This window comes from Rhipicephalus sanguineus, chromosome 4 (genome assembly GCF_013339695.2).
Source record: "Rhipicephalus sanguineus isolate Rsan-2018 chromosome 4, BIME_Rsan_1.4, whole genome shotgun sequence".
Taxonomy (NCBI): Eukaryota; Metazoa; Arthropoda; class Arachnida; order Ixodida; family Ixodidae; genus Rhipicephalus; species Rhipicephalus sanguineus.
Window position 1 is genome coordinate 59141252 of NC_051179.1, and position 111923 is coordinate 59253174.

General features: G+C 45.1%; 3 protein-coding genes across 3 annotated transcripts; 1 reads left to right on the forward strand and 2 right to left on the reverse strand.

The window, feature by feature from the left end:
• Positions 1-4041: 4041 nt before the first annotated feature.
• On the reverse strand, positions 4042-5920 carry LOC119388780 (organic cation transporter protein). The gene has a single exon (XM_037656193.2). It carries the CDS (start codon positions 5864-5866, stop codon positions 4064-4066), a length of 1803 nt encoding a protein of 600 aa, XP_037512121.1. The 5' UTR covers positions 5867-5920; the 3' UTR covers positions 4042-4063.
• Positions 5921-24039: 18119 nt separating this feature from the next.
• Positions 24040-30841, forward strand: LOC119390055 (synaptosomal-associated protein 29). The gene is made up of 4 exons (XM_037657583.2): positions 24040-24360; positions 25097-25198; positions 26413-26740; positions 29969-30841. The coding sequence occupies exons 1-4, from the start codon at positions 24082-24084 to the stop codon at positions 30133-30135; spliced, it is 876 nt and encodes a 291-aa protein (XP_037513511.1). The 5' UTR covers positions 24040-24081; the 3' UTR covers positions 30136-30841.
• Positions 30842-36620: 5779 nt separating this feature from the next.
• On the reverse strand, positions 36621-99797 carry LOC119390056 (E3 ubiquitin-protein ligase MIB2). The gene is made up of 21 exons (XM_037657584.2): positions 99137-99797; positions 97471-97772; positions 91794-91965; positions 76656-76762; positions 75045-75239; positions 73385-73551; positions 70383-70493; positions 67884-67988; positions 65582-65750; positions 63784-63911; positions 63063-63211; positions 59745-59907; positions 57891-58045; positions 57398-57524; positions 56019-56234; positions 54542-54726; positions 52165-52397; positions 51101-51446; positions 42639-47364; positions 39587-41445; positions 36621-39497 (listed from the first exon to the last, which is right to left on the reverse strand). The coding sequence occupies exons 2-18, from the start codon at positions 97697-97699 to the stop codon at positions 51193-51195; spliced, it is 2865 nt and encodes a 954-aa protein (XP_037513512.1). The 5' UTR covers positions 97700-97772; positions 99137-99797; the 3' UTR covers positions 36621-39497; positions 39587-41445; positions 42639-47364; positions 51101-51192.
• Between the last annotated feature and the right edge of the window lie 12126 nt (positions 99798-111923).

Below are 111923 nucleotides of genomic sequence, written 5' to 3' on the forward strand. Positions count from 1 at the left end.
GCAGCACTGTGTCTTCTGCGCCGTAGTGTTGCATTCACCACTCACATTCATTTATGATCGAAATGTCTGATAGCGGTGTCGCGGAGACTTTCGAAAACTTCTTGCGCCATTGCCCGTCTTTTGAAAACGAAAGATATGACCTACGCACATCTCTAGAGCAACTAAACGAGAACGCTTTTTCGGTGAACAAGATCTTGGGACCATTGAACAGCGCATCACGGCTACGGAAATCTAAGAAAGCGCTGTTGAGACTTGAGGCTACCGGACTGACTGACCGTTCGTGACAGCGAGAACAGAACTTACTACGCTCCGGCAATAGCCTTTTCCTCTTCCTCTCGATCGTTTCCTTCCTTTCCGCCTTCTCCAGTGCAGGGTAGCAAACCGGGCTCAGTAAAAGTTGACCTAGTTGCCTTTCTTTTACCCTTCTCCTCCCCCCGCCAGCGACTGTAAAAGCTTCGCCTAACTGACATTTAAGTTGCCGCATATGTTAGCAATCACTCAATCAATCAAGTTATCTTTATTCCCGCGAAATATGGGGGTTACGGGAAAAAAGGACCTCAAAAGCTGCAGCTTGACAAGGCTCCGGCCCCCTACAGAGTACAGTAGCACATGAGTCCGGTACAAAATGTAGTTGTGAAGGAAATGACGTAATATACATATAGATTGGGTACTTTAAAGGAGTGACAAAAAGTTACAAAAAATAGTAAAGGTAGTAAAGGCTTTGTTAGGATTCTATATCATGATACACAAAGCTTTCAATAAAACACTTCGTAACGAAAATATGTTAGAGTAAGGTGATACAAAAGAGTAGAGTAAGAGTTCAGTAAGTGAATTGAGTAAGTAAGTTGAATAAGAGTAGAGTGAGAGTTAAAGATGATACAAATAAGACAAGAAGAAACATGTGCAAAGACCAAAAGTATATACAAATATCTAATATGAATGAGAAGAGAAGCGACAATTGGGCGGCAGTTACCCACTCCGACTAACATTTCCTGCGTGACATCTAACTCGCCATTGCGAAATAATTTACCGGCGTGCAGGTTTATCAGAGGGTAAACCTGCAGTTTGTCTTTGAAGTGGTGCCGTGATTATATTTTTTAATGACCCAGAACACGAAGCACTGGAATTTCATAAGGCTTCAAAAATATTAGCATGTAGTTTTTAACTACCGTACACGAAATGCGTACTATATATTTAGATAGAAACATTTGCGAGTAAAGTCAGACATGGAAATTATGCCGGCAGATCCATATTTCGGACACCAAATCAGATTAATTTAGTATTCTCAAGTATGATGTAATGGAGTCTGTAATGTGTACAACAGCGAATACATAGGCGTGAATTTCATGCAAGAATAGATCTCCAAATTAGGCCCTGCTTATTTCCCCATTTTGTCTGAACGGTTTTGACCATCATCCTGAATATTCTGTGTTGAAGACAATGACGATTAAAGTTGGTTTCGTGCTGGCATTGACTTCATAGCAAAGAAAAATAAAAAAAGTAACCTTCGAGCCTCTCATGTGTGATGATATATATAGGGCGCTCTGCAGGAACACCCTTTCGATTTTATGTTTATGGATTGTGCCTTTGTTTTACTAAGCAGACGATACAATATTCAATACATAAGGACAACATTTGCAGCTGATACTTATTGCTTGTCTATATTTTTTTTACTCACCCACTCGTTTTTGTAATGCTCCAACTGTCTTTGTAGTGAGCAGTTAAATAAATCATTTAATGAAACTGTGTGATTGTTTACATTCCTACGCTCAGTCGGCGGAAGACCACCTGGTGTCGCCTTCAAATAGTTTAAATTTAAAGTATGAAAAGCGACGAAACATTTGCGCAATGGCGGGGTGTAAACATTCTGTGGCTGCGTAATTCCAAATGCGTTTGCTTTAAGACTTTTTAACAAGGAGACCCGCCGTCACGATTCAATGGTGGTAGGTACGTAGCCATTTTGGTCTAGTAGACCTATATTAGTCACTATCATCATCATCGTTTTACCGTATGCATCGAGCAACAAGCACAGCTAAAATGTTTTTGGGGTCGTGGAACGCTACCGCGGAACGGCAAATTAGGCGTACTAGGGTGCGGTATTACCGACATTGCTAAAAGAATCTATTTTTCAGCCGGCGGCCAGCCGCCAGCCGGAAGCGGCGAACGCAGGCGGGGAGCGTAGACCAATCAGGGCGCCACTGCATCCCGCTTTCGGCCCCACTGAACCATCTCCCCTAAACAACGTCCGATAATTTTTAACATTTTAAGTAAACGCACGCTGAGGCTACTGAAAGGCCTTTACAAGGCATTCGGTAGCCTCAGCGTTGGCCGTGACGTCAACATTCGCTTCTTGTCGTGCCATCCATAAAGAGAACCTGTTTGTCTACTCGCAGGTATGCGCGCTCGCCGTTCATCCTCCTAGCACGGTGTGGAGGAACACTAAAGCTGGAGGAGAGACGAGCCGACGAACAGAACATAGCGTAGGAAAGAGCGAAACGAGCGAGGGCCTTTTCTGGATCATCAAAGGCGTGTAACTCCGCTAATACGTACGGCACCGTTTCAAAACATTTTCGCGGCTACGTGTTTGTTGAAGACTCGCGCACAACTCCAACATCACAACTAAATCTCAACCTCTAGGTGGTTTAGGCGCCCTTTAAGTGCGAAGCGTTTGTTAGCTAAGGCATTTTGACCATTTCTATTATATCTATTATCTAGCTGCCGTCTGAGTACTCTCCTGATCGCCACCTTAGGTTGGTGTATACCAAAAGTGGCATAGGAGGGTGTTTGTGTATGACGAACCTGACTGGCATGACATGAACAATATGACATGCCTGTTGCGTACTTTATGAAATCCTTTGCCACTGTCACGTGTGGCCCATACCCGCAAACGACGACCAATGGAATGCGGGTATGCGCGACAGGCGATTCGCTGTCCGCATACCCGCAGCATGCGTACCGAAGTAAATTCGATGCCGGCGTCGGCGGTGTTGTTGGTGAGCGAAAAATCCCTACGGAAGCAAAAGATTAAGATCACTATTCGAGCCTGAATCGAACCTAGGAATTCTGCGTGGCTGTCATGTATTCTACCACACGCGCCAGTGCTTGAAGTTGCTTCACAAAAAGACCGAGGCCGTTTCAAGCTCCGGCAATAGGCAGCTACTCGCATAGACAGCTACTCGCTGGCTGTTTCGCATATGCGATCGATTCTCACAACGCGTGGGATCTGCCGGAATTGTTCGTTCCGTGTGTTTGCAGCACGATGAAAGCTTTAGCACCCCCAATACCGCCGTGTCGCTGCACCGGTACCCCTGCGCTGAAAGTTCTCCATGAAAGTTCGCTCCGTGCGGTTCGGCCTTAATCCTACATGTTTCCGAACTCGCGTATCAACGAGCTTACTTGACTATATGCCACCTAAAGCTGATCTAGGTGGCGCTGGTTGAGCCCGTGGTTCCGTGATCAGTGTTAGTGGCTAAAGGAATGCACGAATCACAGTAAGCCCGAATGAATGCGACAACGAGATGTGTGCGAGATAAAGACTTAACTGAGAATTGGAACACGTTTGCAGTCGCCCTCGTTACTTATAACTTCTAGAGAAACTCCGACTTGTTTCGAATCTTAAAATTCTACCAGGACGGGCACTTTTTGCAGGTAGGTAACGGTAACTGTATAGTTTCGATGCGCGTTACGAGTAAATAAATTTTACTTATAGTTCGGCAAAACTAAGTAACGCATGCGCATAGCACGGTAGAAATCGATTTTTTCTGTGTCTAAAATGTTATTCGACAAACGCGAGGAAACTTGAAGGAATGCAGGTGAGCCACACTTTTATTTATTTATTTATTTATTTATTTATTTATTTATTTATTTATTTATTTATTTAATGAAAAGATATAACGCAGACACAAACGCACATGACAATATATAAATTTATAACTTATGGGTATTAAGGGTTAAGGCAAGACTTCACGAGTAAAGGTGTACCATATGCGAAGCAAATTAAAGCCTTCGTCCCCACTGCACAGCGTCCCCTGCAGCCAGTACTGGAGCGAGTGCAAATGCGCAGCTACGGCTCGTTGGGGCTTGCGCCTGTCTTATTGGCGCGCGAGCGACGGCGTTTCGGCCGTAGCGGAGACAGGCTTCGCTGCATGACGTCCAAAACGTCCTTCTGCTTCTTCACTTCTTCGGTTGCCTTAATGCCGACGCTGGTCTCTGGCATCTGCATCACAATCACTACGTTCGCGAAGGCCGCCATGGCAGCCAGCGCGAAGATCAGATCCTCTCGGCCGTTGTACTTGAGCGGCGTCAGGCAGGCTGCTAGAACGGCTCCCACTCTTCCGCAAGTGTAAGCGCCGCACAAGACGGCGCTACGGAGGACCGTGGGGAAGAGCTCTATCATGTATAGGGTGTTGGTCGGTATCAGGACGCTTACCGAGGCCTTGGCGACGATTACGAGCACGTAGGAGACCTCCTTGGGGCGGGTGTAGATGGCGATGCCGCAGATTGTCGACATTCCGCCGACGAAAGCCAGCAACACCATCAAAAGTTTTAGCCTCCCCCAAGAATTCAAGGCGAAGTACATGGCTAGGTAGCTGGGAGCCAGGACTAAGACGGACACTACGTGAACGGCGGTAAGATCCCCTAGCAAGGGCGTACTCCTCGATATAATGAAGAAGGCGAACATGATGGTGAAGTTCGAGAAGAAAACGCTGATCGCCCTCACGCGGATAACGCCGGGCATGACGATAGACCAAGGAGTCATAGCCGGCGTCAGGCTGGCGTCACTTTTGCTCATGTCGCTCTTGATGGCTTTCAGTACGTTTTCCGCGTCGACTCGACGCACGCCGTTAATCCTGGCCGCATCGAACATGATAGCCTCGGCCATCTTTACGCGACCCGTGGACATCAGCCATATTGGCGACTCGTGAATGATGAAGTGCGCCGTCAGCAGAAGGCCCGTTGGCGACAAGGCGATGATCTGCCCGAAGAACCAACCGATGTTTCCATAAAGAGCCTTCAGGATCAAAAAGAAGATTTCAGATATGAGGGCGCCGATCGAACAGCAGAATCCTATGTAGTAGGTACGGAACTCCAACGGTATGACCTCAAACAGCACGATGACTGTTAGCATGTAGACCGTACTGGCGCACGCAGAGTTGATGAACCTGGTGACCAAGTAGATCGTGAACGACTCCGTAAAGCAGCCTGCGATAGTGCTGAAAACGAGAGTCAGCACGGCTGCCGTGATGACGGGCTTGCGACCTGACATGTCGGCGACATAGCCAACCACCGGAAGGAAGAGCGCGCCGCTCCTGTACACCGCTTCCGCCAGGATCAGTAGCCAGGTTCTGTGACACACGAGGTTCCAGAAGGAGCGAACGGACCAGTCGTTCTCCCCTTCTGCGTAGTCCCACGAGTCGCAGCGCTCGATCGCGGTGTCGTTGACGCGGCCAGGGTGCACGTAGACGAAGCACTTGCTGTAATGGCCGTCTTGGTCGACGGGAATCGCCATGTTCTTCCAGAGCGGCGCCGACATGTTGGCGAAGGGCTTGACCGGTTTGCACCAGTGATCCACGCGAGGGGCGATGAACGCGAAGACGTGGTTGTGACATTGCAGCACCAACAGGGCCACGATGCCGTAGCCGAAGATGCGCCGCTGGAAGCTGCCGTGGCCGTACGTATTCGCACCCTGCCGCATCTGCTGGTTGTCAGCTTCGGCGAGCCCGTAGATCATTAGAGTAGTGATCGTCGGCAGAGTGCCCGCATACTCCGACCAGCAACGGCGATCCGATTTCTTCCTGGTCATTCTGGATGCCTGAACGTTGGCGTCGGGGACGATACTCTTCCGACCATGGAGCGGTCGATCCATTGCGAGTGAGGCTACCGCGGCAAGAACGTCTTGATTATCGAATTGCCAGTGCCAAAAAATTGGCCGCGTATCTGCGTGCTTCGCTGCAAATGTCGTGTAAAGACGATAGAAGAGGCGCTGTGTGAGATATGGACGCCATCTGGCAATACGTCGGGAAACATGAGTGCTGTGTTGCGTGCTGGTAGTGCCGGCGCAGCAGCAGGCGAAGACCGGCGGTGACCAACGCGACCGGCGGGGACGCCAGCCAGCCCGAAAACGCGGTTTGGCGCGAAGCGCTGAAGCAGAGAAACGTCCGCACTCAACGAGTACTCTCCACACACTCTTTTATTTACACGTCGCCTGGGTCAAACAGGAACGCCAGAGCGGCGCCCACAACCGGCATCCTGAAGGCCGCCCACAACGCTGCTTTTTCATTTTTTAAATATTTTTTTCACCTTCTTGGCCTTCTCAAAACTAAGTTTTTCAACACCAACCCATGGCATTCGTACAGTGCAATACAGAACCGAAACCGAAACACAATGAGCTCGTGCGAAGGGCACGGAGGAAGGCAAATTTCAGCGCAGTCGCATTTTCAGCTTTGTTGAAACAGCGCTCACTAGACGACGACAAAGAAGGCACAGGACAGGCAGCGCCTGTCCTGTGCCTTCTTTTACTTCGTCGTCGTCTAGTGAGCGCGGTTTCAACAAAGATGAACGCATACCAACTCGCTCAAGCTTCCATTCTTATGCATTTTCAGCGCAGCTTAAGAAACTAGGGTCCTTAAAATTACGTATGTATGCATTTTCTATTAAAGGAACACGCCACCTAATACTTACCTAGTGATGTTGCACCTCAGATATGCATGATATTTACTTTTTGATCGACAACGTTCACAAGTATGAACAGCCATACCAGTTCAAGACGGCTGGCCCTTGGGCAAGTGGTTCAACTTTGGCCGAGTGGCTGAATCGAGGGACGTGCCGACAAACAGAAAGACAGACAGGCAGACCAAAATTTCTGCGTTTAAGTTCCCCAAGAAAGACTATCGTCTTTAAAAAATCACAGTTTGTGACCGACCGCGCGCATTCCTTCTTCTTCGTCTTCGAAGCCGCAGCACAGCCGCGAGCCTGTCGTCTGGAGAAAAGAGAGGTTGAGAACGCTGATGAGCATAGCGGGCGATGGGCCATCCTGTTTTCAAGGATACCGACGCCAGGGCGGCACCAGCGATATTCCCCTGGGTGGGAGTGGGAGGATGGTGCCACTAGAGTGAGAGAGGTCCTCCAAGGGGGAGCCCCTCATGTAACCGGCTTTTGATCGACTTTCTTGCGCTCCAAAAGGACTTTCATCGCAGCGCCCCCCCCCCCGCCCCGCCTCACCTATTTGGTCGAGTCCAAGAAATGATAATGAAGCGATGACGTGCTTCTAACAATAGCCCTTTGGTCCCTGTGGCAAGTAAACAGTTCTTGGAATGCAACATCAGGGGCATTCGGCTGCCTTTATCGTCAAAAGCCTGCATGGCCATAAGTTGAGTTAACCACTGGGGCAGACGTTGCGCCTCCCTCCTATGTAATTAGGTGGAGCGGCCGTCCCCAGGCAGCACACCCGGTCTAGAAAACGTCAATTTTAGAGATAAGTGGGATAAAACGGATACTAAACCAATTTCGACGTTTTAAAAACGTCAGAGAAAAGCCGTATTATATCTGTTTTTGGTTACGTGAATAGAAAACACTCTTTTTAAGACCATTTTTGCCTGCAACGTCTAGTAACGAGATATTTCAAGACGTTTGTTCGACTCTAAACCAATGTCAACGTTTTAAAAACGTCTTGTTTGTGACGTCTATAGAAGACGCACTTTATAAGAGGTTTTCTCGCCGAGCAGCGGATCGCGAGCCATTTCGTCCATGCATGTATGGACATGCATGAACCACCGCGAATTGAAATTTGAACTCCAGCCTGCGCCAGCCATCTCTCATTGCGATAAAGAAAGTAACGCTCAAAAGGATAGAGGCGTGTCAGGGTTCTCCTTCCGGGAAGGGGGGGGGGGGTGGAGGTTCGTCGAAGCGCCCCCCCCCCTCCCAATTATGTCAATGTATGGCGCTGACATTGCGCCCCCTCCCCCTCCCCGAATCGCAGCGCCCTCTCCCTATTATGCCAATGTATGGGGCTGACCTGGCGCCCCCCCTCTTAGGTGAATAGGGGGGGGGGGGCGCCCTCCTGTGCGTGTGGTGTCGACATTGCATCAGCAGTCATGAAGACTTCAAAGTTCGTTAACCAGTAAACATTACGTAATTTACTGTAATTTACTCGCAGCGATAACCGTCTAACTTCCTCACGAAGGTCTTAGCTCTGACTATCCATCCGCGCGGCTGTTGCTTCCGCAATGTCAGTTAAGCTCGCCAATTTCGCATGGGTGGTCGCGCTCGCTGGTTATGCCCTCTTTTGCTATATTTCGTGCTTGTGTCGTGATTCATTGAGGCTATAAACGCAGCTGTGAAGAAACTATACTTCGCTGCGTGTTAAACTTGTGGACCCGAATGCAAGTATGTCTCTGTGGAGCGACTGTTACGCTGATTGACAGTTAGGCCTAGTCCCGTAAGATTCCTTGCGGAAAAATGGACTCATCAGCTTGCGCGCGAGACCGCCTCGCAACTTCCTTTCTTCTATCCTCGAGGGACGGACGTGGTTGCGGTAATGTGCGATTAGTTTCCTTTGGATTTGAGGATTCTATAACACCACGGGCTTCTGTCATTTTTGAAGTCAAGTTAAAGGAGCACTAACTCAAAAATTTTGCACCTTGTTTTTTTTTTGTTGCAATAAATAGCTTATGATCCGCTTATCACGGCTGCAAACCTCGTTTGCGCGAGTGCGCGACGGTTATTTATATAGAGACGTTTTTAGAGCGCCCAGTCGCAGTTTCGGTTTCAAAGAGCATCGAGCTAGGCAGCACTACTTCCGGAGGACGGGTGAACACAGCTGGCCACGTGGCCACGCAAAATTGTGACGTATGCGACGCGTGCGGCGGGCGCCGCACTTATTGTAGCAAAACAGCCATTTATGAGCCGCACTTATGGTTCGTCTGCTACGCCAGTTCGTCTGACGCGGGACGCTTCGAGCTGCTTGCTTTTAAAGACGATAGTCTTTCTTGGGGAACTTAAACGCAGAAATTTTGGTCTGTCTGTCTGTCTTTCTGTTTGTCGGCACGTCCCTCGATTCAGCCACTCGGCCAAAGTTGAACCACTTGCCCAAGGGCCAGCCGTCTTGAACTGGTATGGCTGTTCATACTTGTGAACGTTGTCGATCAAAAAGTAAATATCATGCATATCTGAGGTGCAACATCACTAGGTAAGTATTAGGTGGCGTGTTCCTTTAATAGAAAATGCATACATACGTAATTTTAAGGACCCTAGTTTCTTAAGCTGCGCTGAAAATGCATAAGAATGGAAGCTTGAGCGAGTTGGTATGCGTTCATCTTTGTTGAAACCGCGCTCACTAGACGACGACGAAGTAAAAGAAGGCACAGGACAGGCGCTGCCTGTCCTGTGCCTTCTTTGTCGTCGTCTAGTGAGCGCTGTTTCAACAAAGCTGAAAATGCGACTGCGCTGAAATTTGCCTTCCTCCGTGCCCTTCGCACGAGCTCATTGTGTTTCGGTTTCGGTTCTGTATTGCACTGTACGAATGCCATGGGTTGGTGTTGAAAAACTTTAGTTTTGAGAAGGCCAAGAAGGTGAAAAAAATATTTAAAAAATGAAAAAGCAGCGTTGTGGGCGGCCTTCAGGATGCCGGTTGTGGGCGCCGCTCTGGCGTTCCTGTTTGACCCAGGCGACGTGTAAATAAAAGAGTGTGTGGAGAGTACTCGTTGAGTGCGGACGTTTCTCTGCTTCAGCGCTTCGCGCCAAACCGCGTTTTCGGGCTGGCTGGCGTCCCCGCCGGTCGCGTTGGTCACCGCCGGTCTTCGCCTGCTGCTGCGCCGGCACTACCAGCACGCAACACAGCACTCATGTTTCCCGACGTATTGCCAGATGGCGTCCATATCTCACACAGCGCCTCTTCTATCGTCTTTACACGACATTTGCAGCGAAGCACGCAGATACGCGGCCAATTTTTGATCCGCGTTTTTCATGCTAGAAGTGCGGACGTCGTCCGTGTCGTTGCCAGGCATGGTTCGAGCAGTCAATAGAGCGTTTTAGTCTGTCCGGCATTAAAAAAGGCGTCGCGTAAAACCAAATAAAGTGTACCCAAGGTGGCACTAGGTCAAGTGGCGCCAGCTATGGAGGATTGGAAACAACTAACAAACGCGTAATCTAGCTTTGTCCTCCGAGCATTCGGAAGCGCCCATTTCGACTCGTTAACCCTACAGCATCGATTATTTGACTATGGCTTTCAAAAACGGCGCCGAATCGGGACGAATACATTGCTGTCGAAGCTTAAGGACATGAATCTAAAGCAAATGGAAGCATCAGTTCGGAGCTTACACGCTACAGAGCGCACGGCGGCCACTTGATAGATTCGAAGTGGACGACAACCGCTTTTGGCAGTGCGGCCATGTTTTTCGGAGGCGCGAATGCCTCGCCGGAGAAGCTTGCCGTGCACGTTGGACAGCTCTCGCGCGTGCGGCGACGGCCGATGTTCTGCGGCACCACGCCGTTGCGGCAGGCTTGCCGCTAGCGTGACCGGGCGTTAACATCTGCCAAATATGGCACGACGAGCGAACAACGGAAGGGTGCACAACCAGCACACGCAAAGCCGCAGGCACGGAGGAAGAAATGGAAGCGCACAAGCGCAAGGGCACAACCAGCAACCAGCCAACACAAACTCGTGACGTAGGTTTGTTTACATATCCGCCGCGTTGATGTCGGCGTCGCGAGGTGCTCGCATCTCGTTCAGTCGCGCGGCATGCACTTTAAAATTGATTTTAAATATGTTCTAGGCTATATTGGCCCTTGATATTTCGTAGACGTTATGTATGGCTCCACATAGATCTATTTCACTCATTATCTCGCCTTCGAAATTTTGTGTCAGTGCTCCTTTAATTTTTATTGCGTTTGCGCTCAGTATTTGAGAACTATGACAAATGAAAAAGCGTGTTCCATTGCATCACGGGTGGTATTCGCGACATTTTACAGCACTACGTGACTGCGGAATTTATTCAGCATACATGATTGTCGAAACGTAAATGCAGGTCATGGTTTCCGTTCACGTTCGAACAAACATGAGCGGAAGCTGTATTTCTATTTGTTAACCTTATTTCAGTAAAATGACCATGTTTTTTCTTGACCGCTTGATGAGGTAGTTTCAGGACATTCATTAGATTAAGCTACGTGTGCCGCGTAATAGGCAGTTTTAGAATAGGGTACGCAAAGATAGCGTTCGTTGGGCGCGTATGCTATTTCCACCACTTAACGTGAGTACGGAAGAGGATGGCTTACGACGCATGCGCAGTAGCCAGTTTTACAATAGGATACGCAAGGATAGCGTTTGGCTTTGCGCACCCAATTCTAAAACTGCATAGTTGAAAGTTACGGCATGTGTCATCTGTTTTATTGCGTCACTGAAGCTTGTGAATGAAAGAATCTTTGCAATAACCCTAGTGCAGAAATCGCACTAGGGTTATTGTGCTAAAATATGCTTGGCGTGGAACGCTGCCCCATGCTGCTAATGGCACAGCAACTTTCATGCCATTTGTAGTGTTCTTAGCAGACTTCCGCAAGTGCCTAGTGATTTCCATTAAGTACCTGTCATGAAGCCATGTGTTCATGTATTCAGACTGCCTTGTCACACATTGTGATATTTTGACAGTGTGATATACGAAGTGTACCCCTTACTACCCTTACTTGCCTCTGACAATCCTGAGTTTATAGCTGTGTGGTTATTCAGTAAAAAATGGGGAAGAGTCACAATTTTTTTCGCTGATGTGTCTTATTATATTTGTTCTTTTAGCCTGACATTTTTTAATACGGGGCATCATAAAACAAAGTTGGTCTTTTGATCAGGCTGATATTTTCATATTCCTAAATTTAATAAATATATTATAGTAAGTTGCCCATTCATTGTAATTTTTGTGGTCGTTTCCATTGGTGGGTTCTATTCATACATTTTGTTTTTGCGCTACAGTTGGTTTAGTTGTGCTTTTTTGTTATATGTTGCTGTAATTTACAGTGTTCATATTTTCTGCTATCCATGGCACATTCAAGGTTAACTGTGTACTCTCTAGGGATGTCAGATCTTAATTCCTGTGATAAGTTTTGTACGCTGCATTTCGAAGCCTGAAACCGTTACTTCTTTAGTGGGCGCAGTTTGGAACATGGATGCTGCATCCACAAATATTTTCTGAGCTAACGTCTAAGATGGCGCCTTTGTTCCGAACGCCTAGTCTTACTTCTATAATGATGCGAGTTCTTTGTCAACATTTTTTCAGTGAGAAATGTTCCAATTCAGAGGCATGTTGTAAGAAAGTTCCTAAACATGAGCAGAATTTGGGGACATGTGCACGTACCGCCATTTCTCGTCGGCGACAGCAGTGGCCTGTCGTAACTGAATGGGAAATAAGCGAAAAAAATATAGGCTGACGAAAAAAGCTAGTTATCAAAACGACTCCCGGTTCTATATAGCAGAGATTTATTTAAACATTCTGTTGAAATTACGGGGTCGCACTACAAACCGCGTAGACTTCCAGGGTGTTTAATATTTTACAATGGGGCCCAATGTGTTTCCAATGGGCAGTGTTCAATTGTCCTGGGTAAAGTCCCTTGATCTAGGGACCTTAGTCATGGGAAGCCACACGCTTTGTAATGCGATACTGCAGTTTTACCAAAATGTTCTAGTAGTTCTCCGCTGCATAGAACCCGGAGTCGTTTTTGATAACTAGCTTCTTTCAAGAGATGATTTTTTTCGCCTATTTCCCATTCAGTTATGGCAGGATGCCGTTGCTGCCGCCAAGAAATGACGCCACGTACAGATGTCCCCAAATCCTGGGAATGAGTTCCATTTTGTGAGCAATACACTTTAGCAACAGTGATTTTGCAAGTTATTTACGTTATTTTTATTACGTATTCTTGGCTGGATGGGCCAAATATTATTTTGCAGTTTTGTTTTGTATAGTGTTTTCGACACATTGGAGTTGATTTCCACTAACTGTGGCCTTAAGTAGCGCTACTGAACGATTGTTTTGAAATGAACAGTGATTCCACTCCTGCGCCAACTGCGTCAAAGTGCACCAAATTGTATTTACTGCACCATCCTGATAATATCGACGAAAATTGCGCCAAACTGCGCCAAAGTCTCGGGTTTGGGGGCGTCTATCACCGGCAATCGCACGGCCGGCGCGTCAGAACATGTGCAGCTTGATCTTGGGGCTGCCAAAGTCGAAAATTCTCATATGACACATATGCCTCGTATCCAATAATCTCGTATGAACACATATGAATCATATGTGTTCTCGTATGATCATACGAGATTATTGGATATGTGTCATACGTGTCATATGAGATTTTTCGATAGGGAAGAATTATTCCGCTGAATAAATAGCGCTCGCGCGTGCGTCCCGAATAAGCCACGATGCCATGCACGGTGCCGACGCAGCTTCTCTTCTGCAAGTCGGCTCGACAGCAAAACGCGCTCTCCGCAGAGGCTCGTGACGTCTAGGCCTCTCGGTAGCGAGAAAGTGCGACGGCGATTCATCGGCGGACGTCGTCTGTTCTAAAAACGCTGCTGATAGCTCGTTTCAAGCGTCGCACGGCACGTAAGGAAAGCAATGTTCAGTAATAACTACATGTGTGCTGCTAAAATGTCAATGAGAACTAGCAGACAATAACGCCAAGGAAAGTATAGGGGGTGTTATCTGTAGTATTTAGAATATAAATGTGAAGAAAGTAAAGTGGACGAAAAGATGACTTGCCGCCGGCAGGGACCGAACCTGCGACCTTCGAATAACGCGTCCGATGCTCTACCACTGAGCTACGGCGGCGGTCATCCTCCCGTCCACTTTCTGGGGTATATATGTTGATTTAAACCAAGGAGTGTTAGTCAGCGCCAATCGCAGCCATGGCGGCGAGTGTGGAACACTCTTTTTCTGCCTTTTTTGGCGTCACGTAGCACGTGATCTTTTTACGAGCTGGCAGCTGACCAATAATCCCTCGCATACTACCTGAAGGCATTAAGTCTGCCAGGACGAGACCCTCGCTATGAATGAAGGAAAGCAGATGATTTTTAAGGGCTCGTTTATCTTTGTTAGACACTTAATGCCTTCGGGTAGTATGCGAGGGATTATTGGTCAGCTGCCAGCTCGTAAAAAGATCACGTGCTACGTGACGCCAACAGGCAAAAAAAGAGTGTTCCACACTCGCCGCCATGGCTGCGATTGGCGCTGACTAACACTCCTTGGTTTAAATCAACATATATACCCCAGAAAGTGGACGGGAGGATGACCGCCGCCGTAGCTCAGTGGTAGAGCATCGGACGCGTTATTCTAAGGTCGCAGGTTCGGTCCCTGCCGGCGGCAAGTCATCTTTTCGTCCACTTTACTTTCTTCACATTTATATTCTAAATACTACAGATAACACCCCCTATTCTTTCCTTGGCGTTATTGTCTGCTAGTTCTCATTAATATTGTGTCTAACAAAGATAAACGAGCCCTTAAAAATCATCTGCTTTCCTTCTGCTAAAATGTCTGTCACTTCTGTTTCCGGACATCGCGGAATGAAATCTGGGATCGCTAGCAGTATATATATAGAACAATATCAAATTTTCCTTGCTTCGCGTTTATGGAAGAGCACGCGAACGGTGGAAACATGTTCACACTTTCCTCAGATATACTTTATCCATGGATCTTCATTCGGAAGAGCTTTTTCGTAATTGCTTATACCAGTACGTCCGAGTTTAATCACTCTGCGGTAAATACCCCCTAAAAGGCCCTGCCCTTTCGAGCTCACATGCTAGGGTTCCAATTCGAATTTTTTGCTTGCTTTTTAAAAATGTCATCTCATTAATAAAAGCATATATCCTGGTCGGAGCAGCCACAAATACGCAGCTGTCAGTAGCGGGCCCGTCGCTGACGGCCCACAGTGAAGCGGCTACCCCATGTTACACGTCCGCCCCTCGCTTTCGGTGGTCAATAGCTGAGGGTAAAAAAAAACTCAGTTTCGCTTAAGGGCGAAGCAATGAATGCGATACCAACAAATTGTATTGTTAAACGAAGTAAGGCTAGTAGCTAACCCTTTTGGATCCGATCTCGCGTAACTCAACAAAACACTGGTTTAAGGGAATATGGCCGCTCCAGGAACCGAAGCGTTTTCTTGCCCTGAGTTCTCTAAACACGAAGTAAGCGTTGAGAGCACAGCAAGTTTACGAGCCGTCTCCTGATGCCTCGAGATGGCGCGCGCGCAAGCGACTTAGGGATGGTCGATTAAAATTTTTAATCGATTAATTGTTAATCGTTAATCGATTTAGCCTTTAATCGATTAATTGCTTTCGGTGGAATCTTTTAATCGATTAATCGATTAATCGACATTTTTAATGGGTGCTTTAAAACCGATATATCTTTGTTTGAGAGGCATCGTTCGTGTTTAATATGGCCCCAATTCTTTTTATTAGACGCGTTGACGATCCAGAATTCCCACTTTCGAAAGTGTCGACGACGGGCCCCTTGTGTCCATTGTGCGAAAATTCACACTTTCGCACACTGGACGCAAGGGGCCCGTCGTCGTTGGTTGATGTCGCGGATTCAAGAATCTGTGGCCATCATCCCTGGACTATTCGGCAACAGGTCGTATTTTCTCGAAGCCTGCCTACTCGAGCTCATCGAAAACGGAGGCACGTTCGGGGACCACACTGGTTGGAAAGCCGCCGTTGAAACATGCAGCATGGCGAAGGGTGAGGAAATCCCGAGAAAGGTAAAAGAGAGACGAGGAGAAATTAAATAAGACGCTCGCTCTAGTAAGCAAGGCATCTTTTCTCGGTTTGTCGGTTAGATATTATGGAAGCCCTGCATAATACTATAATTACGGACTGACGCGATCTTTTTCTTGAGGTCACCTATGCAGAGATTACACAGAAATATACTGGCCTCAAACAGACCATCCGTACAGGCAACTGCGGGAAATAGAAGGAAAGAAGATGACATTTACGGGCTCGTGTTCTTTGTTAGACACAATAATAATTAGGACTAACAGACAATATTGCCAAGAAAAAGTATAGGGGGTGTTATTTGTAATAATTGGGATATAAATCTGAAGAAAGTAAAGTGGACAGAAAGATAACTTGTCGCCGGAAGAGACCGTACCTGCGACCTTCGAATAACGCGTCCGATGCTCTACCACTGAGTTACGGCAGCGGTCATCCCTCCGTCCACTTCATAGGGCATACGTGTGCATTTTTAAATCTAGGAGTGTTAGCGCTGATCGCAGCCATGGCGGCGAGTGTGGAACACTCTTTTTATGCCTTTTGGCGTCACGTAGCAAGTGATCTTTTTAGGAGCCGGCAGCTGACCGATAATCCCTCGCATACTACCTGAAGGCATCAAGTCTGCCAGAACGAGACCCTCGCTATGAATGAAGGAAAGAAGATTACTTTTAGGGGCTCGTTTTTCTTTGTTAGACACAATAATTAGACCTAACAGACAATAATGCGAAGGAAAGTATAGGGGATGTTAAGGGTGTTATGACAAAGGAAAACGAGCCCCTAAAAGTCACCTTCTTTCCTTCATTCATAGCGAGGGTCTCGTTCTGGCAGACTTGGTGCTTTTAGGTAGTATGCGAGGGATTATTGGTCAGCTGCCCGCTCGTAAAGATCACGTGCTACGTGACGCCAACAGGCCGAAAAAGAGTATTCCACACTCGCCGCCATGGCTGTGATCGGTGCTGACTAACACTCATAGGTTTAAATGCACATGTGTACCCTATGAAGTGGACGGGGGGATGACCGTCGCCGTAGCTTAGTGGTAGAGCATCGGAAGCGTTATTCGAAGGTCGCAAGTTCGGTCCCTGCCGGCGACAAGTTATCTTTTCGTCCACTTTACTTTCTTCACATTGATATCCCAATTATTACAAATAACATCCTCTATACTTCCCTTGGCATTATTGTCTGTTCTAATTAATATTGCGGAAAATAGAGTGACATGAGTTTTTGCCTCCCGGCTAGAAAAAACAGCAGCTGCGCCAGTATACTCCGCAGGTTTCACCTGATCTTTGCCGTAACACGGCGCCACTCACACCTTTTCACTCGTGCGTACATCCTGAACTGTGAGCGCTATCTAGTGTACCAGACATTACAACATAAATTGCGCGACTCTCCTTTCTTGTCACAGCAGAAGACTCTTTCTCCCTAAATACGCGACCATGCAGTATTACTAAGTGCTCCACTTCTTCAATAGTAATGCACTGGATGCTAGACGTTCGGTAAACCGACGCGTAAAGTTGCGGATTACATAAAGGGTCTATAAGACCCATTTCACAATTCGCGAGTGCGCATTCCTGCGCTACATTTTCTCTCAACTAATGGCAGCAACTTTCGTGCTTCAAGTGGAGACGAGGTCGTAGTTGCGCGTGCTGGCGTTTGTATATTATGCGTGTTCGTGTCAAGAGAGCCGAGTCTACACTTTCCGCGTCCCAGCGCAAGCAAACCGCGCTTGAACACTCTGTTTGAAGAAGTGACTAGCTGCCATTAATTGGGCGAACTGCATCGTATGAAAGTTAGCTCAACAATTATGAAAATGGTATATATACCCTATAAGACGGGCAGTTGGGCTAGTTGGTATACAGCATAATAAAAGATGGTTACTAGCGTTCTTCTCCTCTTTACGCTAGCAAACGTGTCTTATTATGTATATACGGATTACCTAATCATCTCCCCATCATCGTACTTCATCACTCTTTTTCCACCGTTGCGTTTTCCCCGGTGCAGAGTAGCAGGCAGGGGCGTACTAGCTCAGGCCGCCCTCTCTGCCTTGTAATATATTTTCTCTCTCTCTTTCATTGGTAAACAATATTTTATTTGCTAAAGAGTAAAACAGAACGGCACTAACAACCAGTGAGGAAATAAGCAGCGCATATTACAATGCCGCACTTACACAAGAATCGAGTAAAACCTGAGGGTTGAATAAAATACAAAGAAAGTTTCGATTGACACTACAGGTGAGGAAAACTACTCGTTTATCAAATGTAAGCAGACGCGTTTATGCGGCAACACGATGAAGCAGCGCGGCAAAAAACAAACACGAACAAAATAAGCTACAAGACGATGCGCTGGCACGTATGAAATTTACAGAAAAGAATAAACTTCTCTTTTGAAAGTTGGCGAGTCGCCGTGCTGCTTACTTTCTCAATAGTTCCCTTTTGTTTTGTTTCATGGGGTTGCTGCTCCGAACCACACGCTTTTTTCTACTGAGCGATGAAATGTCAGTTGCCCGAGATGCTCGGGCGACAACCGACACCTCCTTTAGGTCGCCACACATCCAGCATGCGAAAAAAGGCGGTCGGATGCTACTGACGTTGCAGGAATTGGCAAATACTCCATTGCAACGTCAAACACATGATCTAGGCCAGTTCGCATGCTGTGTCAATTCTCAAGTGAATTCGGATTGGTGCGGCGATCGACTACAGAGTTACTATAGTATGTCTTGAACTGAGAAGGCATTTAGTTCATCGGATCGTACTACAGTGCAACGCAATTGCGTAGAAGTGCGCGATCGACGGCATCCCAAATCGAACCAGAAAAAGCTGTAGTATTCGGCTTTGCAACTTCCTGCGTAGCGTTCAGGGTCTGCGTCTCAGGATAGCGCGCCTCGCAGTCATGCGCTCCGGCCAAGGGGCGAGGTTGGGGGCGGGAGGGGGGGATGCCGTAATCGATTAATCGAATAGTTTTAATCGATTAATCGAAAGACACAAATCGATTATGATTAATCGATTAATTGTGGACCTTTAATCGATTAATCGATTAATCGTTCATCGATTTTACCATCCCTAAAGCGACTGCGCCCTTCGAACGATGCGGTCCCCTCGCCCCCCCCCCCCCGCTCCCCTGGCGTCCTTTCATGCTCCTTACGAAAGACGGGCGGGGCGTTTCCTCTCTGTTTGATGAGCAATCGACGGCAGGCCCGCACGCGGGAAGATGTTATCTCATGCGCTGTCCGTGCGACGGAGACAGACGGCCGGCTAGCTTAATCTCCGCTTCAGCCGCGTTCGTCGCCAGCGCTCGCGAGCTTTTACCCGCGGCTAGAATGCGCGTGGTGATGTTATTAAGTTGGTCTTTATACAGAAAATTACGGCAATGGCGACGACAAAAATCCGCGGAGAGCGTCCATATAATTGTTATCACAATAAACATTTAAAAAAAGTTGAGGAGCCATTTCACTCTGTGAAGTGGACGATAAGCGAAGCTGTTTCGCGCATGGCAAGGAGGTGACATGGTGGAGGACAGTTTGGTATGTAAAGCCAGGTTGTTAACGTTCAATACGCAATATTAATGCGAAAGCATCAGATGCTTTATCAAACACGAAAATTGACCGTCGGCGGCGTCAACCGATTGATGCAAAAAATAATCATGTGATGGCGTCATCATCACGTCATAGATCGTCAAAACTTGTGACGTCATCATGGCGTCATATATCGTGATGTCACGTGATGACGCCATCACGACATCGTCGCTTTACACTGCTTCCGTAATCGGTGCGCCGATCATGGAGCTAGCGCAAAACCAGGTGAGGTGCAGATAGCTTGCAGAGGAGGAGGGGGAGGATCAACCCGTCGATCGAGAAGAAAAAGAACCTGGCTTTCGCCTTGGAGTTTTCTTAGGGGAATGCATTAGGGACATGTGTGGCTCTTTTTGGCTCATGTGGCTCTTTCGCATTGAGGCACTGCTGTACATCACGGCGTTTGTCTATATACAATGTCTGCTGATAACCACATAGATGTATTTAGAGTGTTATTTCATAAAGTGCAATTTTATTGATCTGATATTCTGTTTATTTGCTAGTGTCGAAAATAATCGCCGAAGAGGTTAATTCAGAACACTCAACTGCATGAGCCCTTATTTTTTCATTAGCGAATGAAGTATGGAGTTTTCCTGAGATGATTTTTTCCATGAGATTTGCAAATCGAAATATTTCTAGCCTTCATAAGAGCCCCATAGTAATATTCCGGTGCTTGAATGTTATTGCAATATGCTTCTGTAGTGCACTCCAGGATGTAAAATTCGCTGCTCCAGAGTGCTCCCAGATGCAAAATTATCTGCTCCAAAGTGCTCCAAGATGAAAATTTTGCTGCTCCAAAGTGCTCCAAAACGGAAATTTTGCTGCTCCAAAAATTTCTCCAAATCAGAAGTTCTCGGTAGCATCACTGAATGAAGAGAGGCACTCACCAGGTGCTTGATGCATGCGCCTCCTTTCCTGCTTACAATGCTGTGTTAGAGCAAGATTGCGAGTTGGGCTAATTGGTTTACGTTCATTTTAGGAAAATGAGGTTGAAGCGCACTGAAAGGAAAAAAAGAAACGTGGATAGTAGAAGTGGACAGGACAGTGCTTACACCTGTCCACTCCTCCTGTCCATGTTCCTTTTTTTTTTGTTGTTGTTGCTGTGATGTTAGCTGTGGCTCGGTGTAGCGTCTTCTAACTCATTCACCTAGCGGATTGGTATGGCAGATTCATCAATGACCGCAAATGTGTAGAGACTACCGATCATCTCTTGTGCCGCTGTCCATTTTTGTTTCTATGCTGTACAGAAATCGTTGCTGTTTTACATAATAAATTACGACATGACCCCTTTTGTCTGTGAATTTACGAGCTCTTACTCTGTAATATTAAATACAAAATAAATTAACTGTAATTACTATAACAGGGAGGGCTTCCTATAAACGTGCACTAGTAGCATCCATAAAAAATTACAGCATATCCACGGGTGAATGATAAAGAGCTTGGGCGAAGCTCCTGAAGCAATCATGGTTACACCGTGAAATGTTTAGTGGTTTCGCCCAGCAGTAATCAAAGCGATACGCCGCTTTGATTATTTTTCCTTTTTCCTTTTTTCCTTCTTTTTTAATTATTTTATTTATTTTTTTTCATTTTTTATTTCTTCATTTTTTATTATTTTTATTTTATTTCATTTTTTTATTTTTATTTTTTTTCTCTCTATGGGACAGCGCCATCTATTGAATGATACGGGAGACGCGATAGCGGGGACACGCCGCATGGAGCGACGACCGACCAGGTGATGCTATAAGGAGCTCCGCTCCTAAAACAAAACAGCGAAAAGAAATGAGATCCTGCATGACGTCGACGTCTTAAAAACGTCTAAAAAACGTATTTTCAAAGACAATGCAATGGGATATTTTAGGTATCCAGCAATCCCTTTTATAGCATGGGATTTTTTACGACGTTTTTAAAACGTTTAGATTAGACAAGATATAAGACGTTTTCTAGACCTTTAGCTTCCATTCTGTGAAGTCTTCTAGACGTTTTCATTGTCTCGGGTAAATGTTTACAAAACGTCAATTATCCGTTTTGTGCTACCTGGGCCCCCTTAGCGCGCACGCCTATGATATTTGTAGCAGGATATGATACGGATGACGAGTGTGGTAAGGCTAAAGCCGTGCCACACTCCTTCGACTACAGATGTGCAGATTAAGCACCGGGATGGTTTGTACAGCAGGGGCTGATGGTGCGAACAGCCGTCACAGCGTGGCTGTTCGAAGACGAAGAGAAAAGCGTTGTGGCTTGCGCGTTCCGAGGGACCGAAATAAAGTTTATTCATCCATCCATTCATTTCTGATAGTCACCATTTTGTCTACCTGTAAATATATTGTAAACAGACTTGTGACTAAGTTACACGTTACGATATATTACGAGTGAGCCTAAATACATTTCGCTTATTTGCCGATCTGTGGAGAGCAGATGTATGGACATGCACTCTCCCTCGTGAAAGTACACCATCAAGACGGCTTCTTCACCCAAATCCTCCTTTACCCTCCCTCAAACTCTCACGAAGTGAGGTGAGAGGATAAAAATGAGTGTCGACGTCTCGAAAGTCTGTGAGTGACAGAGGACAATATCCACGAAGTGAGAATAAATGGCGAAGTTGCAATTCAAGCGCTAATTTTCTCAAGATGGCGCCGCACGTGGGTTGCAGTTGTTATGCTCAGCTATGACCCGAAAGGCGCGGGTTCAATCTCGGCCGCGGCGGTCGCATTTTGATGTAGGCGAAATACTAGAGGCTCGCGTACTGTCGACGTCTGTGCGCGCTAAACAATCCCAGGTGATCGAAATTATCCGAAATCCTCTATTGCGGCGTCTCTCACATAGCCTGGATGTCTTCGGACATTAAGCCTCATAAACCAACTAATATTTTCTAGTCATATATTGTGTATTCCTCAGCGAATACCTTGCGTTTAAACGCAATGGCATCGTAATAAAACGAAACAATTTCTGTCGTCCAAACGTACGTCTGGCGACAGCGTCGTTTTGTGTTAGGCACGTTAACTGTTGCGCCCTTATATCACAAAATTAGTGCACCGATGCCAGCTTAACGGCTTGCCGGGGGTCATGTCCACAAACTCCGATTGTCAGACGGAGTGCAGATGTTGCTGTAACCCTGTCATGACACGACACGTACCAGGGGCGTAGCCAAGGGGGGGTTGGGGGGGGTTCAAACCCCCCCCCCGAAATTTTTCAGTTTTGCTTGCGTATATATGCACGCACACATACAAACGCACGCACGAACATACATGAAGTATGGTTGAACCCCCCCCCCCCCCGAAAAAAATTTCTGCCTACGCCCCTGACACGTACACGGTCCTACATCAAGGCACCAAACATATGGAAACATTGCTGTGGTGTTTCTTCAAAACCTCAGCTACGCCAATGAGACGGGTTCAAATTCGCCCGCGGCACCCATCCTAACTCATTCCATTGGGGCAGAATACATGGCAGGCTCATGTACTAGTACATGAGCCTGGAACAGTGCAGGAACAGTGAGAGAAACAGTGCACAGCTGTGCACTGTTCCTCTAAAAAGGAATTCAGTGGTTTTTGTGGTGCTGTGCACGACCGAGTGTCCCGTGCACAAGTCAGGTGTGGATCGCATACACAACCTAAGGTACAGCGATCAACTGCGCCGTGTTGTCCGATTCCCCCACGGCGGCATTTTTAACCGGTAAAAAAGGTCTTGACAGCCCTCTGGGACAGTCGACCATAGCTGAGAAGATGTCGAATTCGACAATGACAAAATTTAACCGACAGTGTCCCAGAGAGGTGTTGGGACATCTTGAGTGGCACTAAAACGGGCTAAGGAAAGCGAAAGGGTCGTTTAAAGCTAAAAGCTATAGACCTTTTCACAGGAGAGAAAAAACGCCGCCATGCTGGGCTGCGCGCGGGAGTACAAAGGCCGAGGTCACAGCCTCCACAGTGCATTTTTCGGGGCTCACGCCTATTCAGCGCAGCCCAGAGAGGATTATGGCGGCGCCCAGGGAGCCGTCTGTGAAAAAGTCTATAGTACTACATGTGCGGCCTTCAAAACGCCGATTATCATGTCTATGCCAGACAAAATTACGTTGCGCTTAACTAACTAACTAACTAACTAACTAACTAACTAACTAACTAACTAACTAACTAACTAACTAACTAACTAACTAACTAACTAACTAACTAACTAACTAACTATAACTAAGTCTCTCAAAGTGTTAGTACAGAAAACGGGACCCTCGGAATGCAGGAATCGAGCGAGCCAATGTGTCACAGTGTACTTACGTTAAAAAAAGAAGCTAGGAAAATATTGTAGCCTCTCTACAGCCATTCTGTCAATTCCGAAACAAAAAGACGCATCAGCTTCCTGGGTACCAACACGGAAATTGCTTTGCAGAAATATGCAGTGAAATAAAGCATTTATAGCACTTTGGAATTCTATAGAACTACGAAGGAAAAGAAAAGCCGTACCCTTTAGGGGCCTGCAATTTCTGTGGAAGGGTGTCACGGAAGCTTCAGCAATCGGGTGATCCAGTTCCACAGATCCAAGAATTCGCCATTGCAGTGATATGTGTTTCACATGTTGTCAGACCTACAGCCCTGTGGAAGCTGCAGCGTCAAATGGCTTTACGCACAAGTGGTTAAAGTCCCTGTCTGTGTATGTGAATCGCATTGGCCTTTATACATGCGTCATCGTACACTGTAGCGTCAAGCGAGCGAGTCAGAAACATCGGTAGGACTCAATGTGCTCTGGCAACACTGGGCTAAGGTCACGTGCCAGTCAAAATTGAAAGATGGCGAGCGCTGGACGAGGAAAGGCAGCAGCGAATCCGTTTTTCGATGACGAAACTACCGAAGACGTGGACGACTTCACTTTCCTCAACAGTGCCCGCAAAAGCAGTTCGCCGTACTCACTGGGAAATGAGCAAAACCTCCGCAATCGGCAATGGGAGCAGCAGCGCGAGCAGCTACTGCTCGAACGTCAGCAGCTGGAAGACAGCATCCTGCAAAGCTCCAACTCGGCCGTGCGCGTATTGTATGACACAGAACAAGTTGGCATAGCCACTGCCGAGGTGAGTTCCTTGTCCGACTCACCATTCGTTCTGTGTGCCGTTTAAAGGGCCGTGGCATGTGCCGTTTCGTTCTGTTGAAGTAATCAGCTGTTTCGTCCCTGCATCTGTAAACATTGACTCATCCGAGCTTACTGCCAGCATTGTGGCGCGAGGAATTGTACACCGCGATATAAATATAAGGAAACAAGCTTTCTGCGAACGTTTTGTGCGTTTTGATCTCATGTAGCTTCAATTCGACCTAAACTCGGGGGCTCTCGTGGCATAGTGTTCGCGCACCTTAGTTTAGCATCCTGCAATCGTGCTCAAAATGTTTTATGACCCGCAGTGCATTTGAGGCTCTCGGAAATACACGGAAAGAGAGAGCACCCGTTAGTCGGATCGTTGAAAGCTTGCCAAAAGCGCCGTAACACACCGTCATTGTTTCCAGCGGGAGGAGGGAAGCGCTGTCACTCGTTAAATCCGAAATATGAGTGATAATGTTGGCTTTTGCGCGTTTGGTTAGTCCCTCGGTGAAACGTGTGCGTTTCGCTTTTAATACACATCTTTTAAGAAAGCCAGCCACCCCAAATGCTACGCCTCTGAGCGCACAGTCGTGTTCCGTACGCCCTTCAGGACGGTGTCATGTAACACATCCCGTATCGCAACGCGTAGCTTGTTGCGCACTCCGGTGCGGTACGTCTTCTCTGTAGCGGCTGAGTCACCTTTCCAATTCTGCCTTATTTTTATCATTCGACAGGAATTGGCGCACCAAGGCGAACAGCTTAAAAATGTTGACCGTAAACTGGACACCATCAACACGAACCTCAAAGTCAGCCAGAAGCACCTGAATTCCATGAAGGTAAGCAGGACATTGTAACTTGTTACCCTTATATCAAAAATTTCATTGATTGATTGATTGATTGATTGATTGATTGACTGACTGACTGACTGACTGACTGACTGACTGACTGACTGACTGACTGACTGATTCATTGATTGATATAGGTTATTCAATGTCACTGTGTCATGAATCACGTTAGGTTAACTACATACTACTTCCCTGGTTTTATATAGCCAAGACTTTGTGGGGAAACCTGACGGTGATAACCTGCAGTACAACGTTTGGTCAAAATAAGGATAATCAATTCAAGAGCACTCTTTTGTTAGGAAAAACCTTTTCAAGCCGAGGAAATCTTAAGGGGCGTTATTTGTAGTTTTCTTTTTAATTGTAGTAATTATGAGATGAAGGGAGACAAAAGTGGATGAAAAAAAAAACCTTCTACAAGTGGGAAATGAACCCACAACCTTACATTCATGAAGCCACAGCATCTCCATTCCTATTGCTTTACAAGCCATATCCTGACTTAACGATTACAACAAAAATAATTTATATGTAGACTGTCAGCTAGCACATCATAGGAACAAATGCATACACTAAAGAAGTGCAAAGCACAGTGTTGAGCGGGTGCCAGTCGATTTAATAGGCTGAGCAGTTGATATAAGATAGCTGCTCACCATAGCTTATGCATTGTGTTTGGGCCAACCATGAGCAAGTGTGCAAAGTATTATATATAGCACAGTTTGTAGTTGATGAACCCATGATGGTGCAGTGTTTTTTACTGGATTTATTAAACTTTGCTGTTTTGCTGTAGTGTGATATGAGCTGAAAATTTTACACTGCAAATATATTACATATGTTATAATAAAGAGGAATACAGACACCAACCAATATGATTTTAAAAACAAATTTCTTAACGCCGTATGATGTGCCTTAGCCACGTTATGTGCCACACATAAAGAAGCAGACAGCTGTGCTAATGTTTACATTGTGAACATGGCTCCCGTGTGGAAGCCGAAATGTTAAGACATTTGTTTTTAGAATCATATTGGTCGGCATTCAAATCCCTTCTTTTAATGTTTCATCCCAACCAGATGGGCGTCCATCATACTCTTGACTTCATTACGTATGTCAGTGCTGTTAAAAGCTTCTCCTTTGCATTGGTTTCATTTAAGCTGTGTGTAAGCGAGCATTTTACACCGGGATACAAGAGTTTAATTTTGTTTCACGTGCAGAGCATTTTTGGAAGCATCAAGAGTTACTTCCGCGGCGGTAGCAGCGCTGATGCCTCTAGAAATGTGGGTGCCACTGCTGGATTTGGAGCCGACGAAGAAGAAGAAGAGCAGCCTGCAACCGACCTCCAGAAGGCGTTGAACAAAGTGAAACAGGAGAGCAGCGCGTCAAGACCGTCCACGCATCCCGCCTTTCGGGTTCGAGGCCTGGACACCTCTGGATTCGGGACCGGCTTCGAGGACGAGCAAGGAGACTTTGCTGCAAAGCCACAGCAGCCAGCCTACAAGAATCGTTCGGCTGAGATTGAGCAGAAGCTAGACTCGAACCTCGGTATGATGTTAAAATTTCGTTATTTGCAGTGATGGAAGTGCTGCTCCAATTGCTCCAAACTGCTCCAAAAGAGAAATGCTGCTACAGACTGTGATTTTTGTTCGTAACTGCTCCAAAATGGAACTGAGAAAATGAAGACGAAGAACTTTTAAAACCGTGTGATATAACGAGAATTTGCATATCAAATATATAAGCTCATTTAACTGCTTTCTTTTTTAACTTCTCATGCAGGCGATTTTGGTGAAATGAGATGACTGAGATTGCTTTGATCTCATACTGATTACCAACTGCTTTTTTGGCAACAGTTATATACTATGTGACTGTAGTTGCTTCTATAATGTGGTGCTCAGCTTTACCATTTATCATTTCTGCCACAAGTACTGGTATTTTAAATATATAACCCATTTCACGGCTCATTCAATAATCAATCTTCTTTTTAATGGTTCGTTTCTTGCAATTTACATTGATCGTTGTCTAATAATAATAGCTGGGGTTTAACGTCCCAAAGCCACGATATGATTATGAGGAACACCCTAGTGGAGGGCTCTGCAAATTTCGACCACCTGGGGTCCTTTAACGTGCACCTAAGTCTAAGTACACGGACCTCAAACATTTTCGCCTCCATCGAAAATGCAGCCGCTGTGGCCGGGTTGATTGTTGTTTGTGCAGTTGCTTTCATAATATATATAAATATTTATGAGATGCTTCGTTGATGCTTTGAACTGCAGGAGCTATATTGCATATATTGCCATCTGTGCCTGGAACACCAATAGCTGCTCTAAACTAGCATATTTTCTACTTCAAAAACACTTATGGCTGCTCTAAAACAGCATTCTTTCTGCTCCGAAATGTGCTACAAAAAGTAAAAAGTCACTTCCATCACTGTATTTGTTACATGTGTACAAAGTGCCACATTATTATCGAATGAGATAAATTGTCAACTATTTTTTACTGGTAAGCAAAATGTCTCGATAACACTTTAGCCCCAAACCGTTCCTATACAGTAAAACCTCGTTGATACGATCACAGCTCATATGAATTTCGGGGTGATACGAATTTTTCGTTGGTCCCGGCCAAGGCCCATTGGCCTGCAATGTAATGGAGTGCGGTTGTTGCGAACCGATTTTCACCCAGCGATGTCTGATACGAACGTACACTACCACTCAGGTACGAATAGATGCTGTCAGCACTGTCGCGGAAGACGCGCCAAGCACGTGCGAGTGCGGGAATGCAAGCGTGGGTATGTGCGCAGCACCACCAAATCGTCAGAATCACGGTGTAAGAAAAACACTTTTCTTACGGTCAGAATAAACCTTCAGAGACTCGTCACGGCCTCCAAGATTTTGTGCGCGAATCTTTGAGGCTCTTATGTGCCTCCGCGTGCCTTTGCGTTTAGATTACGCAGGACATTAGCACCAGGTTTTTTTTCTAGCGCGTCGAGGCGGACTGCTGTCGTAGTACTGCGTTTATATGTGCCTGCCTCTTGCATCAGACATCCTATGAAAAATGGACGAGGACCGAAAGAAGACGAGGACGGTCTTGGCGAAGGAGTCAGGCCTTACAACGCCAACATGTGCGACCGTTGAGGTCACACTTGTGCGGACATGGCCGTAAATCTCGAAAGAAACATCCCCAACACCTCCGCGATGACAAAATCATAACAGGACAGTGGTTGTGCAATTTTGTGGCATTGATCCATTGCATCAAAGTGCTTCTTTCGTTACTTTCGCTGCAGTACTCTTGTTTTCATGCAAAAACGCATACTAAAATTTGGAAGGGGCTACTGCTGTCGCGGGTCACAACGCACCTGGTTCATTAATTAAATACGCGAGTACGGGCGTATATTTACGAGTGCTGGTATGATTGCCGACATCTAAAAACTTAACTGACAATCATTCGGGGTTCTTCCTGACGTTGCTGCGGCTCTGAAAAACAATCAATGAAAATGTACGCCAGCTTTCTTTTGTCGCATGCTAATTTTCCATGCTTTCTGTTGATACGAATTTCTGATGATACGAATGTTTTTGGTGGTCCCGTGAGATTCGTATCACCGAGGTTTCACTGTTTACATCAGTTACCGATTGTAACAGTTGCCTGTACTAGACAATAATTTAATACGAGCACATTGCTCCAGGTGCACTTATACAAGCATTGAGAAGCATTAGCTGTTCTACACATGTGAGATATGTACGGCATGTGTTAAAACTAGTTTTGAAGATAACAGACACTCTGATTAGGTGCACAAGTATTCTTGTCTGCAGGTGAAATCTGCATTTTTCAGATAACTTCTCCATGAAGTTCTGTCGAGATTATTGGCAACTGTGCATGTTATGTAAAAAATATTTAAGCTCGGCGGTAGTTCTCCAAGGTGCCGATGACAAAAGCAGTTTGTTGAATTGACCAACACATTCTTCAAAACTTGAATTGCAACACGATCTCAGACTTTCATTAACCTTCTCTCTGCACAAGCTGATCCTCCTTCCCCATTTAGGGCTGTGTAGAGACCTATGCACACGCAAAAACACTGTTTCGAAAAGCATTTGCTGCCCTGACAAAGACGAGTCATGTTGTCGAAATATTGGATTCAGCGACATTTCATGTTCAAAAACATCTGATAAACTCGGCATTTTGAAGTTAAAGTGGATGCTTCGGCGAGTTTGTATGACATGCTAGAATTTAAAACAGCGCTAAAGACAGAGGACCAGTAAAAGAAAAACGCAGGCAACAGTGCTGACTCACAAGGTTTATTCGTCACAACCGCACAGTGTATACTTCCGCAGTCTCTAACAAAAGAAAGAAGGTACAGTAAAAATGATAAAACAATGATAACAGAACAGCCTATCAGGCCTTTGTTCACTTTATCAAACAAAGCAATTGATTTCCTTTTGCACGTGTGTATGCACTGTGCACAGTGATGATGTTTGATAGGCTGTTAGGTTATCATTGTTTTATCATTTTTATCTTTCTTTTGTTATAGACTATGCAAGTACGCATATATTGCACGGTTGCAACAAACAAACCGTGTAGTGAGTTAGCGCTGTTGTCTGTGTCACTCTTTTACCACTCCTCAGTCTTTTGCACTGTTTTCAATGCTTTAGAGGTTCACTGGTTATCAGACTGTCATTGTTTATTACTGAAGACTATTACAGTGGTGTACACTAAGAAATTACAAAAGGTTTACAATGCACGACTGAAGCGGCTGCTAATCGTGTGTTCCATCGTTTTCAGCGGAACTCGACAGCGGTCTCGGGAGACTGAAGTTCCTGGCACAAGGCCTTGGCAGGGAGCTGGACGACCAGAACGAGTTGCTGGACAACTTGACGGAGAAGACTGATCTGGCTGAAGGAACCGTTGTGCACCAGAACAGTCAGATCAGGCGAATCCTCAAGAAGTGAACGACACCACGCCAGGACGCCATTCGATCTGCCCATGACAAGGTTGACACGCAAAACACTTTCCAAGAACGGTGCGGAGGAAAACGTCACAAGATTGTGTTACACCGATGGAGTTCGTGGAGCTTAGGAGTGAATACTCTAGGCAACTATCCACAGTTGTTCCAGAATTTCTCTTTCTTTCCTTTTTTTTTTTTTAACAGTTTGCCACGGTATTTTTCAGAGTACAGGACTCGAGTTGAATTAAAACAGTTCGCTGGAACACTGCGAAATTCGGAACAGTGAGTTGTTTCGAAGCAGGTCTGCGGTGCATTGGCTGATAAACAATGCGGAGTTTCACGTCTCTGTTAAGGTACAGGTGTTAAATTTTGCAATATCTTTTTATCATCTTAACACTACCATAAGTGGTAAAAAAGGGTGTAACATTTTGTTGTTTTGCATTGAATACACATTAGTGTTACCTTTATGACTTTTTGTGGTAGCATTGACAGAATGTGATAGTACAGTTGTCTTGTCTGGTATATTGTTTAGACCAACTGCGTGCTCTGAGAGCGCTGGGGATTTTTTTTTTTTCTTGGTGGGAACACTGCTGCATAGGAGTATTTGTTACATTTGGGTTTAACTGTACATAGCAGCACTCCCCGATTTCTCGGTGCTTTCAGTGGCACCACCTGAGGCAAATTACTGATAATAAATATTATTCATCGTTGTGGTGGTATACTATTTGATAGTGCTTTTGTGAGGAGAGCACTACTGTCTAGTCAGGGGCCCATGAAAAGATTCAAGCAATCTGCTTTGTACACAGGCTTAAACTTCTGATGTTTCTGCCGTTACAATCAACCATTACGTGTCTTTGATTGTGTCCTCGTTATCAGACCATCGATTCAATAAAGTGCTCACCACTACACCAAACTGTTTGGCGATTGTTAGGCCTTATTCATACAGCTGTCAAGCACTCTGTCGTCGTGGAATTGGCGTCTATCAAGATACAGCGTTTTATCGCTGCTCCTTACAAAGTGATACTCCAGCAGAGAGCGTCAGCTAACACCCTCGTCTTGACGAAATTTAGAAGAAACTAGCATGAAAACTGTCGCATGACGGACACTGGATAACACGAGTGAGCATTTGGGAAGCGGGCCTCGGAGTGAAGATCAGGTCTCAAAGGTTATTGAAAACGCTGAGCAAGCTGACCATGTCTTTTCCTACTTGCCCATTGTAGATGTATTAGAGACTGAGTCCAAATCGAGTTGTAATTCATGGAGGCTGGGGTAGTAAACTGAGCTAAATAGAAAGTCGCACCGTAATATAGCCCAGGAAATGAGCCGAGCACAGCAGAGCTATGACAAAACTACATCAGATATTTGTACCGAAAGCGTGGATAATTTTAGCAGCATCGTTTGCTAGGTGTGCACTCAGTTGTTCAGTAAGTTCAGATCAAGTAAGCATTGTTGTCAAGCAAAATCACGATATGATCTCCTAACCCAAGGTCAAAATATTGTGTGTAAATCACGTTGGAAATATGCACTAACATGGAAAACATTGGGATTTCCTGGATAATGGCCTTCACTTCTGTTGCGAGTTCAAGATGCCATGCATGTCTTGAACCAGTAATTGCTAGGAGCACGGACACAAAATTTTGCCTGATTGTTGCGAAACGTAGTGGTCGGAATTGTTACAAATGGTCACATGTTCACAGTAAAAGCCTATGAGTGGGTCAAGTATAGGTGCATGATGCACACGACCTGCATATCCCCAAGCGTACCTCCAGCAACACTTCCTTGCAAATGCCAAATGGAGATGCAGCACAGGTTCTTTACGGGAGTATAGAGGCCACATGTAGAAAAAGTCACTTTTAAATGGAACATCAACCTCTTGATGGTAGACACGTTACTAGCGAGGGCAGCCAGCCAGTGTCAAAGAACACTTGCAAACGAAATGATTTGCAAAACTCAACTTTAGATGCGATGCTTCATTGATTCTTCTCGGCAATTTCTGCATTGAGGACTTTTTTCTGTGTACTCCAGTTTATTTGTGTAGAACTGCTGAAATGAAGGCTGGATTACGAATTGTAGCGTAGCTCAGAAGTTGCAGTTAGCGCTACTGACCACGTCACTCGAGGGGTTCTTTAGCGTCTAGGAAAAATTCTGATCTAATGCATTTTTAATAGGGCTCTAGGAACACAAGTGCTAATGTCCTTGGCAGGCCAAAATAAGTAAGTATGATATAGATTCCAGCCAGCAGTATAGAATTTTTTTTTGGCGGGTGGCCTACTCCCCTTTATGTATGTTCGTGCTTGTGTGTGTGTGTGCATATATACACATACAAATTGTAAAAATTTCGAGGCAGGCGCGGGTTGGTCAAACCCCCAAACAACCCCTTTGACTACGCTACCGATTTCAGCTCAGCCTCTCAATTTCTACGGTATTTTTTATTGAAGTGCCAGGTTCTTAAAGCCTTGTCAGCAATTTTCATACTTGCATCAATTTTTCTATTTATCATGTGCATCTAGGAGGACTTTCAAAATAATGTGTACAGTTACAGCCACTGATAGATCTTTCAGATAATTATTTTTCGAATTTATGTTACTACTTGGACCAACCCACAACGGTGACACCAACTCGTATAGCTAACAACAGCAATCGAAATTTTGGCCTGTGCTAAGTGAACAGCATACGAAAAGCTCGCGAAAGAACTTCATGGAACACTTCTTTTGGAGGAAACTAATGTATATCGAGCAGAGTGCTTGGATCACAGCTTCCTCTCTGGACTTCAGCGACCTCTTTAATAAACAATCAACATGTTGGGCAAACGAAATTTTTACAGTATTTTGTCAGATTTAAGCATTTTTCAACTTCGAGTGTAGAGTTTGGCTGGACCCACTTTTGTGGCAAACACACCTACACCTCGGCTTGCTTCTCAATTTTAAATTTGGAAAAGCAAGTGGCGTAGACTTATTAGGTTAGTGTGTCACGGTCCTCTTCACCTGCAGGTGGCAGACACATGACCATTGTCATGCGTCTGCTGACGATAATACATTGTTACATTCCATTGACAGCATGAGTGCTAAAACCATGCATAGTGATGCTTTCAAATCGTGTGCAGCTTGTAAGGGTGCGAGTGGCATGTACTGTTCAATGTCAAGCAAAAGTTGTCTAGTCTCTCTAGAACTTGTCGGCCTCCTGCATGGCAACACCTGACTGCTTCGAAAAATGAACCACATTCAACAAAAAAATTTTCGTTGAAGTTGAAAACTGTAGCTTGGGACGATTATGGGCCAATGAATGGTCTCGCAAGAAGCAAGTACACTTTACGAACAACACCTAATAACCTGTACAGCGGTAGTGAAGGGGAAGCAAAAAAGGTTTAAGTAATGATCATGAATACTTTATTGAAGATTATTAAAGAGTGGTAGGCAAAGCAGACAAACTAAAGAGACAGGGAAAGAGCGAATGCCTGCTTGCAAGTCACTGGTAGCTATCATACAGCAAAATAAATGCTACAAGCTGGTAAACCAATCCTTAAAGTCTCCACAAGTTACTTGTGAAGCGGTCTGCCACCGATGAAACTTGTCTATTCAGGGATCATAATCATTCGAAATAGTGACTGTAAGAATGTACATGCCCTTTCCCGTTATTTCCGATGCTGTAGTGTCTTAACTACATGCTCAGAGGCCATTATAAATTGTCACATCCTTGCATGCACATAAATTGGCTTTGTAGGCATCCCCTTTGTGCTGTAGTTTGAAGCCTGCAGTTTCAATAAACCAGTGCTACAGGATTGATGTCCGTGCTTCTGTACAGGCTAGTGTGCAGCTGTTTGTCACACTAGAATTTGAAAGTATCATCTCAGCATTCTGTAGTTCAGAAATTTGTTAATACATTTATTATTTTAGAACCTTGGTCTTTAAAAAATTACTACAAGAAAGATGTGATTTTACAGATGTGCATTATATACCTACAAGCTGGCTGTCCTTTGCCTCTTACAAATTGCACCACTATGAGCATATCTTACGGCTGCATGAAAAACTATTTTTGTCTTTTCATCCATTACAGCGAAGGTGCGTATGTGATGTCAGATGCTTTTCGTCTGCACTACATTCCACCATCAGTCACTTCTGCTGTGTAATTTTACGCAATAAAATGCTGGTCACCAATTCTGCATATTCCAACTTGAGACAATGAATTTTTCTCTCTTGATGCTATTTTTCAAGGCAGAGCTTTCTTTGCGTATGTAATCATGGTTTAGCATGGACAGTGACATCTGATGAAGTGCTTCACCAAGATGAAATGGGCGCTATTTCCTGCAACCCATTGCAGGAGCATGGCTCATCACCATAACAGTGCCATCTCTTGTAGAACAATGTAGCAATGTTCCTTCAGCATCACCTTAAAGGGGTACTGACACAAAAATTTTGGCCTCGCGTTTTTTTTGCTGCAATGTGTTAGCTGGGGGCCTGTTCGTCACAACACGGCACATAGTTTGCTGCAGCGCGCGACAGGATAATTAATCACAGGCTCCTCACTACCTGACCAGTGTCAGTTTTGGTTTCAAACATGACAAGCATCCGGGTGCAACTATCACCATCTAGCGGATGCAGCGCTCGATCACTGTCAGCACACAACTGTGATGCACTTCCGCGCGGTTCGTGAGCAGCCGCCGAGAAGTAGGCTGCTGGAGCGGACACAGCAAAAAAAAAAATGGCGGCTATGATGTCATCATAACTTGTTGCAGCGTGGTCACGTGAGGGAAGTAGGGGGGGTCACCGAGGGTCACCTTTGAGGGTGTCCATAGCGCAAGGGCGTCGATCGCTCATACAAACTTCAAAATTCATTTAAAATCCCTTCCAAGCTATATTTGCTGTTCATATTTTGCAGATGATTTACGCATGTTCACGGGAATCGATCCCGCAGGCTATCTTGGCCGGGAATTTTTGTGTCAGCACCCCTTTAAAGGGATCATGAACTACCCCTCAGACTTGGTGAAAAAACACACCCTTTGGAGCTGCAGGCGCCTGCTGTTTGGCGTCACACAACAGATAGCGTGCTATCAGCCAATAGTTGATATAAATCAAGGGCGGCATTTCAATCAGATGTGCTTCTTGCCACAGGGTGCCACAATGTGCCAGCACTGCACTCCATAGTCTGCTAAGTTGCACAGTACTGCACCAGCACAGGGGAAATCACAACGGGATAAAGCGATTGCATTTCATCACGCACACTCACGGTGATGAAGCGCGCTGACGTAAGTTCCTTCCCCCGTGCCAGCACTTCCTGTGTAGCTCCCAGTGCACTTGTTGGGATGAGAGAAAAGAGAAAGCACTTGAAGTGTGCCACAATTTCCTGGAACTTTGCTCGTACGTGACGGATCGGAAACATTTTTGTGGCAATCGATTCACGAGGCAATAAACGCCAATAGTCAAGTCATTGTCAAGACAATAGTCAAGTCAACAGACCAGCGATTCCTTGGAAAAGTGTTTCAGGACCCCTTTAATACGAATGCACGTCAACTGGCCCATCAATGCATTTCATATTGCAGATTTTTTTTAAACGTTCCAGAATTGTAGCTTGCCTGTTGTACAAAAGAATTCTTAAAACAGAATCGGACGCCAGAGTGTAATTCGAGGTTTATTCATTAAATAAGTGCCCATCAGACAATGTGTGACAAAAATAGTCTAGACACAATCACACAAGAGAGGGACAACCTGAGACACCCGCAAAACGGGAGGGAAGAGGGATGGTCAACCATTGGTACATTCCTAGCAGGCAAAGTACAAGTGGGGCATCGCAAAAGTGACTGGTCACTATTGTATATCACACGTCACTCAAGTAAGCTACTGTACACATTTCCATGACAAAACACCTTTCAAGTGCTCTAAACAAAAACAAACAAACAAAAACTACCGTTTTTAAGCACTCATGAGAGTATGTTTCATAAGCGGTGAACAGCCAGGCCTGGAAAAAAAATTTTACTTCTACTTTTTCACAGACGAACAGGCAAACAATGAGTAACAAAATTTCTGCTAATGGCACCTTATTTTTGCTTAATGCAATACTAATGGATGAGACTACAAACTAATACGTAGTAACCAGTAAGTTAAGCTTGATCATAAAAAGGAACTGCTGCTGTATGAACATTACTGACCTTTCCAAATTGAAATGAAGGACCTCAAGTCAGATATAAGACAAAAGCGTTAGCAATGTAATCGGGTCAATTTTTTGCAATATTTTGCACAAAATATTGCAATAACACCTGGCGAAAAAAGAAAATCCTAACCAAATCTGAAGAACACTTCTCAGAGTGCAATGCGTCACTTGCATGGGGTTTGCACGTCACACCGAGGACAATAGGCACAGCAAGACAAACGAAAAACCATGCAACACTGGTCGGCAAACTATTCTCCTAACGTCTGTCCTCACGTTTACACAAGAACAACTACCAGTGCTTTGCTGTGACCTGCCAAAAGACAAACAGATTGAAGCAATATATCAGAAAAATGAAAAACGTATGAATTAAATGCTGTGGTTGACGCTCATCACGTCCTGCCTGCTTTCATTAGAACAAAATTTTGAACTCGCAATGTAGACATTTTCACAGGCATGTTTAGAGTTAAGCTACTGCAATTATAAAAATGGCGGTGTTTGTAACAACTTGCATCAACCAATCAACAAAGTCTTCTTTGATTTAGATTTCAGCTTCTTTTTCTGCTGGACCACCCCCACAATGATCACCGACTGCTCTCCGGCATAAGCCTCGTGTCACTTGTCATTTCAATGAGACAAGACAACATTGTACACACAGAAAAACGCTACACTATGAATCATATACGCACCAAATGCACAAAAGTGAAACATGAACACATGGGAAATTCGATCATACAGGCATTCTTAAAAGAAACAGACGCTTCACAACTTCTTTCCATGAATGCGCAGAGGGGGTACGCCAGACAGGTTAGTTCATCTCAACCTCTTGACACAGGTGCAATGAAAGCTGCAGGTGTGATACAGTGAACGTGCACATCTTTGCTTAAATATCAACAGTCAGATGGACCGAGTTGTAAGAAGTACAATCATTACAGAAAGAAGAAGACAGAGCACTACGGCCTGCAAGATATCACGTGCCCCCTGCAGGCACGCTCAACTAGCAATGCTTCAGGACTACGCTGCTACATGCGCACCACTTGTGGCAGCATGCTGTGAAAAACTGCGCGTGAAGTCAAAACACTGCCAATACTGCATAAAAGTGCAATGCACCCACTAAAGCTAAAAAAAACTACTGTAGTAAACAACTAAGCGTGCATGGCACACCTTGTACTGTGCCTTGGCTCGCCTGCAGCAAAAGCTAAGATATGTGCAGGAGCTTGGCAGGGACGTTGACTCCCAGTCAAATGCTGCTGCCGCCGTGTTGTAAAAATATGTAGGCACGGCCTTTTTATTTTCTACCTGGTTTCAGACTATCAGTAAGGCTCCAATCGCGGCTCCGGCTAGTGTTGTACAGACACTGCGCTATAGTAAACACGGAGAGCGGTCCACCTTCTGACTCGTACGAGGAGGCAACTCTTGTAGATTCTACTGAGCAATAAGACAGGACTGTGCTCTCGTCTCTGACGTGATATGGTCATCGCTCCGAAACTAGGAAACCGTAGAAGCTCCAATGCTGATGCGACTAATCTTACAGGCATGCATAGGTTGGGGCACTGATGCAGGCGCGACTCGCATACTTTGTACTGGCCCTAAGTAGTATAACTAGCCTTAAGCTAATTCCAAAATACCAAATAAGCAAATTGGGGAACAAAGCAAGAGAAAAGATGAAGAAAGACGCTGCAGCCAAAGCCATGCAGCCACTCCTTGAATATGTCTTTGCAAAAACAGCACTTGAATGGCAAATATGCCCAATAACAGCGCTAAAAGCGACAGGCAACCGTCATCAATATTCCACATCACTGCACTGGCATGCCCACCACATGTTTCATATTCTGAAACACACAGGGCACCATTTTCCTGCTTTCAGGGCATGTTCTTGAAGCTGCCATTCCTCAGATTTGTCTACAAGCACACACCCCAATGTCGCACAGCACTGTATAAATAGGCTTGTGCGAATAGTAAATTTTAGGTTTGAAGCGAATAGTGATTTGGTCGAATAATTTCGAATCGAATTCAAATAGTATATATCACATATTATAAAGAAAAATTAGCATATTTGTCATGACCCAACTAACCTGCACAATACTTTTTTAAAATCGAAACAAGGCATGCGCAAATGTAATTCTTTTTGGTTCAAAGGAAGGGGAAGCAGCTAGCTTTGAATAGTAGCAGGATTTGAATTTCGGTAGAATGCAAGTAATAACCTGTAAAATATGTTACGTTTTAAAATTGACTATACTCAGAGCATATAAGCCGGTATAACAAGCGTCTAAACTTAAAAAATGACGATCGATGTGGGGGGTAATATGTTCATTTAACCTTGAAGAGGGGCTTTGCGGCAGTGCGGATTTTTCCTGGAAAGGTGTATCAGGGGGTTACATGCGGACTAATAAACACATACTTCTTTATTTCGAATACTTCGAAATTTCTAAGAATTTAAATTCAAATCGAAGCGAATTCGAATACTGTAATATTTGTTCAAATATTCGAAGTGCTTCGAATATTCGCACAAGCCTAATATTAAACCAACACAGGGTCAAGAAGATATTGGGCGAACTTGCACTTAGTAGCCCGAAAGGCCTGGAAACAACATGTACAGGAGCGCTGCGTGCATTTTCATTCTTCTGTGACCGGGGTTTTCCCAGTCACGGAAGAATGGCAAAAATTTTTCTGCTTGCCTTCCTTGCAGAACAATGACAGGGCACCAGGAGCATGCTAATCCCTCAAAGTCAGTTTAAACAGTCTCATTCTTAAGATAAAATTCATCAAGCGTGTTAATTACGAGTTAGGTAAACAACGTCGAAGATGCTGGGAAGAACTTCAAGATTATAAATCTGATGTTAATTTACTAACATAATGAACGAGATACTACTATTCACAGCTGTACATAGATGAATCCATAGACTGGGTCCTCGCGAGATGACACCAAGAAATGATGAATGCTGCATTATGACAGCCTTACTATGACACTAGTGATGATGTTTTTGGAAGAGGGTAATGTCCACTGAAGCATAAATAAGAAAGATACAATCAACTGTCTCTTGGTTCCTGGATAATACCGCAATGTTTTTCTGGCCACCTTGCAGTATTGTCATCATCAACCTGCTTTTAGGTCCACTGCAAGACAAGGGCCTTTTTCAATGACCTCCAATTTGCACTGTCCCACATGAGCCAATTCCACTTTATGCCTGAAAAATTCTTAATTTTATCAACCCATCTAACCTCCTGCTATCCTCGGCCACGTTGCCCATCTCTTGGTATCCATTTCGTTGCTCTAAATGGCCATCGGTTATCTGTCCTTTTCATTACGTGACCTGCTCTGGTCAACATTTTTATCCTAATATCGGCTAAATGTCAGCTACCCCTCCGTTTGTTCTCTAATCCACTCTGCCCGATCTCTTAATGTCGTGCCTATTGCTTTTCGTTCCATCGCATGTTTCTTTACTTTTTGAGATTCTCTGCTTTCACCTCATACGTTAATACTGCCAATACACAATGTTCGTGCACTTTCCGCCTTAGTACCCATTTTTTAGATATGTTACGATGCCTTAGACAATCGCAAAAACAAACGATGTATCACATAAAGTGGCCTGGATCCAATCTCTCTCGCACATTATGGTATGATTTTTGTTTCCCTGAAGTGAAGCGGTTGGCACCGAAATACAGAAAGATGCATGTAGGTACCATAAGTATACAAAGGGTAGATGAAAATTTTTCCTGTGAAGTACTAAAGCCATAAGAAAGGCGCTTCAATGCGAGTCATGTTAGTGCTGCATATTAAAGCACCGATAATATGCTATGCTCCAACAAGACACACTGAAATCACAAGCAAAATTGCAAAAAAAAGTCAGTCTACATGAGCAACAGAAGTGTACTGGAATACGAATGCTTGTTCTTGATAGAAACGAGTTTTCCAAAATTAGTGCATTACAAGACAGTAAACAAAGCAAAAAAGGTTGCAACAAAAAAGCCCCGCAGTAATTTCCTTCAAAGAAAAAATATCTAGGGGAAACTGAGGAGAAACAGAAGATGCATGTTTCTCAATGAAATAAGAGAGACAGGAAAATACAAAATCAAGAAAAAAAAGAAGGTGGGGGTGAGGCTTTGATATTATCGAGTAAAGCTTGTTCTTCACCAACCATGACAAGGCTAGTAGTACGTGGAAGGGGTTAAGATGCAAGAGAATTTAAGAACTTGGGCCGTTGGGAGACTTTTTATGAAAGCCCGTATTTTTAACGCTTTTCATTTACTTTCTCCAACGCTTGCCACGCAGCAAGAAAAAAAAGAAAAGGCACCGAAAGACAAACGGACAGAAAATGCTGTGGTTGCTCCACAGCAGCTGCAGCCATGTTTCAGAGTTTGCGTTTATAGCCCTAGACTGTTGCTGCGTCTTCAATACACCACAAGCAGTTGTTTAACACACAATAAACCACTGGTAATGAGGACATGACCGAGTGGAAAGTTTCTGACGACTCTCAGTGGCTAGCTTCAGAAACGGTGTACCCAGGCATGCTGCTCACTACCAACCCTCCGTACGAAGAAAAGGAAATTTCAAGCAGAGTTGCCGTTCGCTGCGCGCGTAGGAACACTAGCCCAATTCCTCGGGCACACTAAGCTCTCTTACCACCCACTGTTCCTAAAGCTTTCTAAAGCAGTAAAATCTTCTTGCAAAGCTACATTCGAGGCAAAACACAGGAAGTGAACAAACGCTCAAAAGCGGCGAGAATAAGTTGGACTGTCATTCACAAGAGGGCTGAAGCTATATAGATGCGAAAAGTACACGCAAGGACCACGCATGCCCTACGAAACACTAGCGGCACCTTTCAACCCTTTTACCCATCTAGAATTAATGACTGCTACGAACTAGAGCTTGAGCAACAAGTTTTCTGTTCTAAACTTCGTAAAAATAAAAAAGAAGAAAGAGTACCGATGTCAAAAGTAAGGCTTTTCTCTTTTTTGCTTAATTAGGGAATGACTCAATTATCGCTGCTATTTATAAAGGCCGATACAAAAAAACTCCCGAACACATCAGACATCATGCATGTGGGAGTGGCAATAGGCGTGGCATTATATAGTCTTGTATTGACACAAAAGGAGAATGTTAAGCCATGCTTGAATTGTTCATTGCTCCCGCAGGGTCAGTGTGGAGGGTCCCCATTACTAAAAAACAGAGCTTTTTTTTAGAGCTGTGCGAATAGCAAAATTTTGGGTGCGAAGCGAATTCGAATATTGAGGTGTGAGTGCGAATCGAATCGAATATTTTTCGAATATTTCTCGAATATTTCTAGAAGATTGTTCGAATACTTCGAAGCGAAATTGCAGAAAAAAAAGTTACAGAGGATTCCTAAGCATATTCTTATGAGATAGCAACATGAAAGTGTTTCTTTTCGCTAGGTTGATGAAGCACTGGCGGGGTGATGTTTCATAGTTGTCTTATCAAGAATGAGGAAATGTAGAGGCCGAATCCTATTTGTGTACATGATTTGGTGCAACCAAAGTGTTGCCGACAACACTTTACACGTGATAGGCAAAGATGTCATTTCCTCAGCCTCTCCTCTTTCAACTTCTGTGGAAGCCCAACTGATGTGGCAGAGAAGGGTGTGCTCCCTTCAAATCCGGAGTTCCAAATCTGCCTCGTAGACGTCGAAATTTTGGATGCTAAAAAGCTTTGGCGTCCGATTTTCCAGACTTTCTGCCCAAATTTCAGGCCCAAAACAGCATTAATTGAGCCCCCAACTCTGCCACATCTTTCATCTCCATGTTGGAACCAGCGTTTTCTTGAGTTAATACATTTGCGACCGTAGCGGGGCTTGAAAGGCAGCTTTGCCGCAATACCGGGGTGTGATGAGGTGAAGCATATTGAAAATCTAGGGACCACTTCCAATTGGACGTTGACTGTGTCTTAGCAAAGTTCGACTGTAACGGAGCTTGAAAGGCAGCTTTGCCGCAATACCTGGGTGTGATGAGGTGAAGCATATTGAATATCTGGGGACCACTTCCAATCGAACGTTGACTGTGTCTTGGCAAAGTTCGACCGTAACGGAGCTTGAAAGGCAGCTTTGCCGCAATACCGGGGTGTGATGAGGTGAAGCATATTAAAAATCTAGGGACCACTTCCAATCGGACGTTGTGTGTTGGCAAAATTCGACTGTAACGGAGCTTGAAAGGCAGCTTTGCCGCAATACGAGATTGTAATGAGGTGAAGCATATTGAAAATCTGAAGGGGTCACTTTCAATCGGACGTTGATTGTACTTGTTTTTTGGAAGTTCGAATAGTTCGAATAGTAAAATTCCAGTGCGAATCGAATCGAATAGCAACCACTATTCGAAAAATATTCGAAATTTCGAATATTCGCACACCCCTACTTTTTTTTATTAAGTGAGCAGTTGCAAGCTGAAATAGTTATACTGCTTAAAGTAAAGAACTAGTCGACGTCCTATGTCCTGCTTATAGTAATCTGTAAACTGTAGTCAACCATGGGTGATAAAGAAAAATTGCGCCCAGTTTCTTCAACAATAACCAGCCATGTTTAAGTGCCACGTCGTAAGTTTCTAAAACTTTCCTTAACCCATATATGCCCATACTCGGAAAAATTGAGCAGACAAATATTTTTATTCATGAAAAGGGGATTTGTGCCCTCGACGAAATGTACAAAATATTTATTTACTGTCAGGTAAGTGCAGCACAGTTGTGCAGCGCTTTTTGCACACAGTTATGCAGCGCTTTTTGCACACAGTTATGCAGCGCTCGTGGCACTGAGCTCAAGTTGTGGATTTGCAATTACGGTGAATAGTATGGTCACTGCTACCAAACTACTTTTAGCACGAATGGTGGAATGGCGGGATTTTTGCAATAATTTGAAGAAAAAGAAAGCGTAATAACTTCGGCTATCCTCCACTCCAGGGCCTCTCCCGTAAAGAGTACACGTTCGCTCAGATGTATAGTAGTCCGTACGTGGTAATATTAAGGGCAGGCAATGTGTAGGCTATAGCACATGTTTCGGCAGACACCTGCTTGATTTGCTATAAATGGCTCCAGTCTTCACCGAAGAAGTAGCAATTTTAAAACACATCTAAGAAGCATCCTACATGTAGGACACTGGGCATATATGGGTTAATGAGCAAAGTCCACTCTTAGTGCACAAGAAAAGCCGGGATGTTATGAATATATTCCATCACTTTAAGAAGCTAAAAATTTGCCTTTAAGAACTCTAGAAATTTTGTTTAATTATATATAACATTTGTATATGCCACGACGTATGCCTTTTTTCTGAGAGGATTGAAGGATAATCCTTTATTGACTTCAACAGTGTGAAAAACAGAAACAGCAGCGTAATAATAAATACAGTGATTAATAAATTAGGCACAACACATTTATGTGGTCCAACGTCTGATACAATTGTAATCTGTGTTTACGGCTGATCGTACGAAATGCGATCAAAATGCAAATGTCTATACTCCCAAAGTGTCCATGTGCACTGCAAGAAGATTTGCAACACTGGCCTACTCAGGATTACAGTTTTTGCATCGCACATATGCAGAGATATGCAAAGAGGATGTGCTATGAAATATAGATGGCAAAGCGTCACAGTAGACAAGCGGCTCTGCACCTATGGCTAAATCAAGTACTACGTTCTCGTTACTAATCATTACTAAAAGTTAAATGAGGAGGAAATCATGCCTACGGCAAATAGGCGGATGTCGTGGAAGACTTGTTGGGCGTCAATAACGCTGACTAGACCAATAACTATAGTACGCAGCTTTTTCCCTTCAACTTACAAGCTTGGTGAAAAAATGCAATGTAGTATAAAGTACACTCTTGCTTGCCCTTTCCCCTGCATTCAGAGCTGCCCTTGGCACAATACCACAAGAAACATTCGTTCCAATACTACACACGCCCTCTAGATTGCTAGCATCTATAAACACAGCCAATTTTTACCAAACTCTACATTCGAATCAAAACTTCAACCGACAACCTCTTTGCCTGGCAAAATGGCCTGTCCTGTCCACATTTTATACGGAAGCAATTTTCTCATATGGCTTCCATCACCGTTTGCAAATTGGCTCAGCCAGCAGAAGCAGCAGGCACTAGGAAAGAAGCTTATGGCCAAAGTGATAGTTATCTACGAAAAGTTATTCACGAGAATAGATGCGGTTGTGTACGATCCTGTGTTACATCCTGCTAGTGCTTTAAAAAAAAATTACGCACACAGACTAGCGTCCAGAAAGCATTATGGAAATAAGCAGCAAGGCTCTCCCTGCAAACATATGTACAGCGTCCGCCGACGTAAGAAGAAACACCCAATTGACATTCCATCAACAATTGCTGCATTAAATTTAGTTGCTTACGCTCTGTACTAGAGAAAAGCAAATTCATTATTTGCTCGTTGCTGCTCTGTCGAGAAGCCTACCATTTCATGCTTCCCTTCCGATTTTAGCGAGATAAAAACGACAGCAATCTGCAATCTTGAATGCAAATCAGACATTCTATTCCAATACTGGTACCCAAAGTATGTTCCATCTAGAGCACCTCTGGCTTCAAGCTCTGGTTGCGCAATGTCAAGCAAATCGCACACAGAGCCAACAACCAAGAACACAGCTTGAACATACCAGTTAGCAAAGGAATTCTCGAGCTCAGAAAAAGATAAGGAAAGGTTAACAAGGATGGCATATACAGTGAATTCAAGTACGTAGCCCATAAAGATAGAAAAGAACAGGGCCATTTATCACACCATCATTCAACGGTACTATTTGTAACACCAGCTTTCTGCAGAGAACAAGTCGACACCAAACTTACGGCAACAGCAGCTACAACGGTCAATCTAATTAAACTGGGAAAAGACAAAACTTCTACTGCTTGTGCACAAATGAAAAATCTTTAAATAAATCTCTGCAGGTGTTTCTAAAGTGTACATTAACAATGACTAAGTTGTGAGCCGTTGGGACTACATTATGTTTGAAAAGAGCCAATGACAGCTTAATTTTTCTCTATGGAACGTCGTCAACCCGACAGTATGCTCCGATCGCTCTTTTATATTAAACTGAGCAGCCCAACCAATCAACCCGCTGTTAACAGCAAAAATTAACTAATAAAACTCCTAAGCGCCCAACTCCAGCACAAGCTCATCACAATAGTGATGCACGAATTTCATTACAACCACCAAAGAAAACTGACAACTCATTACAGAACCTAAACAACACGTAGAAGAGTGCATTCATGTAACAACAAAAAACTTCACAAAAGAATGAAAATGATTAGTTATCATGAGCAATTAATGAATTATGTGCATAGTTCTCTATCGATGAGTGATGGACAAAATACATTCAATGCAAAAGCAAATGCGGCAATTGCTCTAGCGAGTGTTACAAGAAAATGGGCAACAGACCGATCTCGCCTCAACTGCCTTGTAAAGATTTCTGATTTTAGCAGTCCTAGTGACTTTGGCCAGTGCATTGAGGTTCTAAGTCGACAATGAGCTAAAATGCCGAGGCCATCAATGTTGCAGTAATTGACCCAACCTTTAGGGGGTGGGAAAAGTGAGCACGATATATTACAGAGCCAGTGCAGCCTTCTAATTTCTTCGTAATGACTCAAAGTAATACCCATAGCTTTTTAGCCAAAATACACAAGCCCTATGCACAACTTTCTCCTCTCTTCCCATTCTCTCTCCTCAAGCCCTCTGCAGCAGCGAGGAAAAGGTTGGTAAAGATGCAGCAAACAAAACTAAGGGCTTCAAAATACACCACAGTATGTTACAACACAAGACAAGATATAAGCTCAGCCCAGAGAACCACAGTGCGCCTGCCTCAACCTCTGTACAAGAGTCGTGCTAGCTGGTTTTTGTTCGAAGCGCAAGTACTTTCTGTCTGCTCATGCAAATGCTAGGCACATTGGAAAATAGAAGTTCATCGGTTCTGGCCAAAATATATTTTCGGCCGAGCGCTAATGCCAGAACCTCGAATTAAATCTGCTGGAACGTTAGTTTTGTACGTGAAAGCAGAAACATAATCGTATATCTGTAGGCGAAATCAACCGTCTCCTAAACACACAAAAGTGCTCGACTTTACGGAAATCGGCGAACGTTATTGGATGGAGCGTATACACTATGTAATTGTTTTTGGGCAGTACAGCAGCAGCTGTGGGCAGAGCTTACATATTTTCTTAGGTTGCAATACACTATATGTACTTGCCATGCATCTTATTACCAGGGAGTACGTCTTCCAGTACCTCAATGCGACAGGGCCACCTCAACAAAAGTCCCGGCAAGATCGGTCTGTTATACCTCGGTAAATCATTCACACAATTCTGGACTACCCATTCCTAACTGCAAGCAATGAGCTGAGCTCGACTTGCACAGGCAAGACGACGAATACAGTCGCTTCGGACTACTATTTACAAAAAACAATGAAGTCGATAAAATCAGATCTCTCCCTCATGTTGGTAATGTACACCCACTCAAAAGTGGCAACGTAACTTTAAAACTAAAGCTAACGCGTCGAGCCGGCTACCTCTTGCAAACGCGCAAGCTTCTCCGGCAATATTGTGACCTGAGCTTCTCAAATGAATTCTTTCACACGTCTGCACCAATGCAGCGGAAGTGCCAAGAAATGTAGCGCAGGGTCACTGAATATCTAAAGAAAAAGGTGGGAGCATCATGTATGCTCCGTCATGCATGTAAACAGAAGCTCCACCAGTCACCAACATGCCGTGGCAACGAGAAACCAGTTGTTTAGGAGCTCTCAAAATGCTGCTCGAGTTTGCGCAGTTTTAATCGTGCCTGCGTACTTCAGTTACATCTGCATGACACAAGCCTCTTCGGGTGCACAAGCTAGTTATGACTCTGCAGTTCTTGCATCGATGCGAAGGCCCCGACTGCGATGACACCGAAGGAAGCAATGGACACGCAAGGCCCACTGGCGAGAGTGTTGACACGTCAAAAGTCCAAAAAGTGCTGCAATTTCAAATGTACCGCGAGAAAAAAAAAAAGTGTGCACTATCTTCACACAGTGTGCAGGCAGTGGGTCTCCTTTCAGGTGCCCTTGTGGTTCCGCCAATGCTTCCCGACACGCACGACAGACAGAGGAGCGTAATCTGGGAAGAACAGGAATAACCACAATGGATAAGAACAAGGAAGTCTATCCTTCACTAGCCCCGAAACGTTTCATGATGCATTTTTATACACATTTTTAGAAGACGGCTTTAGTTTTTATTATTTCGGTCTATGTATATTTGCCATAATGCATGTGCAACACAGTTCAGGTATAGGAAACCCAAGCTCAAGTTTGCGGCGCGATGACTGCGCCGCGCTGCGGCTCTGGAGAGAAGTTCTGGTGCAACTGGGGGCATGCGCGGCCAACTCAGCCTGTTGGCAGCGGGAACACGCTCGCGTGCGCGTTCCTCAGTCGGTGCGGGGAACGGGGGCGCCGTGCCGGCAGCTTGGTACGCTGAACCGAGAGGCTTGCTGTGCAAAGCTGCATTTCCGCGTTGGCAGAAGTGACCCCGTGGAAGCGAGGTCCTAAGTATTGCTGTGTCCTGGGCTGCCACAACAGTGCAGACAACACCAAGGCACGCGACTCGCATGTTAAACTGTATCGGTTCCCGGGCATGTCACACGAGAAATAAAGGCGACAAGCGTGGATCACCGCAGTAAGGAGAATCAAGTATGTCCTTGTTGATAGCACTGTCTCACCTTCTGTTTTGGCTGTCTCAGTTCACCGCTTTCGTTTATTTCGACTACCTGTATCAGTACGTAATGCGGCGCATGCACGCAATGACTACAGTAATGATTACTCGCTGTTTTCTCGCATTGTGCAAGCCCAGTTACAGTTGTAGCTGAAACAACTTTGTGTTTTGATTCCCTGTGTTCGTGAGACCTACCCGTCGTTGCCGAACGTTCACACTAGCGTTATACAGAGGTTAGCGTTGTGCGGTTGGTTGAATTCAACTGAACTCGGCACATTGTCAAAAGTTCGGCGCCTGCAATTTACGCTTCGGGAAGGCTGCTTTATCACACCGGAACGGACGTGTTCGTGCAGCAGGTTTTATACGCCTGTAAAGTCGATATTCTCATAAAAAGAGAGTGCAAGCATGACGAGAGAGCCGAAAAAACGAGGCGAGCAGCTCAACTTTCCTCGCAGTGGTTAAAGCTCAGCTAGCTGCCTCGCGTCTAAATCGGCGGGTGATGCTCCAGCGGCACGGAGGACTTGACTCTAACCTTCTCAGGCTTTTCTAGTACCATGGCAGTATAATTTCTTTTTTTTGCACGCTGCTAACGTTTTTTCACGAAAGTACACGGCTGCTACTGCAAGCATGCCATATCAAAACAATAATCATATGCTTCATACCCCACAACGCATAACATTGATAGCGTGCACGGCTTCACTTCGCAGTTCATATGGACCATTACGTATCTTCAACATGACAGAGACGTATAGTGCGCTTGTATACGTCTCATCTTCCTGTTTCGTCCTTGTCCATTTTTGCGCCACCGTCTTATACTTTAACATGACAGAATGAGTCGTACATCGAGGTATACGTCCTACAGGGTGTTATCGCGACTTTGAAAATGCATTTTGCGTTGAGTCGGGCGTCGTTGTCGTCGATCGTCTGCTCTTCACCTTAAACGTGATTGACGAGCCTTTCTCCTTTTATCAAGTTCGCTTTTCGGAAGTGCCTGTCCAGCTCGGAGATCTTTTTGAAGCTGCGCTGCAGGCGGTAGACTGTGAGGAGACACGAATGTACCGCGAGGGCTCTGCACATGCGCGGAAGCGAGTGGCGGCGCGGCGTCGAGAACTGAGAACGCTTCTTGCATGCTCCCAGTTTCTATTTTTCTGCCAGAGATGGCGCTGCCTGTCAAGAGCAGCAGTGCCACTAAGCGATGCTTGGGAAGCCTATGTTCATGTATGTGTGCGTGTTCTATATACAGTCGAACCCGGGTATATTGAACTCGCCAAAAAACGTTCATTAGTTCGATATATGGCAAAATTCGATATAGGCCCGCTATAGGATTTGATGACACAAAGGCACATACCAATAAGAAAAGTACTTTATTAATATGGTGGCTTACTTGCGTGCCCTACTTTGGAACAAAATAGTCCTGGATTTTCTACTGTTTCAACGACTTAGTTGCCTGCGACAGCACGCATGCCTCCACGTTGTCCAACGAGTCGGAGCAGCCTTCCATATCCCCGCAATAGCGCCAGACTAACGCAAGTGCCCTAATCACTTCGGAGGATGTAGGCAACGGGCCATCGTCAATTTCCTTATTGCTGTCGCTTTGGCTCGTGGTCGGCACGACGTCTGCAACATAGTCCTCATCTTGTAGCTGGCCCATGATGGCGACATCATTGTCCGCACTGACGAAATCGTCGAATGTCGATCCGTACGCGGCAGCGGCGTCGGACTTCTCACCGCGCTCGACTTCATTTCTGATTTCGAGTGTCGCGGCGAAGGGCAAATTCTGCCTCTTTGCACAAGCCATGACGACAGTGCGCCAAGAAAGTTCACAGAGCGCGAACAGGCAACACCACCAGCACGGACCACGCTGAATGAGGACTCGAGGAAAAGAGGCAGCAACAGGCACGCAAGCATAAAGAAAGCAAAAATGGCGCTCACTTGTACCGTCTCCGCACCTCGGAGAAAGCACGACGGCCTCTGATTGGCTGTAAGCGCTGCGAGCAGGCCAGGATCATTTTTTGCAGGGGGGTGTTCGCCCGTGCACAGCCGGGTCTAAACCACTTTTTCTAGGGTGGCGCCGGCAGTTTTCCCCGCCACCGCGAGGGAAAGCCAACTTGCCGGGGCACTTTTGAGGCACATGGAGTTTGATATATCGGTTGTCGTTGCTATTTTCGTTTGATGTAACAGTAACTTTTGCTATATATTCTCAATGTAAATTTACCGTGTTTAGAAATTGTTCGATATACGGGATAATTTGATATAAACGGGTTCGATATAGTCGGGCTCGACTGTACATAATGCTCATTACGTGCTGATGTACGTATTCCCGTCCCTTACGAATTACTTTGAGGTATTATACTGAATTTTAAAAATTTTAAGTGTTTCTAATTAAATTACTATGCTTTGCTGCACTAAGCAATGGTAATGATTTCACTGTACTAGCTGCTATCACTATTTATTTTCAGCATTTACAGAGTGCACCAAACAAAATGACCAAAACCATGCTCACGCATAGGCACTGGTGACTGCAAGACTAGACGCGAAAACAACAGAAATAGTAGTACCACTGCTCAGATAACCCGCCTACAATGTCAACCCCAAGCATGCTCTCAGTAAGTGGTCACCCCTAAATACAGACTATCAAAGTCAAATGTGATATTTTCAGACGTAAAACCAGGCAATCAAATCGATGCAGTCATCAATGCAGCTAAGTCAGCTAGTTGGTACATAGATCACTTCGCTATGTGCCAAATAGCTATGTACCAACTAGCAGAACAAGTGGGTGTCAGAGATAGAAGCCACAGGATACATGGTGTTTGTTTCCAACTGTCATAAAAAAAGAATGAAATTGCAATTTACGAAATGTAAGGATATAAGGTACAGGAACACTCCAAAAGCTTGGGCCTTTTTTTTTCCAATTTCCATCAATGCAGTTAAGTGAGGTAGTTGGTAGTACATAGATCGACGCGAACAGTGCGAAATAAAAAGAAAAAGAAATGCGAGTGAGCAATTTTTTTGTTTGATACTATTAAAAAGCAAGAAAAGGTATTGCAATGCATGAAATATAAAACATAAGACTACGCTGGTATGTGCATTTTCCTAATTTTTTTCGGATTGGTCACTAGACAGGTTGCTTTCCAAGAAGACGTACCTCGGGACTGCCACGGCGTGACAGGCGACTGTTTCTTCGATGTGCACATTGGGTGCCAGAGAAAGACAAAGTAAGAACCTCGACACCGATGCCTAATAGAGGAAGATCTTGCGGGTGATGGCTCGGCGACACATGTGACACATGCGCAGAGTCTGCGCGCACACACTGCACGCTCCATGTCCACACAGGAAGGCCACATTGCGCCGCCGCTCCAGGCAGATGCTGCAGCCCTGCCACTCTTCCATCTCCTGCAGCCGCAACTCCAGCTGCCGCAGCCGCTCCAAACTGACAGGCCCACCGGCACCTCCTTGGCGGCCACTGCTCGAAGGAGCCACCACCTTGCCAGCTGGAAATACAGTCGTAAAGCTCAGTAATAGTTGTTGCTAGGCTAGTTGGTCACGTGCTTACTGGAATACACCAGATGCACAACCACCACAGAAAGGAGACGAGACGGAAGAGGGCGTCGCTTGCAACTAACTGTATTCGCGGAGAAGCACAGATATATAGAGCTGTAGCAAACACACACAGACCTCATCCCCTCACATGCTATTATTGCTAATGAGTTCTACGGAACCCTGAAAGGCAAATTAACAACCACCCATTTGTAGCACAAAGGCACAAGGAAATCCTTACGACTTCTCAGAAAGAAAGCTTCTCAGTTGCCAAAAAATTTGTCCTGGTCCGAGGATCGAAACCGGGACCAACGCCTTTCTGAGGCAGTCACTCTACCTATTGAATAACCAGAAAGCTAGCAATTGGCAGAAGGAGGGCAAGTTAATCGACAACTTGAAGCACATGGACACATATTGCTGAAAATGAGTTCTGCGGAGCCACGCAAGGTGGTGGAAGGACTATGAAAGGGAAACTGACAACCACCCATTTGTAGCACGAAGCCACAAGGACTGTGGGATTGTGGCGTTGTGCTGCAGGCTGGTGGTTCTCAATTAACTGCCATGTTGTTAAAACCGGTACCATTATGAGTGGGTTTAACTGTATTGTGTTCACATGCAAAACACGACAATTGGCAAAACAGCCGGCTACACGTCCAGACTCCATATACTCACAGGCGTCCAGTTTGCGGACGATGACTTCGCGACAGGTGAGGCACTTCTTCATGCGTACGCTACAGTCTTCACAGGCCATCCGATGGCCGCACGGCTCAAAAGTCACTGAAGCTGGCGACTCCAGGCATATCTGACACTCGGCAACATGGGGTAGCTCATCGGCTGACAAAACGGTCACCGCTGCACCACCGAGTGGTTCCAGTGTAGGCGCCACAGTCAGTGCTGATGCGCTTCTGCATCAAAAGGAAGGAGGAACAAAATTTGAGCCATTATGCTGCAGAATGATACAAGTTCTCGCAATAAAGTTCTTGCAATAAAGTTCCTGCAATGAAGTTCTTGAAAGCGTGAAAAGCCCAGTTTCAGAGAGCACAGACACATTCACCGACCCATTTTTCATACAATGACACGGCCACAAAAGTTTCTGGATAATCAGACCACCCGAAAAATGAATATTATAGCAAAATATGTAAATATTATTGCTCCCTGTAATGCCAGAAAACAGAATTTTTTGACAGGGTCTTGCTTAGCGTCGCGCTGAAGTACTTAAAGTTCATGGATGGTTGGTACCACATGTGCATTTCGCATTCGCCCATCATGCATTGTCCCGAAATGCAGACACTGCACAAGCAATTCTGCTGTTTTAGTTTCTATAATCTTGAATCCAGCTCGAATCATTAAGAAATTCAGAGTTGCCATGATATCGACGCATTTCGTGGTACGGATAGTCACTATATTCGGAAACACGAATATTTTTCGTACAGGTTTCAAATAGGGGTGTGCGAATATTCGAAATTTCGAATATTTTTCTAATAGTGTTTGCTATTCGATTCGATTCGCACTGGAATTTTACCATTCGGACTTCCCAAAGACAAATACAGTCAACGTCCGACTAAACGTGCCGCCTTCAAATTTTTATTATGCTTCACCTCATTGCACTCTCGTATTGCAGTAAAGCTGCCTTTCAAGCTCCGTTACGGTCGAACATAGCCAAGAGACAGTCAACGTCCGATTAGAAGTGTCCCAAAATTTTCAATGTGCTTCACCTCATCACACCCCCGCATTGCGGCAAAGCTGCCTTTCAAGCTCCGCTACGGTCGCAAGTGTATTAACTCAAGAAAACGCTGGTTCCAACATGGAGATGAAAGATGTGGCAGAGGTGGGGGTTCAATTAATGCTGTTTTGGACCTGAAATTTGGGCAGGAAGTCCGAAAAATCGGACACCGAAGCTTTTTAGCATCCAAAATTTCAGATGTTATTATATATCAATGCCTACGAGGCAGATTTGGAACTCCGGACTTGAAGGGAGCACACCCTTGTCCGCCACATCAGTTGGGCTTCCAAAGAAGTTGAAGGAGGAGGAGAGGCTGAGGGAATGGCATCTTTGCCTACCACATGTAAAGTGTTGTCGGCAACAATTTGGTTGCACCAAATCATGTACATAAATACAATTCGGCCTCTACATTGCGCTTCAACCTAGCGAGAAGAAACACTCATTTTGCTATCTCATAAGAATATGCTTAGGAATCTTCAACTTTTTTTTCTGCAATTTTGCTCCGAAGTATTCGAAAAATATTCGAGAAATATTCGAGAAATATTCTAAAAATATTCGATTCGATTCGCACTCACACTTCAAAATTCGAATTCGCTTCGCACCCAAAATTTTGCTATTCGCACAGCTCTAGTTTCAAACGTACTTCGTATCACCAACTGCGACACGGTCAATCCCGAAGTTGGAGGAAAAATGGAAGAAATGTCACCCTATTCAGTGTTACATACGATTCACTTCGCATTTTAGCATTACTAATGTGCATCTGTTTCAGCCTCAAAATTTATTCTTGGTACAGCCCTAGAATAAGATGAGAGGAAAAAGGTAAGGGCAGAAAAGGGGAGAAAAGAATATCTACACATTACTGTTTTTCATTCAGCCCCGAAGCTTTTAATAAATACACCAGCACTTTTAGAGCAGTAAGGGCCGACAACGGCTGGGAACAAGGGTTGGGAAATTCTGGTTTCCATAAGGGAATGGCTGTCAATTTTGTCGAGCGAGGTGTTGAGGAACTTTTCTTGCTGCGCTGAAGCCACAGCAATTGCAAGGGAGATGCACAACCATATTCCTGCTCCCACATACTCGACGCTTCCGGACTTCTGGCTATTCTGATGGCGCAGGTGTACGAGACTGTAAACGTCCCTATAAATTGTAGACGAAGGGTTAACTACGGTCACGCCAAGTTGTGCAGAAGGCAGAGCTTTAGGTGGGAATTCAATAAAAAAAAACCGCCGTTTGGTGAAGTCTGCCGAATCGTGTATGCAATACGAGGTAGCCAAAAGTTGGCGAGTAACAGAGAGGTAGGCTTCTAAGGAGGAGGAGAAGACTTACTCCCTGAGTGTACTCCAGTGCTGGAGCACCTCTTGGACAGCAGGACTGCCAGCGAGGTCGAGCGGTGTCCGCCCCACCAAGTTCTGTCGGTGCAAGTCGGCACCCTCCTTGACAAGGAGGCAGGCCAAGGCCAGGCTGCTGCCATCCACTTCCGGAGGACACGAAGCTGACAGCTGGCTGGCAATCTGGTGGCGGGGGACGTGCATAACAACAGGGCATCACCGATTATAAATTCGAGAATTGAAGTGCGGTAAACTCTCAATATAACCAAAGTAGACCTAATCAGTTGTTTGCCATATAACTGTAATGAATGCAGGCTTAGGTTTTCATAACAAATATACCATACACACGTAAGGGCCGCTTTCCAGCTTGGCAGCCCGAAATATGGAAACTTATTTCAAATAGAGAAGCAATCGTGCAGGGTGCCTGATGCTGCGAGCATGCTTCAGCACATTTGCATTCACTGCATACTTCCACATGCCACTACCAGATGGAAGTGATTGCGAAGAGCTTTAAAGTAACAGAAATTTCCAATGCCATGGATTGCACTGAAGATGACATGGTCGACAAATGTGCTCACAAACAAAGCGTGAGCAGCACGGCAGTGAGAGCAAAGACGAACGGTCAAGTATGCAGTCTGCATAAACCTACAAGAAAGCTACTATACCTAAAAGTATAACATTTGCTTGTGGATGGTGAGCGAGCATCGATAATTATGGTGGATTTCATACTTGTACTTCAGAAAATTTTAGACCATAATACGTAAGAGCCGCAATTCATCAAAACCACGAAAAAAAAAAAGCGTACAACCCTTACACAAGTCTAAAATGGTCGCAGCGCCTTTGGTGTGGCACCATCGCTACAAGAAACGGCAAAATTGCCTGTCATGTTTTATCAGCATTCAGCCAGGTGGTTTGTTGGAAACAATTATTGCATAATCAAAACAAGTGAACTTGGATGTTCGAGCAGGCACTACCAAACACGGGACTCTATCAGCTAAAGATAGTAGCTCCACCTTTGCCAGTATGAAGCTGCGGGGGCTTCTAATGCAATGGATGCTTTTTAAAAAATCTCCTTGCATTCTACCATACAATGCTTCAGCATTGCACGATAAGTTCTTTTCGTCAGCTGCATCTCCCCTTCAGGCAATGCAACTACGTGTAGTAATGTAGAAAACTGGGCTAGTTGGAACATACTCGTGACGGCCAGCGCAAACAAGACAAGAGACGGAAGAAAGTACACAACACAGGCGGCCCTCCCCTGCAACTACGTGAGCACAACAGGGGGGCTATTCTGCAAGAGTCCACAAGGCGGCCTGCCCATTTCAGAGTCTGGACAGAACAGGAGAGCTGGTGCACCGGCACTGATCGTCATCACCAGCTCTCTGGTTCCATCCTGTCGGCACGCTCGGATATCAACGTTCGTGGACTCTTAGAGTAACAACGCCCGGGAGAGCGGGTGAGGGCATAGCACGCACCATGGCCGTGGCAGGCGCCTCGCCATTGTCGGGGATCTGCAGGGCCTGGCGTTTGAGCAGGGCCAGATGCAGGGCCGTGTCGCCGTCCTCGTCCTGTGCGTCAAGCTGGGCTCCCATGCCCAGCAGAAGTTCCACAATGCCGCATTGGCCCTGACTGACTGCAAGCAGCAGCGGCGTCTGCTTGCGGTTGTTTCGCACATCCACGTCGCATTGGCCCTGTCCCGTGCGGAGGGAGAGAAAGCTCTACATTGCCACTAAACCGACAATCAGCAAAGCTTCAACTTGGGCTAGTTGGTACGGCATTCTAACGTAGTTTTGCTCAGTGCCAGCTACATTAGAAAGAGTAAACCAACAAGCCAAAAGACGTTTTCAGCAATGTGTACAGTGCTTGAGAATAAAATAGGTAGATTTAGGGCTAACATACGTATGTACTTTTCTTTACACCACCTTCAATTTATGACACGCTACATACGAGTTATGTAGACTCTTGTTAAATGGAACCTGAAAGGACCAGGAAAATATGTTCCTTTTAGCAGGAGTTCTGTTTACTGAGAGAGGAACAGGGGTGCGGAATTCAAGTACGAAACCAATCCTATTAGGGGCAGTTGTTCCATTTAAGCAGCAGTTCCATTTTAAGAGATTTCCGTTTAGTGAGAGCTTACTGCACACGCGAGCCAAACATTATAGCGCAGCACGCGGCCTGGTATTTACAATGAATTTTCAAAATCAGCTAGAAATTGCTCCCTCTTCTCTCTACAAATGATGCTATATGCACAAATTACTGCGCCATATATCCAAGTCCACGGCCGTTGGCTGATCTGAGCATTGTAAGCTGCATAGTTACAGTGGCCGCCACAGGATACCGCCACGTGCCAGCGTGGGCTATCGCGATCACACTTAAAGTAAGCCGTGCGTTAGAAGAAAAAATGAAAAGTATGTGCTCAAGGTTATGATGATTGCTGACGGAGAGACGCATCTTCTTGCTCCCTTCTCACCCCCCTCTCTGCGTAGCTTTCAGCGCACTCGCTGGTACGAAAGGAGAGAGAAAACGTGCGGCAAATCCCTGTAACTGTGCTCACACTTGACGGATTCTAAACATTTTTTGCGGCAGTTCATTCGTGAGGTAATAAGCTCTTATAATGAAACAATTAGACAATTACTTTGAAGAGAGTTGCAGGGCCCCTTTAAGCTTTGCACAGCACTATACCCTCAAGGGTTCTCCATGACCTCAACTCCTCATGCAATCTTGTGTGATGGACAGAATGATCATGACAGTTGCACGTGGCGCGTTCAATTCATAAAATAGGAAGCAGGTGTTGTAAAGACCCTACAGAATATTAGAAAAAGTAAGAAATAGGGCCATGGCACAAAACAAGTACCTGTGTGAGCAGCGTCTCCACAACAGAGTAATGGCCATTCAGGGCTGCCAGGTGCAGCGCCGCAAAGCCATCATCCTTCTTGATGTCGACGATCTGCCTCGTCCGTGATAGGAGCTTTTCTGTTGCACTGGGAACAGAAGAGCACAATGTTCACACTACAAGCAAGGTGACGATTGTAAACATGTATCAAAAAGAGTTGACGCCTTTATTAAGCTGCAAATTCTAAGCACCTTGACGAGGCAGTAAAAGACAATTTGCACGATTTAAGGAATGCAGGCATAAAAGGCATAAAGGAATTTGCAGGCATAAAACGGAATCAGCTAGCGCAGAATAGGGTGGGTTGGAAATCTTTGGGAAAGGCCTTCATTCTGCAGTCGACATAAGCTAGGCTGGCTACGGTGGTGATGATGACTAGTGCATAGCCCTGCCCTCCAATGACCCAGGAAGAATCAAGATTACACCATCTTCTAAGGAAATCATAAGGAGGACTCACAAGTTGTTGCCTTTGAGGGCTGCATGATGCAGCACGTTGAAGCCCCGCTTGTTCTTGAGCGAGAAGTCGACTTCAGGCACACTGATGAGGAGGTCTATGATGTCGACACTGTCCTTTCCTATCGCGTCGTGAAGAGCCGTGTCCCCGTATGTGTCCTGAATTTAAACAACGAGCGTTACTAGGTGAAACTTACGAAAAAAGCTGCTTATAATACAACTAGTATGTGAAAAAGCTATGCTGATTATTGATCAGCATAGCTTTCTCACATTGAGGATCAGAGCCAGGCATCACGATTAGGCAGCTATGAACAAAAACTGACAGCACATAGCAAAAAGTGAACACAAATGAGCACGCACACACACACACACACACACACACACACAAGTATAACGTTAAGCGCAATACTGAATTGACGAGGACGGGACAGGGAGTGACACACACACAAGCGCTAACACACAAGCGCTAACTCCCTGTCCCGTTCTCGTCAATTCAGTACTGCGCTAACGTTATACTTATGTCACACCAACAAGGCCAAAGATCCACCCTTGCTAAATACACACACACACACACACACACACACACACACACACACACACACACACACACACACACACACACACACACACACACACACACACACACACACACACGAGAGAGAGAGAGAGAAGCCTTATTTGATAGACACAACACTACTTCAGTGTCTATTTGTCTAAACAGTTTTCACATGACCCAATATGGCAGTCCAGTAAGGTTTGTGGTTGGCCGATTACAGGTACAACAAATTTTCATGGCCTGTAGGCCAATTATCCTGCCAAAAACATGGTTTTTGTTACCAGAATACATACTAAGTTGTCAAGTGAAGAAATACTCAATTTGCTATTACAATTTTCTTGGAATTTCCACGATGCCATTACAAAGTGAAAACTCACTGAAATACTGCTACGTAGAGTTACCAACAGAATTTTGTATTCACCTTACTATATCCACACCCCCTATATTGACAACAGCAAATACTAATACAGGGCACACTTGACTGTTCGCGAAAATCCATACAAGGTTTAGAGGCATGCTTTGCACTTTCACAAAAAAAAAAAAATGACAATTAAAAAAGCTAAGCAACACGCCATGTTGCACTAGTTGGTGCATAGCTACTTGAAAGATATGGTGCAAGGTTACGAACGAGAAGAAAAAAAATAATAATAATATCTGGGGTTTAACGTCCCAAAACCACGATATGATTATGAGAGATGCCGTAGTGGAGGGCTCCGGAAATTTCGACCACCTGGGGTTCTTTAACGTGCACCTAAAGCTAAGTACACGGGCCTCAGAAGGGACAGAAAGAAAGCCAATTCAAAACTAATTTTATTTTTCGGAAGTACTCAGTATATAAAGGCTTTTCTTTTATTTATTTTTATTTTTTTTGAAGACATGCCCAAACCTAGACCACTCACTATGCGTGCTGGGAAAACAGACAAGGCATATAATGTCAGAACCAGGGTATCTATGACACAGCTAAACCAAACAATCGATTTCCTAATATAAAGGCACTGAAAACATGCACATAGCTCAAAACTTGGTGCACGTGCGGGAATACACAAAAAAGGATTTAAATGCCATTCACAAAGATGCCATCTAAAGGTCATCTAAATATAACAGCTGAAATTCATTACTGAGCAGCAATGGTGTTCTTTCTGTCCCTTCTTTTCTTTTCGTTTGTAGCCTTGCACCAACTCTTTCAAGCAAGCAAGCTAAGTAGTACTAGCAGTTCTTTAAAGAGGGTCACAGATTCTTTTTCTTGCGATATCGCTTACTGCACACAATAACACAAAACTTTAAAGCATCGGGTAAACCAACCTGGATGTTGATGTTGAGGATGGTGCGGAACTTGAGCAGCACTCGTATGCAGTTGGTGTGCTGCTTGTTGACTGCCACGTGCAGGGCTGTGCACTTGGCCCTGTTGACGGCGTTGATGTTCGCGCCCACCTTCAACAGCATCTCCATGATCGCAGGTTGGTTGCTGCAGTGAAACAGCAAAAGCCACGCATGCTCGCTTGCAATGTTACATTGAGAACAAAGGCCAGTCAAATGAGCGAGCTTTTGTATGATATTGTCACATGGTTGTGATGGGAAGAAGGCTAACTAAGCAGGTAAAGATGAAACACTTTAATTGGTTGAACCTGTGTAGCACTGACAGTGCAACGATAGCGTCGAGCACAATCATCAGTCGTCGTAATGTGATCGTCGGTGGAACTCGTCTTTTATACATGAAGGATAGCAGATTCAAGCGTTATTCCTCAGGCTCGCGTTAGCTTCAGAATAATCTCAACTACAGTCGAACCCACATATAACGATCTATCAGTTATAACGACCATATTTGGGTGCACTTACGATTTTCCTATGCTAACCATTGAAGCTGCGTCCACATATAGCGAACATTTTTCAAAGCCTCCTACTTTTAGAACGAACACTTCAGACACGGTCGCGGTAAAAATATGGCGCATACGAAGCGAAAAAAAAGTTAAAACGAGGCCTTCTAAAGCGTGACAGGGGCGCGCGCTCGCGCGTGCCCCGCTCCAGTTTACTTGCGACTAAGATACCCAGACCGGCGAGCACCGCACGCAGATTTCGGACGCTGTGAGCGAGGTCGCTCACTTTCCAGGCGTTTCTTCAGTGGTAGAATGGCAGTGAGGGAAAAAAAAATAGTAGACAGCATGAAGCCTTGCGGTCAGCTTTCGCACGGTAACCTTTCCTCACGCCGTTCTCTGCAGCTACGACCGCCTGCGATGAACCAAACAATGCCTTGGAACGCAAGAAGACATAAATGCAAGAAGTGATAACCCCGATAACTTTCCATCGCAAAAAGGTTCACTGCGTCCCTAAACTCGTCGAACGTGCCGCGAAAGGTCGTCCGTCTTTTCGGTAACGGCAGAGACCGGTCGATCGGTGATAACGACTTCCGCGCGATTGCGGCGATGCCTTCGCGGATAAGCATCAGAAAAGAGCGAAGGCGAAGTGGCGGCCGTCGATGAACATGCCATTATGCCTTACAGCCGACAACCTTATATCACAGTCATCTGTAGATATGTGCTCGGCTGCGCGTGTACGCCGTACACTGTGCGGATTGGCGGCGGTACGAGCGCACCATGCTGCCGTTCGCAAGTTCGCCGCCGCCGCCGCGTCGTGCGAGACCGCTTTAAAGTGCGCGTCGCTTTGTAGAAACGAAAGTAGCTCGCTGTTCTTGCGTGGCGCGGGCACCGAGAAACGTCGATGCACTGACAGCGAGCGTATACTGCGTGTTTGACTAGGTGACAACTGAAGTGTGCCGCGCATCGTCGTGCAGGGCCGCGAGAGCATCGCGGAGACGTAGAGTGCGCGTTGCTTGGAAATGCTTGTTTTCGCCGCGTTGAACGAAGAGGCTAGTCGCTGCACACAAGCACGGTCCGGAGTGAAGCAAGCACGAAGAACGTACAAACGCGCGCATACGGCATACAGCAAGCGGCCCGGCAGTGACTCCGCGACCCGAGTAGGCGACGTGCTGCCCGCAACTAGCCAGGGATGATCGGCTCCACGTCGCGGTACCGCGCTTCGGTGAAACGGTGGCAGCTCATTGCAAAGGCGGTTAATTCACTCGTGAGCACGCAGCGGGCGTCACTTCACGACACGAAAAGGCTTAGCTTGTCACCGAAGGGTTTGTTAGCACTTTAATAAAAGTGCACAAAGAAAAAAAAATGGCTTGGCCGCTAAGCGCACGTTTTTAAGGGCGAGTCCATATACAACGAACTACTGATATAACGACCACTTTTCGCGACACTTTCGAGTTCGTTATAAACGGGTTCGACTGTACTCGCGTCGTGCACGCAATCTTATAAGAATACAGTGAAACCTCGGTGATACGATCACAGCTCATACGAATTTCGGGTTGATACGAATTTTTCGTTGGTCCCGGCCAAGGCCCATTGGCCTGCAATGTAAAAGAGTACGGTTGTTGCGAACCGATTTTCACCCAGCTACGTTTGATACGAACGTTCGTTACCACCCAGGTACGAAGAGGTGCTGTCCGCGCTGTCGCAGAAGACGCGCCAGTCACGTGCAAGCGCGGGCACGCAAGCGTGGGCATGCGCGCCGCACCGCCAAATGGTCAGAATCATGGTGTAAGAAAAACACTTTTCTTACGGTCAGAATAAACCTTCAGAGACGCGTCACGGCGTCTGAGTGTCGCGGGTTAGAACGCACCTGGTTCAATAATTAAATGCGCGCGTACGGGCCTTATATTTACGAGTGCTGGTATGATTGCCGACATCTAAAAACTTAACTGACAATAATTCAGGATTCTTCCTGACGTTGCCGCAGCCCTGACAAACAATAAATGAATATGTACGCCAGCTTTCTTTTGTCGCATGCTAATTTTCCATGCTTTCTGGTGATACGAATTTCGGATGATACGAATATTTTTGGTGGTCCCGTGAGATTCGTATCACCGAGGTTTCACTGTAGTCAAAAACAATAGAGAAGTTTCTCAAGCACTGTGGCACGGCCTGCGCTGAGTGGTGGTTAACAGATTTTGTGGGTGATACCTAATCACGTCAAAAATAAAGAAATAAGCGCACATGGCAACATCATTGTAGGGAGTCAAGCGACGCTAGTCATCAGAGCCTAATCAGTCCCTGCGGCCTAAACAATTGTCGGGGTCTTCAGCTACAAGCTACGTGGTGTTGCCTCAAGCGATCCCAAGCCCCCATGATCGTCAGGCGACAACTGTGCCACAGGCTTGCCCCTACAGAGGCGGCTACTGCAAGCGCAGAGCCAGTGCTTCGGCGTTCTAGCAGGCAACACAAGCCAGTGCAACGGTTCCATTTTTAAGAAGAGAGAAGTGCTGCAAACAGCGCTCTGCCACTTCTGCATCCCCCTTTCCTCCTCTTCGTGTTTCTGTCGATGGCTGAAGCGATAGAAGTTTCCACCCCTTTCTCCTCTCTCCCTCCTTTTAAGCTACAAAATAAGCTTGCACGAGTGAATAAACGATCGTTTTCCTAGCCACCGGTTGTCTGCATATCCTTGCCGTGGCTGAGCCGCCGGCTGTGTAACATCACCTTTACTCTGGATTTCTTTGGTATGAATAGCAGTTAGTAAACTAGGCAAGAGACAGAAAATACAAGGAGAGATTAAAGGCCTCACCCGAATGCAGCGTAATGCAGTGCAGTGTCTCCGTCGTCGTCCTGGGCATCGACCGAAGCACCACACTGTAGCAGCAGCTCCACAATCTCACGATGGCCTTGATGGCTCGACACCTGTAAGGCTGTCTTGCCGGAGCTCTTTTGGTTCACCTGCAAAACAAGGCACACAGTATGAAGTTTATAGAAGGGAGAGATCAAGAGCTAACATTTCAGACAATTTTGTTCTTGTCATTTCTTTTACATGCAGGCCTTTGACATTTTACTCCCCAACTGCTACTGAAGGACGAATGTGACTGATGTACACATCTGGATATCAAACGCCTGTTCCTGATCCAGCACATAATGCTCCTCCTTGTTCCAAAATATTTTGTTAAAATGGGCGGGGCTTCCCGTCAGCTAACTTGGTCACTGCATTTTGATATTATGTACTCCTGCATCGTCACAGAGCCAACATGTACATCTTGTCACCAGAGTAGCTCTCGTCTCTGCGATGTTGATGAGAAGTGTCGCTGAAGGAAGGTGCCACCTTCAACCAATGAGCCAGCTCTGGAAAATTACATTTATTTCTAGGATATCACACGCCGAAACCAAGATCCAATTACGAGGAATGCCATAGCGGGGTAACTCTGCACTAATTCTAACCACTTGGGGTAAAATCCTTTATGCATACCTAAATCAAAGCACACTCGCATTTTTGCACGTCACCCCCATCCAGCACTTACCCTGTCCGGGTGTTTCGCGAGGTGATCGCGCACCACTTCCAGGTGACCCTGGGCTGCGTCACGCACCAGGCGGTCCATGCTGCCGGCGTCACTCTGCTGCTCGGCCAACAAGTGACTGAGCAGCGGATCTGCAGGAAAAAAAAAAAAAAAAAAACAGTGCATTAATTTCATCAACATGCTTTTAAACAGAAAATGAAAAAAAAAAAGATTTCTCATAAAACAATTTTTCATACAGTTGAACTCCTTTATAAGAGGCACTGATGTAACAGACAATCAGGTACAACAGACCAGTGTGTCTACATTGAAATAAGAGTTGAGCAGAAAATGATAACGTGGCACCCTGCTTATAAGAGACACCTCATATAAGAGACAAGAAGTGCAAACCAGTGCATGTGTCTTATAAAGGGGTTTAACTTATTAGTAAATTACCCTTACAGTACCCAAAACATCCACTCTTGCCGAGAAGATGGTAGGCAAGCCAGAAATGGAGCAACGAGAACAGCAGCACTACTCTGAAGTTCCTGCACCAACTCACTGTAACATCCTAGATTTTGGTGGAGTCAGTGCTAAGGCCTGCGTACTTCTTCATTTTTGTGTAAGAATAAAACACACTGTTCTGAGGAAGTCAGGGACTCGACGTGGCAAGTTTCGAAAACTTTTACTGAGCTAATCTGGCCTGAATATGATAAATGATGTTATACCAATGTACTAACATGGAGGTTTTGGTGCGAAACTAAAAAAATGTCTTTTTGACATAACTTTCTCGTGTAATAATGAAATGTCTTTACTTAACTTTCTCGTGTAATTAAAAAAATATTTGCTGGTCTACTGATTTAGAGCTACACTTCAGTGCCTCATTCAGGAAGCCCCTCAACATATTTGGACATTGCAAACAGTCAAATGCGGAGAGCAAGTCATGCACTGGCAGTTGTGTCTGCAAAGGTGTCCTCTCTCTCAAGAAAGCCACACTTCCAGTTCAGGGGTCAAGGTCACACGCATGTCGAGTGCCATAACATTGCCCACTATGTCACGGGACCTCTGTTAATTTGTCCACTGCAAAAGGCCCAATACCAAAACAGTGAGCGTGTGCTGGTCAGCAAAATCATATCAAAAGGAAAGGCTGCACAGATACGTGAACCTGATGAGGTCGCTCAGCGAAATATGGCTTAGAAAATAACACGTAAGCAATGTCATTTGCAGGTGCCAGTTAAGGCCAAAAGGAGAAAGTGAACATATGTAGGCAGTGAAGCTCATTTTCTGGCAACAGCCATACCAGTTTCTTTTATAACGAGCCTACCTAAAAGAGCTTTGTCATAGAACACTCTCTATGTGGTGTCATGGTACCCAGCAACTGTCGGTGTACTACAATGAAAATTTACAATGGGGCCAGGCGGGAGCCCACTTAAGTTGCAGCAACATGTCAGTCTGCCTAAGCATTCTTTGAAAACTGTACTTTCATCCATATTTTGCAGAGTAAGGTCGAATGCTTAGGAAGAAAGTGAAGCTAAAACTTTTCTTTCGTGAACTCTGTGTCAATACCCCAATATTGATGATTCAGTGCGACGTCAGTGAATTGCTACAGAACTCGTGCGCACCAGTCCTGGCAACATGCGAGACCTACATAGTAATGGTGACAGGTTCTATTCCGTAATTCAGGAGCGACAAACTGTGCAAATGCAACGCGTAGTTTTCAGCCACGTAATTAATGGAGGAGGGTTACTGTGGCTATACTGCACCTAAGCTTCAGTGGCAATGTGTTACTGTCCAAGTAACAACTTGAAACGAAGAGACAACGTACTCGCGTGTTCTTCTCGAGTGTTGGCAGTCATTGTGTTGCTGATCTCGGTGGCAGATCCGGGCACGGGGACAACGCACAGCGGGTTGAACGTCCACGTCTGGCCGTCCACGCTCACTCGCAAGTCGCCATCCGAGTACAGTTTGACCACCTTGCCCAGCTTGCCAAGGCACTGCATCGATGGTTGCAACATGGTTCTTAGAGTTAGACCAACGATATGAATTGGCGCATGCACACTTTGGACTAAACATAACAGCAATCTCACTTGGGAATGTCACTGTCAGGACTCAGTGCAAAGCATGGTGTTCGAGTCTTTAGCTTCACTTATTTGTCTTGCACTCCTAGTGCTGACTTGCGTGCATCACATAAGAGACCTATTTGAACTCTGCCAGACGAGGCGAGAGAAATAAAGCAAGGGCAAACCCCAGAAACGCTGAAAAATGAGCTCTATTCTGAGCTATTCAGTAGGGGTGTGCGAATATTCAAAGTTTCGAATATTTTTCGAATAGTGTTTGCTATTCGATTCGATTCGCACTGGAATTTTACTATTCGAACTTCCCAAAAACAAGTACAGTCAACGTCCGATTGAAAGTGACCCCTTCAGATTTTCAATATGCTTCACCTCATTACAATCTCGTATTGCGGCAAAGCTGCCTTTCAAGCTCCTTTATAAGTAGACTCTCAGTAAACGGAAATCTGTTAAACGGAACTGCTGCTTAAACGGAACAACTGCATCTAATATAATTGGTTTCATACTTGGATTCTGCACTCCTGTTCATCTCTCAGTAAACGGAACTCCTCTTAAATGGAACACATTTTCTTGGTCCCTTCAGGTTCCGTTTAACGAGAGTCTACTGTAGTAGAACATTGCCAAGACACAGTCAACGTCCGATTGAAAGTGGTCCCTAGATTATTAATATGCTTCACCTCATTACACTCCGGTATTGCGGCAAAGCTGCCTTTCAAGCTCCGTTACGGTCGAACTTTGCCAAGAGACAACGTCCGAGTGGAAGTGGTCAAAAGATATTCAATATGCTTCACCTCATCACACCCCGGTATTGCGGCAAAGCTACCTTTCAAGCTCCGTTACAGTCGAACTTTGCCAAGACAGTCAACGTCCAATTGGAAGTGGTCGCTAGATTTTCAATATGCTTCACCTCATCACAGCCCGGTATTGCGGCAAAGCTGCCTTTCAAGCCCCGCTACGGTCGCAAATGTATTAACTCAAGAAAACGCTGGTTCCAACATGGAGATGAAAGATGTGGCAGAGTTGGGGGCTCAATTAATGCTGCTTTGGGCCTGAAATTTGGGCAGAAAGTCTGAAAAATCGGACGCCGAAGCTTTTTATCATCCAAAATTTCAGATGTTCTTATATATCGACGCCTACGAGGCAGATTTGGAACTCTGGACTTGAAGGGAGCACACCCTTGTCCGCCACATCAGTTGGGCTTCCACAGAAGTTCAAAGAGGAGGAGAGGCTGAGGAAATGGCATCTTTGCCTATCACGTGTAAAGTGTTGTCGGCAACACTTTTGTTGCACCAAATCATGTACATAAATAGGATTCGGCCTTTACATTGCCTGATTCTTGATAAGACAACTATGAAACATCACCCCGCCAGTGTTTAATCAACCTAGCGAAAAGAAACACTTTCATGTTGCTATTTCATAAGAATATGCTTAGGAATCCTCTCTAACTTTTTTTTCTGCAATTTCGCTTCGAAGTATTCGAACAATATTCTTGAAATATTCGAGAAATATTCGAAAAATATTCGATTCGATTCGCACTCACACCTCAATATTCGAATTCGCTTCGCACCCAAAATTTTGCTATTCGCACAGCTCTACTATTCAGTTTAAAAGGGTTTGCTGTGAAAATGCTCATGGAATGAAAATAGTACTACGTGAGGACAATTAAAATAAACACTGACCACAAATAAAAGCAACATAAAAGCAATACATTTCGGCTGTAATGTATTGCTTTTATGTTGCTTATATTCGTGGTCGGTGTTTATTTTTATTGTCCTCGTGTCTTTTCCCGACCAGACGGGTTTCCATCCGATTCTCAACGTCAAAATAGTACTACGTACAAAAAACGTTGCCCTTGTTTTTCAATGTATTGTTCCATTCGTAGTAATCCATCATACTACCCCATCATTGCAGCTACTTCACCAAGCTTCACTATGGTAGCCCTCATTCAGTTGTGTAACCACACACCATACTAAAAGACAATCACATTTCTTAACCAACCCAGGAGCACTATTGCTCGCAGCTTAGAAAAACCACGAATAATCTGATGCTACTCACCGCTTTCATGGCGTCAATGTATTCGCCGTGGCCCACCTGCCACTCCTTCAGCTTCTGCAGGTCGTCGCATATTTTCACCATGTCTCCGACTGAAAACATCACGACCTAGAAAAAACAAAAACAAAAAGCAGATGTGTTACACTCTATGAGAACACACCGTACTGCCAAAAGCTTGAAACTCAATCTAAGTGCTGCTGAACATTTTATTCATCACTATAGTTTGCCAATACGAACTAACGAAAAATTTTATGTGAGGAAGATCTCAGGAACAGTAAAGTGAACACTGAATTAATTTAACCAGGAGAAAAATTTTAATTAATATCCGAGGTTTTACATGTTCCAATACAACCTCATTACAAGGCACACTGTAGAGGGGGTGTCTGGATTACCATCTGAGGTAATACTAATACCTCAGGTAACTCGGACCAAGAATGTGGATTGTAAAAAAGCACTGAAACATTTTCCAATTTACAGAGAGCTAAAATCAGTTTAGACTGGGAATTTATTCTTTGAGAACTCTACTGTCGTTAGTTTCACTGTCAAGTTTATCAGCAGAAGGGAAAGTCATGATCGAAGTTTTAGTCTTAAATTTTGTGCAATCTCTGCAAATGAATGTCAGCATAACATCAGGGATTTCAAGAGTGTTTCTTTCATATTTTGGCTACATCAGCTGAACAAAATCTCCTGAAGCTTGGTTGGTCGTCTCTGGCCCTTCCCTCAGAAGACAATTTACAGTGAAATCTCGGTATAACGAACTTCAGGGGACCGCGGAAAAATGTTCGTTATTCTGAAAGGTCGTTATAGTGAAAGCCCAAAAATTTACCATAACAATAGAATTTCAGTAACGCAAACGTCCTACCTTTGCAACGGTACGTCCTTGAACTCGTTTCTCACAACAATGCACACGTGAACGTCAGACAAGGCACGTTTTTTTTTAAATAGGCCGTGATCGTTTTTTGACGGGTGCAGCACAAACTCTGCGTCACGAACGATGCTAGACCGTCCGCATTTTTATGTGCCGCTTCGGTCGCTGTTCCGCTTTTTTCTATGAATATGCAGAGTTTCCTCAAGTGACATCGTCGTCCATGTGATCGCTGCAATCCTTTAAGGCCCAACTGCATGCACGCGAGTTTTGAGCGATGGCCGACAGGATTTGCTGTCGCGGAGGGCCATCCATCGCCGTCGCTTGTCGCAGGTTTCTGGAAAGCCAGAAAACATCGCTTGTCGCCCGGAAGTGAGCATAACGATATCCGGCAACATGGCAGCATCTCTGACCCACGCCACCCTCGCTTCGGTTGCAATTTGCTCGTGATGCTTCCAATCGGCGCGTACTTCAAGGAATGCCCCTTCTTTACAGCCCCATCTCACGCGGAGAGCGAGGCAGCGGCCGTATTTTGTCGTTAATTTTGATCGACGGTTCGTTTTGATGTTTCGGTGGTAGCTTGCTGCATTGGTGGTAGCTTGCTGCAATGTCAACATCGTCTTCGTGTGAGGTAGCCCTTCTCCCTGTGAAGCAACGATGTGAGGCACTGCGGCTTTTCTTAAACGTTCTATGACAGGAAGAGGAAACGTTGTCGAGATGCGCCTCGTGGACTAACCCCAACATAACGCAGTTTGCAAAGTGCGACGTAGCGTAGGCAGCGTACGCTTCCGCCCGGGGTGCGCTTCCGGGCGCCCCATGGGATCACAGCAGATACTACTGTCGCGGTTAAACATAAGATTGCGAAAAAAGAAAGTCACAAAACGCTTTTATGGCATCCTTATCTCAAACAAGACAATGATAAATTTGGCATGTTGTCATTCATCTACTCTGTAATTCTTTTTCGTAATTTGCCTGAGTTTTCAATCGAGCAACCGTGACACTTTGTCGCGAACATGTGGGTGCTCCTGTTGCGACAGCGCGACGGAGCCCGTTTGTCGCAGTCGCCTTCGCTCGAAAGTCGCGTGCAATGCATGCGGTTGGGCCTTTACAAAACCTGATGCGTTGTCGCCTCCGCAATGAAGGGGGGGGGGGAAGTTCTCCGCCCGCGTCTTTCTCCTCCCGCACCATCTCAGGTTTTTGCGGGAGGGCGTCCGCTATTCACGCTGCGTCGTCTGCTACCTTACAGCTCCTACTGCCATGACCGATACACTGAAATCTAAGAATCCTCACATTTCGGGATATAAGTTCGTACTACTGAGGTGTTGTTAAGATTACACGGGAATTAAATAACAATCGTTATTCTGAAATGTTCGTTATTCTGAAGTTCATAGCAGTCTTAAAAGTTCGTTAATTTGAAATGTTCGTTAATGTGGTGTTCGTTGCAACGAGGTTTGACTGTACTTGATTTTTACTGACTAAGAAATCCACAGGCCCTAGTAGAAGCAGTCAAAATTTACGAATCACAGCAAGTTAGTGTGGGAACTTCATTGTGGCGTTGTAAAGGTGACCAAGTGTAAATTTAAACTAATTTAGACTCACTCCCCTCACAGCTTTTCAAATTGGAACGTAGCACTTGCCTTCGTAAGTGCATCCGGATGAAATGTCCAGCGGTTGTTAGAGCCTTCGTACTGAACCCTGATGTCCCCTCGATCGGTAACGCGGTGCACGGTGCCAATTTTTCCTATGACCTGCAACCAGAAGTGAGTAATGAAGGGAGAACATTGGCATACAGTTGAGTAGAGCACGAAGCTACATAGAAAATCTAGTTGTACTAAATTTCTGAAAAAAAAGGACAAAAAGCAGATACACAACTACAGTACCATGTATAAGAATGTTTGCCATTTCGAACTTATTAGACCCTTTTCATAATTGTAAATCTAACTTTCCTGTGATGCAGTTAGCCCAACTAATGGCAGCTAGTCACTTCTGCAAACAGCCTGTTCAAGCGCAGTTTCTTTGCGCTATGACATAGAAAATGCAGACTCAGATCTCTTAATATAAACACGCATAATAGACGAGCCCTAGCACGTGCAACTAGGACCTCCTCTCCATCTCAAGCACAACAGGTGCCGCCATTAGTTGGGTGAATGTGCAGCGCAGGGGAGCACACTTGCGGATTATGAAAAGCGTCTATTGTAAAAAGATATCAGCTTGTGAGTGCTACTGTTCAAAGCAATGAGCAAAACGGTTCATAATATCAGCGTAAAAGCTGTTTAGAAAAAAGTAAACGGGACAAGAAAGATGCGTCTTTTTTTAAAACCACTTCTAGGCTCCCTTCAGCAAGATTAGTACCAGCTAGCCCAACAACTCACTATATCTTGAAATTCGGAATATAATTGATAAACAGCAAAGGCTGCCTAAAACATAGACCCAGTTTTTCTTTTCCAAAGTGCCAGATGTCATTCAGTCCCTGCTGAAAAATCGCAAAAAAAGGTTAGAAAATCTGAACAAAATGGTCGTGTCGGTACGTAAGTGCAGTCAAGTACAAGCCATAGGTTTACGTGTTTTTTTTTCAAGTAAGAAACTTGCAATGTATTATAAGCCACTGCAAACTAATGAAACAAGCTCACTAAGATCAATAAGAGCAACTGCTGACAGAGAAACTCAGCAGTTCTTATTAGCACAAATTGCTTCTTTTTTTTCCATTTCTGTGTTGCTTCATAGCCCACCGCTTCACTCTCATTGTTTTAACTTTGAATAAACTTTCAGCATGAACCAATCAATATTAATTCATACTTAAAGACTCCGTTTGTTCGTGGCATCAAGAAGGATAGCAAAACAAGTATCTAGGTGGAAGGAAAAGTGTTGTCACGTGATGCTTCATGCTCCTAACAGTTTACAGGGTCTAAATTCAGGGATTGCAGACACTGACAACTCAAGAACTGAGTATTAATTTCGAGAAAACAGCTCAAGCGCTCTGAAGGATCGTATGAGCTGGCACAGAAAAAAATACAGCTCAGACCACTTATAACGTAACCGCTTACAGTGCAGTACCGGCTATAACGCGGTTTTTTCTGACTCCCGTTTACTCTCCCATAGAACTCCATGTATACGCATACCGCTTATTGTGCAGTCCCCCGAGATGAAAGACCGGTTATAATGCGGCTGCCGGAACGTTCTCAGAGTGTGAGAGAGCGAGCGTGCTTCACAGCGGAGATGCGCCGGCGGGGCAGAGAGCGGCAACGGGGTTACAAAGGAGGATGGGACGCGGAACGAACGAACAAGGAGCGGGGGGAGAAAGAAAAAAGAAAAAAAGGACGGCGGTGGGGGGCAGCAGCCCGGCGCGGGTGCGTGTTTTGGGGAGGGGGAGCGGTTGCGTGCCGACGGAGAAGCCTTTGCCCCTTCGGCCGCTTGACATGCGCGCTCCGCTACGTACGGGTGCCCGCGTCCGCATCAAGAGCGCGTTACCGCTGTTTGTCTCCGTCGGGAAAATAGTTGCTTCGTCGTAGAGCGCTGATATCGCGCGTGGAACCTCGATTCCCCCGCAAGTAACAATGCTTTGAGACGCGACTGCGCTTTCGCCTTTGCCACCAACAGGCGGACTTACAAGCTTGAAATACTTTTTTCAGGATAGTTGCCGCGGCTGTTCTCCCGACCGCGAACCGAAAGTTCGTTTCACGCGTGATGCGCTCGGTTTAGCTCGCGAGTGCGATCTCTTTTACGCCCGATCTCCGTGTTGTCAGGGCAAGCTTCTCGCGACGGCATGCCAAGTTGCAACGCGCACGCTAGGCCTAACGAGCGCTAGCTGCCATGTCGGCGGCCGCGGACTACAGAAGTTGCGGTTTGCTGCCGAGTCAATGAAACATTTTGCAGTTGTTGCATTTAGAAGGGGTGACTTACATCTTTAACGAAAACGCGGGCGTGCGTGTGAAACTCTCGAGTGGTGGTTTGTGGTCGCCACCGTTTTCGACATCGCGCACGCGCAGTGCGATACCGCGGCGACTTCCCGTGACGGCGCATTTTTTCCGCGTTCGTTATGTCGCCACCGCAGGTCCGCGGACGCTAACCGTTCAACATTTTCAAATGTAAGCAGATGCAAACATACGTCCCAGTCGCATGCCTCGATAGTCGGAATCGCGCGCCTGCCTGTTCGTCATGTCTCGCACACGTGCAACCTTTCAAAAACGTTCTTTTGGTTATAGTGCGGTGCCGCTTATAGTGCGGATATTCGCGACTCCGGCGACTTACGTTATAAGCGGTCTATGCTGTATATATATCTGCAGGCTTCTGCCAACTAGACATGATTGCTGCAGCCAAATGTCAGTGTGTTTGCGGGGGAGTGATTGAGCTGCTTTATCGTAATCTGTAGCAGTCATTTTGACTAGATGCACCTTCTGAAGTGTGTGCAGGTGCACCTACGACACACTTAGTGTATAGTTTCCTCAATTTCTAGTAATAAACCAGTTGGTAGTGAGCGCTAGTTCAATCTTCTCGTCTCTCTTGTCCCGTCTTTTCTTTTACGTTCTGCTTTTATTTTAAGACCACGCACTAACTTGCCCAGCAAAAGCATTCAAGCAGACTGCACAGAACTTTTATGACTGAGACATCCAATGCCAAAATGGATGCAAGTGCCACCAACCTCAGACATCTTGGGATTCCATCCACCATGCCCGTCCTGCATGATCTTCAAGGACTCTATGTCCAGCAGTACTTCCACCCGGTCCCCCACGCTGAATGGAGAGCGTTGTGACTGGCCTGACGCACCTCTTAGGGTCACGATGGCCCTGTCCGATGAAGAGCCCATACCTGCACGACACACTCATCTCAGCAGTTGCGTTTTGCTGCCAAGTGTCAAGCTGTCACAGCTCTGTTTCGTAAACAGTGAATGAGGCAGGCACTTCCCGGACGATACTGTTTCAATGTTTGCATAAGGATAACGCCGTGTTATCACCAAGCCCTCCACCTCATTCTTTGCCCAGCCATTCAAGAGTATGGAGGCATGCCGCTGATAATGCCAATGGCAAGCGCAACTTGTACTGTCTTAGCACAATACTACCCTGTTGGCCTTTACTTTACAATTACTATGCAGTGTGGGTTTTGTGTGTTCCTGTGTGCTCAATGTCTCGTGAGTTTGTGCTCTTGCTCCAGTTTCCTTACTTTTGTGCAACAGCATTTGTACGTTTAACCAACTGACCCACAGCAGAATTTTCCTTTCAGATACTGATAAGCCTGCACGAGCACTGATAACATAAGCTTTTCTACGTGTAGTACCTGTTTCTTATCACAAGGGGCTGTGGTGCAATGCACATGCTTCTAATAACAAAAAGCACTACGTGCAGCTTGCACTAGACCGAAAGAATGTGTTTTCCGCACTGCCCGTAACTTGGCGGGAATCGCGTAACTCTTCGAACAAGACATGTTACAAACTGTTGCACTTGCCAGGGTCTGAAGACGCTCTAAAGTGGAGCATTCTTAAAAGCAAATTCTGATTCTACTGTTTTAGTTGTTGCAGTTGCACGACTGTGGTGGCAAAATTTGAAATCGCATGCGCTGATAAAGTTCTACAAACAGCAAAGAATCGTAGTTGGGGCCATGATTTGTATCAAGATTTCAGTGGTATTAGTAAGGTACCCTTGCACAGTGCCAAGGGCACCACATTTGCAATGAAAGAATAAGCTTAAGGTGGAAGACACGTAAGGAAGAAAATACAGGCAGAGGCAACTCTGTGATGTTCCTGCCCCAACTAGCTGTGATGTTAGACCGACGGCATTTGCCAAAGCCTAAACAATTCTTTATCGGTGAAAATGCATTACGTTGTGTTCTGTGGAAGCCAGATATGTAACATGCCGAGTTTCGGGAAAATTTTGTTGAGCGGATGAGTTCTAATGTAGCTGCGCTGAGCGGAAGGCGTGACGGATTAACGACAAAGAGAACAGAACAAGTAAGACACGAATAGTGCGCACTACTTGTCCTACTCTTCTCGTCGTTAGCCCTTCGTGCCTTTCGCTTAGCGCAACTACATTAGAATGTCGAACCAACTAGCCCAAGTTGAAGCTTTCCTCAGCAAAGGTAGCATGAATATGAAAGACAGTATTGAAATCAGCGATGTCGCATCGACAAATGTGTGCCAAGGTTTCGACGCAAAATTTTAAAACTGATGTCTTAACCTTCGTTTTGTTTCCTAATTATGAACCCATGATAGTCTCATCAATGACAAGTAAGTTACCAAATAATGATTTATGAGCCCAAACAGACTTTATCAGGCCAATCCGCGCATTCCTGCAGCCCTTGTCCCGTACCTAGCACGGGGAGGTGGTCTCGGTAATAAGTGGGTCCCGGCACGTCCTGGATGCACCTTAGGTCCACCTTGCCCAGATGTCCTAGGCGGTACACATTCGTGGAACCTGAGGACCAGCGGACACTTGCCACACTGCGGCCAGACTCGGTCTCCCAGCCCCGAACGTCGGTCACCATGCCTGCCTTTCCCTCGCCACCTGCACCGTACCGTGCAACCACGTCACACTAAACGAAGGCAGTCAATGTGATGAGGAGCAACTTCTCCTATTCCTCGTATTTTTTAAAGGGACACTAAAGGCAAATAACAATTTATGTCAGAGTGAAAGCTCAATGTATGACAACTTCTAAAACAGCAATATTAACAACAGCATTGCCCTACTTACCGAGAAATTAAGCTAAATGTATCACTTGATGAGCGCCACGAGTGGGACATTTTCGAAGTGATCCCGATGACGTATGAGAGTCTGCCTACAATAAATCACTAGTAATCAAACTAGCAGCAATAAAAAAAGAACCTTCCGTGCATCAAAAGACGTAATAAAATGCTGTTTGTTCGTTTCCCTTTGATTCATGGAAAAAAGAACCTCTGTGGCGTTGCCATGGGGAACGGCGCGCGTGGTTCAAAGGTTCCGTTTTCGCCGAACTGCGCTTCGCCCGGCACCCTGCTTCGCTCACGCGGTCGCGTCTCAGTGGTAGTTTCGGGATCTCGTACTGCAGCGTGTGGTTTGCGCGCTCGTGAAAGTCGCTCTGACAGAAAGTTCGACAAAATGCCGCATGCAACGACGCCGGCACTGCGAGCCCTCAGCAGCATACCGCGTTCATCGGGGCTCAAGTCGCTGAATTGGGGCCCAGCGTCGCGAGCCAATGTCTCGTTGTGAAGTTCTCCGTCCACCACCATTGCGGCGATTGCGGCAAGCTTCGATGGCTTTGATGGCCGTTGTTGCTGCTGTGGGTCCCGCCACTTTCGCTCGGCTGCTACTAGTGTCGGCGGCCGCGCAGTAAAGGCGGGCAACGTTGGTCACGGCAGCAGTGACGTATGAAAGTCGGATTTCAGGCGGGTGATTTGAAGTGCGCTAACGCGATGCGGACCACTAAAACGTGGTTTTATTTCAAAATACGCACTTCCTTGGCATAAAAGTAGCACTACTAGGTTTCTGGACCGCTATTTCAACAATCAACGTCGACTTAATATTTGCCTTTAGTGTCCCTTTAATTGATGTGCAAATAACATTTATTAAATGCTGGCAAATGGCACCATGAAAGCTTTACAAACTCGTATAGGCCCTCTTCAATGAGTAAAAAAGTAAAGTGTAGGCACTATGCGAACACTTCGTTAACTAGGACCTGCCAAACAAGATTGCTTGGCTAAATCTAGAACATAAGGCACGGTCACGTGTGGACACATCTTGGGAGAATGCTAAAGTTGCATCACACGGAACACTTTGTTGTACCGAATTACCAAAGTTGCATTGAAATTGCTGCTTCCTCACCTTGCAACATGACATCACTACCTTAGCAGTTTAACACATTAACGATCTGCATCGACAACACATTCGTCAAGCAACCTTGGCAAGGGCAAACGACAGTAAGTTCGTTAGTTTAGCAGCACTCACCGTCCTGGTTGCCCCAGTCCCAGTCCGGACCCCGAACCACCCGGGCACCCGCGAATATCCCACGTGCTTGAACCTTGACAGCACCCTGCCGCCTGGGCATCTCTACACTGCAAAGACCAAAATTTTTAACGTATGATCTCGCATATGCCGGAAAAACCTTGTTCTGCTGTAGTCTAAGCCCAACTCATGCAAAGGCAAGGGGAAGGTTGCCAAGTATCATCCAGGCAGTGACCACTCCTGCTGTCAAAGCGTACACACTAGAGCGCTGCACGAGCTTGGGCCTACCCGAAAACCCGTGCCCGACCCGGCCCGTGGGCCGGGCCAAGTAAAGTAGTTTTCACGGCGGGCCCGGGCCGGGCTCGAGCCTGAAGCTCCGGGCTTAGGGCCGGACCCGGGTTTGAGGTGGCAGGTTCGGGTCGGGCCGGGCTTGGACATTGCTCAGTTCTTAAAGGGACACCAAAGTGAAACGCTCAATTAATTTAGACTGATAAAGTGTACTCTGAGAACTCGAATATCATTCATTTCACCATCATGAGTTTATTAATTCAGCAGAAAATCAAGGTCAAAGTTCCACTTTTAAATTTTGCCTTCAATACCTTCAAGATACCTTCCACTTTTAAATTTTGCCTTCAAGATAGGTCGTACCAAATGTCAGCTAACGTTGCCATTTGAAAGACCCTTCCATATCTCCTATATGGGTCATTTCTGAAGGGTATTCAGCGGCAGAATTGCAACAACGTATGGATACCTATCTCCAAAATGACTAGAATCTGTACGTCGATTCTGAAAAGTAGAGTTTTGTTTAACGGTTATGTATTAACATATGGTGGCCGCAGGGGGTGCCTCACAAAAAAAATCCTTTTGCCCTGTCATGCCTGTGTAGCTTAAGAGTGTACTTATAAAGAAAAAAATGGGACGAAGACAGTCATGCGTGGGCCGCGGGCTGCTAGCGAGTGGTCCGTGGGCCACGCATTTGAGACCCCTGCGCTATATAGTGCGAGAGCTACATGATACTGCCGCAACAGCGTAGGAATGTGCAGGAATAGCATAGGCCCATTAAACAAGTTGTGGGCCAAAGTATATTCGCTTGACAAAATATCCGGCTTGAAAAAAAGACAACTACGAATTCTTAGCCGGGTGATGTCCCTTTAGCTCGAACCATATGCATCCAATGAGTAAGTGTCGAGAAGCTTATTCGCGCCTTCATTACCAAACTGGTAAAGAACCCCGAAAATTGATTGAAATCGCTTCCTCCACCTCATGCCAGTTTTAACTGCGTATTCCTATAACCACCATCCACCAGTACAACATCATTAGGAAGGCATACACCATTATAATATGGAAAAAAAAGACCACGGTGCAAATGCATATATAAATAAAAATGAATAAATATACTAGCAGTGGTGTGATATTTAAAAGTAATGCTCGGACAATTGCTTTTTTTTTTCTTTTGGCTGCTTATACGTATTTCTAAAAGTACACGTGGTGCACGCGGTTCATTATAATTTTTTACCTATAATTTTGTGTATTTACAACAGGGTAATAAATTTTGCTTTCTTCCTTTATTTCTGTCTGAGGCCCGTGTACTTAGATTTAGGTGCAAGTTAAAGAACCCCAGGTGGTCGAAATTTCCGGAGCCCTCCACTACGGCGTCTCTCATAATCATATCGTGGTTTTGGGACGTTAAACCCCAGATACTACTAAAACTTCCTTTATTTCTCTTCCTGTGGCTAGGTGCTACATATCCAGAAGGGTGCACGATGGGCTTTGTTGTTAGAGCACGCTTTAAATTTCCACGGAGAGTGCAATAAAAACAAAGTGAAGAGAGCCCTCTGTTCTCCGTCTCGTCTGTTTTTATTGTGCTCCCTATCGAAACTGAACTCATGCTGCAAATCACTTTCCTTGCTACAATATTATCTGCAACAAAACGCATTGTATTTGCAGAAAAGATAGGTACAGTATACCACTGCTGAACAAACAATTATACCGATTTTATGTTCGGGCAACATCACCTAGATTAGTAGTTCGGACCCCTGTCGGGCCCGATCTGCGGCCAGGCCGGGCCAGACCGGGTAGGCAAAATTTTCTCTCGGGCCGGGCCCGGGTCTCGCATTGACTCGCCGGGCCAGGTTCGGGCAGATACCACCCAACCACCCAACCATCTCACACAAGCACAGCCTCATTTTCTGTTACCTTCGTTTCTGGCCAGCATTAATTTATGGTCCACTGAACCCGCAGCCCACACAACATGACCAAAATAAAGAGAGCTTTAGTTTTAGAAGCGAAAAGTGAATACATAAATGCGAAGTGCAGAAGAGGCTACGATGCATTGTTAGCTTCGTGGCTGTATCTAATAGGCAACAAACGAACAAATAAAAAAAGAACGGGTGCACTAACCACTCACAACAAGCATGAAGCAACTCTTACGAAAAAAAAAAATGCGGGCAGTTCGCGCTAAGCTGCACAGAGCTTCGCACAGCAAAGCACGGGCCTGTCGCCGCTCGTACTCCCCATGAACCGACACGTCTAGCTTCGAGATGCGCGGCTTCCTCCTCAGAACTTTCTTAGGACGCCCCATGACTCTCTGGACACAATCGGGTGCAGCCAGGCTATGCACTACAGACCCTTTTCATAATTGTAAAGCTAGCTTTCCTGCGAAGCAGTTAGCCCTACTAATGGCGGCTAGTCACTTACTGAAAAAAGCGTGCTCAAGCGCAGTTTGCTAGCACTATGATGCAGAAAATGTAGACTCAGCTCTCTTGACATAAACAGGCACAATAGACAAACCCCAGCATGTGCAACTAGGACCTCGTCTCCACTTGAAGGATGACAGATGCCGCCATTAGTTGGGCGAATATGCAGCGCAGGGAAGCGCACTTGCGGATTATGAAAGGGGTCTATAGAGTGGAGGATATGCACTATAGAGGTTGTGCACAATGTCTCTGTCGGTGGGCGTGGCTTAGCTACAGCACATGTGCGGCTTGGCCAGGTGGTGCGGTATCTGGTTGCTAGACGATGTGATGTTTGCTTCCACTTTCTTTCTGTCTTCTCTCTCTCACTTTCGCTGATCTTCTCACTTTCTTTTTCTTTCTGCATACCTTTCTCTCTGTTTCATTCTCCCTCATTCTTTCTGTGCTACGCTTTACTCTCTCCCCTCCTCCTTTCCCTCCTCATCACGCTCACTTCCCTTTCCCACCCCCCTGCTACACTATACTATACAAGGCTATGCTATGCTAGCATGCTTGGATAGTCGAGTGGTTGGGACGGTTGCCTTCAGGTCAAGGGTATGCGGGTTCAAATCCCGCCTCGTGAAGAATTTTTTATAGGCAAGAATTTTTCTCTTTCTCTTTTTTTAATATCTTTCTTTCTGTCTTTGTTTCTTTTTCTCTTTCTTTCTTTCTTTCTCTCTCTCTCCGTATTCGTTCTCTCACCCATCAGGGTTATTACAGGCCACACCGTAGCAGTGAGTAGTGGGATTTGCCCAAATTCTCTGGCACATACCCGTTCATGATGATGATAGTTTTCGGGCACCACACATTTTACGCAGAGCTAGAACAGCTTCGCTGTTAACCCTTTGTATCCCAGCGTCCACATATGTGGACAAAACATATCAGTGAAGTGGGATCAGGCTAGCCAACGCATTGCCTTAAAAATCGATTTGAAATGTTGGCATTACTTCACAATTTCATAAAAACATCTATATGTGTCCACTTCTGTGCACAAACAGCGGTAAGTGCGCACAGAACAATGGCGTTCTTCACAAGTCGCCTGTAGAGGTGTATGCCTACATATTTTTTATAGGTTCACTCTAAGTTCGTAAAAGTTTTTATATTATTGAGATTTATTCGAGAAAAGGAAGGGTTTATCTTGTCTTTGTGTGACTTTTGTTGCACTGTGAGCGACCAAAGTTTTGCAAGTTGAGTTGTCGCTGCGGCGTCCACGTTTGTGGACACCAGGCATACCGAGTTCGTGTAAAAAGCTGATAGAACGCCGCATGGTAGTAAGACCCGCTTCGTTGCCGTGCGGCTCTACCCAAAACATTATCATTGATATAGCTAAACACGCCTTGTAGAAGTTATTTAGAATTTATTTGCTTTATTCTGGACGTGGATTAAGTGACGAAGACATACATGCCATAATTTTCGAACTGACTAGCAGAAGCGAATGATCCGATTTAGAGGGCACCGGTAATTGGCAGAGCCATCAACAAGCAAATGCCTTATGAAAAATGCTACTGCTGATGATGAAAGCATTCAGCTTGACCGTAACCATGAACGCACTGGTAATGATGATCAACCACAATAAAGATGATGACGAACACGTTGAAGTAGAGCGGTGGGCAAGCAGATGGGCCTTGAATGGTGATACTGATGGTGATGATGAAGGCGTTGAATCAGAGCCGTTAGCCATCGGCCACGTGACCCTTTATGATGATGGTGATGATGATGATGATAATAAAAAAATAATAATTAATATTAATAATAATGATGATGATGAACGCGTTGAACTGATCATGGCGTTGATTATGGTAAGTAGTGATGATGATAGTGATTATTGTGTTGGAACAGAGCCGTCGGCAAGCAAAGTTCCCATGTACAATGAAGAAGGATGATGGACCCAGTGTAACTGGTGTTCCCAGCGTCCACATATGTGGACACTTGTTTTCTTGTAGAACTAAAGCTAAAACTTCCCATGTTTTGGCTTATTCCCACTTTAGGATGTATTGTAATTGCATATACACAAAAAAATATTTACTTGCGCAGCTGGATTGGCCATGGGATACAAAGGGTTAAAAGGCACAAATACAGCACTTAAAAAGTTGCCACAAGATAAAAGTAGTTCACAGCACGTATGCAATCACAGAGCAAATCGGCAGTTTCAAACAGTGTTGGCCATTTTCCTGGCTTTCAAATATGTCTGCCAGTAAAGCATAGAATATTTTGCCATTATCACATGAAAATGAATGGACCTTTCAAACACAGTATTTACTTGAAGATTCATAAGAAAACAGCTTCTTCAACCTTAAAGAAAAACATGCACAAGTTCATTAACAATTTTTGCAATGCTCAGAACTGAATATAAATGTGCTGCCTGCCTTTTGAACACTGTTGCAGGTTGAGACAAAGTGTTTTCGTTTGTGGCCCAAAGCTCTTTGCTTCACAAAACTAAAACTTATAAACTGAAAGCAAGTTTTATAATAACAACTTTCAATCTACACATTAAAGTATAATTGGCATGATAAGCTATACACAACAAACTGCCACTAAAGAACTTGAGTGTCATTAACAGTCATAATAGAATTTCCAACAGACTGACACTCCAAACCTTGGTCTGTGAAAATAGTCCAATAGATTGCTCTGTAAACAAATTAAATTAAAAAAAAAACCACCCCAGTGGCCTTAAACATGCTTTGCTATACAAAATTTCATCTCAGAAGTCCAAATGCAAAGAAAGCCGCCAAAAAAAATCTCAAATTACCCTTGCCTCACATCATCAAACAGGACCCACACTATACCATGCAAGTTATCCAAATGGGTACTGTGCTGACATCCAAAACTTAGTGCTGACAAAATGCAACCCTAAAGATGAAAGCAAACCGAGAACAACAGCCGCAACAAAAATAGAGGCAACGGTAATTTACCTATCTTCAGCGAAGCAGGAAAGGCCGTGAACTTCATTCGGGCTTTGCAAGCTCATACTACACAGGCACTACACAAACCCTTGATAAGCACCACGACTCTGTGAAGTAAATGCAGTGCATGCAGTGTGCGAACTGCGAGCATTGATATAGCCTACGAGGAACCTGCACATGAGTGGTTGGATAATGAGATAGGCGAGAGAGGGAGGGGCTTCTCTTTCCTTTTGGCCGGGATGGGTTGCAAGCAGTTGTGCAATCTACCACACGCTCTCCCCCCAACCTCTCCTTCCTCCTCCGGCAACCAAAACACACAACTTCCTCGTTCTCGTGCGCAGCACTGATCTTCAGTGTCAGTGTGCGCTGATAGTGCGCACAGCTGTGCAGGAAAATGTGAAATACGATAGCGAAGAAAAAAGAAATAATGAGAACAGTCTGATGACTCAATGATAAAGAGAAAGTTTACACCTGCAAAAGCAGACAGAAAGAAGGTAAGGTTCTTTCATTTTCGTTGCCAATGCGACTTTGATTTCGAAGGGACTCGCTATCAGAAGCGTTTTAAAATTATAATGAATCGAATTCATGGCAAGTTTCCAGACTTTCACGAGTTACCAATGCGAACTTGAGTGCGGTGAAGCTTTCAATGATAATAAAATGGGGTAGTGATTATTTCAGTTTAATATCTTATGTTAGCCCTCAAGCTTCAAGTTCTCTCATTGCCCACAAGTTTCTTTTGGACGTTACACCTCACAATCTAGCTTTTAAGTTTGGGAAATATTAAATTTACTTTGCTTGAGATGTACTACATTTTTCATTTTGTTTTAAAAAATAAATGGTGTGCTCGTCAATGCAATTTTGTTCCTAAAGGACCCACCATCAAAAAACCCCTCCATAAAGATGAATCAAATTCACAGCAAGTTTCACAATTTTAATGAGCTATCAATGCAAAGTTGAAAGTCAGTAAAGTTAGACCTATAGTTATTATTGCAGTTAGAGATATTCCTCAACTTCGCTACATCCTAAACCATTGCCAAGTCAGTAGGTGAAAGCCTGAATGTCCACAAATGATTTCTAGCGGCAATAGAAAGAAAAATCCAGGAAACTAGATCTTTTGAACATGCTAGTTAGCCATAGGGTTGCCAGCCGTCTCAAATTTAAACTAGACTGTCCCAACTTGATCCATATGGGAGAGCCAAATGCCCCAACTTTTCCTTTTATTCTATGGAATAACAATCCATAAATTGCAGGGGTGTGTGAATATTCGAAAATTTTGAATAACGAATCGAATAGTGTTCTATTCGATTTGGTGCTCGAATCAAATAGTGTATATTCGAAATACTGAATATTTTTCTAATATTCAGCAACGGCGAAAAATGCTCGAAGGAACGAGACGTCGGAGCAGCGAGGGGTAACTTTTCTTGTTTTCGTCGTCGAATTACCTAGATGCATGCAGCCCATGTACTTACAGGACTACCGAAGATTGATCGATCACAGGATGAAGGCGTTTTTGCTTAAAGGCCAACTCCGGCGATTTTTTGGCCATGTCAAAGTAATGGTGCTTTTATGTTCCTGAGACGCTCCTGTTACGGGCCCGATAGCAGAAATACTCGGCAAATTGGAGAATATTTTTAAATAAGCAAAAAAGCGCAACACCGAAACCGAAACCCAACCGAGTGTGCTGTCTACGTATGACGTAGATGTTGTTACGAACGAACCGGAAGTCGTGCAAGGCATGCCAGTCACGCTGGCACCGAGTATGAAAACTGTGGCAGCCGGGGCGACCAGCGAAGCGCCGGCCAAACCAACGCTGTCTGTCGCCTTGTGCACAGCAGACGCTCGCTGTAGCGGCCGAAGCGCCGAAGTTAGCGGTGCCCTCGGCTGCGTCACTTCCGCCGCCTTCCCAATACTGACGTCACAGACGCAATGTTGCCAATAATTGTGGGAAGCCAGGAGGGCGTTTGCAGACAATCTTTAAAATTAATTTGCAAACAATCTGCGCATGTCTCAAGCCTGTAATTTGGCATAAACGACGGAAACGTGCAAATGAACGTACCCAGCGAATTTCATTGACATCCATCGACCTCGAGAAATCGCCGGAGTTGGCCTTTAAGGGCTGACACGGGGATCAAATCGCGAAAATAGCCAAAAAAAAATCAATTTTTGGAAAACACTCGTTTTGCCATTTGTTGTCTCTTATTTACGCAGTGTCTAAGCCATTACGCTGAAAACGCAATCTAAGTGCCCGAAAATAATTTTGTAAGTGAGGTCGGTGACAAAGAAGCGCCGCCATCTTGGCGTCGTTTAAAAGCTCGAAGTTCCGCCTTTCCGTTCCTGCCCCTCACGCTTACGATCACCGCACTGAAAAAGCGCAAAAAATCGGTGGGCGTTCTCACGAACCTTGCAATGTACGCGGCGCTTCTATCGGCGGAGCGCACGACACCGTTGAGAGGCGCTTTTCTATTGGTTGTTGCCACGGCGACAGCCGCTGTGTTTACGAGCGGAGTGCTCGCTGCTTGATCACTCCGCGGCCGTAAGCACACGAATCGCCGCTGTTCGAAAGGTGACACGTGTACGGGAGGCAAGCTGCAAGCCTCTTTAGTTTCGTACGGAGGAAAACGGGGGACGGTATCGCATGGATCGGGCGAGCCAGTGATTAGATTGAGGCGCACAGATTGGGTTGTCGGCACGTCGTGTCATCCCTTGCCGGGACGGTAATAAAGCGACAGCGATGTAAACCATAGCGATTTATCATCAAAACACTTACTACCTTTCAGATGACGCGCGAGTGCCGCTTTACCGGCTTTACTTCTGAGACGATCTACCGACCTCGCTCTCTCACCGCGCCGCTGAGACCCGAGTTCGTGCGCGCGCGTTCCTGGTCCCGTTTCGATAAAACGTCCCCACTAGCGGAAGAGCGTTCTCGTTTCAATAGGCAGTTTTAGAATAGCGTACGCAAAGCTTTGCGGGAGCCCGCAAGCGGTTAGCGTACGACGCATGCGCAGTTGCGCGAAAAGCCATCGCAAAGCGTACGACGCATGCGTCGTACGCTAAAGCGGGCCGCAAACGCTAACTTAGCGTACGCTATTCGAAAAACGCGTCTGCGGTATAGTTCGGTGCGAAGGCGCCGTCAGCTTCGGACTGCCGAGAAGGCGTCGGCTCTGCGCCGCGGGTGCGGTTTATCGTACAAGAAAATGAATCTAGGCGTAAGTAGTTGACAGCAGTGGCGTAGTCAGAGAGGGGCTCACCGGGCCCGTGCCCCCCCCCCCCCCAAAAAAAAATTACTGCCTACGCCACTGGTGGACAGGGGTGATCGCAAAGCTTCATCAAACAATTACACCACTATTTAGGCCGCCTGACGAAACATTCCGTGGCCGCAAGAGTAGCGATACAGTCCAACATGTCCAAATGTTTACATGCAGCCTCGTGCACTAGCGTTCCAGGGGGCTGCACAAAAGCGTCTGCGGTAAACGATAGAGGGTAATAAACTTCCTAAATCAGGCCAAGTTAAGACGTAGAGGCCCAAAAGATTGTCTTCTGGCAAGGACACCAATTATTACTGTCCTGGCTCGCTTTAGCATAGGGTCAACTGCAACCAAAACTTTGTTGCCCATTTTCTCAAAAGAGTGTTTTGTGTCTGCCACTTCGCTTGTGGAAAGCATAGCACAACTATGGCTAGGCCGATTTTTATGCCGTTTGTTTTATTGTAATCCATATACTATGCTATACTTCAACACACTCTTGGAACTTTTGTTTAGGTTTTCATTCTTTTCTAATTTCATAATTACTGCATTTCACGATTAGCTGAGACAAACGCATTTGCATGTAGTGTTTCGCAGAAAATTATTAGGGCCGCACGAAAAATTTAAAGGGGTCATTAGGTACAAACAGTATGTGAGCAAGGATACAAAGTAGTTCCAGCCTCCTAGCATGTTTCATCACTGTGCCAGGCTTTCCACAAGCAAGGATACATGTGAATTTTCATAAAATAAAAACTAGTAAAGATATCTTTATGAAAATTTTAATTTGTCTTTTTAAAATGATTTGTAGTGTTAGTGCCAAATTTCATCAACATAGACCAAGAAACTAAAAAGTTACAAACGATCCCCGCGTCCCCCCTTAAAACTCCAGTGTCACCGAAGCGACAGTGTCATCAATCCACCATCTGATGCTAACTCATGAAATTGCTTAGTACATATTTATGTATCAGTTTCATTTAAAAGCTGTTGTAAAAGTACGATCTTGAATACTGTAGTAACTTCTATATTTCAGCCTGCAGTTACGAAATATTTCGACAGCTCTTGTTGCTGCTGTATACGAGTTTGCTCAGTTTAAATATATGTGGTATTTGTCGGTCAAAAGTAATCGTAATATTCCATTGGTAAACCTTGTGAATATTTCTTTCAAATAAATTGTGTTGGAATTCTTGGGCTGTTTCGAAAACTGTTACCTTACCAGTCTAAAGCTGTTTTAAAGATGGTTGCCTTACCATTCGAAAACTATTCGGTTTGTATTCAAATTCGATTCAGTGTCATCACTATTCGATTCGTATTCAATTTGGTTCCAAAATTTACTATTCACACACCCCTAATAAATTGGGTTTCCTTCTTATACTGCATGACAGCTCGAACGCAAATTTTTTTTACCTGCTTTTTTTGTGTTGTAAGAAATATAAGAGCAGTTTCTTTTTTTTTGCTTCTATTGAAGTTGTAGGCCCTAACCATTCACAGTATTTTTATCTGTATTAAAGGAGCACCGACACAAAAATTTTGTATCTTGTTCTTTCTGTTGCAATAAGTAGCTAAAGACCCACTTATCACGGCAGGAAAGCTCGCTTGCTCGAGTGCATGACGGTTAGTTGCTTGGAGACTGTTTTATAGCGCCCTGTCACAGTTTCAGAGAGCACCGAGTGATGCGGCAGCATGTAAACATAGCTGGTTATGTGAGCACACAAAACCGCGTGCACATGAGCACCGCGTTGACAACTCTTTTCAATGAAGGCTTCCTGGGTCCCCTCTGAGATGTTGTAAATATGCGTGACACCCCCAAAAGTGCACTGCCGAGGCAAGGACATCAGCCTTTGTACTCCCGTGCAAATCTGCCTTCTCTTTCCGTTGAAAAGGTCTGCTAGGAGAGAGCGCTTGCAAGGATCATGGCAGCCAAACACAAACTTGTGACGCAGGTGGCAGTTAGTTGTTTACACGAAAACCGAAGGTGCGTTTCGCGTGCAATGGCGCGACACGCACTTTAACTTGATTTTAAATATGTTCTGGGCTGTATTATCCACTGATATTTTGTAGATGATGTGTGTGTGTCCACACAAATCTATCCCACAAGTTATCTTGCCTTCAAAATTTTGTGTCAGTACTCCTGTAACCCTTTGCAACACGGCATCCTTATATGGAGACATGACTTACTTTTGCCATTTCTGTGCACTGTTGGCAAGGAAGAGACCACAAACACTGAGCTAATGCTAAATTAAGCAATCATATTGCCTGAAGTTCATTTATATCACTTCTGGTCGAAATATTTTGCTACACACGATTGCTTTGGTTAAGGCAGTACAGTGTTTAATGAGACTTGACGGGGGGCATTTTGGCAGAAATTTTGACATTTTTTTACCTTTTTAGGAATGCCCACAGATAATTATTGTGTGTAATTGAGTGGGTAGTTGGATTCGGTTTATTAAAAAATAAAGCATGACTGACTGTACGATAATTAGATATTTATTTATGATGCAATTACAATTACTGCTGTGAAATAGTACACTATAATTTATTGTAACACTCCCACTTGCTTTGAACTTGGTTTCCAGACCCTTGGCATCAAATTATGTAAATTTCACACATTTATAGACAGTTGATGATAATGCACGTCGTAAAGGGTTAAGCAGCCATATTAGTGATCCAACTACAACACGTTCCTTGTGAAAAACACAACATGACAGGACCAAGGACATTGTGCAGCTTTGTTGCCAGTACGAGTGGTGACAATGCCAGAATCAGTCATCGCCTGACGCACCTAATTTCCTATAATCTTCAAATTCTGTGACACGTGCAGCCTATCACTGTGCTAGTACGTAAATGTCATGACCACTACAATTCGGGGCACCCCGCTATCACAAATGCATTGCTTCACTTTTTGGTGGTGATGGTTTTATCACCTGATTATCATCGGTGTAAATTTCTCGCTATAGTGCAACATGCATCTTTCATGCTGTCACATTTTTTGTTTGCACAGCTTCTGAACAAGCCTGGCAACTCTAAGTGGATTGTTTTGCTTTCTGGTAGCGACCGCTTATCCCCAGACTGACACCGCGGTAAATTTCTCCCAAATAGTGCAACATGTACCTTTCGTGCTATCAGATTTCTTGTTTGCGCAGCTTCTGAACAAGCCTGGCAACTCTAAGTGGATTGTTTTGCTTTCTGGTAGCGAACCTTATCACCAGACTGACACCGTGGTAAATTTCTCTCAAATAGAGCAACATGTACCTTTCATGCGGTCACACTTGTTTGTGCAGCTTCTGAAAACACCCAGCAACCCAAGTGGATTCTTTAGCTTTCTGGTAGCGACCACTTATCCCCAGATTGACACCGTGGTAAATTTCTCCTAAACAGTGCAACATGTACTATCGGCGTCAAATGAAACCTGAACAGCGTCAAGCCTTTGCAATGGTATAGTGCACAACATCCAGTTATCACCATGGACAGGCGCGCCTTTGCGCAGTGCAGCCAAACCGGATGCGCGCCTGTCCATGGTGATAACTGGACGGCACACACCATACCATTAAAGGCTTACTGCTGTTCAGGTTTCCTTTGACACCAATAGTACCTTCCATGCTGTCACCTTTCTTGTTTGCGCAGCAACCACTTATCACCCGATTGACGCCGTGGTAAATTTCTCTCAAAAAGTGCAACATGTACCTTTCACGCTGTCGCATTTCTTGTTTGCGCAGCTTCTGAACACGCCTGGCAACCCATTCTCATTAAACTGAGTTAAACTATTTTTTTTTTCACATTCCTCCGGGTACGATCATATGCTTCGATGTTCGCAAGAAGCATAGTACCGGTGACCGTAATTAACGTCAACGTGGCGTACTGCCTCATCCCCATCATTCCAAACTTTTGCCACGACAGCTGTCAGAAATATTTGCAACATGCACGGTCCAGACCCTAGCGACGTTCGTTTATCTTTAGAGTGAAGTATACAGGCAGAGTAAGAGTGGGCATCATTTGCAAAGTTGCGCATAAACGCGGGATAAGTCAGCTACATTCTACAGGGTGTCCCAGCTAACTCTAGCAAGAGTTTAAAAAATGCGCCAACGCACTTTAAGAGGACGCAACCAAGTGCATGTTGCTGACTATTGCACGGAGTGACTCGCACTATTTTTGTGTTCTGCTTAGTTAGGCAAGATTGATTAATTAGCTTCTAAAGCAACGAAGCTAGGCCAACAATTTCAATGAGAAAGTTGTAGATCGGTTTTCAAAACGTCCGATTAGACAGTTTTTAACTTTCTATCTATTAAGTACAAGTGTTTTATGCTTAGTGCAGGTGCCCGCGAAGTACAAAAAATACCATGTAACATGCCCGCTTGCGCGCATTAATTGCAGTGCTCCCTAATGTTCAGCGTGCAAATGACATGTTTCACTCGCAGCGGTTCGTGACAGTGATAAGCAGGCACAGCGGTTATTGCTTGCGCTGCCACAAGCAACAGGTTCATCATCGTGCAGCCACCACCATCGTCGCTGTCCTGTCGCCTTTTAGGTGGAAGCACACATGGCCGAATGCTCTGGCTGTTTTCGGGCGGAATGATAGGGAGTACTGCAATTACGACAACCAAGTGGGCATGTCACCTGGTGTTTTTTTGTATTTCGCAGGCATTTGCAGGAAACAGAAAAACACCAATAATAAATAGATACAAAGTTATAAACTATTCAACCGGGCGTTTTGCAAACCGGTCTACAACTTTCTAATTGGGACTGTTGCCCAGCTTTGTTGGTTTAGAAGTTAATCTTACTTAATGAAGCATTTAAGCAGAACACAAAAGATAGTGTGACTTACTTCATGAAATAGCAACATGCATTTGACCGCGTCGTCATAAACTGCGTTGGCATATTTTTAAGCTCCGCCTAGAGTTAGCTGGGGCACCCTGTATACGAACAAAGTATAAGGCCACATTTTAGTACGAGTAAAATACAATTAATATTTCCCACCGTAGCTGTATACAATCGATATCCTTTTAATGCCATGATTACATTAACAGGTCATTAATGTCGCACTGAACCTATTGAACGTCACGGCTGAACACCCCACATGGTTTCCAAAAGCAAGTTATATGAACTATATCTTCGAAGCCTTTAATTATCTGTACATCAGCCTGCCCAAATCTCAGTTTCCCTTGTTCTTTCCCTTGTTCAAACCCTTGTTCAAACGCAACAGGTCACCAGGATTTTCAAGATGGTGTGCCCATGCCTGTGAATAGGGCTGTTGGACTTCATATTCAGGTTTATGAGGTCCTAAATGCACCCGCAGCTTTGGACTTAACGATTACTGTTAAAGAGCCTTCAACACAATGTTTGTGCAAGGCCTAAGAAGTTCCATAAAAAGCCACCCAATTATGCCGCATAGATCATTCATCTGTGTGACCTCTTACAAGCTGTTGTGCAAGCCCCCAAACTGAGGAAACACGAATATAAGTACTTTGATCCCGATGCTCTCACTAGACTAAAGCCTACCCTTTGTTTGGCCTACCACAACCCAACAGCATATCAAGAAGTCTCTCGTTAAGTTGATTATCTGTTGGTTTTCATTAACCTATATATGCCCATACTCAGAGAAATTGAGCAAACAAATATTTTTATTCACGAATAGGGGATTTGTGCCCTCAATAAAACTTATGAAATATTTATTTACTGTCAAGTAAGTGCAACACAGTTTTGCAGTGCTTATTGCACTGAGTTTTTTTCTCGTGGCACTAAGCTCAAGTGGTGCATTTGCAACTACGGGCAATAGTATGGTCACTGCTACCAAACTACTTTTAGCACTAATGATGGTTGAATGAAGAGATTTTGGAATAATTTGAAGAAAAAGAAAGCGTCATAACTTAGGCTATCCTCTGCTCCAGGGCCGCTCCCGTACAGAGCACACGTTCGCTCAGATGAAGTAGTCCGTACGTAGTAATATTGAGGGCAAGCAATGTGTAGGCTATAACACATATTTCGGCAGACACCTGCTTCATTTGCTATAAATGGCTCCAGTCTTCACCTAAAGAAGTAGCGATTTTAAAGCACATCAAGGAAGCGTCCTATATGTAGGACATTGGGCATATATGGGTTAAGACAGATAATGAGTAACCTATGGCTCCAACATTACATATGGAAAACACGGACTCAAGCAGAGCGAAAACAACAGCAGGAAGGACCAGTTTCAGCCTCTGTACACCCATAAGACCTCAGTGGACTGCTTGGCCTTCAGTAGTTCCAAGATGCACGAGACTCTGGACTCACCCGGCAGAACCGGCGGTGTCGTAGCGAACAAACGTGTGGGTGAGGTCATGCTTGTCCGCCATGTAGCACTGGTTACACAGGTCAAAATCGTAGCAACGCATACACTTCCATCGGGTGCCGCTGATTCCCCGCTTACAGCAGGCATCGCAGATAATGTTTGGATGTTTTATACCTGCAGAGAAAAGCAAGAGATGATTGTAGCAAAGGTTTTTAAATAATTCTAAAGGACGCAAAAATGCGTAGCCCATCTATATATCAGACTGCCCAAATATTTCAATAATGTCACCTATACCTAATGCAAACACACAAAAAACGCTTCCGGCTCTTTCATACTGGAAGTTAACAAGTGTTTCATATTCCCTGCCACTCATTTAAAAATCCATCAACTTCTGGTAAAAAAAAAATTATTAGACACCATTTTGTCCACCATACTTCACAAACAGCACTGTACATATACAGAGAAAAAAAAAAATGCTAGTAAGGAATGTGCACCCCCCAGCCTTACAATGCATACACTTCTGGAGGTGCTTCCCCTAACGTAACATTAATGACCTCATAACAAGAATGTCAGAACAAAGTTCTGGAAATGTGCAGCCCTCACACAAATCCCAACTATGTGCAAGGGGCTTGCAAGGGAGATAAAAGTATAGACTACAGCACTGGCTGTGGAAAGAATGTCAAAAGTGCTAGCTGCTCCAGATTATAAAGGTCAATAAGCAAGATATGAAACCAGACTTCTAAGCAACAGCACTTACTCACTCATACCCATAAAAAAAAGGAAATTATAGGAATTTATTCTAGAAAGATGCAAGTTAAGAGGAAACGAGAAAAAAAACAGTCATACAAAGAAAATTATATATCTGCTACCATGGCTGTGGTTAACAGTGGCCGGCACTCACAGATCTAGATGAAGTACACTTGCATGAACACCACAGAAAATGTACGGGAGGACAGCCTCTGCAGTAAATGAATGATAGACCACCGCTTGCATAATGCCAAAGATGTCAGTTAGGCTTCGACCTAAGACTATCATTTCAGGATCTCAATTATAAAAAAAAAAAGGAACCATTAACATCATCTACACTTTCCTAGGCTTCAATACCTGTCAGCCTCATGTTAATGCAACAAAGAAAAAATAAAACCCCTTGGCTCCCCCACAATGTAATAAGCAACAGCACGGAGAAGTACTTAAAGAAGACGCACATATCTGTGAACGAACATCTTTGAGGAAAGCAGAATGGCGCAGAGAACAAGCTTTCTAAAACTGCCGAAATACACCTACAGTCATCTCCGAGGCTCTGCAGTCAAGAACAGTGTGGCGTGCGAGTCAAGGAAACGCGACTAAGGCACTCAGCAAAACATCAGGAAATGTTCGTTGGATGTGTGGGGGCGGGAAGGGGGTGAGGCACTGCCTATCACGTCAGCACTTCCTATCTGGGCAATCCCAGCTACGATAAGTGCGTCTGGGGAAAGCCCCGAGGCAGACATGATGATGTTTCCTCTCTTTTCGAATGACGTATACGACATACAAACAAAGCGTGCGAGCGTAGCACTCACGAGCTGACCCGTTGATTCATTAGCTCCCCAGTCACTTTTGTGTGGAGGTAAACTTTCTAATAAATAGTGTCAACTGTCACTCATCGCAATGTGAATAACTCCGCAAGCAAGTAGGAAGGATAAATGTGAACAGTGAATAGTTTTCTCTTTTTAACGAAGCGCTTGTTTCGAGCCCACTTCAAAAACATTTTAGAGATACATTTGTCGTCTTAGTTCCTGCTCCTGTCCCTTCCAGGAAGTTAGACTATCAACAAGGGTTTCGGGTGTGTTAAACAAAAAAGTTGCAAGTTCAATGAAAATCTTGATAAAGCACGCAGCAACGACTGCTTGTCAACGAGGCGCGGCTTTGCAGAAGCCAAGCACATGTGAAGTCAACATGATAAAGGTTGTTTGCGTTTGATAAGAAGTCCCTACCCATAAGGCTTACCCAGATTTATCAGCCCCTGTTCAAATAAGGACCGAGTGAAAGCACCTCGTGGGAAAGCCCTTGGCCTAAGTGGGCCCCTGAAAACTTTGCCGAAGTTTTTTGCAGCGTGTCAAGGCTGACGTACAACCTCTGTTCACAAGTATTGATGTAAATGAGGAGAAAGGAGATTTCACCAACATGTCCAGAAGCCTTGTTCTACACAACGAAAAATTTATGATTAATCAGGCACATTACTTCCGGATTATCTAAGTGTCAAACAGTAGTGGACAATGGCAAACAACTTTATCGCACCTTATTTTCATTGCTGCAATGCCCCAACTCACAAAACTAGAAGTTTTGATAAAATGGCTGGCGTTGATGCCAAAATTCGAATAGTGTAGCTACATATTAGGGATAAAGTCATATTCTATTCAGGAAAAAACAGCTACAGCCACAGCTGCAATTAAGGTTTGTAAGCAGCCATCATCTCCGTCTTCAGCTCATGCAAATGATCAGTAGGCAAGAACACATGTGAAAAAAATAATAATAAATAAAAACAGACACTAAGCTTGTACCTCAGCTAACCTATCTAGTGACAACATGACAATCATGATGTAGCCACGACTACTCATGTTCCTCTGACATTAACTGGTATAATGCATTGCTTTTTTAAACTACCAAGAAATCATAGCTTTTCTAAAGGCGTGAAGAGAGCAACCTTCTGGTTATATGCAAAATTACTGAAGACTGTTCCACACATTACGCTGAAAATGATCAACTTGCAATGGCTCAAAGCCACATAAGAAGCTAGAAAGACAATGTTTAGGTCAATGCATGCATACTTCTCCTGCCTGTCCAAAGCTGACAAACACGCTACTTGCATCTTGACAAGCACAGAAATTCCCCCTCTCTAAGCGATTCTTCCAGGACATTGTGGCCCACAAACTGAAGCATGCGAAATACTGTTCTGCACTGTGACATGCTATCAGACTTGCTGCTCTGAATTACAGTACCATCTTTTTTTTATATATATATTGAAGCTCTTTCCTTAAGAGAAGAACCACTTTTCAATATCTTTCAAGCTCATGTTGTGGTCAAGACAGCACCTGAAAGACTATGAACAGCGGCTCAAGGACAAATAAACTTAAATCACTCGTGCACTATCTGCATGAAATGCGCTTTCACGCTAATCTGTAATTTTATTCTGACATTATGCCTGCATAGACCCAGAATGAAAAAAAAAACTGACAGCACAAATTTCACCCTGTCGGCACATAAGGAAAAGTTGCATCAAGCACAGCTGTGTGATATGACAGATCTGCGTCCCAGCTACGGAAACAGCTGCAGACTTGACACTGTCGTGGCCCTGATGGCCGTAAATTTACAGCCCATCACATAGGTTCCTCATGGCTCGCGGTGGGCGTGCTCCAAAGAGGAAATGCAATACCGAGAACAGCTGTGCACATATCGCCCATGGAAAGACGGCTTCAGAAGTCGATAGGTCTTATTAATCACCATGTTTAAAGCAGACAAGCGAGTTTCACACGTGATCCATGGCATGATCACTAGCGCAGAACAAAAACAGAGATGCCCCTATGCTTTTTTAAATATCATCGTCATGCGGAAAAACTCCATGTGTCATTTTTATGAAATGGCATTTTAATTCGATTCTATATCAATCAATCACGTGACAAACTAACTCCCTCGCCCTTGATTATGTACTCAGTAAACATTCTGCATGTAAATGTGATAGTGAAGTGCTTCATGCATGTGAACTACAAGACAGCTGCAGAAAAGTTGCTCTGTTTATTTTATTCTTTTGCATCATTCACCAATTGCCTGAATATTTATGTAGAACTTTTCCATATCACACATATGATCCCAGATATACTTATCGCCAATTGCTGACAGTGCAACCAGTATTAATGCTCAACAGCTTTTTCAACAACAAAAAAGAACAGTGGCACAGCACGGGAGTTTGCTTCCTTTTGAGTTTCAGAGCATCATCACTTGTAACACCTGAAGAGCAACCATTTTTTTGCTATCTTGTACAGTATAAAACAACGACACAGGCTCAAATGAGCGTCATTTAGTGCAAATGACACCTTCTCATGCAACACAAGTTTTGGCGGTAATCCCATCGCATTACACGATGTACTACGTCATTCCAAAGATACAAGTTGTGTCTTGAGGTGTTGTGGCAATGCGTGGCAGTGAAGTAAAACCTGACCCTTGCACTAACAGATGGAATTCGAGGCTGTACATATGAGAACTTTCAGTGTTATGGAAAGTGTGAACAGAAAATGACAGCAGGCGAAGACAGGACGAGCACATACTCACAACTGGAACGTTTTTGCAACTGACACACAAACTTCAAGTTGCACACAGTTCAGGCAACAGCGTGTCAACATGTGGAAGTGAAAAACACGAGATTTGAATTTATCTTCCACTGCACATGCGCTCTGTCTAACGATGGTGCCACGATCCATCCGACAATGGCGCAATGTCGCCGAAACCTGCCTCACAAAAGTGTCCCTGTTTGTTTCTTCTATGTAAAATGTCACAAGTTCTCGTGCTAGCTTCTATAATAATAATAATAATAATAATAATAATAATAATAATAATAATAATAATAATAATTCCCCATCAGTACAATTAAGGCTTGACTAAGGTCTCACACCTTTTACAGCAGGCAGCAGCAGGGATCATATACATTGCAGTTGTATTGACAAAAAATTTTTTAAAAATCAAGAAAAAAGGCACACCCATTCAGAACAAGAGCAATGAGCGAAATGCATTTCCACGTGTTTCATTTTGCGGCACATACATTATACAAACATGTGACAAAAGAAAACGGACAAATCACATTCTTAAACATTTATCACAATATAAAGATAGAATAACAACGACAAGTGATGATATTTGAAGACTAAGCATGTAACGGTGCCAGTAGATAGTGATTTGTGGGGTGTGCATGCGCGTAAACAGATATGTGCAATGTTGGGAAACTGTTGGCTCAAAGCGGCGACCAATTATATAGTAGTGTAGATGCGTATTAGAAATGTTCCTGAGGTAAATGTTCCCATTGTGCCGTTCCTTTAGCAGTGGTAACTTGTAACTAATCATCTCGTAGCCGTAATTCATCCAGCTCTTCACAAGGGCCTCTCTCACAGATATTTCATGAAAGAAGGGAACCTTGAAGGCTCGTTTCTTTGTCTGACACAACTTTAATGAAACCAAGCAGATAATGAAGCCAAGGCAGGTTTAGGGGACATTAATTGTACTGTTTTAAGCGTGTTGTAGTAATTGTGGTATGGAATTGAAGAAAGCAAAGTGGACGAAAAGATAACTTGCCGCTGGCAGGGACCGAACCTGCAACCTTCGGGTGACGTGCCTAATGCTCTACCAATTGAGCTAGGGCGACGGTCGTCCTCTCGTCCACTTTATGAGGTATTTATTTATTAGGTTTGAATGCACATAAGTACCTGATAAAGTGGACAAGAGGACGACCACCGCCGTAGCTCAATTTGTAGAGAATTGGCCGCGTTATCCGAAGGTTACAGGTTTGGTCCCTGCCGGCGGCAAGTTGTCTTTCCGTTCGCTTTGCTTTCTTTGCATCTAGTCACAATTACTACAACAGTACAATTAACGTCCCCTATACCTGCCTTGGCTTCATTACCTGCTGGCTGTAATCACAGAGAATGCGTAACTCACCGGCTGGGGCATTGTCGAATACACGCAGGTCGTAAGCGCCCTGGTAGCCGACGCGGTAGTTTGTACGCGAGCCAGAGTCCCACTGCACCACAACGGTGCGGTCTGGCGAAGAGGTGCTGCCAGGCTCACCGATCTCCACGAGGGTGCCCACGTGTCCCTCGCCGCCATCTTGGTTCGCCCACTTCCAGTCTGGCCCGCGAACCACTCGCAGACCAAGTTCCACAGCCATTTGCACACTATCACACGCGCACAGTTCCCGCAGTCACTACCTCTGACGGTCTGGGTGGACATTTGCTGCCATCCTGCAAAGCGAGTGTAAAAGAAATGGAAACAGCAACTGTCAGTAAAAGTGCTGCTTGTACAAGAACAGCCTAAAGACTCTGTGAGCATATACTTTGGTGTTGACATATTTGAGACCACTAAATTTCATGTTGTCCTACATCATTCTTTTATATATGCTTCCAAGGGTACCATGGCCATCTTAAAATTGGTATCTCTCTCAGTCTACGACGATGGTCCTTTTTTTTAATGTGACCATTCAGGATCATTGAGCTGTATAATTTCCCAGGCTGGTCCAGAGAGATATTGTATGGTGTACAAGGCAATTAGGTGTTCGACACGCGAAGCACCTTTCTGTTTAGTCTTTCTTTTTTTCGTTAATGTGGCTAACGCTGAGCCAATCACTCTGCACTTTTTGTGAAGTTAGCATGTCTATGCTCTGGCACTGAAGTAAAATACGGTTACGTTACGGAACGAAAATGAAAGAAATATACTATATTGGTGTTGTGAACGGGTTCAATGCATGAACTGATCAACTTTGCACCAACAATCGTGGGGGACTGCGCAATTTCTCTACTGCGATTGCGGAAAGAAATGCCTCGATGGCCTAAAAAAAACCTGCAAGCACCTTTACAGCGTCTCGTAAACTTCGCGATCAAACTAGAACGTAATTCGCACGAAAAACGCAGCCCACACACTCTTGGGCGTGGGAAACCCGTTTACAAAAACACAGACGCGATCGCACATTAATGCAGGCTCTCAATACTTCGAGTGCACCACCAAGAAAGGGTACCACACGGACAGTTTTACACACATTCGCAACCATTAACCACTCGCCGTGCGACTACAGTTAGAGCGTACGGTCAAGACTCGGAGCTGGGAGTGACCAATCGTTGGTCACCATGTCAACAAAAGGTCCAAACTTACTTCACAAAACGATTTCTGGGAGTCCCACCTCGGAGCAGCGCACGGACTACCGAAAGCATTCACAAAGAGGGCTGCTACTCCCTTGCGGTACAAGTGGACGCTAGAAAGATGGCCCAACCGTCAAGTTTTCGGCAGTAACCACTGACCGCAAGCAATCGAACCGTGACGCGACGGTGCCTGTGCACCGGGACGTTCCCACGCATACGCTGAACACGACCCAAAAGTCGACCGAACGACATTTGCTGCATTCTTTCCTCGTGCGTTCGAATGCGTCACAACGACTACGGATTTGAAAGCCCGGACGCACTATCGATACGTCAACGCTAGAAATGTAAACATGCCGTACAGGAAAGTAGTAGGCGGCAGTGGTCGCGGCAGCGCGTCCACCGATCGTTCTGCTGCTGCGGTGGTCGGCGAACATGTCTGCAATGAACGATCTCGTGAAAAAGGAATCACCTACCTTCTCACTTCAGCACTGCACACCGACAGCGCAGGCATGCCATCGCGCAACAGCCACTGGAAGAAAACGAATCCCTAGCCGCAGCTTTCCAGCCGCCGCCAACAACAGGAAGCCATGTTGTTTGGAACACCCGCATTACAATAGAGCACGCTCAACCAACCAACCACGGAGCTTCCGTTCACGCAGGCTGGGACACAATGGAAAAAAAAGAGGAGCTTGCTTCCGTCGAAATGCCTGTGTGCTGGCGTAAATGAGCGTCGCGATGAATGGAAATGAAAACCGCAGCGCGCGAATGATGCCTTCGGGCCGGGAAATCGAGGAAAAGCGGCCGGCCGGCGAAAGGAAAAAACTGTGCTTACCCTGTTGCAACCAGTGGGGGAAGTACTAGACGGCGCGTCGCTGGTGGTTTCGGTTCAGGTTTCGGCGTCTCGGCTTACGCGCAGTGGTACTAGCACTACGAACCGTACTCGGTGTTATAGACTTGCCGTCGCGAAATCCCAACAGTCCGAGCGCACGAGGAAGCGGGGGAGCACGATGTGCGGGTGCGGGGAGCTTGTTTGTTATGTTATTTCCTCTTTACAAGTGAAACAACATCGTCATATCTACCATTGGCGATCTTCCAAGAACGGATGTGGTTTGTGAAAAATGCGTCATTTGGGAAAATATTTGTACAGCATTGAATGCTCGTATATGTTAGTGGGTGACACCAACACTTGGGGATGGCTCAAGGAAAGGGTAGCTTAGAATAAAGGTGGTAAACAAAATTTTAGAATGGTGCAGGTGAGAATGGTGTTGCGAAAATGGCGCGATTTACATGAAATAAAAAGAAAGGTTCTGTAGAGTTTCTTCCTTATCTGATCGTGCTTTGGTATTCATTAGGTCAGCAAAGCGCTTCGTCCGTGCGGCGATGTCCAGAATGCGGTAAATATATTTGCGTCAATAATAATACTTTTTATAAAGCAGGAAGCATATAGGAAAAAATGTGTCTCTAAACGAAGATGAGTCTGTTTTCTTCAATTTTACGTCCTGTGACAGAAAGGTACAAATAAAAGTAAATATCTACATCGATGGTTGTCTTTTTTTTCTTTTTGCTAAATTTGACGTATATATGTGACCCTCCATATGCCCCCCCCCCCCAACCCCCTCACCGCCCCCAGTAGAAACGAAAAAGAAAAAAAAAACAAATTGTAACGAATGTTACTTTGAGCTAAATCTGAATTCAGTGTCGCCGCATAAAATGAAATTTATACGCTAAATATTTAAGGGAAAAAGAAAAGAACACTATTACATTAGCCTACAGCCTCTTAAATGTTTATCGCGCTAAGACAGGGACTGAAGGGGACGGAAACGTGACAGGCGCGCTAACTTCAAACCACGTTTATTCAGGAAGATACATTAATATATACTAATCCAACCGCATTGATCTCACGCAATCAAACACGTCTAACAAACGTAAAACTAAAACCTCTCAACTATCAAGAAAACACAACCAAAAAACCCACTCAACTAAAGAAATCGCTGTACTATCAAGAAAGATAGTGACTTTATGCGGGAAAGTGAACTGCGCAATCAATGATGTGTGATGTATATACATGCGTGTTTTGATGCCGTAGGCCAAACTAACGCAATGAAAAAAAAATTGTACAGCTTCGTGCTGTCTCGTATTTTAACTTGCAGTATTCCCATTTCATCGGCCGAAATAAATAAATAAATAAATAAATAAATAAATAAATAAATAAATAAATAAATAAATACGTCCCCACAAGGATCGATATACACTCAGCTAATGAAGCGCGTTTTGCTTCCTTTCAAATACACTTAATGGCCGCGGGAACGAGATAAGTATTTTTAGTGTTTAAAGATGTTTCCTCCTATTGCACTGTGTAAAGGAAACCGCGTATCTACGCGACGGCTCATATTGCACGCGCGCCTCAGCTTCGAGGTTGTTCCGACAAACGCAGAAGCAGCTCGTTAGCCGCGCATACATCTCTCCATTATGGCTCCGACGCGCCGTACGAAAAGCAGATCGACAAAGCTAAAGTCATTTGGTTCAGGCATGCCCCAGCGTGAAAGGCGCATGGATTTGAAGGCCGTTGCGTTCTCACTCAATCTCTTTCTCTTCTTTTTGCGCTTTACGAGAAGAAAAGAAGGTAAAACGTAAATGTGTCTACTTTGCTGCTGCAGACATAGATTACGGCCAGGGGCGTAGCACCCCCCCCCCCGGAATTTTTTTTATTTTGCAAGTGTATATATACACGCACACATATAAACGCACGCACAAACATACAAAAATATTAGCTGGACCCCCCCCCCCCCCCCGCCTTCCCCGAAAAAAATTCCTGGCTACGCTTCTGATTACGGCTGCGTCTTTTCGTAATATAGTAGAGTCGGAAGCTATCAAAATTAAGCGCTGATAAATATATGAGGACGAGTAACGAGAGGTAACAAAGGGAGGGCAGCTTTGCCTGCGTCGAACTGGGAGGAAACTAAAGGCGTGATCTGCAGAGCTCCTCAGTACGTGCGAGGAGGAACTCCTTTGCATCCCTTAATTTTCAGAGAGCTGCACCGTCAGTGTAAAATTACTCCGTCACGTTAGCATAAGCTACTTCCCGTGACAGTTATCTTTAGCTCCTGTCCGTCACACACAGATGGTCGATATGAACGGAGGAGTGGCGGGGGGAGGTTAGTCTGCAGCTCGTAAAGGAGCACGACTCAGCGTCACAAGGAAGGGAGTAGGGAAATTCTAGAACAGTTTACAATGATGCATGTGTTGGCAGGTATGCCTGTTGGTAATCGAAGCTGCATAGGCGTAGATATCCCGTTTAAAGCGGGGGAGTCGAAGTCGAATATAACCGTGTCATGAGGAAGGAATACATCACAATGGGAAGTTAACTTATACGCGAGGTTTCCACCACATTCCAACAGCATACTACATCGTAAAGGCTCTTTTTTAACTGCGCTAACAAACACGGAAAAAGAAGAGGGAAGAAGACTGGACTGGTTGGTTTTTTTGGCCGTTCCTTATAGTACCGCGCGGGATCGGCCATGAAACGGGTGGTACTTTGCTTTAGAAATGAAATTGTTTTATATTCTAAATATGGCTAGAAATAGAAAGTTTACGAAATAAATAATTGGTATAACCAAGGAAAAAAGAAATGATAATAGCAAACCAATATGGTTGAAAAAGAAGATGGCTGTGCACGTGTGGTCTTCTTCCCTCTTCTTTGTCCTCGTGTGTTAGCGCATGCAGTCAAAAGCCTTTACTATGAACGTCAGCCAACTAGACCGACTAATTGGTGCTTTACTTCATTGTAGCACATGTCTAGAATTACTTCATTATACCATATGTCTAGAATTAATTCAACCGGTAACTGGGGATGATGCTCTAAGAAAAAAAAAGAGTCAAAAGAGGGTCATGGAACCGTGACTCTCTTCGGGCGTCCATGTGACCCCTTTTGGAAGGTACAGGCAGAGAAAAAGAGTTAGCAGTTCGGAAGGAGTCACTGGACACCCCTGAAGCGCGTTTCGATTGGCTTCCGTCATGAAAGAGCCGCCGTATACGCCATACATATCGTGCGCTTGCCCTTTGGCGCCGTTGTGGCGCGTTGCTCGCCAACGGAGACAGGGTTGGCGCCGGGGTGACGCGTGACGCGCCGCTTCTGCCTTCTCTCTCAGTCGTCTCAGTGTCTCAGTCTCCTCGTCTATGCTATTGGAATGCGTTGCGTTGATAGCGCGGGTTGCGTGTCTTGAAGTTTCATCAGTTCATGTTCATGCGCGTTTACGATGGTGTTGACGCCGGCTCCGCGCACGAAGTGACGCTTGCAGGGCGGAATATTCATGGAGCTGCGGATACGGACAACGGGCGCCTGTTAACGGTGAGTGTACTGCTTTCGTAGGCACTAATTATACAGCTTTAGCTGGGCGTCTGCAGCAGCTCTGCGGAAGTTATCTGCCAGCCATTTCCAACAGCAGCCCGTGTCCGCGGGGCTGTTGCGGATGCCCAACTAAAGCTGTCGGTTAACGAGTTGCCACCGTTATGCGCGTTGCTGTACAAGCTCCCATAAAGTGAGCGATGCAAACAATTATCAAGGGTCATTTCTTGCTGATCGCGCGTTGTGTCTGCACTACTGAAGGTGCAAGATGTCGTTTCGAGATGCACTTTTGTCGGCAGGGTTCTGTTTGGTGTCGCAGAAGTCCGTGGTATGCCCGTGTCACTGAGGCGCACGTAACCCACGAGCCGCTTCGCCCTTCTCAGTATTTTGCCAGCGTCCGTGGTGTGCCCGTGTCATTGGGGCGCACGTAACCCACGAGCCGCTTCGCCCTCCTCAGTATTTTTCCAGCGTCCGTGGTGAGCCCGTGTCACTGGGGCGCGACCCACGAGCCGCTTCGCGCTTCTCAGTCTGGCAACAGACTTCTGCGACACCAAACAGAACCCTGCCCGCTCTTTTCCTTCGTTACTGTTTGCTGTTTTCATGGTTTGCCAACATCTGCGATGACGCTATAACAGAATCAAGTGAGTGTACGTGATTGTGGGAGTTATGTGTGCTAATTCTAGCATATGACATGTCTGATCTCGACGTAGACGGCGTCCGCACGCGCTGGGTGCCGTTCGGGCCCTCGTACTCGCATGTGTTTATCTAAGTATGGGTTACGTTTGTAAAACATGCGGTCAGTAACCGCTCACGGCGTGCCCCTGACTGCCGGAGGATGTGCTTGGGTGTCGGGGTAAGCCGGCGCAAAACCGTGTTTATTCTGAAACCAAATTTTGAAGCGATTTCTCAGAAAAAAAGTGCTTTCATTCGTGTATAGCCAGTGCCTATTGCGAGACGAGGTTCCCGCTGCCTTTTACGTGAAAATTTGTTTTCGTTCCTTCATTGTGTCTATGTGAACCACGTATTTTGCAGGTTTTGCAAACCATTACTGCAATTTCATTTTCCCATCATAATATCACGTTCTGCTTTTCAGATACCGTTGTTCATGGTGCTCACGCTGAACAGGAGCGACAACCTAGCAAGCCACAAGTCTGAGACCTCCAGCCGTCACCACTTTCTGATTTATTCTTAATCATAAGGAATAAGGATTGAAACATGATGCCCATTTCTGCAGATTATTTTGCACTATATGACACTATTTCTTCTTCTTGATTTCAACTATCAAATCAAGAAGAAGAAATGGATATGGGCCGGGCACGTAGCACGTCGGCAGGATAACCGGTGGTCATTAAGGGTAACTGACTGGATTCCAAAAGATGGCAAACGCGTGAGGGGGAGACAGAAAATTAGGTGGGTAGATGAGATTAAGAAGTTTGCAGGTATTACGTGGCAGCAGAAAGCACAGGACCGGGTTGATTGGCGGAACATGGGAGAGGCCTTTGCCCTGCAGTGGGCGTAGACAGGCTGATGATGATGATGATGATGATATGACACTATGCAATCAGTCACACATTTTAGTTGGCTATACTCATAGAAGCATGTAGACGAGGAATACCCAAACTTCTTAATTGGAAATCAAATACCATCTTTTCGCGCTTTCTATGTAACTTTGCTGGGAAATATGTGTTGTTTTGACGAGTTTTATTGAAATAATGCTAAAACTGAACTATTCCCTGTTTGCAGTCGCTGGGCAGAACGGCAAGTATTATTGGACATGCTTAAAATGAATACTCCACTGTTTTCAACAGTAGTCGCGCAAAAGTAGAGCAAGGGTCAAATGAGTAGCTTAATATACTCGTGGAGTCGCTTGACGCTTCGGTGTGGGTCACGTGACTCCCGTAGGAGTGTTACCGGCAAGGGTCGTCTGACTCCCTATAAGTGGCAACGTGATCCTTCGGATGAGAGTCTTTCCACTCTTCCTAGAGGGTCACGGGACTCTCCTAGAGCGAGCCGACCCTGACCCACCAAGAGAGTCACCGTGACTATTTAAAGAGAGTCCTATACGTGGCAAGTCAGAACTCTCCGAAAAGAGTCACGCATACTCTTTTTTTTCTTAGAGTGTAGGAGAATGGGCTGCAGCCCCACACCCTCCCTTACCAGGACGGGTGCTCAAGACGCAATGCCCATCGCGACTGCGTACAAAGAAAAAAAAAAAGGAACAGAACTGACTCGAATTCACGTTCGCAAAACGACGAAACGCAAAGCGTTATCCTTTAGGAAACTCTGCGAAACGCACCGTGAACATAGGAGACGAAAACGAGGGAAATATTGCTCTCTCCAGGCTAAAATTTTAGGTGACTGTCGCCTCCACCGCCGGCACATTAGGAGACCGACATCGGCGCAAAAAATATCGCGCGAGTCGAACTGGACGGTTCGAGTTATATCTAGAACTGCGATGGATAAACAGACAACTAAAAGCCGTTATCATTGTTGTCCTTCGTTGTATCCGCGTCACCTATCGCCTTCCCGCGTGATGCGGATATCAAGAATGGCGAAAGAAATAATATCTCTGGGAATGCATGGTGTTGCGACTTTCGTGACTCAAGAACGCAAAAGTGTCGAAACGACATCATGGAAAAGGATTATACTAATGGCATCTTCATGAAATCGCCCCGGCGCGCCGGGGCACCAAAGCACTACGATGATTGGACGAAACGGTGCACCGGGGCGCCCCGGTGCGCACCGGTGCGATTTCATGAAGATGCCATAATAGTTAGCACCGTCGATTTTCGTGAGTAAACAATTACCGCCAGTACTCTTTCTTTCTTTTTTCTTTATTGAACTAGTATTGTTACACTAATGAAGCGACAGATACAGCCTTGGTATGAACGTGATCGATTTGTTTACGCGGAATGGGCGATTTAATGACCTGCAAATTAAAATAAGATTATTAGGTGCAAGAAGCCGACACGACATGACTATCATGGACACTATACGAGCGCATGCTTAATTACGGCATATGGCAGCGTACACCGGGTGGAACGACGAACACCAAAACGAAAGGACAACACAAGCGCTGGGTAATGACCAACCAACTAGCCCAGAAGTACATTTTAAGCATGCTTAATTAATTGTGAGCCTCCGGTTTTCCTTTATACGTGCGCAGACCCAAAACAATACAGGGGCTTTTGGCGTTCCGCTCCGATCGGAATTGCGGCTACCGGGAACCGAACCCGTGACAGCGGAAACGCAGCGATTAGTTCCGATGAGACACCGTGACTCTTTACTTACAGAATGAAAGAACGAGGGTTTTCCCTCGGTTGCAGTCTATCTTTCTAGAATGCCCGCGGATGGTTCGTAATGTCTGGCCTTCTTTGAAATTTCATGCGCGAGACTGGCGAAACACACGGTGAAACACATTACGTGGAAGATGCTCGGGGCGTAGCAGTTGCCGGCCAGATTTCATATGCTAACCCATAGATCGGCAAAAAAAAAAAAAAAAAAATTGGAGCTCACTCAGACTTACTCAAGAAATATATAGGGCTTACTCGGACTCAGTCTCACCGAATTTTTTCTCAAGTGGACTCACTCAGACTCAGACTCACTAAACTTTTTCTCAACCGCGGACTCACTCGGAGTCAAACTCGCCAATATATTACTCAGCCGGACTCATTCAGACTCACGGCTTGACTAGAGTCTGAGTGAGCCCGAATGAGTCGACTCATGAGTCCGTTAGCGTAAAATTAGCTTTTTCGGTCTTGGTGTGAATGTTCTTTAAGGCCAATATCTCTCATAATCGTTGCTATACGACACGCCTTTTGATCTTCTACCTTCAAATAGGAGTTATCATTGGTTGCAACCCAGTAAGGACATTTTTATGTAATACGCGACTCACACCAGATATTTTTATCAAGAACTTCCCGTGAAAGAGTTTGCGGGGGGAGGTCATGGCAAGCCACTCTCTTGGATAATGTAGGCTACAGAGTTGCCATGTGTAATCACTACCGTAATGCCCAATCCCCCACCATCCACCTTTTTTTAAATCAACTGTACTAAAGTGACGGCGCAGCACTTCTCATACACGTGCGGCATCCGAATCGCATGGCGAAACAGTATTTTAGTGATCTACCTGTGTGACTTCTGCTCACGTAGCATACGGTTCGGCCACCGGCCGTGTATCCATAACTGTTTTTCATTCATTCATTCATTCATTCATTCATTCATTCATTCATTCATTCATTCATTCATTGCTGTGGCTATAGTGCTTCTTTTGGTTGAACCTGCACCTTGCTTGGTGAGGAATTCGTGCCAGACATTTAAACAGCGCCATTCCAGGCATTTTCATTACCTTGCAGTCATTTGGTTAAATGATGAAATGCAAACTTAATTTCTTTTTTCGCAGTTCTTTTCATTGTGTAGGTTATAGCAAAGCTATTTGGATAGGAAGCGGGACTCTGCAATATAACCAGGTCCAGCAGGGAGGCTTTTCGGGATGACTTAAGCGAGGCGCGCGCTGACGGGTTCGGCTCCGTACACAGTCCCTGGGCAGACCTTCACTACACCAGTACACATAGCGCTCTAAATCGTCAAACATTTTTACAAATACACAGGGAATGTCGTCGTACACGCTTGCAGGGACCCTACACCCAACTTTCACTCACATGGTTTTACGTTGCTACGCGTTCATCGTCCTGAGATGAATGCAAAAATAATGTTGGAGATCGAGGCACGCAAACAGAAGTTATTAAGCTTCAAAATTCAAAATGAAAGCAGACGACATAAACTGACATACCCTTTCGTATTTCTCTCACCCAGTGACGTGTCAGCCTGGTTGTGGCAAGGGTTGTGGCAGTTGTGGCTGCTTCCGATCAAAATGCAGCTTACATTTTGCTGTACTGGAACGCTGCACCACGTGGTGGCCTTCCTGCCGCAAGCGGGCCCCGCAATTTCAGATGGATTCGGTGTCGCACAATTTAGCAGACGGCTCTGTGTTGACAATTGGGAGGCCAAAAAATTGGGGTGCGCTTAAGCTTCACCTTTAAGTTGAACGCGATAGCGATATCCGGCTCCATCCTCATCGTGCTCTGTTTCGCTTGTTATTATGTTCAGTCGCCCGGTATCACACGTACACGCTCGACATGCCTATTAGTAAAGGTAAAGGTTTCCGCCCTCTTCAACAGCACTTTTATGACAACAGTGTACCCACTACGTGTGTGTAAGAGGATGCGCGCACTGATGTGTATGCCCTTTAATATGTAATGGGTGGCATGCTTTAAACCAGCAGCAACTACGCGCGTGATACTTTTTCGAAGTTGCGATGCACCCACTACGTGTTCGTAAGGGAATACGCGCTGTAATGGGTGGCCGGAACTCGTTATGCGGTTCACATGGTGTGACGCCCGATGACAATATATATAGCTTGTACCCCGTTTTACTGCGATATTACATCTCGTACTGTAGGAAGTGGAAGATGGAAGCTGCGCTGAAAAAAACCGTAAACAGGGGTGGGTGCTCGAGCCAACGTTTCGACAAGTGGACTTGTCTTCTTCAAGGCTGGAAGTTCCAGCCTTGAAGAAGACAAGTCCACTTGTCGAAACGTTGGCTCGAGCACCCACCCCCTGTTTACGGATTTTTTCATCTCGTACTGTGACACCTGTACACAGGACGCGTATGTTTGTGAAGCATTAAAGTTCATTTCATTGTAGTGTAGCAATGGAATGGCTCTGTGGTAGAACATCTGCTTGCCACGCAGACGGCCTGGGTTCGATTCTCACTCGAACCTAACATTTTATTTTATTTTATTTTATTTGCATCTTTCTCGATTTTTCGGTCACGGACAAGATGATGATTTTTCACTCACAACCAGCAATGCCGACACCGACGCCGACACCGGAATTTCTGCGGAACGAGTTCTTTAACGCTATCGCGTTAATGGAAGGTGGAGCTCACTCAGACTCACTAAAGAAATATATTTTGCGCTTAGGGCTCACACGGACTCAGACTCACCAATACTTTCTTCAACCGGACTCATTCGGACTCAAACTCGCCAAAATATTACTCACCCAGACTCACTCAGACTTAGCGACCTGAGTCTGAGTGAAATTGAGTGAGTCGACTCATGAGTGAATTTGCCGACCTATGGGCTAACCCCACCTGTAGCAAACATTATCCCTATGTTCCCCCACCATTACCAACACCACCGTCTCCACAACGTTATGTGCGTTGTTAAATATTAGAATTGTAACTTGTTAGCACTGACTAATGAAACTAGTGGGTCCTTTAAAGCTTCCTACCAATTACAAAAGGCTTAGTCATAACTCTTCATCGTCATCAGCCGTCGCATCAAGAAACTGCACATAATGCCTTACAGATGGTACCTCGCTTCTCCGCAGAGTGACGAGTAATGTCGTGGTGGGTGATTTCCAACTTCACAAAAATTATGATTTGTGGCGTAGTGGGTACGTTGCTAGTGTAGTTGTATTAGTAGACTTCCGCATCACCTTCTCCGTCACCTTGAGACACTCTACCATCGACTTCGCCTCAACGCAGCATTCACCAATAGCTACATGTGCCGCCTTGGTTTGACTACTGACCCATACTGTGATAACTGTGGTGCTCTAGAATCAATAGAACATGCTTTATTAGGTTGCCAAGCATACAGAGAAGAAAGAACCTGTCTCCAAAGTAGAATATGCTCAACCTCCCAAGCACCGCTAGATGTCGGGGAAATACTTGGACCTACGTCTTCTTCTTCTCAGCAATGTCAGATTTTAAAATTTCTGTTCAGATTCCTCGAGGACATTAACCGAATTGATAAACTGTAACTTATATCAGCATCATTACTACGTTGTGACAAGTACGTACATACCACGATCATATTATCTTCTTTTTTTAGGGGCGAAGCTCCTTATGCCGTGGGTCTGTCCATCCTCCGTTTGCTTGTTTGTAGTAGCCACCTCTAGTTCGTGAGAAGCGCGCGTTCTGGTATGCAGTAGAAGAAGAAGACGACGTTGACGAGTGAGACTCTCGTGCGTGTTCGCCTGTGTGGCGTTCTTTCTTCTTTACTACGTCTCGTGTTTTCAACGACGCCCGAAGAGAACATTTCAGAAGTAACGCGCCATGAGGCTCCCTCTTGGCGCGCTTTTTCTTTCGCTGGAAGACAAGGCTACAGAGGCCCACCCACGAGATAGCCGTTAACTTTGCCGTGGTCGAACGTCTTGACAAAAGATTGCTGTTCTCTGATGTTTTCTTTACTTGTGCCTTCTGTAGTTTCCCGCCTACCATGTAAGCCTAGCTGGTTTTATGTCAAGCTTGTAGACGATGTGGAACGGGACCCCATACTTACTGCGGCGGACGTATTATGTCTTAACGAGACGTGGAACGCCAAAAGACCGTATATCAAAGGATACGTTCCAGTCGTGTGCATCGATGATGCAGAGCGTCCTGCAGGTGGTGTGGCCGTATACGTCAAACAAACAGAAAAGGCACAAGATCTGAAACTACTACCAACGACACAGAGCCACAACGGTGAATATGCTGCATCGATTTTGATGGATGCATCATCATGACCATGTACCTTGCACCCAATTTGTCGAGTGGGAATATCAAGACATTCATTGACACGGCATTGTGTAATTATGACAAGTACAAGAATAGACCACTTGTGTTAGTTGGTGACCTGAATGTCGATATTACCGAAAAGAACAATGAGTGGTTAATACAACATATGGCAGCGAAATATGCTCTCACGTGCACGTCCTTTGATCATATGAAACCAACGACCATCCGAGGGACGTTTATAGACCTGGTATTTTCAAATTTTCAATTGCAACCCGTACAGGAACCGCTATCCCTTCATTTCACGGACCAACGCAAGCCAAGCATCATCTAATTAAGAAAAATAAAAGTTTGATGTTTGTAATATACACACAGTGTTTCTCACTCTTTATATGATGATTGAAGGGGCGTTACACAGAACATTCACGGTTTACCGATGATTTCCTCCGGAGCTTCGCCCCACTCATCATCATTCACCACGTGGATATGCTGTGATTTTTTTTCCTTCTCCTTTTCCTTCTCATTTCCTGCCCTCCTCCTCCCGGGGCCTTCTGTCCTCCATCCTCTTCCCCTATACAGAGGAGCACGTAGCCGCCTTTATATACGCCGGCAGAATTCTCTGTTTTTCATTAAAGAGCTTTCTCTCTCTCTCTTTTAAGCTAATGAAATCATAGGGGGCATTACTTGTTTTTTTTTTTGACTGTAGCGTAATGATTTTTTTTAAATCGAAAGACATTAAAATGGACGATAAATCTCCCTTTCTGTCAGTGGGAACTGAACAGACAACCTTCGAATTAACCGTCCGATGCTCTACCAATAGAGCTATACGACGGAGGGTGCCCCCTCGTCCACTTAGTAGAGTATTTATGTGTGCTTGGAGTGTGTTAGCCTAAACGAGGTTCCACACTCGCCGCCTGGGCTACGGGGGGCGCTGTCTAACACTTCAATGGAGGGATTAAGTACACATAAATACCCTACAAAGTGGACGAGGGAGCGCCCTCCGTCGTAGCTCCATTGGCTGATCGCACGATTTCAACCGACTGTGATTTATATTGTAGGTTTACTGGAGTGTCCGATTTCTTATTCTTGCAATCAGACAATGCATTTTCATTAGTCCATAGTTCTAAATTTCTCAAAACACCGTTACCACGCAAAGATAACTCCTGATGAGTGTCAGCTGACAATAGTATCGTGGTATCATCCGCGTAAATTATAAATCTAGAATCCCCATCAATATGCGTAATGTTGTTGATGTATATGTTAAAAAGAAGGGGCCCCAGTATACTACCTTGAGGTACTCCGGTTTTGATGTCGCGCGTTTTTGAATGAAAACTGCCAATTTGAACGTACTGTTTTCG

Excerpts from the sequence above, each read along its gene's own strand:
- LOC119390055 (XM_037657583.2), top strand. The coding sequence starts at position 24,082 with ATGGCGAGCGCTGGACGAGGAAAGGCAGCAGCGAATCCGTTTTTCGAT. Across the intron at positions 24,361-25,096 it reads TTGGCATAGCCACTGCCGAG|GAATTGGCGCACCAAGGCGA; the intron begins GTGAGTTCCTTG and ends ATCATTCGACAG. Across the intron at positions 26,741-29,968 it reads GAAGCTAGACTCGAACCTCG|CGGAACTCGACAGCGGTCTC; the intron begins GTATGATGTTAA and ends CATCGTTTTCAG.
- LOC119390056 (XM_037657584.2), bottom strand. The coding sequence starts at position 97,699 with ATGGCTGTGGAACTTGGTCTGCGAGTGGTTCGCGGGCCAGACTGGAAG. Across the intron at positions 52,398-54,541 it reads CACTGGAGTACACTCAGGGA|AAGCGCATCAGCACTGACTG; the intron begins GTAAGTCTTCTC and ends CTTTTGATGCAG. Across the intron at positions 51,447-52,164 it reads CGTCCGCAAACTGGACGCCT|CTGGCAAGGTGGTGGCTCCT; the intron begins GTGAGTATATGG and ends CTGTATTTCCAG.
- LOC119388780 (XM_037656193.2), bottom strand. The coding sequence starts at position 5,866 with ATGGATCGACCGCTCCATGGTCGGAAGAGTATCGTCCCCGACGCCAAC.